This window comes from Geotrypetes seraphini, chromosome 2 (assembly GCF_902459505.1).
Source record: "Geotrypetes seraphini chromosome 2, aGeoSer1.1, whole genome shotgun sequence".
Lineage (NCBI taxonomy): Eukaryota > Metazoa > Chordata > Amphibia > Gymnophiona > Dermophiidae > Geotrypetes > Geotrypetes seraphini.
In genome coordinates this window covers 233,746,630-233,866,548 of record NC_047085.1, presented here as the reverse complement: position 1 = coordinate 233,866,548, position 119,919 = coordinate 233,746,630, and the positions used below count along the sequence as shown (strand labels likewise).

At 43.4% G+C, this 119,919-nt stretch overlaps 1 protein-coding gene across 1 annotated transcript; it reads right to left on the bottom strand.

Annotated features, from left to right (window-relative positions):
- Positions 1-6,377: 6,377 nt before the first annotated feature.
- PLBD1 (phospholipase B domain containing 1) lies at positions 6,378-102,672 on the bottom strand. The gene is made up of 11 exons (XM_033935207.1): positions 102,398-102,672; positions 86,763-86,982; positions 78,673-78,756; positions 62,826-62,964; positions 60,529-60,690; positions 57,131-57,275; positions 54,895-55,095; positions 53,198-53,338; positions 35,973-36,158; positions 8,621-8,727; positions 6,378-7,164 (listed from the first exon to the last, which is right to left on the bottom strand). The coding sequence occupies exons 1-11, from the start codon at positions 102,459-102,461 to the stop codon at positions 6,997-6,999; spliced, it is 1,617 nt and encodes a 538-aa protein (XP_033791098.1). The 5' UTR covers positions 102,462-102,672; the 3' UTR covers positions 6,378-6,996.
- Between the last annotated feature and the right edge of the window lie 17,247 nt (positions 102,673-119,919).

The following is a 119,919-nucleotide window of genomic DNA, read 5'->3' as shown; positions in this document are numbered from 1 at the left end:
ACATGGGGAGAATAAGAAAACGAAAGGAAAATGCTAGACTTAGGAGGGCATAGGGATATAGAGCAGTGATACTGTACACAGGGGGATGACAGAATGGCAAGATGATGAAGGAAGGGAGATGGGCACAAGGGAAATACTACAAAGGGACATAAAGGAGACATAGAAAAGGAAGATGCTGAACATGGGGAACAAAACATACACAGAGATAGAAGATGGATGGTGAGCATAAAGAAGAAATGTCAAATGGTCAGGAGACCCTGGCAAATGAGTTAAGAGAAGACAAAATAAAACAGACCAGTACGTGATACCAACATGATTTGAAGAATAAAATGAGACAAAACATAGAAAAATAATTTTATTTTCTATTTTGTGTTTAGAAAATCTGATTTGAAATATGTATCCTGCTAGAACTGGTGTTAAACATAACTGGTAACCGCAAATCCCAGGCTTTGCTTCTTTAGCTTCTAACCGGCTTAACACTATTCCTGCCATGTGTGACTTAACTATTCTGTGAGCTTGATTTTTTTATGTAGCATTCTGTAGTAATGTGGCTTGTTCAGTTTTTTTGATAGTGGAGGGGATATTTGTGAGGGGGAGGAGAGGGGAGACAGGGGTTTTGTTGATCCTTGCTCTGTATTTGTGATTTATAAAATAACAATTGTACAGAATATTGTTTCTTTTTATACTTTAAAAAAATAAGTTCAATATAAAATCATAACTATTTGAGGACTGTGTGGGTAGGATCAGGTGGTTTGCGGGAACAGGGACTGAGCTTCCAGAGACAAGGACCGAGCACAAGGGGATGGGGACAAAGTTTTCCCCCACATCATTTTCTAATGGCAACTCCAAACGGTGGGGTATGTGTAGCTGATTCTGGATAAATTTCTATGATCTGTGTCCAGCATAAGGCAAAACTAATCAGGAGCAAGTATGCATATTTTATACCACATTCAAAACATCAAAATTAAGGCTTTTCCTATCTTGGTGGTGGGGGGTTGGGGTTGGAAAACATCTTTAGTGGAACTTAGTGAGCAAAATGAATAATTATTGGATTATTTGTTCAACATTACCTTAATAATGAACATGACTGTTGGGCAGACTGAATGGACCACACAGGTCCATCTACTATGATATGCCATCATTTACTATGATACAACACAACTAAAGTTACAACTATAGTTACCAAAAAAAAAGGAGTCCTGTGATGTGTTTAAATAGAAATTAACAAGCTGAGCTCGTTAGGGTTCAGTATTTGTGTATAGCCATTAGCAGGTGGTGTAGGTCAGTGTTCTTCAACCTTTTTACACCTATGGACCGGCGGAAATAAAATAATTATTTCGTGGACCGGCAAACTACTAAGACTGAAATTTATTTTAAAAAATCATCGCCGCCCCGTCCCCGCGAGCTCGATCCCACAAACCTTCTGATCCCATCCGCACAAGCCTCAAATAGTTATGATTTTATATTGAACATATTTTATTAAAGTATAAAAAGAAAAAATATTCTATACAATTGTCATTTTATAAATTCAAATAATACAGGGCAAAGATCAACAAAACCCCTGTCTCCCCTCCCCTTCACATATATCCCCTCTACTATCAAGAAAACTGAATAAGCCAAATTATTACAGAATGCTACACAAATATCATGTAACAGAATACCACAGTCACACATGACAGGAATGGTGTTAGGGGAGTGGAACTAGGGCAACTGCCCCCTGGTCAGAGAGAGCCCTAAGCCAGCTGGAAGCTAAAGATGCACTGCCTGGGCTTTGCACTCCCCAGTTATGTCTAGCAAGATACATATTTCAAATCTGATAAATTTGAATCACAAGATAGAAATAAAATTATTTTTTTCTACCTTTTGTCGTCTCTGGTTTCTGCTTTCATTGCCTTTTCACTCTCTTCCAGCCAGTGTCTGCCCTAAGAACATAAGAATTGCCACTGCTGGGTCAGACCAGAGGTCCATCATGACCAGCAGTCCACTCACGCGTACCATGGCCCAGTACAGTGGCATGATAACCTTCTCCGTCTCTTCAGTCCAGCATCTGCCCCTTCCATTCACTGTCTGTCTTTCCCTGCCATCTGTCCTCCTGCCCCCCCCCCCCCCAATTTGGTCTGGCATCAATCATCTTTCTTCTGTTCCCCTCATGGTCTGGCATCTCTGTCCTTCCCTACCCCCTGTGGTTTTTAGCATCTCTCTCTTCTCATTTCCTCCACTCAGATCTGATATCATTCTCTGCTCTCTCTTCCCTTTTCTTCTCTGGTCTTCCTTCTCTATTTTCTGCCTCCATCTAAATTAAATTCTTACTATTTAGTCCCGTTTCCCTTTTTTCACTGTGTCTACTCACAGCTTGTCACCCCTTTCCCTCACCCCTCCATTATCTTACTATTTTATTCCCCCTTTATTTATCTCCTCCTTCCATCCAGTATGTGTTCTATCCCCACTTCCATTCAGCATCTGCTCTCCCCTCTCAACTGACATCCATCTGCCTTCTGCCATCTGCTTCGATGATGCAATGTGGGCCGGCTTAGCAAAGGCTCCGAGGCTGCCTCATGAAACCGCGCTAAACTACTGTTTAGGGGCAGCTCTGTGCCAAAGTTAAAAGCACACAGAGCTACCGCTGGTGGTCTGGAGGTGCAGAGACAAGGCAGGAGGCAAACGCGGTCGAAGGCAGGAGTACCGGCGAAGGCAGGAGTCCCGGCACAGCGACTGCAACAGGAAGTTGCAAGTCAACTGACGCCGGCCTTTCGTTGCGGCGGGGACCGAATCCTTCGCGGACCGGCTAGATTTTTTTGAGGACCGGCACCGGTCCGCGGACCGGCGGTTGAAGAACTGTGGTGTAGGTGATCATGTTTTATTTACACTTTACACAGATAATCTCATCAGTTTCAACATAACATACATTTAAGAATTACTTTGGTCATTTGAGAACAGCAGTGCAGCAGGCTGTTGTTGAAATTAATTTTTTCCACATTGACATTTGGTTCCTATCTGTATAAAACAATCATTTGTTGGGATTGCTCCTAAACAGCACTTGCAGGTCAATATGCAACCACTACTGTTAGAATTTTTATACACACCTGCTATAGCAGTTACAAATGATCTGGATACTGGTGCTGTATCTGGTGTGTAACTGGTGCTGAATATATGAATGCACTGGTACCCAAATAGGGAAATACTAAGCACCACTATCCAGATAACTAACAGAGTGGTGTTGACGGTGGGGTCAGGTCGTGTTTCATTAGGTTGCAGGTGAGAATTTCTAGGTCTTCAATTGATTTGGAGTCAATGACCTGGAAGTTAAAGTGGTCTTTAAGGATGATGGCGATTCAGCAAATTTCATATAATTGGAAGGACTGGAGGAGACTAAATTACAGTTTTTGGTGGAACTCTTTGTGCCATATCTATAAAATGGAAAGATTTATTGCAGTACAAAGAGGGTATTTCAAGACATTTCAGGATGGGTTCATAGACAACGGCGCGAAAGACAAAGGCGCACCCGGACAATTGAGCGCAGCGCGGAGGCGCGCGCCGCTCTAAATTACAGTTTTTAGGGCTCCGACGAGGGGGCGTGGGTTGTAACCCTCCACATTTTACTGTAAACTTAACTTTTTCCCTAAAAACAGGGAAAAAGTGAAGTTTTCAGTAAAATGTGGGGGTTACAACCCCCCAAACCCCCCCACAACGCGGCGCGATGTCTATTAAGTAAAGTGGGGGGCTTGCCCCCCACGCCCCCCCGTCGGAGCCCTAAAAACAGTAATTTAGAGCGGCGCTCGCCTCCGCGCTGCGCTCAATTGTCTGGGCGTGCCTTTGTCCCGGCGCACTTTTGACCTGACACCTTCAGGATGTGTGGAAACCATTAGCAAAATTTTGTAAGGATTAGTTGAAAATATTTCCCTTTAATGTATCAATTAATTTGGGTAGGGTGAGGGATATTTTATTAATACATTTTTTATATGATTATGGAATATATGGTAGGGAGGGGTGGGAAGGGGGAGGGATAAAAATTTACATACTGTACAAATGATAGAATGTAAAATGATATATTTATTGTTAATGTGATTGAATATATATATAAATTTAATGTAATTTTGAAAATGAATAAAGAATTTATTAAAAAAAAAAAAGGATGATGGCCATTCCACCACCTCTTTTGAAGTTTCTGGAGCGGGGAATGATCTTATAGCCCCTAGGTATGATGTCATGGATAATTATGTCAGTGTCAGAGATAAGCCAGGTTTCGGTTAGGAATACTAAGTCAAGTTGGGATTCAATTAGCCAGTCCTTTACTAGTTGAGGTTTATTTCTAATGGAGTGTATGTTAAGGTAGGCACAGGAGAGGGTGTCCAGGGCGGAGGTGTGTTCTGAGGTAGTGATGTTCTTTAGCTGGCATTGTTTTCTCAGGGAGGTATGTTCTGAAGAGTGAGGGGTGGTGTGAAGTATTTAGAATGGGAAAGGGCCAGGTTTCTGGCTGGCGAGTGGGGGGGGGTGGCCATCTGGCCTTGTTTGTGATGGGAGTGGGGAATGGGTTCAAAGGTTAGTGCTCCATAGGACCATGATTGAGAGCAGATTAAATATAAGATTAGGTAGGGTAGGAGGTAGTTTTGGGTGGGTAGCATGGTTAGTTGGGGGAAGGCAGTGAGCGGAAGAGATCATGAGAAGTTATGGGTGTATATATGTATATGCGGGGTTGGACAGGTTAGCAAAATGCACAGGTAAAATTACAAATGCAGGTTAAACAGGATGGCTGGAAAACAAAGCTAGACTATCAAGCTAGAATACAAAATGCAGTGAAGACTTATAAATGCAGGTTAAACAAGATTGCTAAAATTCAAGGTGTTAGGATGAAAGTTACAAAGTAGTGGTAGAATGGTCTGAGTTTATGGTAGAGTGGTCTGAGAGAGTTTCTGGCATTGCTGCTCCGTCACTTCGCAAAGGATTCGGTGTCTGAGGTGGCAAGGAGGGATGGAGTATGCTCCCACACCCGAGGGCAGCCTTAGCCGCTCAGGTCTGCCTAAAGCAAGTGCAGGAAAGGTTTCCCGCTGAACCCTTTGAAGGGGTTTGAAGATTCTCTGGAAAGGGGTTTGAAGTTTCTCTGGAAGGGGAAAGGATATTGCCTGTGCAAGCAGTGACAGGCAGTTGTGTCAGTGTTTGGCTAGCTGTTCGCTCTGAGGTGCGACTCTTGATGGTTGTTGTGTCCTGTGCGAGTCTGATGTAGTCTTGAGTCAGTGTCTGTCTGTTATCTGTGGGAAGTAGGAGGCAGATTGAGATAGTTGTGTCAGAGTCTGACTGATGTTTCTGTGTCTTTGAGTGTCTTTTCACTGCCCTCAGTCGTTACGCTAAAGGAGCTGCAAGGGCGGAGCTCATCTCCCACACCTGCTCCAACTCCTTCCCTTGCGGCGTCAGTGGTGGTCAAATTAGCTGGGGCAGCTCCCAACAACAGTGGAGCTGCCCTGAAGGAAAGATCTTTTTAAAAGTTGCACCGCAAGGGCCGTTGGGGGCAGAGTTCATCTCCCACACCTGCTCCAACTCCTTCCCTTGTGGCGTCGGCAGGGGTCAAATTAGCTGGGGCAGCTCCTGACCACAGTGAGGGTGGATTGAAATGTTTGGGGAAAAAAAGCAAGATAAACAAGAGTCTCAATCAAGGACTCTACACAATCCTGCAAGTTTCCAGTTTTTTCGTAAGCTATTTTTCCTATGAAATGATGAAGACTACGTTGTTTAACTTGCTTTTTTACCAAACCACCCGCTTAGCTATTATCACTGGAAAAAAGAACACTGAAATTTAAGGGAAATAGAGATGTTTCACACTCCAGGTATGCCCTGGTAGTCCAGAGCATCTGCCAGTGTATTTAGCGAGGCCTGGGAGCATATCAGCTAACTGAGTGCATTTTTGCCTGGTATGCCCTCCCATGGAAGATGGCAGAGAAGAAAGCAGTAACAGAATTCAAGAATGCATGAGATACATACAAAAGGATGCCTATATGGGACGAGAATGGAAGCAGCAAAACAGTTTAATTGTGCTTAAGTGCCAAATCGAGTAGTTGGTAAGTAAGGCTAGTTACCAGACAGACTTCTACAGTCTGTATCCCAATTATGGCTAGAGAGGTCTTGTTGGGTTGAAGTGTGATTCAATGACAACTCCAGTAGTTGAAAATTAAGTCAGGGCCAGAAAGACTTTTACAGTCTCTGATCAGAAAATGCTAAGGACACTCAAGCTCATATACTAGGAGTTTATCTTGTCTTCTACTATGTTATGCTTCTGATATCGTCAAGATGGTCTGTAAAATATTCAACAGCAAAAAAAAAAAAAAAAAAAAGTCAACAAGCAAAAGAAAACCCAAACAGGTCCACAGTGAATGTGGTACAACCAAACACAAAAGGAAACTGCAGAACAGATGTACATGATGTAGGCGTTTTATTCTGAATAAAACGACTGCATCGTGTACAAATATTCAACAGCACCATCCCAGAAGCGTTCCAAGCCAGAATCATGCCCTATGAGACACACAGCCCTAGTTCCCCAACGCTGTCCACTATAGTGGAGACAATGGACAGGAAGTCATTGCTGTGCTCTCATCTGCCTTGTACCCTGTGCAATGGCACTGCTCACATAGCCCTTACGATGACCTGCACCATACAGCGAACAGTAACCGCTATCTGGATTAGTCATTTTGAACTTTTGGTTTTTCTTAGAACTGCAAGAGTTTCTTCAGGAAAAAATCCCCATGGCGGCAGTAGAAGTTTGTGTTGGAAATGTCTTCCATCCCTTCTTTAACAATGAAAACCACAGGCTACAAATCACCAACATAAACACACACAACGCATACAACTCTGATATATTATATATGCAGCATAATAAACCAATTAGCTTTTTTTAAAAACTTGATGTATGACCCACTCTGCTCCTGTTTATTTGAAAACCAATGAGCTTTTTTAATAAACTTTTTCCATAGCGTGCAATGTATTCCTCTGAAAAACTGTATAATATTGTTAGAAAAAAGGTTTCATTGTGACAAAGCTGAAGTTATAGAGCTCCGGCAGGCCCTGGTGCACTGTGTCATTGAAGCTACTCCAGCGGAAAGCAGGTAGTCCATTCTCCACGGTTGGGCCACTGATAGCAAAAGCAGTAAATTGTGAAGCCAAAGTGACATCAGAAACCTACGAAACACAAAATAAGAATAGTGAGGAGAATGTGCAGTCTTCAGGGACTAGTAAGGTAAGGTTAAAGGGGGAAAGTGTAACAAAGCCAGGGAGAAGCAACTGTTCCGCCCTCACAGTTGTGTATGCATGTTTACACTTACTGCATTATATAATTCAAGCTAATCGACTTCCTGATAGAAGTTTCAACCCCTCAAGTACATGCTCTGACCCTCTTGGTCATTTCCTCAGCCCCCAGTTTTATGAATATTCTCTGCCCACCCCCCCTACAGGTGCAGGCAACTAGCGGAGTAGGCTCATTTTTTGAATGAAACTTCAACTTTCTGAAACACCACTGCTCTTTTGTGAATGTGCTGAATATTCAAATTGGTTCCCTGAAGCAGGATCGAAACGGGCCCCGTCGGAACCTTTCTTTAAGTTTAAGTGTTCTGCTTGAAATAATTGAAAATACAAGTCATTAATTGTTAAGCTAGACTACAGCTATAAGTCGTGTTATTCACTGAACTTTACATTATGCAATGATTGGGTGGTGAGGCAATTTTTCTTGGGGCTTTGACCCCTAGCTTTTTGCCTTCGTGTCTCTGAGCATATTTTTGAGGTCTAAGTGTTTGTATTTTATCACTGATAACCTTGTATTTTATCACTGATAACCTGACTATTACAAGTAGAGTGATTTTTTTTGCTTTGTTTTCACCCTCCCTAAAGCGAGAATTCTCCAACCTTGTCTCTATCTCCCTTCGAGAGAAAACATCCTTTTTCACAAAAGATGCCAAAATCTTCTCCAAAAACATGCAATATCCTGCCTTTTTTAAACTTTGCATTTATCCAGTCAGAAAGACATCCACCACTACAATAATTTAAAATTCATGTCTCTACACACTCAGCTTCTACCCCTCAACCTGGCATCCAACTGATCAACTTCTAGCCTCAAGGACTCCTCCTGCCTGAGCAGAACTTTTTTTTTAACTGGATGCAATTATCCGTTTCACTTATTTGCAGTAAACCATTTAGAATTAAGAAAGTGAGCTTTCCTTTGAATGCTGGCTTGGCTTAGCTGGCTTTGAGATCACTGTGACATCTCCAGGTAAAAGCCATTTAAAGGCAGAATGCAACAGTGTCAGGGACTTAGTGAAGGGTAGCATTATTTTTGACTCACAACTAGAGAATGACACAGGGACAAAATTTTCCCCATCCCTGTAGGAACTCATTTTTCAGTCCCGTCCCTGCGAGTTCTTTTCCTGTCCCTGCCAGCTCTGTCCTCATCTGCACATGCCTCAAACGCTTTAAAATCATAAGTGTCCGAGGCTTGTGCAGTTAAGGCAGAGCTTACAGGAATGGGGCATGGACAGGGACAGCAACAAAACTCGTGGGGACAGGACAGAGAAATTGAGTTCCTGCAGAGATGGGGAAAAATTTGTCCCCATGTCATTCTCTACCCATAACCCTTTCCTTGTACCTTTGAATCGTAGCAACCGAATGCTTCTGGTCTCTCAGAAGCCAGGTCTCCCCGACAACAGATAGTGTTACAGGGGTTTTTCTCAGCATAGGGATCTGCCTTATAGTCTAAGAGAGAGACAAAAAAACAACGCAGACACACAGTCCATTATGTCAATTATATTAGGTGCTTTTTTGGACTTTTAAAATAGCTGCCTTATTTTATAAAAGAAAACAGACTTCTATAAACCTTTATAAAATTGTTCTGTACAAGGACATCCAGTAGTGCGTAAATACTCTTGCTCAAATTTACGTGAGCTTCAAAGGTGGTCTATGCGTGCATGCAATCTATTCATATTCATGTGTATTTTATAAAATACTCCAAACAATATTAACTATGACAAGCGGATCCTCATTTGGTGAATTCAGTACCATAAAATTATCTTTTGGTACCTCCTAATCAACCAACTCCTCATAGGTCCAAAATATTTTTTTGCAGTATTCTTTAACATGATTCATTTTTCTCCCTTTTACAAAGTCACACTAGCAACTGCTGCTGAGGTAATCACTCCAATGTCCATAGGGAATTAATGGATGTTGCAGTATTTGCTGCTCGACAACCGCTAGCATGGATTTGTAAAAGAGGTCCTTTATTTACAAGATGCAATGATGCGTTTATCTTCAGTATTATCTTATGGTAACTGCTTTGGTTGTAACCACAGAAAGGCAATCTATCATATCCCATCCCCTTTCAAATACAAGAATCTATAGGCAACCTTCCTCAAAACAATTACATTTCGCCAAATGCATCAGGACAGAAGTCCCTACAATAAATCAAACATTTATGCCTGACCCCTCAAAACATTCATATGAACTTCAAGCACGTACCATTCTTGCTATCAATATTTCAGTAGCTGTTCTCAATTGCATGACTCAAACTTCTATCAGAAACTCATATCTGCAAATATTAACTCTCCATTACAACGTTGAGCCAGCGTTCTTTGTGAAGCTTAAATCTCAGTCATCTGATTTTACCCACCTATCATATCAGACCAACATCATCAATTCAGTTTCTTTGTAGAGGCCCTGTGAGATTACCCTACGAGGGTGGTTTGAAAAGTTAAGTTAAAAAACAAAACAAAACCCAGTTATATTTCTCAACATAGTCTCTATTGAGGGCTGTACAAAACCACGCAAGAGGTTTTTAGTGCCAGCCAGTGCATTGAATGCTCTGCACTGCTCCAACGGTCAGAGTTTCTATGACAGTCAGAGCAGCGCAGAGCACTAAAAACCTTTTGTGTGGTTTTGTAAAGGAGGGGGGAGGGGGTTAGTCCAGCGAGGGCCCAGTTTTTCCATCCCATTGGAAAAATAGGTTTTGTCAAATTTATTTATTTTTTTAAATCTTTATTCATTTTAATAATCAGCATCAATTGCAACAGTTTATCAAACAGTTTACAAAATAAACAGCACCTAATTCCATCAATTAATATAAGTACATATCCCTTTCCCCACCCACCCACCCATTCATACTGTATAAAAACAATCAAAAGTAATTCAAATGACCAAGATAAACAAATTACGATTTAAAAATAAATTAAGTACATATTCCCCCACCCACCCTTCCTGGATGTGTACAATCAACGGGAAAAACTAACAATCAATCTTTACAAAATTTTGTCAATGGGTCCCAAATTTTTAAAAAATATTTTATCTTTGGTTTTTTTTTTTTTTAAAACCAAGCTTTTCAAGCTGCCCTCATATTTAGTGTGAAAATTCAACACTGCTGTTTGTAATTCAAGAATGCCATCACTTTATTGTAATGGAGAGTTAATGCTTGAAGATGTAAGTCTCTGACAGAAGTTCGAGATATGCAACTGACAATAGGAACAGCTACTGAATACTGATAGCAAGAATATTATGTGCGCAGTGGTTGGAGCTACAGCCTCAGCACCCTGGGGTTGTGGGTTCAAACCCACGCTGCCCCTTGTGACCCTGGGCAAGTCACTCAGTCCTCCATAGCCCCAGGTACGTTAGATAGATTGTGAGCCCACCGGGACAGATAGGGAAAATGCTTGAGTACCTGACTGTAAAAACCACTTAGATAACCTTGATAGGCGGGATATAAAATCCTAATAAACTTAAAAACTTAATGTGAATGTTTTGAGGGGTAGAACACAGATTTTTGATTTATTGTTAGACCTCTGTCCTGATGCAGTTGGCAAAACATGATCACGTTGAGGGAAGTGGCCTGAGGATTTTGTCTTGTTTTTGAAGAAACAGATAATAGTAAATATAAACATAAGAACATTGTATGAAGAATTGGACGTTATAGCCAGGAACTACAGTTCACCGTCTGATAGTCCAACTGTCTTAGTTTACGTTTGCTTGGGAGGGAATTTGAATGTTTTTGAAATAATATCTCCCTGATGAGTGTTTTACTTTTTGATAGTCCAAGAAGAAAACAAAAAATATCACCAAATGTTCCACAGAAAAACAGAAGAACCGAACAAGCAAAGCTGTGGAATTGATGCTCTTGATATAAAAGTTTAATAAAAGTCTTCAAAACAGAAACAATCCAATCCAATAAAAGTATACTTCAACGAACTTCAACGAACCCCAATATATAGCAAAAATGATTGTCCCATACAAATCTTCTCGTTCTTTAAGATCTTCCTCATTACAATTGCTCTCAATCCCTTCGCTAAGAATCATAGGCACGACATAATGATATGTTCTCTGTGAAAGCCCCTTCATTGTGGAACTCCCTTCCAAATTTTATTAAAAACGAAACAGACCTCGTCGCTTTTAAGAAAATTTTAAAAACATATTTATTTCAAGATGCATTTGATTCATGAAACGTAACATTTTAGGTTCCCATATTCTTCTTATCTTATCTTAACCCAGTACTACCCAATGTGCTTTCCTTTTGATGTCAAATTCTAATATATAACAAAATTGTAACTTTCCCCCTTCCTTCCCACCCCTTCCTGTTTGTCCAATTTTGTCTGTCTTTTATTTGACTTTTGTAAACTAAATGTATTACCACATTCTGATGGTTTTTAAACTGTACATCGCTTAGATATTGTTATAAGCGATTCATCAAATGAAGATTAAACTTGAAACTATACAAAGAACTGTGAGTTTAAAACCACATTGTTGGTTATCGCACGGTGCAATTCACGCTTTTAATCATCTGGTTTGAACTCACAGTTCTTTGTAAGCTTTGAGGAAGAATTAAATCTTGTGGTACAATTGGATTGGACCCCAGGTTATCACTAACCGAAACAAGGACCGTGTTGGATCCATACCACATTCATTGCTGTGTGTTATTTGGATTTACAAACTGATTTGCATTGTTTTTACTTGCAAAGACTTTCATTGAATTGCATTGTTTCTATTGTGAAGACTTTTCTTAAAGTTTACATCAAGAGCATCAGTTCCACAGCTTTACTTTTTGATAGCTACTATTGTTTGCTGCATTTTATAAAATATATACTTATATCACAACTCTGCCTCAGCTCCACCCAAAATATGTCCCCAGGAACATTTATTCAGAGGGCACAATTCTGTATACGACTCCTAGAAAATCTGTGCCAACTAATGCAGCGCCAGCCACCACTGTATAAAAGTTATGCACCACTTATAAAATCATATTTAGCACTACCTAAGTATGGTATATGCATCATAACTTTTAGGCACACTCATTTATGGCACATATTTCTTGGCCTAGATTCCTGTACATAAAAGGCCCCAATTCTGTAAACTGCGCCTAGTTTTAGGCGTGGTTTAGGCGTCTGCATGGCGCAAATTGCAATGAGCGTTACATAGGCGGCGTGTAGGTGTCCAATACCCGTTCCCAAAAATCACACTTTTTCTGATATAGACGCCAAATAGATGTCCCTACTATGTTAGTTATATATAAAAATGTGTTTTTTACTGATTTGTTATCATTATTTCAGGACTGTAAGCTTTAACATAATAAACCCAAAGTATACCATCATTAAAAGGATAATAAAAACATAGTATACTATGTTTAAAAGGATATTTATAATATATTAGTTTCAGTGGGAGTTGAACTGGAAACATCAGTGTGAATTTTGAAAAAATGTGACATACTTACACGCTAACCTTCATTCTAATCTGCTGTGCTAGACAATAAGCCATACAATAATGCAATTCTGATTTGATTATACTGCTCCTTATAGGTAGTGAATGACAGTTAATTCTGCTAGGAGACAGAACAAGGTAGATCTCACTGCCCCGTGATATCCTTTTTCTTCATTATTTCAGAATTGTATACTTCAACAGTATAAAAACAAAAAAAAGTAACAAAGTATGCCATGTTTAAAAGGATAAGTATAATATTACCTTTTGACTGAGAGGTACTGATTGAGAGTTGAACTGGAAACATCAGCGTAGCAGGGTGTAAGCTTCACTCCTGTGCCACACAGAAACTTGTATAGTAATGGTAAAATTAGCTGCTATAAGAAGTCTAAAGCATAGGCTTTAGATAGATGTGGTTTAAGCTCCAGAAAGGCTTTAACAGGATACATTCTATTTAAGTAGCATAGGTCATCCAATGAGCTTTCTCTGGGCATCCCATAGACGTTGTTTGAGAGATGTTTTTAGACGTTTCCAAAGTGATCTTTAAAATACAGTTCAGGGATTTTTATTTTGTTATTCAGGCACCACATAAACAGGACACATCCATTCTAGCATATTGAATTTAAAATTGCCTAAAGAAGTAATGTTATTAGCTAATTATAGCACATGAAAATCACAGCTTTAGGTTCCTTGCTCTAAATAACACTCTTTCTCATTAAACATTGCTACAAATCAGCTCATTCTTCAAAACAAAGAGAAAGCCCATAACTTCATTCGGCCAAGCTTAAAAACAGAATAACATACAGAACAGACCTGAATGTGGCTTCTAGTTCATTGCAAAGGGAGGTGTACAGCTGCCCAATGCTGACCTCATTGTGAGATCATCAAGGTGCACCTGCAAGGTACAATGCCACAAGTAAAAGACAGGCTGGGAGTTGAACTCACAACCTCTGCAACATCAGAGGAGAGCTTTTACTCATTGAACTACACTATCTTCCACTCCAGTTTCTCTGGTTCCCCCATCTTATCATAGCTTACTGACCTGCTTAGCTATCATATCACAGTTAGCTGAGACAAGACTGTTAGCTCAATGGCTTAAAGCACTGCTTTCATTGTCCCAAAAGCCAGAATCTCAAGTATGGTTCAATAAATGTGACATGGAATCAAATACTGCTGTTTTTATCAAATGCAAACTCCACTTTTGGAGATGAAAATTAGATTTGATTGGTCAGTAGCTTGTAATTTTTATTAAAATGAGTATTGTGTCAGCTGACGTACATGAGGGAGTCGAACCCAGACCAGGCTCACACCCCAACCTTCATTCTAACCACTGTGCTACGCAATAAGCCATAAAATCATAGCAATTCAGGTTTGATTAGACTGTTCCGTTTAGGCATCTTTACGGCTGTAGCTACGGCGTGCTTGCGGCTCCATAGCGGAGCGCCGGAAGCATGCCATATTGGCTGCAGTTAAGCATATCTCAAGCTGTCAAGGTAGGAAACCTTTCCCCTGACTGAAAGAAGCCATTTTTGGCTCACCAAGTTAAGGCACCTCGTTGTACCTTTTCATCCTCTCCAGCTCTCATATAATCTCATTTTCTCAAATATTATGCTGGTTGTAGGCTGTGAGGCAGGAGACATGCCACCTACCGTGTTTGTCATCCCCTAAGGGCCACCCCACTTATCTCTTTTGCAGCCTGTGCTTCATGGAACATTAGATAAGAAAAAGGTCAATGTGACGAAGTAGCTGAAGTGGTGCTTATTAAGGAAACACTAATGCCTGGCTGCTACTCAATGTAAATAAGCACAAGGTGAAAAATGGTTTAAGATTTTTATTGTAGAACATCTAGAATCATTGCACAATCCAGGAAAGCAGCATGAAAGTATAATATCAGCCAACTGCAGTTCAATGAGATGGATGACAGGTATGCAGAGTAAGGCCTCCTAGGTCCATGTTAAAGTCCCATAATCTTCTCCTAGTAGGAGAAGGAAGGCTGTAGAAAAAGGAAGATGGATTGAGACAAATTAAGAGTTAATTGGCGAGTTTTAGGCTCTCTTTTACAAAGGTGCGTTAAATCAACACATGCGCTTAGTGTTAACGCGTCCATAGGATAACATACAAGCGCTAACATTTAGCACATGCTAACGGCACCCTAAATGGCACCGTTTTAAGCACGTGATAAATGTTAACATCTGCATGTTATCCTATGCACGCGTTAATAGTTAGCGCATGCGTTGATTTAGCGCACCTTTGTAAAAGCGAGCCTAAAACTCACCAATTTACTGTTCTCTCAGAAAATCATCAATAACTACGCCCGTCTGAAGGAAAAAAAGTGTGAAACATATTAGTATTGTGAAAATGTATATAATTCATCACAAGGGCAAACAAAGGTTGCAGTACATCATTCTCACCTATTCTTACTCTTTGGTATTTGAGCTTCGGCCAGGTGCAAGCTGGTGTGCTGAACCCAGTTTGAACAGACTGTACTGCTCTGGCCTCTGACTGTACTGCTTTGGCCTCTGGGAAACACAAGGGGAGTCATTAGCCACTCTGGGAACCTGAAATCAGGAGAAAAGGAGGAAAATGTTAGACATCTGTGGCAAAAATAAAAAGCAGAAGTCTTGGGAGAATATGTCACAGCACTGTCTCAGAATAACAGCTAGAATGAACAGAAGCACTAACACTGTTCCCTTTTTATAATAAGGATGCCTAACAATTATGACTCTAAAAATATTTACCTTTAGCTCCATGAGGAAAAGCACTGCTATAGGTTCCACATATTCATGTAACTTGCATATCCATTCTGCTGGCACCAAAGTTTCAAACAGCATGGTTTTTTTTCAGCCAACACTCCTGGAACCAATTTTTATCATCACTAATTCTCAGACCTGCTAATGACCCTGTGGAATGGGGAGAGTTGTGGCAGATATCAAGGGGACAAAAAATTAATGGAGAATCACCATAAGCAATAACACAGAATGGGAATCCAAAAGAAGAAATCAGTTCTGCCTGAGCTTTTATCTAATAAAGACACCTAAGTAGCTAGCCCTATATCATTCTCACCTGGATTTGTTATCTGAGCTGCTAGCAAGGAGTTCCTTGCATAGGTGCAGCATAGTCACCTGGAAAGATGAAAAAGGTTAGAAAGACATCAAAATTGCAAGTTACCATAGCTGCTAATGGTCCTGTGAAATGGAGAGAGTTGTGGCAGATATAGGAATGAAAAGGTTAAAAGATTATCAAGAAAAGTAAAGTCTCAGAAATCAGCATAAGCAATAACACAGAATAGAAGTCCTAAAAGAGAAAACACTGCTCTGATGGACCTTCTTATACTAAGCACGCCTAATTAGCGTCTGACGTCAAAGGCACCGTTAGGACTTCCCATCAAAAAACTTTCAAATCTGATTGGGCATGCTTTAGGTGTGGTTTGGGCAAACACAACTGTACTGACTTTTAATCATTTCCTTTACTTCTCAAAGCTTTGAAAGAAGCCATTTCTCATCTGCTTAGTCTGTAGAGGCTCTGTTACCAAATTCTAAACGAAGTTCCCTCTATAGCTCTATGCCTTAAGGCACTGCTTTTATTTTCCATACGTCAGGGGTTCAAGTCTTGAGTGCGGTTAGCAAATATTTTATATTAATTTTTTGACCAGAAAACCTTCAAACTCTTTAGCCATTCCTTTGCTTAAATATATTTGAGTTGATCTTTAAAATGATCTGCAGCAATTCTCAGCAGCCTGTTCTCTCTCATCCTAAACCCCCTCCCCTACCCTCAACACACACACCTCAGGCATGAAACCACAACCAGCCAAGCTGAATTTACCAACAGTAATGTCTCTAGAATACATCTAAAAAACATGTACCTTCCTTCAATACCTGTCCAAGCCCTCTGAAGTTTTAGTAAACTCTTATACCTGTTGCCCTGTGCGGATATTGCATAAAAACAAATACATTCCTACCACAATGGCTTGTAGCTGAAAGCAGATGAAAGTATCTGATGCATCTGTGCCTGCAAACTGCAGAATGCTGATGAAAAACAGCAAAGTCCACCACTTATGAGAGCTGTTAGGATGCTGTTAAAATGAGTGAAGGGGAGGATGGAATTTGAACTGGTGAACTGGAGAGGATAGTCAAGATGCAACAAGGTGCTTTAATTTGGTGAGCCACAAATGGCTTTGCTCTGTCAGAGGAGAAGTTTCCTCCCATGACAGCTTAGGATGTCATAGCCATGAGAAGGTGAAAATAAGTTTGCCTGGAAAGGGAAATGTGCTGATAAAAACGGCAAAGTCCACCATCTAGACCCTCTTATGACAGCTAATAGGAAGTTGTTAAAATTAGTGAAGATTGGATTTGAACTGGTGAGCTTGAGAAGATGGACAAGGTGCAACAAGGCACATTAACTTGGTGAGCCACAAATGCTTTCTTTGTGGTGACTGTGATATCATTCCTAAGCATATGATACATAGGCAGGTCAGTCAACTATGATATGACAGGGCAGAGTAGAAGCTGATGAAGCTCAATGTGTTAAAATTAAGTTAAGTTTAAGTTTATAAGGATTTTATATACCACCTATCAAAGTTTTCTAAGCGGTTTTACAATCAGGTACTCAAGCATTTTCCCTATCTGTCCCGGTGGGCTCACAATCTATCTAACGTACCTGGGGCTATGAAGGTCTGAGTCATGGCCTATCCACCCCCAAACCCTCCACTTCGAGGAATCTACCCCAAATGTCTACGTACTGTTGCCATTGCCTGGTCAGCATGGCCGAGAGCCTGTACCTTGCACACACCCATCCCAACTTTTCTTTCATTAGGATGAGGGTTGACCAAGTCGTACTCCTCCAGAAGCAGGCCACCACCAGCCTGGTCGATGTGAATGCTAGCTGGGCCAATTTATCTTGAGTATCCTTGACCCACCCCTCCTGAATCCCCAATAAGGCCATATCTGCCCTCTCCGGAATGGGGACCTGCAATAATTCCCCCACATAACCAAACACTTGCCCCTAATAAGTTTTCAATTTAGGACAATTCCACCACATGTGAAGAAAGGTTCCCCTCTGCCCATATCCCTCCAGCATGTGTCAGCTCCAGCCACATTTTATTCAAACGGACTAGGGTCACCAGCACCTTAAGAGCATTTTCCACGAGCGCAGGTGCTACAGCAACATGATGTATCTTAAACATAATCTGCTCCCATTCTTCCATCGCAACCACCCGACCAAATCTGCCTCCCAAGCCATCAAAAATAGGAAGGCTTCCCTCCCCACTCCCCATGTACCATTTTGTAAAACCCAGATATACATCCGCGCTGCACAGGAATACCCAATAACTGTTCAAACTCAGACAACCAATACAAAGCAGGGTCCCCTACCCAAGCCCTCATAAGATAATTTTTCACTTGTAGATAAGGAAACAAGCCCCCCACTTCCAACTGATAAGAGAGACTGAACCATCGGAAATGCTTGTATGGCGTCCCCCTCCAGGAACTGGCCAAAGTACTGCAGCCCTTTCCTCTCCCACCTCTTGAATATCCCCCTCTCCCTACCCGGTGAAAAATCAGATGCCCACCGCAGAGGAAGATAATGTACCCCCTTGCCTTTGCCCAGCAGTTTTCTAGCAATCCCTTTCCAGACTTGCAACGTCCACCTAGTAAAGGGATTAGTGATAGCCAACAAATCTTTTTCCACCCATGTTCTCCCACATCAAAGATCCCAGGGTCCGCTCTCCTTCACAGCCCTCTAGCATACCCTGCTCTACCAGCACCCACAGCTTCCTAAGGACTGCATGCCAGTCCACCCCCATCTTCAGCTGCGCCGCATAGTAATAATGCTCCAAATGAGGAATATCCAGCCCTCCCCCTCCGCCTTAAATGTAAACTTGGCAACCTGAGCTATCCTAGAGCATCTACCACCCCACACAAAGCATAGCAGGCTTCTATGCCAGCGCTGAAAATACTGTTTGGGAATTTCAATAGGCAAAACTTGGAAGAAATACAAAAATTTAGGTAAAATCATCATCCGAACTATCTCCATATGCCCCAGCCACGAAACATATAGCTTATCCCAACGTGCCATATCCCGAATCAGGGCCGACACCAAAGGAACATAATTAAGCTGAAACAACTACTGCCAATCCACCCCCAATTGAATACCCAAATATTGGATAGGTCCCTTAACCCACCGGAAAAGAACTGCCTTCTTAATCCCCGTAATGGTGGAGTCCAGTACCAAAATAATCAATATTTCCGTTTTAGTTAAATTAGCCTTGAACCCAGACAACGCACCATAAAAGTCAAGATACAGAGGAAGTGACGTCAGCTCACGGAATGGCTGCTTGAATTCAGAGCTCCGTAGGGGCACATGTGCTTTTCAAATTTTACAGCGTTCTGAACAACGGAGATTTAGAGCTTTCAGTGGAGTTGGATTACAGCAGAGATGGAGACCCGAAAGAAATTAGAAAAATACAAATTTCCTACACTTGAAGGAGAGAAATCGGCTGCCGCGAGTGGTAGTTCGTTGCTGGGCAGCAGAAAAAAAATGGCGCCGGCACTCGCGGAGTCGGACGAGGACGAGCCTGTTGCCGGGAGCGCAGCAGTCGAGGCAGTCACACCCCAAATGCTACAAGATTGGTTTAGAGCATTAAAGGAAGAAATGGTGGGTGTTCGAAGGGACTTAAAAGCTACGATGATTGAGCTGCGGTCGGAAATAGCTGAGCTGGGAGGTCGGGTGGGGGACACAGAGGATCGAATATCGGAGCTGACACAAGACCTGAAAACGGTGCGGGCTGAACTGGATCAAGTGCCGCCCTCCATCCAGACCTTGCAAAATCAAGTGGAAGATCTAGAAAATCGATCTCGTCGTTGCAATCTACGTTTCAAGGGAGTACCAGATATTGAGGAGTATAAAGACTGTGCCTCTGTGGTGAGCCGAATATGCACTGAACTATTAACGGAAGCACAAGGCTCCCTGCCTGGCCCCATAGTACTTGTGAGGGCACATCGCAGTCTAGGCCCTGCAAGAAGCACAGGACCTAAAGATATTATTGCTTGCTTCCAGGATTTTGGGATTAAAGAGAAAGTTCTGCAAGTGGCGCGGCGCAAACAGGACCTTCGTTGGAATAATATCTCCGTGGGCATATTTCAAGATCTAGCGTGGGTTACCTTACAAAAACGTCGGAACTTTCAACAGATCACGCAATTGTTGCGAGCTGAGGGTCATCGCTATCGTTGGCTGTTTCCATTTGGAGTATGGATAACGATTGATGGGAAATCTAAACGTGTTGGTGATGTGGAGGAGGCGTGGGCAGCCCTGAAAGAATTGGGGTGCAAAAATGTTCCTGAGGTTCCTGTCATGGCTGCTACAACTAAGAAGGCGGAGAAACGTTCTCCTGGTATTTGGTCCACTGTTGGGCGTACTGGGAAGCGGCACTTGAACGAACATACCTGATAGACAGTGGTGCTTCTGATCCAGATTAGTTTTTTTTTTTTTTCTCCCCCCTTGATCTGTGTTAATAGATCTTGGTTAAGGGGAGTCTGACTTTCGCCAGCAGTTTGCCGGACTGCTTGTTGAGAAGAAGAATATTTTGCCTGTGTTCTCTCAGACTGTTGTTTGTAATATTTCATATGGGGGTCTCATAGCAAGAAGTATTGTCTATGAAGCCTAGATCTTGAGTGTTTATTGTTGTTTTGATATATTGCTAAGGTTGTTCAATGGGGTGGTACATTTTGGACTTAAGGGTAAGGGAGAAGGACGCTTGTATGATGGGTTTGAGTTGCCCTCTGTGGGGGGGAGACCTTACTTCTTCTCTCTGGCTGCCCAGAGTCTGGGTCAGTCAGAGACAGAAAAACAGAAGGGGGGGGAGGGGGGGATTGGAGGGAGGGAACAGAGGGGTCATTCACAGAAAGATGGTTCTCTTGTTTTGGGCTCATGGAATGTTAACGGCCTAAATAACCCAGGGAAGCGTAGTATAGTTTTCCGTGAGTTGCAGAGGTTAAAGTGGGATATTTGCCTGTTACAGGAAACTCATTTGAGACCAAGGGATGAGAGGTTATTGCATACCCATCATTATGATCAATTGTGGACACATCGGGCTAGAGGTACACAGAGGGTGGGGGGAATAGCTATATTGATTCGTAAAGGGATAGGATTAGAGGTGAATGATGTCTTTAAAGATAAGGAAGGACGCTGCTTAGCTATTAAGGGTCAGATTCAGGGTAAAGAGATTACAATTATTAATATATATGGGCCAAACACAGATCAGTCTCATTATTATTCTAATCTTATTGAGGGCCTTTGTGCTTTTGTAAAAGGTGCCATTTTTTGTGGTGGAGATTTTAATGTGTGTCCTGATCTCGCTTTGGATCATTCCAGGGGGGGAAGGGCGATTCTTAGAAAACACAGTAAGGCATTAGTTAAGTTTATGCACCAGTTGGGGCTGGTAGATTGTTGGAGATTACTCCACAGTACACAGAGGAATTATTCTCATTATTCCCATGCAACACAGACTTATACGAGAATTGATGGCTTGTGGGCACATAGAAACCAATGGGGAGGGATTCAAGAAGCGGAATTGGGTAACATTCAGATTTCGGATCATGCCCCTGTATGGGTGGTCTGTACGGGTCTCAGGATGCAATCTGGTAGAAGATTTTGGCGACTAAATGAATCTCTTTTAGGGGACCCTATTATATTACAAGAAGTAAGGGATTCAATAGTGGACTTTTTACATATAAATGATAATGGAGAAGTGGGAGATGGAATTCTTTGGGATACACTGAAAGCAGTTCTCAGGGGTATTTTTGTAAAATGGGGAGCCCGTAAAAAGCGGGATAGAGCTAGGCGCTCTTTGGGCCTCCGTGAAAGACTGATGGAATTAGAAAAACAACATAAGTCTGATCCCCGACCCAAGGTATATGCAGAATTAAGTAATGCACGGTTGGAATTACATCAACTCCAACTTGAGGATTTAGCATTTAGGAAGACACAATTGAAACAGGCCTTGTTTGAGAATGGAAATCGGTCTAGTGCTATGCTGGCCCGATATCTTCGAGCTCGTAGGGTATCTACTACCATACAGTGTATTCGTGGTACAGATGGGAATAGACATAGAACTGATAACGATATTCAAAAACAATTTGTTACCTTTTTCTCAGGGTTGTATAGTAGGAAAGCATTGCATACTGACGCTGAGATCACGGAATTCTTGAATAGAATCCCGCTGCCTAAGCTTTCTGTTTTGGATCAGGAAGGGTTGGATATCCCAATAACAGAAGGGGAAGTGGCAGGGGTCATTAGAGGTTTGAAAGGAAGTAAATCTCCGGGGTTGGATGGGCTGCCGAATGTGTTCTATAAAACATTTAGAGAACAGATTATTTCTTTGTTGGTAAGGGTTGGAAATGGGGTGCGAGATGGGGGCTCTCTACCTAATTCTATGCGAGAGGCAGGGATAACGGTCTTGCTGAAACCAGGAAAGGACTCTGAGCAATGTGGAGCATATCGACCCATCTCCTTATTGAATGTAGATGCTAAAATATTGGCTAAAGTGTTAGCATTAAGATTGGGAAGGGTGTTACCGGGACTTGTCCATGTTGATCAGGCTGGATTTATTCAAAAGCGCCAAGTGGGAGATAACATCCGTCGAACGTTACATTTGATATGGGAGGCTCAGCAACATCATAGTAAAATGGTGCTATTGTCTATTGATGCTGAAAAGGCATTTGATCAAGTGAGTTGGGAATTTTTGTGGGCAGTTATGGAACAGATGGGTATAGGGGGTATGTTTGAGAGGTGGATACGGAATTTATATTTGGGGCCCAGAGCTTGTATTAAAATTAATGGGTTTTATACAGACTTCTTTAATATCTCTAGAGGGACTAGACAGGGTTGTCCACTATCCCCTTTACTTTTTGCTTTATATTTAGAACCCTTGGCTTGTTATATTCGGGATTTGGAGACAATTAAGGGAATTCATGTGGGGGGGAGGGAACATAAATTAGCGCTATTCGCAGATGACATTCTGTTATACGTACGGGACCCGGAGATTTCCTTCCCTGAGCTTTTAGAGGTGTTTGGGAAATTTAGAGGTGTGTCTGGCTTTACGATTAACATGGACAAGTCCGAATTTTTGAATATCTCTTTGGAGGAGAGGGACGCACAGTGGCTGGTTGATAATTTCCCAGTACGGCGAGCTGGGGATCATATTCGTTATCTAGGTATCCTGCTCCCTACTGAGTTATCGCGTCTTTATGACCTTAATTATTCTAGAATAATACGCTTAGTGCGGATGGATATGCAGACTTGGAAGGGGTTATGGTTATCTTGGTGGGGACGTATTGCGGTCATCAAAATGAATATCTTACCACGCTTATTGTTTTTATTTCAAACACTTCCCATTGACGTACCTAAACGACTATTACAGGTATTGCAGAAGGAAATTCGTTTATTTATTTGGCAGGGGAAGCACCCTCGATTGAGCCAACAGGTGCTGTGGTCAGCTCGGGAAGAAGGGGGTAGGGCATTGCCAAATTTGTATTGGTACTATGAAGCGGCACAGCTTCGTTTTTTGCTTGATTGGAAGATAGCGGTATTTAAACCTGGAGTTCAAATTGAGCAAAGTTATGTTCCTCATTGTGCCCTGAATACTTGGTTGTGGACCTCTTTGTCGGTTTCAGAGCGATTACAGGGACAGCGGAATCCATTTTTTTGCCATCTAATCCGGGTTTGGGGGTCTCTGTGTCAAAAGGAGAGGAGAAATGAAGGGGTTTCTACTCTTGCTCCACTAGCGGGGGAACCGCGGTTTCTTGCGGGAATGGAAAAGGGAGCTTTTCGGAAGTGGGAATCTCAGGGTATTATTATATTTCGGGATGTACTTATGGGGGGCTTTTTGCCTACTTTTGCGGGGTTGGTGGCTAAACATCCGGGATTGGGGGGTGAATTCTTTGCTTATATGCAATTGAGACATTTTATGATTTCGGTTGGTTGGGATAGGGGGAATCCACAGGGATCTGAACATTTAGAAAATCTATGGGTGTTATTGGGTAGAGTGCCGAGACCGATTTCCATTCTCTATAAATATTTGAGGGGTAGGGAGGTGATTTCCCTTCCTTTCAAACTACATTGGGAACGGGACCTTTGTCTCAAGTTCTCTGTGGATGATTGGTCACGTATCTGTGCAGAGGTCCAGAGGGCATCTCATTGTATTTTAGTTCAAGAAAATGCATATAAAATCTTAACACGCTGGTATTATACACCTGAACGGTTACATCTTATGTACCCTTTAGTTCCTAATTTATGCTGGAGATGTGGTAACGGACCAGGTTCCTTTTTGCATATTTGGTGGGAGTGTGGGAGGATTCAGAAATTTTGGGTAGTAGTCACTCGCTCTTTGACAGGTTGGATTCAGGATCCGATACAACTTGTACCTCAGGTGTGTCTACTTGGATTACATAATGTTAGAGAAGCTCCTTGGCAGACAAAATTGGTTCGAATGGGGTTGGCAGCAGCCAAATGTTTGATAGCACAGTATTGGAAGAAATTAGATGCTCCACCAGAAGTTGAATGGATGGAAAAATTACGAAAACTTGCTCAGATGGAATGTTTAGCTGCTAAGCATTATGGCTATTATGATAGTCAGAAGCGGACTTGGGATAACATTTTTCATTGTATTTGATCCTATCTTTCTGTTGAGTGGGGAGGGGGGGGTTAGGGGGGAAGGGGTAGGGTGGTTGTTTGGGAGTCTCTTTGCAGAAACAACAAGGGGACTTCCGCATAGTGCATATTATGTTGATGTTTTTCTTGTTTTCTTTTATCTTATTTTATTATATGACATTCTATGATGGGCAGTGGGATTGGGGTATTATTGCACACTGATAAATTTGTGGGCTATATCGAGTTGTTGTATTATACTACAGAAGTGTTATTGTGGTGATTATATTGTTATTGTTTTATTACAAAATACTAATAAAAAATTGAAAAACAAAAAAAAAAAAAAGTCAAGATACACTCCTGAAAGGTCTTGAAGGAGCTCTCTGACCTCTCCACAATGGTCAGGATATAGTCAGCAAAGAGAGACAATTTATGTTCACACCCCTGAATAGGCACACCCCGGATCTGATCCAACATCCGAATCTTCTGTGCAAGTGGTTCGATCACCAAAGCGAAAAGCAGCGGTGACAGCAGGCAACCTTGCCTCATCCCTCTCTGAAGTTCAAAGGGAGTGGAGTAAACCCCATTGATCTTTACACGCCATCGGCGAATTATACAAGGACAGGATCCAAGATACAAATTGGTGCCCCAACCCCATATGTTTAAGCACAGCTGCCATAAATCGCCAGGCCACGCAGTCAAAAGCCTTCTCAGATCCACCACCACTACCACCCATGCTGCCCCGCCTATAAACCCCACCTGATCAGGATGAATAGGCGCGCAGGCATATGGGCCGCTAATCTATCCACCAATACCTGAGCCATAATTTTAGTATCTATGCCCAGCAATGAGATCGGTCGGTAACTTTCACATTGCGTGCTATCCTTCCCGGGCTTAGGCAGAATCATTATCTGCACCAGCCGCATGAAAAAAAGGCAACTGTGCGCCATCCCGCAGATTGTTATACACCCGCACCAACAGAGGAGCCACCAGGGTCGACAGCTTTTTATAGAACAAGCCCGTAAACCCATCCAACCCCGGAGACTTTCCTGGCTTAAGATGTCGAATCACCGTGTGCACTTCCTCTAGAGTTATATCAGCATCCAAACCCTAAGCCTCCGGCTCAGACAATGAGGCCAGACCCAAATCTGATAAATAACTCCCGTTGTCTTCCGCCAATCCCTGACTCTCCGGAGTATAAAAGTCCTGAAAGCGCTGTTAGCATCTGGCCCTACCGATCCTCGATAGCCATTATATTAGATTGAGTTTGTTGAAGCTTAAGGCGATGCACCAAGAACCTCCCTGCTCTATTCCCGGACTCAAAGAACTGGAGGCAAAGTCTCTCCAAATTAAATTGGATCTCCTCATCCTCCAACTTCCCCAGCTCTTCCCGCACTTCTTTAATCCATAACCGAAGGGGAGCCCCACCTTGACCCCACTTATGTTGGTCCACCAATTGTCTTAAGGTCTCCCGCAAATCATGCTCCTTTTGCAATTTAATCCTTTTCTTATGGGCTCCCCTCTAAGTACAGCTTTCAAACTTAACCAGATCGTTGTCGGAGAATATTGATTAACATTATTATGCTCCAGAAAGTCTAGGATAACCTGCTCAATTTTATGCACCACTAAAGGATCTTGCAGCACACTATCATTCAGTCTCCAGTATTGGTCCCCAACCTTAGAGGCCCCCCCCACCTCACATCCATCCAAATGGGAGCATGATCTGATCATTCTATATCCTCAATGTGGGAATTCACCAGCCGACCCCCCTCCCCCAACCTTTATCTAAATATAACATATCAATCCTGGTATACACACCGTGGACCGGGAAGTAATACGAATAATCCTTTCCTTGCCAGTGTTGGGAACGCCACCCATCTACAATATTGAGGACTTCCACAAAATGTCCAAATGCTGCCTATCTAATTGAAGCCTTGTTCCCCCTCAACCCCATAGAATCCCACCACCAAATTAACCCCCCCCACACACACACACCATTATCACCAAGCTCTGCTTCACCTGCAGTACCTTGGCCAAAACCTCCTCGAACAACTGACCCTGTTTGGAATTAGGGGCGTAGAGACAATCCTTCCCACCCAAATAACTCATCTCCCATCCCCCTCATCCCGCAAATCCTGCTCTGGTACAAGCTGGAGATGTTTGGCAAACAATATGCCCACCCCCGCCCTCTTCCGCTTCTTCTTATTAGAAGCCCACAATCTGTATGGATATTCCCTATATTGAATCAGCTTCTCCTCGGGTTTCACAAAATGCGTCTCCTGTATAAAGTTGACATCAATCCAAAGCCTCTTTAACTCTTTCAGTAACAGTTGCCTTTTACGAGGCATATTAAGGCCCTTAACACCCGCAATTTATCCCCCCCCCATCTTGAACACAAATAAACCCTCGTCCGTCCCTCCCTACCCTCTTCATCCAAAGCCTTCCAAAGAAAATCCTGCTGTGACCCATCCAATCCCCTTCCCCCATCCCCCCTCCCCACCCATCCCAACCCCACAGTCTCCTACTCCCCTCCATGACTTCATGTGACCCCATCAAATCCCATATCCACCACCTCCTTCCCTCCTCCCTCCACCTGCAGCATACACCCCACTCACTCCCCCCCATAGCAGAAGCCCCTCACATCCAGCCCCAGTCACACACCAAATGCAAAACCAGAAGGTCCTTAACAGTGCTATGTCCCAGTATGGCTAAAGACAGCCATTCAAGAAACCGCTACCTTAAACTTGAAAGGGTCCAGAGAAGAGCAACTAAAATGGTTAAGGGTCTGGAGGAGTTGCCGTACAGCGAGAGATTAGAAAAACTGGGACAATTCTCCCCTGAAAAGAGGAGACTGTAATAATGTAATACGTGGAGTGGGATTTTGGACCTTCATCTCTTTGTTCACAGTCCACCGCAATGATCACTAGCCTACTCTGGGAGCTGCTTTATTAGATAAGTCCATACAACCTGATATCGTCATAACACCTGGTATCTTCTTTCAGTTTCAGTTCTTAGGGATGGGTTGGAGGGGGACAGCATCCACTGGGGTATTAAGGAGGGGTTCATGCCTCAATCCCTCTGGTGGTCAGCTGGTCATTCAGAACATTTTTTTCTTTCTAACTTGGATATGACTGAAACAAGTCTACGTTAAAATGTATTTCTTTTTAGACTTGGTTGTGTCTGTGTTCTATTATTGCTAAAAAAAACACCCTAATTTTGGGACCACCTTAGTCCCACCCAAAGCATGCCCACAACATACCCCCCTATCTATTTGGACAAACTCAGTGAGAGACATTTAAATTTTGCCTTTTCAATAATCGCAATTTAGACATTTTTGGCAGATTAGGGGGCTCATAATCGAAACAGAAAAAACGTCTAAAAACTAGCCTAAATCGGCACTTGGACGATCCGTAACAAAAGTCGTCCAAGTACCGATAATCGAACAGGGTTTTAGATGTTAAAAATGACTTAGGCCTTCACAGTGCTGCTGAACGACCAGAGCTAAAAGGGGCGTTTTAGGAGGAGTGGTCAGGGCAGGATTTGGGCGGGATGTGGGCCGTCCTAGACTTAGTCGTACTGCATGTATAACCGAAGGTTTTACAACACTGCCTAGACGGAACTTGGACGTGTAACTTAGGCCATCTAAAACCAGGTCTAAGTCCACAAAAGGTATCCAAAGTGACCTGATAAGTACTTCAGACAAAGTACAGACCCCCCACACAGCCCCACTAATCACTGCCCCCCCCCCAATAAAAATGTAACAAATACTTTACATATCTGCCTCCAGAACATCAGCACCTGGCAGCCTGGCATAGGAAAGCCTAGTAGAGCTGCACATAGGTGGCTTAAGTGGTCTTGGGGGTGAGTTAGTGAACCATGGAGAGGAGGACCCAGGCCCATAAGCCCTATAATCACTGAATTCATGGAGAAACATGTGCACCCCCCCCAAAAAAAAAAACCAAAAACCCCAAACCCTTTTGTACTGCCATATAAGTGGCTCCTGTAGCCATAAGGGCTATTGGGGTGGTATATAGGTGGGTCTATTAATTTATGGGGGTGTTTTGGGGGGCTCACCATGACCTATAAAGGAGCTGTTGTGAGATGTTTATGTGGCACCCTTTTTGTGAAGTTCACAGCAGTGCCCTGTAAGATGCCCACTACTCTGTTGCCATGTCTGGATATCCAGTCCCTTACTTTTCTGGCCCCTCCCATGTCCAAAAGGTATTTTTCTAAGCGTTTTTGAGTTGGACAAATTTTGGGTCGAAATTGGGGTATAAAGATAGACGACTTAGCAGTCTGGACGATCAGACAGCTGTATGTACAGTTGGACGATTTTCGGGGTAAAAAAATATGCTGGAAGTATTTTTTGAAAATGGACCTTTTCCCGTGTCTGACTTTGGATGACTTGCGAGTTAGGCCAAAACGGACTCCTAGAACGAATTGTGCTCCGCCAACTACACCCTTTCATAGAACAAGCAGCCCTGTCCCCTGCTTAATCCGGCTTCCGAAAACGCCACAGCACAGAGTCAGTTCTCCTAGATATCATCGATGACAGCTTGTCAATACTCGACAAAGGCAGCGATGCCCTACTAGTCCTACTTGACCTCAGTGCTGCCTTTGACATGGTCGACCACCACCTCCTCATATCCAGACTCTATGACCTTGGAATCAAGGACTCTGCCCTCCAATGGTTCACCTCCTTCCTCCACCAAAGGACCCAAACTGTCCTACTAGGGATGCACAAATCTAACCCCAAGCCTATCAAATATGGCGTTCCCCAAGACGCCCTTCTATCCCCCCTCCTATTCAACCTCTACATCAGACCTGTCTTTGATATAGCGCAGAAGTACAACATTAAAATCCACTCCTATGCAGATGACATCCAGCTGCTCCTCCCTCTAGGCGAAAACCGATCGTTCCAAATTGCTAACCTCCAACACTGCCTCTCTGACATGAAAACCTGGATGACAAACAACAAACTACAACTGAACGCCTCTAAGACCGAACTCTTAGGGATCAGGAAAAAAACACCAAATACACACGCCCAACACTATCATGGGACTCCACTCTACTAACGGCAACAGATCAAGTACACAGCCTAGGAGTAACCTTAGATGGACACCTATCCCTATCCACTCACATATTCCAAGTAGTCTCTACCTCCTTCTACTACCTCCGCCAACTGAGAAGGATCCAACCTACATCTCCACACCTGACCTAGCCCAACTCCTCTATGCATATGTCATCTCCAGAATGGATTACTGCAACTCCCTATTTAATGGAATAACCAAAAAAGATCTCAAGCACCTCCAACGGGTCCAAAATGCAGCTATCCGCCTCCTACACAGCCTCAACTACCATGATCCCATCTCCCCAGCACTCCGCGCTGAACACTGGCTCCCAATTAGCCAACGCTGTGCATTCAAGGCCTTGGCAATAGCACATGAAATAATTTATGCCACCACCCCCTCCTACATAAAATCCAAGCTACCCATCAACATCCCCACCCACACCCTCCGCTCAGAAATGGAGATACGCCTATGCATTCCCCCTGGAAGGTCCCTCCTCTCAGAAACTGCCCGCAAACGTTCCTACAGCCACTTCATTCCCCAACTCTGGAACCAACTCCCCCCTCAACTCAGTCTACAGAACTCACTAATGACATTCCGGAAAATGGTAAAGACCCTCCTCTTCAACTAAAGGTCACCCTCAGTCTACACCCAACTCCCTTAAACCCCACCTCTACCTTTCTTTCTCCATTCTAATCTTCTGCCTAAATTTCTGTATAGTCCACTCTCAGCCTATACTCAAATAACTTGTATCTAAACTAAAATAGAACATAAGAACATAAGCAGTGCCTCCGCCGGGTCAGACCATAGATCCATCCTGCCCGGCAGTCCGCTCCCACGGCGGCCCAAACAGGTCACGACCTGTCTGAATCACCAGAAGGGGCTCCCTTGCCACCTTGGTTTCTCATTGAAGTCCCATCTTCCCATCGAAGTCCTAACCCTCCGGTCTTGCACATGCACGACTTAGTTGGGTTTCTATACTTATTACCTGGTTAGCTTTCTATACTTGTGTTACATCCCAGCTCCTCCCTCAGCATCCCACGATCCTTTTATCCCTCAGGAATCCGTCCAATCCCTGTACCGTACTCTGCCTGATCACTTCCTCCGGTAGCGTATTCCAAGAGTCCACGACCCTTTGGGTGAAAAAAAACTTCCTTGCATTTGTTTTGAACCTATCTCCCTTCAGTTTCTCCGAATGCCCCCTCGTACTTGTTGTCCCCTTCAGTCTGAAGAATCTGTCCCTATCCACCCTCTCTATGCCCCTCATGATCTTGAAGGTCTCTATCATATCTCCCCTGAGCCTCCTTTTTTCCAGAGAGAAGAGCCCCAGCCTATCCAACCTCTCGGCGTATGGGCAGTGTTCCAGCCCTTTTACAAGTTTCGTTGCTCTCCTTTGGACTCTCTCAAGTACCGCCATGTCCTTCTTGAGGTGCGGCGACCAATACTGAACGCAGTATTCCAGATGTGGACGCACCATCGCTCGATACAATGGCATGATGACTTCCCGCGTCCTGGTTGTTATGCCCCTCTTTATGATGCCCAGCATCCTGTTGGCTTTTTTCGAGGCTGCTGCGCACTGTGCAGATGGCTTCAGTGATGCATCCACCAGCACACCCAAGTCTCTCTCAAGTCTGCTGTCTCCCAACAATGCCCCCCCCCAATTTGTAGTTGAACAATGGGTTCTTTTTCCCTATATGCATGACCTTGCATTTTTCCACGTTAAAGCGCATTTGCCATTTGTTTGCCCAGTCTTCCAGCTTGTCCAGGTCCCTTTGCAGGTCCTCACACTCCTCCCTGGACCTAACTCTGCCGCACAGTTTGGTATCGTCTGCAAATTTTATAACCTCGCACTTTGCCTCCTTTTCCAGGTCATTGATAAATGTGTTGAAGAGTAACGGCCCCAGCACCGATCCCTGTGGCACACCGCTTGTGACTCCCCGCCAGTCAGAATATTGGCCCTTCACTCCAACCCTCTGCAGTCTACCCGACAACCAGTGCTTGATCCATCTGTGCACATCCCCTCCCACCCCGTGGTTCCACAGCTTCCTAAGCAGCCTTTCATGTGGCACCTTGTCGAAAGCCTTTTGAAAATCGAGGTAAATGATGTCTATGGGTTCTCCATTGTCCACCCGACTGCTTATTCCCTCAAACAAGTACAGAAGGTTCGTTAGGCACGACCTTCCCTTACAGAATCCGTGCTGGCTTGTTCTCAGTAGGCCATTCCTCTCGATGTGCTCGCAAATGCCGTCCTTGATCATAGCTTCCACCATCTTCCCTATAATTGAAGTCAGGCTCACCGGCCTGTAGTTCCCGGGGTCACCCCTCGATCCCTTCTTGAAGATAGTTGTGACATTCGCCAATTTCCAATCCTCTGGTACCTCACCAGTTTTCAAGGATAGGTTGCAAACATGCTGGATTGTGCCCGCTATTTCTTGTCTTAGTTCCTTCAGAACCCTTGGGTGGATCCCGTCTGGGCCCGGTGATTTACCGCATTTTAACCTGTCTTATCTGTTTGAGGACATCCTCCTTACTTACCTCTATGTGCTCCAATTTTTCGGCCTGTTCCCCACTCATGAGCTCCTCTGAGTCCGGTATATTAGATGTGTCTTCGCTCGTGAAAGAACGTGTTCAATCTCTCAGCTACCTCTTTATCCTCCTTAATCACTCCCTTCCTATCCCCATCGTCCAACGGCCCCACCTCCTCTCTTGCTGGTCGCTTCCCCTTTACGTAACTGAAGAATGCCTTGAAGTTTTTCGCCTCCCTGGCCAGCCCCTCTTCGTATTCCCCTTTCGCTTTTCTAACCTCTCGGTGGCATTCCTTTTGGCATTTCCTGTGCGCCTGGTGATTTTCCTCCGTTGGGTCCTTTTTCCATCTCCGGAAGGATACTTTTTTGTCATTTATTGCCCTCTTTACTTCTGTTGAGATCCAAACTGGGTCCTTTGATCGCTTGTTCTTGCAGCCTTTCCTGAAACTGGGGATGTACATTCTTTGTGCTTCCTGCAGGGTGTCCCTGAATAGGGTCCAGGCGCTTCCCACAGTCTCCATCCTAAAGATGTTTCTGAGCTTCCTCCCCACCATTTCCCTCATAGCAACATAGTTCCTTTTCTTGAAGTTGAGCGCAGTTGTTGAGGTCCTCCTTACTATGGGTGTCCCCCTTTCTAATGTGAATCTGATCGCGTTGTGATCACTGTTGCCTAGTGGTCCTCCCACTTCTACCCCTCTTGCAGGCCCCCCCTAATCCGTTTAGGATGAAACATAGAAACATAGAAATAGATGGCAGATAAGGGCCCACGGCCCATCTAGTCTGCCCACCTTAATGTCCCTCCCCTACCTTTGCCCTGTGAATAGATCCCATGTGCCGATCCCATTTGGCCTTAAAATCAGGCACACTGCTGGCCTCAATCACCTGTAGTGGAAGACTATTCCAGCGATCAACCACTCTTTCAGTGAAAAAGAATTTCCTGGTGTCACCTCGTAATTTCCCGCCCCTGATTTTCAACGGATGCCCTCTTGTTGTCGTGGGACCCTTGAAAAAGAAGATATCTTCCTCCGCCTCGATGCGGCCCGTAAGATACTTGAACGTCTCGATCATGTCCCCCCTCTCACTGCGCTCCTCGAGCGAGTATAGCTGTAATTTGTCAAGCCGTTTTTCGTATGGTAGATCCTTGAGTCCCGAGACCATCCGGGTGGCCATTCTTTGCACCGACTCCAGTCTCAGCACATCCTTGCGATAATGCGGCCTCCAGAATTGCACACAGTATTCCAGGTGGGGCCTCACCATGGATCTATACAATGGCATAATGACTTCCGCCTTACGACTGACGAAACCCCTTCGTATGCAGCCCATGATTTGTCTTGCCTTGGACGAAGCCTGCTCCACTTGATTGGCAGACTTCATGTCCTCACTGACGATTACCCCCAAGTCTCGTTCTGCTACCGTTTTTGCTAGGATCTCGCCATTAAGGGTATAAGACTTGCATGGATTCTGGCTGCCCAGGTGCATAACTTTGCATTTTTTTGGCATTGAAGTTGAGTTGCCATGTCCTAGACCATCGCTCCAGTAGGAGTAGGTCGTGCATCATGTTGTCGGGCACTGAATCTTCGTCTGTTGTGCATTTGCCCACTACATTACTCAGTTTGGCGTCATCGGCGAATAATGTTATTTTACCTCGAAGCCCTTCTGCCAAGTCTCTTATAAAGATGTTGAATAGGATTGGGCCCAAGACTGAGCCCTGTGTGTTCTGGGTTGACCAGCTCGTCTCCTCTGTGGTGCGCAGTCCCTCCAGTTCCTGGACCCTGACCCTCAATCTGCCGACCTCCATCCTCAGGCTTTCCAGTTCCTGACACCGACTGCATATGTACTCCCGCTTCCCAAGGGGAGGTAGTCGTACATATTGCACTCTGTGCAGTATACCTCTGGGATCGTGGGTCCTCCATCGCTCTCGTAAAGTGCTGGTGTGCTCCTGCAGATTGGAGCCTGTTATTTTGTTAGCTTCAGAATCCAACTGTCATCACTGCAGGCACTTCACAAAGGCCCGCACTGCAACTACTTATATTTAAACTACTGTTCTTAATTTGTTGTATAGTCCCTATATCTAAACTGCTGCACAGTCTCGTATGTCCAAGTATTTAATCTACTGTATAATCTTGTATGTCCAATTCACTCCATTGTGAATGTTTACTTGTAAACCGTTCTGAGCTACTGGGAGGACGGGATAAAAATCTAAATAAATAAATAGATGTATCTTTTGATTATGCCCCTCCATGTGTTTTCGACCATATTGAGATGTTTATCTGCTTCGAAAGTGAGACTCGAGCAGCCTAGCTATACCTTCCTTGCTGACACCTGCCGTTACTACCACCATCACTGAACATTTTCAAGAGTGCTACAAGGCTGCTTCACACTCTTTCAGGTGGCATTTTAACATCACTGAATTACTGTAACAGCACGTTGGAGCTCATACTTCCAGGACACAGGTTCTTAATCTTTTTGTGCCATTGCCTATTCAACATCTGGTGAAACCTATGGACCCGTCTTCAGAAGAAAATATATTTCAAAGCATAAAATAAAATACATAATTTCCTTTGTAATACAATCTATATCTACAGTTATTAAAATAATGAAAACAAGTGTGTGTTAACCATTATCAATTACACACTTTTGGAGAAAAAGGTACTGCACAAACTATTGTTTGCACACTTTTAGGGTATAATAATTTTAGATAGTAACATTTACTAAAGTTTAAAAATTTTTGAGATCATAAAGTACTTTGTTGCCTACATTCATTATTGAATAAAAAGCTAAATTTCATTTAGAGGTTAATGACTCCCTAAAATCTATCCTCCGGTTTTACCCTTATTATCAACTTATTACCACTAATACCATAAAAGGTTTTCTGATTCGTATCACTAGTACCACATAGACTGAGGGCCACTGTAAAACTTAGGTTCAAGCAGCCTAGCTTCACTATGCCTGCCGACACCTGCCATTACTACCATCACCACTGAAGATTTTCAAGACATTACAGGGTTGTTCTCACTCTTCTAGGTAACATTTTTAATGCCACTGAATTCCTTTAATAGAAAGATGCAGCTCATTCTTCCAGGATCTAGGTTTTTAACCTTTTTGTGCCATGGACCACTTCTCAGAAAAAATGTATTTAAATGTATAAAATGAAATGCATAATTTCCTTTGTAATACAATCTATATCTACAGTTGTCAAAATATTGAAAACAACAAATTTGTGTTGATCAATATCAATTACACGCTTTGGGAGAAAAAAGTGCTTCACACAAAACTACCGTTTTTGAATTTTTAGGACATAAGAACATAAGAATAGCCTTACTGGATCAGACCAATGGACCATCAAGCACAGTAGCCCGTTCTCACCATGGCCAATCCAGGTCACTAATTCCTGGCCAAAACCCAAGAGTAGCAATAATCCGTGCTACCGATACTGGGCAAGCAGTGGCTTCCCCCATGTAATAATTTAGATCAGTGGTTCTCAACACTGTCCTGGGGAACCCCCAGTCAGTCAGGTCTTCAGGATATCCCTAATGAATATGCATGAAACATATTTGCATGCCTGTCTCCTCCATTATATGCACACCTCTCTCATGCATATTCATTAGGGACATCCGGAAAACCCGACTGGCTGAGGGTCCCTAAGACACAGTTAAGAACCACTGATTTAGATAGTAACATTTACCGACATTAAACATTTTTGAGATCTTAAATTATTTTGTTGCCTACATTCATTATTGAATGAAAATCTAAATTTAAAAGTTTCTATCATATCCCCCATAGCTGCCTTCCTGTGCCACCTTTGCAGTAAAAGGAGGAACATTCTGGGTTCATAATCTGTAGTGCCACTTAAACTAATAAGGGGATGGTTTATGCCAGTATTCTATAAAAGTAAATTAAGTGCCTACTTTCATTATAGAACAAGCTCCAAGCAGATGTCTACTGGGCAACTAAAATTAAATGTTTTTATAGAACTGCCCTCCACATGTTTTTCATAAGCTGAATCAACACAATCACTAGACAAGGTTCCACATACTGTTGTATCTCATGATGTATTTCAGCGACTCCATGTCCACCACATTTGCCTGGTCTCGACGAAAGATATTAGCGCGGGGTGCAAGGTCATATGACAACAAGTTGCCAACATATTTGAGTACTTCCGGGTATCCACTTATGTTATAGATCGTTTCATGGAAAGGGATATTGTAAGATGGCCAGTATCCTAAGGGGTATAGAAAAGAAAAAAAGGGTTAAAAGTTCAATAGCACTAAGCAGCATATGACGGGGTGCTGATAAAACCTTGTATAACCCATATTGTTCAACACTGACTCTCAGCCTTTTGCCTCTTTCAAGATCAAGAGAACACCATTTTCAGATGTATGCCAAGTTACAGATTTTCATTTTTGAACATGAGGTTAACAACTGTTTTTAATTAAATTTTTAGAAATTACAATCAATATATCCCCCTCTTGCTAAAGAAAAGCAAATAGAAGCATTAAATAGTGTATTTATATGTATATACATATAAAGCACAGTTACTTACCTTAACAGGTGTTATCCAGGGACGGCAGGCAGCTATTCTCACATATGGGTGACGTCACCAACGGAGCCTCGATGCGGAAGCCTCGCAAGCAGACTTGCTTGAAGAAACTAGAAGTTTCGAGTCAGCCGCACCGCGCATACGCGAGTGTCTTCCCGCCCAGCACAGGGCACGTCTCCTCAGTTCAGATAGCTAGCAGAGAAGCCAACCAGGGGAGGTGGGTGGGTTGTGAGAATAGCTGCCTGCTGTCCCTGGATAACACCTGTTACAGTAAGTAACTGTGCTTTATCCCAGGACAAGCAGGCAGCCAATTCTCACATATGGATGACCTCCAAGCTAACCAGAATGGGATGGTGGGAGCATTGGCAAATTAGGAGAATAAATTCTGTAATACTCTCTGGCCAAAATGACCATCCCGTCTGGAGAAAACATCCAGATAATAGTGAGAAGTGAAAGTATGAACCGAGGACTAAGTAGCAGCTTTGCAAATTTCCTTAATAGGTGTAGATCTGAGGAAAGCTACTGAAGCTGCCATTGCTCTGAATTTATGGGCTGTGACTACTCTGTAAGTTTAATCCAGCCTGGGCATAGCAGAAGGAAACACAAGCAGCCATTCAGGTGGAGATGGTACGCTTAGAGATAGGATGTCCCAACTTGTTCGGAACAAAAGAAACAAAAAGTTGAGGAGCAGTTCTGTGTGGTTTGGTGCGTTCCAAATAGAAGGCCAGAGCATGTTTACAGTCCAGAGTATGACGAGCTGGTTCTCCCGGATACGAGAATGAGGCTTTGGAAAAAAAAACACTGGAAGAATAATGGATTGGTTGAGATGAAATTCCAATACCACCTTAGGGAGGAATTTAGAATGAGTGCAGAGGACCACCTTGTCATGATGGAAGACAGTGAAAGGTGGATCAGCAACTAAAGCTTGCAGCTCACTGATTCTTTGAGCAGAAATGAGGGCAAAAAGAAACACCACTTTCCAAGTGAGATACTTCAGATGAGACATAGACATTGGTTCAAATGGAGGCTTCATCAATTGAGCAAGAACAACATTGAGGTCCCAAACCACAGGAGGCAGTTTGAGAGGAGGTTTAACATTTAAAAGTCCTTTCATTAATCTGGAAACCACCGGATGAGCAGAGAGGGAATGCATACAGGAAGAGATTCGTCCATTCCAGAAGAAAAGCATCTGCCTTGAAGCGATGAGGAGAATATATCCTGGAGCAGAACTGAGGCAGTTTGTGGTTGTGGGGAGCTGCAACGAGATCTATCTGAGGCATTCCCCACTGTGAAACAATGTGATGACGAGGTGAGGAATGGAGTTTCCATTCGTGAGGTTGCAGAAGACTCCTCAAGTTGTCCGCCAAGCAATTTTTCGCCCCTTGGATGTAGACAGCTTTGAGGAAGGTGATGTGGCAGATTGCCCAGTCCCAAACCCTCAAAACTTCTTGACAAAGGGAGGAAGATCCCGTCCCTCTCTGTTTGTTGACATAATACATGGCGACTTGGTTGTCTGTCCAAATTAGGACTACCTGGTCGTGAAGAAGATGTTGAAAAGCGTTGAGAGCCTTGAAAATCACTCTGAGGTCCAACAGATTGATATGACATTAATGATCCGTACAGGTCCAGTGGCCTTGTGTACTGAGACAATCGAAGAATCTGTTGTGAGGACCTTCTGATGGGGGATGTTTGAAAAAGCAAGCTTCTGGAGAGATTGGAAGAGAGCATCCACCAACGGAGAGACTGCTTCAATGAAGGAGTGACTGTTATGTGTCGAGAAAGTGGGTCGCAAACCTGCGTCCATTGAGATGCCAGGGTCCACTGAGGAATTCTGAGGTGAAGTCTGGCAAAAGGAATCATGTGTACAGTGGAGGCTATGTGACCCAGTAGTACCATCATGTGTCTCGCTGAGAGTGAAGAGCGGAAAGACACTATATGACAGAGTTGAAGGAGAGCTTCCAGACGTTGTTGTGGAAGGAATGTTGTTGTTGTTGTGGGAGCTGGCTTGGAGGTAGGCTCCAAAGGGTGGTGGTGAACGGCACCCCCTCCGAAATGACGGAGGTGATTAGTGGAGTACCACAGGGCTCAGTCTTGGGCCCAATCCTATTCAACATCTTTATAAGAGACTTGGCAGAAGGGCTTCGAGGTAAAATAACATTATTCGCCGATGACGCCAAACTGAGTAATGTAGTGGGCAAATGCACAACAGACGAAGATTCAGTGCCCGACAACATGATGCACGACCTACTCCTACTGGAGCGATGGTCTAGGACATGGCAACTCAACTTCAATGCCAAAAAATGCAAAGTTATGCACCTGGACAGCCAGAATCCATGCAAGTCTTATACCCTTAATGGCGAGATCCTAGCAAAAACGGTAGCAGAACGAGACTTGGGGGTAATCGTCAGTGAGGACATGAAGTCTGCCAATCAAGTGGAGCAGGCTTCGTCCAAGGCAAGACAAATCATGGGCTGCATACGAAGGGGTTTCGTCAGTCGTAAGGCGGAAGTCATTATGCCATTGTATATTTCCATGGTGAGGCCCCACCTGGAATACTGTGTGCAATTCTGGAGGCCGCATTATCGCAAGGATGTGCTGAGACTGGAGTCGGTGCAAAGAATGGCCACCCGGATGGTCTCGGGACTCAAAGATCTACCATACGAAAAACGGCTTGACAAATTACAGCTATACTCGCTCGAGGAGCGCAGAGAGAGGGGGACATGATCGAGATGTTCAAGTATCTTACGGGCTGCATCGAGGCGGAGGAAGATATCTTCTTTTTCAAGGGTCCCACGACAACAAGAGGGCATCCGTTGAAAATCAGGGGCGGGAAACTACGAGGTGACACCAGGAAATTCTTTTTCACTGAAAGAGTGGTTGATCGCTGGAATAGTCTTCCACTACAGGTGATTGAGGCCAGCAGCGTGCATGATTTTAAGGCCAAATGGGATCGGCACATGGGATCTATTCACAGGGCAAAGGTAGGGGAGGGACATTAAGGTGGGCAGACTAGATGGGCCGTGGGCCCTTATCTGCCGTCTATTTCTATGTTTCTATGTTTCTATGAATGCTCTGAGTTGGATAGTATCCAGAACAGCTCCGATGAATTGTAGATTCTGTGAGGGCTGAAGTTGGGATTTGGGAAAGTTGATTTCGAATCCCGAACTTTGTAGGAACCACATAGTCCGTTAGGTCGCTACAATAACCCCCTGAGATGCTGAATCTTTGATGAGCCAGTCGTATAGGTAGGGAAATACCTGAAAACCATGGTTCCATAGAGCTGCTGCTACCACTACCAGGCACTTGATGAACACTCTGGGAGAGTAAGCCAGGCCAAAGAGCAGCACTTTGTATTGATGATGCAAATTCTCCACCCAAAATTTGAGATATTGTCAGGAGGCCGGATGAATGGGAATATGAGTATAGGCCTCCTTGAGATCTAAAGAGCATAACCGGTCGTTCTGATATAGAAGGGGATAAAGGGATGCCAGGGACAACATTCAAAATTTTTATTTGACTAAAAATTTGTTGAGAGCCCTGAGATCCAGAATGGGTCGCAGATCACCCGTCTTCTTCGGAACAAGGAAGTAACAGGAGTAAAACTCCCTGTTCTGCTGTTCCAAAGGAACTGGTTCGATGGCATGGAGACAAAGCAGAGCATGAGCTTCCTGAAGAAGAAGGGCGGTCTGGGATGGACTGGAAGGATACTCTCTTGGAGGAAACTCTGGTGGAATCTGAGTGAAATGAAGAGAGTATCCTTCCCTGATGATGGACAGCACCCAGAGGTCAGATGTGATTGTCTCCCATCGGTGGTAAAAATGATGGAGACGACCTCCAATAGGGGGAAGAAAGGGGAGAGAGACAGAACGGTGGAGGTTATGCTCTGCTTTAAACAGTCAGAAAGGCTGTGTAGCCTTAGGTGCAGCAGAAGGTTGAGATTTCTACTGCTTCTTATTCTGCTGTTTCTTGGGAGGAGGGCGAGTGTAAGGAGCCGTCCTCGGAGCAAAACGCCTCTGGTAAATAGGAGGAGGGCGTGCAGGCTTGGCAGGGACTGGCTTTGGCTTAGGTATGACAATAGAAGCAAAGGATTTTTCATGCTCAGACAATTTCTTGGTGGCTGCCTCAATAGATTCATCGAAGAGATCATTGCCTGCACAAGGAATATTAGCCAAGCAGTCCTGAAGATTAGTATCCATGTCAATGGTACGAAGCCAGGCAAGGCGACGCATTGCTACAGAACAAGCAGCCACCTGGGCATACAACTCAAAGGCATCATAAGAAGACTGAAGTAGATGTAATCTGAGTTGTGATAGAGAAGCGATGACTTCTTGAAATTCAAAGTGCTTTTGAGTGTCTAAATAACTAAGAAATTTAGGCAAAAGAGCAATGAGGAACTCAAAATAAGTGACAAAATGGAAATTGTAATTGAGGACTTTAGAGGACATCATGGCATTTTGATAGATGTGACGTCCAAATTTGTCCATAGTTTGCCCTTCCCTTCCAGGAGGAACGGTAGCATAAACCTTGGAAGGATGGGATCTTTTCAAGGAAGACTCCACAAGTAGGGATTGGCGAGATAACTGTGAATTCTCAAATCCTTTACAATGGAGAGTTTTATATCTGGAGTCTAATTTGCCTGGAACAGCTGGAATTGCATAAGGAGTCTCTAGGCATCTGGTAAAAGTTTTGAGACAAAAGTTGTGAAGAGGAAGCTTAAGTGACTCTGCTGGAGGTTGAAGAAGATGCATGACTTCGAGATACTCCTTAGAGTATTTGGAACCAGCATCCAATTGAAGGTCCAAGTCAACAGCCATCTGACGAAGAAAAGAGGAGAGAGATAGCTGATCCGGTAATGCCTTGCCTCGAGAAGGACTCGAGGTCGTCGAGGCAGCCTGGATCAAAGATGAAGCTTTGGCTGGAAAAAAGGCATTTAAAGAATAGGGAGACTTGGACAAGGCAATCGAAACCGCCGAGTCTTCGAAGTGTGGAAGTGGAGACTTCGATCGAGGAGTCGGTGGTCTAGTAGAAGTAGGTGTAGATCGAGGCTTAGTTGAAGGACGCTCTTTAGAAGAAAAACTATGCCTGGAAGGATGCCTCGATGAAGGTCTTGATCATTGCTGAGAACGGTGCTTGGAAGCAGATCTCGAAGATCGAGGAGACCTCGCCCCAGAGAGAGAAGCAGCCGATGCCACTAAAGAATGGATAGGACTGGAGGATGTGGATCGAAGTTCCAGAGGCTTGATGGAGGAACTCAATGCACTCCCAAAGACTCTGCTCCTTGTATGGAGTGAGAGGATTCCTGCCGAGGCACTTGCAAAGAATCTGCTCCTTGCTTCACGTGCTTAGATGCCAGACCAGACACTCCCAGAGACTCTGCTCCCTGCATAGAGTGTGTAGACTCAGACTGAGGCACAGGAAGAGGCTCGACCTCACGGGAGTCTGCAGAATGCCCAGGCTGGATTAGAGTAGCTAGCTTCGGTCCCATTTTGGTGAGGAACTGAACAAATTGCTGCTCTAACATGGTCTGGAAAGAAGCCGTCAAGGATGGATCCGCGTCTGAAACCGGACCACCTGCCTTGGCTGGAGGTTTCACCGAGGCAGTGGAAATGTGCTTCGACTTAGAAGTCTTAGGCACCTTAAGCACCAACGGTGGAACTGTCTGCTGAGCTATCTGACCTGAGGATACAGGGGAAGATACAGTAGATGTCGTTGAGGAAAGAGCCGTTGCTCGAGTTTGAAGCAGTTGAGGCAGGAGGGCCATCGGTCGAAGGCAAGACTGAGGTCGGCTTCGGAGTCGAGGAAGTGGTTTAATCCATCTGGAAGAGCTTCTCCACTTAAAGTAGACGACGTTTAAGGGTTCGAGGTTGAAGAGTAGCACAGTGCTTGCTCGACTTCAGGTGATGTTGTGGCCCAAGGCACTTGAGGAACCTGCTATGTGGGTCCGTGAGAGAAATCGCACGCCGACACTGGCTACACTTCTTGAAGCCTGTCGCTGGCCGGGACATAGAAGGAAAAACAGCCGCTGCAAGGTCGAAGCCCCTGGGCTGCGGCTGAGCAGCCTGCCCTGGCAGCCGAACGGAAGAAATAAAAATTTTATTTATTTTTTTTTTTAAACTAAATAAAGTAAGTACAGCGATTCGTGAAGAAAAATAACACAAACCGCGGTGAGAGAAGGCACGAAGTAAGTAAGTTAAACGCAGAGAGTCAAAGACGGACTTCTCGGCTCCGCGGAAAACTGAGAACTGAGGAGACGCACCCAGTGCTGGGCGGGAAGGCACTCGCGCATGCGTGGTACAGCTGACTCGAAACTTCTAGTTTCTTCAAGCAAGTCTACTTGCAAGGCTTCCGCATCGAGGTTCCGTCGGTGACGTCACCCATATGTGAGAATAGGCTGCCTGCTTGTCCTGGGATAATTACATATACAAGGGAGGTTTGAAAGGTTTTAAAAAAAAACAAGTTAAATATTTTTTTAAAATTTAACAAAACCTATTTTTCTGACGGGATGGAAAAACTGGAAACTTGCTGGACTAACCCCCCTCCCCCCCAGGTTTTTACAAAACCGCATAGGCAGTTTTTAGCGCCAGCCAGTGTGCTGAATGCTGTGCATGAGCATTCTTTATCTGTATACAACACAGAACTCTGATTGCAAGAGGGGTTCTAGTGGCATAGCACTCTATGCTCTGCTAAACCAGGGAAAAAGTTTCTTGCTGGTGAGGGATCGACTCTGACCCCCTTTCACCTGGTATGCAGCATATTGAACAGGAAAATCAGATAAGGCAAAAGATCGCAAAAAAAAAAAAAAAAAAATTGAAGGAGCAAAAAAAAAAAAATTGCTCTCACACTGCCAGAGTCATGCCACCATCTGCTAAATTTGTGCTTCGCTTTGTATAAGGTGAATAATACATAAACAATGCAAATACAAAAATACTCCCCTGCCATGAAGGAGTGACAAGATTATCAAGTTGTTTTTTTTTAGTGAAGTCTCCATATAGCTAGTGATTGGCCATCTTGAACTTATGCAAAACTAGAAGTTGTTATGCAGGCCAAAAAGTCATTAAACATCTTTGTTGCTTACACTACTATACAAATTTCCCTGTACTACATAATCTAGGAGGACTTCTGAATAAGCATATTACACTTAAAGATTAAAAGTCAACAGGGTTTTTTTTAAACACTACAGCTAGTTCATAGACTAGAATAGGGGTGGGCAACTCCGGTCCTCGAGGGCCGGAATCCAGTCGAGTTTTCAGGATTTCCCTAATGAATATGCATTTGATCTATTTGCATGCACTACTTTCAATGCATATTCATTGGGGAAAACCTGACTGGATTCCGGCCCTCGAGGACCGGAGTTGCCCACCCCTGGACTAGAACATATGTCCCCTGTTGATTGTTGGACCACTGATTTGGGGTAACCATGACTGGTAATTCCATTCATCTTGGACTCCCGTCTTATTTAGTATGTAGCTTACACAAAATGGTGTCAGATTTTTCCATCACGTATCATATTACTGACACCAATGGCTCAAAGAATAAAATCCAACTGCCTGATATTCAAAGCAATTTAAGTTGGCCGGAGAGACTCTTTCCCATATACAGCACTCAGCAGACCAGCCACCAGTATTCAGTGGCACTTACTGACCATTTTGGTATCAAACTGTACATGGCATTATGGGGGCAGAGTTGAGGAGGAGCCAGCAGTTACAGAGGTGTTGGCCAATATTTAGTGCCAAAGCCTGCATAGCTAAGTGCAAACAAAAAGCAGTCCTAGTTATATCGGCATGCCTATGCAGCTGCCAGCACTGAATACTGCCTTCCCTGAAGCCTACCTGACTGATCCCTGGCGGTTTAGTGGAGAACAAGCAAGCATGGCATCCACTTGCTATTGCCCGTGACAGCCGCTCCTTTAAAATGGCTACCATAACGTCTATCGGCACCCTACAGTTTTAATTACTTCACATCTACCAGCTACCATTTGTTTTAGGTGTTTCTGCTTGATTTTTCATTTATGTTGTTCTTGCTCATTTTTTTTCGTATTGGTTGTTTGACTATTATGTTTCAACACGTGTGTTAATTGCTTTACATTTTACTAGATTATGTATTTTGATCACTATGGGCATCAGCTTCTGCACCACTACGTCAGAGAAGAGGCAGGACCGCGGCAGAGGGAACGTGCTGCGGAGGCCAACGGCAACCTGCTAGGATCACTAGAGAGACTACGACGGGAGCTCACGGCAGCCATTTCCTATGAGTGATCTGCACGGGGCAGGAGCATAGGAAGATCGCTTCTGCCCCGAAAACCTGCTAGACCACCAGGTAAGGCTTAAGGGATGCAGGGGGGAAGCGGGGGGGGGGGGGGTGGGTCAGAGCTGGCGCGAATATTATTCGCGGTTTTTTTAGTATTCGCGGGCCGGCTCTGCCCTTAACCCCCGAGTATACAGAGGGAGAAGTGTAATTCATATTTCAATGGTGATCATTTTTTAATGTATAGCAGGCTATTACATCATGCTGAGTATTGACTACTAGGGACCCTTGAAATTTGGCTACATCATATTATGATCCATTGAAATCATACTTAAGGTGCACCAAAGTTTATAAATAGGCTGTGCTGCTTAAGAATCTTTAAGGTTGGTTCTCCTTTGATGTGATACATGTATGTTTCATATGGAACTGCTCACCCCCTTTTTAAAACTTTCATTAAGGTATGCACTATTGGTTTATGTAGTTATGTCTTTTTATTTATCCCTCATGTATAAGCTTTTACTGTCAAAAAAAAATTTTTTTAAGTTGTCTGTATTCACTTCTTTATATTTCAGTTAGTAAATTCATTAGATTTTTGAGGTTTTTGTTACCATCTGAAATTGATCTAGACCAGGGGTGTCTAAACTTTTGGCTTCCCTGGGCCGCACTGGCCGAAAAAAAATGTTTCTGGGGCCACGCAAATGCTGCAGCAAGACAGGGGAGGGAGCCGGCAAGATGGTAAACACCCGGGGGCAGCAGAGGAAAACACTGCATCGCTCTCGACCAGGGCCGCAAGTTGGACACCCCTGATCTACACCTATTATTGTATTGAAGTTTATGTTTAATATTCTCACAAGGTCGGATCTAATTACACACTATCTTCCATACCCTCCATTCCAATCTCAGTCTCTATTCACATCAGGCAAGCAAGATTTTATTCACTCCCCTTTTTGACATCATACTTTTAATCTCCTCCCTTTTCTGACATCACTACTTGAGTTTCTCAGGCATCCACAATGATCCATCAATCCTAGGGCTGCAAGACGATTCACCAATCCCATGGCTCCAAATACCTCATGTCCCTTTTTGTTTTGCTTAAATGTCTTCCTTTGCAATCGCACATTTTTCAAAGAATGTGAGTAACATTCCTTTACACAGCACCCTCGAGCAGGACTGGTAAGAACTTTTTTACATCTCTTTTACTTTACCTTTGGTTAAGATACTGGTTTGTTTTTTACCCAGTATAATGTCTTTTTCCCTCTTTTCTTTCTCTTTTAATCGCACTTCTTGCATCTTTGGCAGTATAAGAGTCATATGTTTACTTAAGTTTTTTGCATTTCTCACATGGTTTTCTTTACCACTGATCATTTATTTGGCATTACTCCACCGTGTAGAGGTTTTTGTGTAAAACCGGCAATCACTTCTACTTTACAATATCTAAAGGGCTCCGTGCAACTCACGTTTTTTTTTCTGTTTTTATTTTGCCTTTATGACCATCTCTGTGATAGCACAGTTTCACATTATCTATGTCTTGTTTTATTTCACTGCACTTTTTTTCCTATTCTTTCCTTCCATTACCTCAATAGCACTTGCATTATGGGTATTTGTCACTTTATATAAAAGTTCAGTTTTGGCAATACGTACCGGCTTTGGTATTATTAATTGTATTCCTTTCATTACCGGCATTAGCCCGCTCCACATATTTCTAATATGTATTTTCAATATGTGCTTTTTAATATGTGTTTTTATCTGGTTCTTACGGGCATTTTTCATTCATTCATTCATTTTAAACCATGTTTCTAGATATGTTTTTAGATATCATTTTTATACTTTTTATGATATATTTTGCTCTCAGAAACATAATTTTTAAGTTTTATCCATTAAATCATTCCTACATATATTTTATTAAAATTTAGTTTTATGAACATGAAATGGATTCTTTTAAAGTATAAGTTTTATATTAAATTTATTGTTGAGTTGCGTCTATATATACAGGCTCACTTTTTCATTTGCTTTTTTTAGTATTTAGCCTTTGATCCACATTTCTTTGCATTAGGACTTTTCAGGGTATGTATTTATACTTTAATATTGACGTTCATTCTGTTTTATTTAGTTTTTCCTTCCTCTACGGCATGATGTAGATACCCATCACATTGTTCACTGGAAGGGCTTTCTCCACTTCTTATGTTCCCCTCACAACATCAAATGTAAGTTCACTAATTTACCATCTCCTAATGTGGGGTTAAGATCATGGTTTGATTCCTATACACACTTTCTCACACACTTTTTATTCAGTCACCTTCACAATTTTCAATAGATATTTTCTTGACACCAGTCATTTTTTGACTTGCTAAGTTAATCAGCACTCACAATACGTTTATTCACAAACAAACCACATTCATAACATTATCTCAAGCCATATTTTACTCAACTTTTATTCATAGGCCCCCTGAGGAAGACAGGGTAGTCGAAACACGGACCGTGTTGGGTCCTTATTTCCCATTCTTTGGGTCCTAGACATTTTATCATGTGGATTAAAAGATTGTATCTTCAATAAAGCCTAAAATTCAATGCAAAGAAATGCATTTGGGGATTAATAATTGGAAGGAACCGTATATGCTGGGAAGAGAGAAGCTGATATGCACGGATGGGGAGAGGGACCTTGGGGTGATAGTGTCCGAAGATCTAAAGGCGAAAAAACAGTGTGACAAGGCAGTGGCTGTTGCCAGAAGGATGCTGGGCTGTATAAAGAGAGGCGTAGCCAGTAGAAGGAAGAAGGTGTTGATGCCCCTGTACAGGTCATTGGTAAGGCCTCACTTGGAGTATTGTGTTCAGTTTTGGAGACCGTATCTGGCGAAGGACGTAAGAAGACTTGAAGCGGTCCAGAGGAGGGCGAAAAAAATGATAGGAGGCTAGCGCCAGAAGAAGTATGAGGAGAGACGAAGTAGAGAATGACACGGTGACAAAATTCATCACCGTTCCCTTTCCCGCGGATAACCGCGGGAAATAATCCATTGTCATTTTCTAGTGTCTATTTCAACCTCAGTCCTTCTACACCAGAATTCTTCAGAGCAAAGCTTGCGGGTCAGTGGTTGTGGCCTTTCATACTCTGATTCTTCCCTCTCTTCTTAAAGAATGACATGAAGATGGTTTACCGCGGTTATCCGCAGGGACGGGAACGGTGATGAATTTTGTCACCGTGTCATTCTCTAACTGGAAGCCCTGAATATGTATACCCTAGAGCAGCAGTCTCAAACACGCGGCCCGCGGTCCGCATGCGGACCCCCAGGGACTATTTTGCGGCCCGCGATCTGTCCTCTCCACTTCACAAGTTTTCCGATTGTGGAGAGGACAATCGTGTACAAACCGCAACTGCTGTAATTGGACTTGCAGAAGTCTCTTTTGAGGGAATGTTGGCAAATGGCTCGCCTAAAGCAGGAGTCCCCAATCTGCTTCCCTTTCCGTCTTCACTGCTCTCCCCCAAGCCACCGCAATCGGGGAATAGGCCAGTGCCGAGGTCTTAGCTCTCCCTGCTTATCTTCCCCAGCTCAGAGCTGACCAATTCTCGCCACCTGACATCAATTCTAACGTTGGGGAGGAAGTTCCAGGCCAGGCAATCGCTACCTAGCTGGGCTGGAATGTCCTCTCCGACGTTAGAATTGACGTTGGGTGGTGAGAATTGGTCGGCCCCACGCTGGGGAAGATAAGCAGGGAGAGCTAAGACCTTGGCGCTAGCCTATTCCCCGATTGCAGCGGTGGCGGTCTGTTTCCCAATGGTGGTGGCTTGGGGGAGGGCAGGAAGAAATAAAGAAATAAAGAAAGAAAGGGGGGACAGGGAGACAGAAAGAAAGAAGGGAGACGGGACACAGACAGAAAGGGCGGGCATGGAGAAAGAAAAAAAGAAAGGGGGCATGGAGAGAGAGAGAAAGAAAGAAGGGGGTAGGGTGAAAGAAATAAAAAGTTGGAGGAGGGAAGGAGACAGATGCCAGACCAGGGGAAAGGAAGGAAGGAGGGAGGGAGAGAAAGGAAAGAAAGAGATGTCAGACCATGGAAATAGGGACAAAAGAAGAGAGAGATAGAAGGGAAGGTAAGACATGGAAACGTAGATTTTGAAAAGAAAGCAGAAAAATTGAATATTAAGTTAATGCCAAAGATGGATGCAAAAAACACAAAAAACATAGAAACTGACTTCTTATTGAGAATGCTGCCTATAGAGAGTAATCAAAACAGTTTTTTTGAGCACTCAGAGATATGAAACTCCAAAGGGTGAGCTAATGAAAGCCACCCTGCACAAGGAGTTCACCTTCCAGTCATAGCGACTTCTTGAAACATTGATCACTCTCCGAGACTAGATGTTAGTGTTTTTTGATATATGTTTTTCTGACTTCCTTTTGTTACTTATTATCCCTGACTTTACCAAAAATGGATGCAAGGCAGAAAGTAAAGACGGAGAGAAAAACAGTCAAAGGACAAGAAGGCCCTGGAAACAGTTAAAGCACAGAAAAATAAAGTCGCCAGCCAACAAAGGTAGGGAAAAGAGTTTTACCTCATGCAAAGTTGTCATTTCTTTAATAAGATATTAACTATTTTTTCTGCGGCCCTCCAAGTACCTATAAATCCAAAATGTGGCCCCACTAAGGGTTTGAGTTTGAGACCACTGCCCTAGAGGAAAGGAGAGACAGGGGAGATATGATTCAGATGTTCAAATACTTGAAGGGTATTAACGTAGAACAAAATCTTTTCCAGAGAAAGGAAAATGGTAAAACCAGAGGACTTAATTTGAGGTTGAGGGGTGGTAGATTCAAAGGCAATGTTAGGAAATTCTACTTTACGGAGAGGGTGGTGGATGCCTGGAATGCGCTCCCGAGAGAGGTGGAGAGTAAAACTGTGACTGAGTTCAAAGAAGCGTGGGATGAACACTAAGACTAGGGAGATTAAATAGGGCACATTTAGAGGAAAAGAGAGCCGAGTCAATAGGGCCAGCAATTAAGGCTGATGACTTCGTTGTGGACATGTTTTGTCTAATATTATCGACAAAAAGAACTGTGGAGAAGATGTCCAAGATGCAGGCTTTATATAGTAACATAGGAACATAGTAGATGACTCGGCTCTCTTTTCCTCTAAATGTGCCCTATTTAATCTCCCTAGTCTTAGTGAGATCAAGAAGTGACTTATTCAGAAGGTTAACACTAAAGGGTTCCCAAGACGAATCAATCCCCCCATCCGTCATTAAGCATTTTTTCACAAAGTATTTTGCCTGTCTCTTGGAAAGAAGCAATCGTTCGGCCAATCATTAAAGATCATAAAATCAGTCCAGATGATAAATCAAACTACAGGCCCATCGCCAATATTCCATTTTTAGCAAAATTAACAGAAAAAGTCCTATTTAATCAAATTTCCAAATTCATAGAGAAAACAAACATCTTGCACCCCAACCAGACTGGTTTCAGGCAACACCACATTAATAGGTATGTCAACGGTTATTCACTATCATCTAGACTAGTGTTTTTCAACCGCTGTTCCGCGGCACACTAGTGTGCCGCGAGATGTTGCCTGGTGTGCCGTACGGTGCAGACACTGATTAGGCCTCAGGCCGGGTCCCGCACGCGCTCCCATGAGACTCCCCCGGTCCCCGCTGCTGTTCAATTTCGATCTTCTGCTCTGACGCAACCGGAAACAGGAAGTTGCAGCAGAGCAGAAGATTGAACACTGAGCAGCCGTGCGTGCGCGGCTCTTTGGGAAAGCGTGCATGTCGCCGAAAAACAAAACCTACAAACTAAGGTGAGGCGAAGGGAGAGAGCTGGCTAAACAGTAGGATCGATTGGGCAGGCGAGTGGTGGCTGCGGGGACCGTGCGATCGCTCGTGTTCCCAGCTCAAATTGGAAGGAGGGAGTGAAAGGGAAAAGGATTCTGGGCCAAGGGGATGAAGACGGAAAGAAAAACCCACAGCAGGAAAGAAAGGGAAGGACAGGCAGGTGAGCCAGATGCTAGAAGCAGGGGGGGGAGGAAGAAAGAGGGAAAAAAGCTAGATGGGGTTGAAAAGAAGAGACACACTGGTATGGAAGAGGAAGATAGGGGAAATCTGGACACAAGAAGGTAACAGAAAGAGGGGAAATTATGTGCATGGGGCATAGGGACAGAGACATAAAGGGGACATGCCATGGGGATGGTATATGGACACAGGGGGGGGGGGCAATGACAGATACATAGGGGAGATATTAGAAATGGAGAAAATAGGAGCACAGAAGCGAGATGGTTTGTGGGGATGGGACAGGGACCGAGCTCGCAGGCTCCAGTGGCTTGCACAAATTACATTGTAACGTGCCATGAAAATAAGAGGGAGGAAGGTAGATAGATAAGCCACGTGAGAGGAGCTGAAGGGTAGTAGAAAGGAACAGATGGTAAAGGAGGGAGGGAAGGGTGGTGGTGGAAAGGAATAGGACAGACATTGAAGGAGGGTGGAGAGGAACAGACCCCGAAGGGAAATGTGGAAGACAGAGTGGGAAGAAGACAGATGCCAGACTATGGGGGAGCGGAGGGAAGAAGATGGGTGCTAGACCAATTGGGGGGGGGTGAAGGGAGAGGCACAGTAACAGCAAATGGAAGACGTAGAGAGAAGACACACAGTGGATGGAAGGAATTGAATGAGAAGATGTGGAAAGCAGAAACCAGACAACAAAGGTAGAAAAAAAAATTATATTTATTTATTTATTTTTTGCTTTAGGATAAAATAGTATATTAGTTGTGTTGATAAAAATTTATAAACAAAGCCCTGCCAGCTGAACATCTCTTTCTCTAGTTCAGCAGCAGGAACTTTGATTTATAAGAAAGGAATAAGCTAAATATTACAGTACTAAGGCTTATATGGATGCAGCGGGGACGGTGACGGGGTGGTGAATGGGATGGCAGTGGCGGTGACGGGGCGGTGAAAGGGATGGCGGTGACGGGGCGGTGAAGGGAACGGCTGTTGACAAAGAGCTACGTGTGTGTCTTTCTTCGATTCCAGCCAGAATATCAGCTTTGTGTTCAGCCAAACAGGCCCAGGTTTCGCACTGAATAAAGTATTTTATAATTTTTCACTATTCTGTTTACTTAATATTTCATAATAAAGTAATTATAAAATACTTTCTTTGTGTTTATTTGATTCCTATTCAAGAGAATTACTTTATATATAGTCAATATAGGCACAGAGTCAAATTTTTTAACATTTTCTAATGGTGGTGTGCCTCGTGATTTTTTTCATGAAAAAGTGTGCCTTTGCCCAAAAAAGGTTGAAAAACACTGATCTAGACCACCATAAATTGGTTCTTCTAATCTCTCTTGACCTCTCCTCAGCATTCGACACCATTGATCATGATCTTCTTCTCGAACGACTGGAATCTATAGGCATCACCGATCAGGTTCTAGCTTAGTTTTGTTCCTAGTTTACTAATCACTCTTCATTAGTTTCCTTTAACAACATTATTTCAGAAAAGCTCATCACAAATTTCGGAATTCCCCAAGGGTCTACTCTTTCACCCCTTCTGTTTGACATCTTTCTGGCTCCCTTGATGACTCTCTATCAACCTATAGGATTCAATGCGTTTGCTTATGCAGATGACATTCAACTTCTTCACTCTCTAGACCTCGCAAACCCATTAGAAATTCAATCTATCAATCAGAAACTTAGCCAAGTTTCTGATTGATAGATTGAATCAAATCTGTTGGCGCTTAATGTCAGCAAATCCAACGTCATGCTCTTTCCTTGACAGAGTTTTAATACCCTATGCCCCCACCCAGCTCTTAACAATCAGCATTTGCTGGTCGTTCCCTCCCTTAAATCTATTAGTACAAGGAGACAATATATTTTTCAGTAGTCGCTCCACAACAATGGAATTCCCTCTCAATACACATAAAAGGAACATCTTATTAATAAGTTTAAAAGCAAGTTAAAATGCTTTCTTTTTAAAGATGCTTTTTACTGCTAGTTTTTTAAACCTTTTAATTCCAGCCTTGATCTAAAGTTTTCATCTTTTTACCCCTTCCTATGGTCATATCCCTTATCCGTCTCATTTACTATTATTCATTGTATTTCCTCCTGTTTCCCTTTTTGTCTTGTCTATGTTAAGTGTTTTGTCTATGCATTTTTTTATATTTTATATTGTACCCTTGTATTTATAGCTGTATTATATTTTTTAGATTTGTTCATCACTTTGTATGATTAAGAGATTCATCAAATTTTAAATAAAACTTGGAAAAGAAGAGCAAATACAAAAAGATTGCCTGGCTCCTAAGTTTTCTAAATAATTTTTCCACTATTCACAATAATTTCAGATCTAATGAAAAAATCTACATCTCAAAAGCTAGGTACAAGCTTGGATTACCCTTAGCATTGTTTCAAAAAAGGGAGCCATATCCTGCAAATAATTCATTGTTAACAAATAAACCAGTTCAAAATTATACTACCTTAGAGTTACCAGGGACACAAATCCAGCCCTCACCTTTCCGGAGAATGTTGGTCTGGTCCGAGTACTCCACCAGTGTTGGAATTTGCTCAACAATAGTGAGCGTTCCGTGGCCAAGGCTTTTCTGAAGCTCGATCTTCTTCAAATCAAGAATCATATATTGGTTGTTATAGGTTCCTTTTGGGAGAGAAAGGAAGACAGGTATCTCATATCAAATTCTCTCCTTACAGATCAAAAACATTTTCTGCAATCAGAGATGCAGCATTCAAGTATTATAACCAAACTTTAAATGAGGGTCCTAACCCAGGTCATTACATAACAATTAAAACACAAAAATATGATAGCATTGACTTTAGTTGTATCAAGATGTCATTTTAGTCTTTTTGGATTTATGTAGATATTTTTTAAATTACAATTATTTTATGTAAGGACTACTAGTTGTTTTTTTTTGGTTTGGGGAGTTTTCAGTCAGGTGAGGGGGTGGGGGCAGGGAAGATTTCACACAGAGATTCCCGAAAGAAATCAGACACATAGAACCAAAAAAAATAAATAAATAAATAAAAATAAAGAGGGTGCAGTATTATTTATTTACAGGGTTTATTCTATGCCCACCTGAGGACTGAAAGCCTACCTTGAAGCAGATTATAGAGTTTAATATACATTAGATTTATTTCCTCACTAATAGTGATATAATTACCTGTACAGGCTAATGGACTGATTTCTATATATTTGTGGGTGTTTAAAAAAATTATGAAGTAGTCTTAAAGCCCTTATTTGCCCACAGTCCAAGCAAGGATTAATCCTACCTTATCAACATGGAAGTTTCAAAAATAAAATACCTTATTTTTCACTCCATAAGACACACCCAAGATTTAGAGGAGGAAAACAAGAAAAACATTCTGAACCAAATTCTCCCTTCCAGACTCTGCACACAACCCCAGGCTCTGCACCCTGAACCCCTCCCTGTCAGGCTCTGTACCCTGTCCTCCCTCTGGTGGTCTAGTCGTAGGCCGGGACAGGGCACAGGGCAGGCCGGGACAGGAGACAGGGCAGAACAGGCAGGCCTAGTGGCAGGGCAGGCAGGGGCCTCCCACCCCCCCTACAGAGCCCCCCACACGGAGGCAGGCAAGGTCCCCCCTACCTCAATTTCTCTGGCGGTCCAGCACTGTAGGGCAGGAGCTTTCAGCCTCTTGCCCTTCCATCTGGCTTTCTCCCCAGCGGCAGGCAGTCAGAGCGGCAAGAAGGCAGGCGCGAGTTTTTCACTTCCTGCCTTGCCGCTCCGTGAATGGCAGTCCAGCCCTACAGTCTCCTGTCCTTCTGTCCTTTCTCCCCCCGAACGGCACCGGCAGTGCAGCAAGCAGGCAGGTGCAAGTTTTACACTTCCTGCGTTGTCCAGCACCGCTCTGTGAATGGCTGTTCCGGTTCTCAGAGCGGCAAGGCAGGAAGCGAAAAACTCACGCCTGCTTTCTTGCCGCTCCGACTCTGCCTGCCACTGGGGAGAAAGCCGGATGGAAGGGCAGGAGGCTGAAAGCTTCTACCCTACAGCGCTGGACCACCAGACTGCCGGAAAAATTAAGGTACGGGAGGGGGGCTTAGTTAGTATTCGCTCTATAAGATGCACCCTTATTTCCACCCACTTTGGGGGGGGAAAAGTGTTTTATAGAGTGAAAAATATGGTAGGTTCCCTCAAAACTGGACTCTGAAGAGATGACCATCAGAAATTTAAAACTTACCAGAATTGTACCTGGAGAATATGAGTGCCCAGGATTTGCCACTGTCGGCCATCATGTTGGCAATTCTGACTCTTTGCCAACTGAAAAGGGCTTGAGGTATCACATGTTGAAACAAAGATTTATTAAAGATGGAGTTTGTGGTTTGTAGCATCACTAGACCACTGCCCAGAAGGTAAAAATCATCCAGTGACTCCAAAAAACCTATGCCACAAAAAAAAAAAAAAAAAAAAACAAACCCAAGTCTTATATTATTGTACAGGAACTTTTGCATGGTACTGTACATCCCACACAAAAGTGTGAATGTCCCTGCAGCACCTGCTATATTCCAGGGCCAAGACCCACAGAGGAAACAAAATCCTTCTATCCTCTCCAAAAATCTGAAAATGTAAAGAGCTAATACAGTATAATCCCATTATACCGGACTCGCTTATAACGGAACCTCGCATATAGCGGACGAGGTCCGCTGGTCCCGGCCGAGCGCCATTATAAACATACAGAAAATCATCGGATATAGTGGACTCGCATATAACGGACTTTCGGATATACCGGACAACTATTTTGGTCCCCAGAGCCGCTTTTAGCTGTAGTTTTATTCAGCTATAATGGACATGCAGGCTCCGCCTACAAGGCACGTGGCATGCCAGTGATATAGTATCAAAATGCAGCCCAGAAGAAAATGACATAGTATTTTTCTTTCCAGTACAGTGTTCTGGTTTGCAATCATTTCGTGCCATACCAATATTTTGCTGAGTTTTGTTCTTGATGTTGCTGATTTGGTTATGCAGCGACTGTTGTTCATCGATTTATGTTGTTTCAAGATGCCCTAAATAAAGTTTTTTTTAAAATGTAACTCTGGATATAACGGACTGTTTTTCCAGGTTCCTTGAAGTCCGTTATAACGGGATTATACTGTATTGCAATACATTTTAAACCTGTTCTATCTTTCTGGTGACTGACTAGGTAAGCATGAATCATACTATTTGACAACTAGCACAAAGCATACTTTCACTATGGGCTCCTTTTACTAAGCTGCGCTAGCGGTTTTAGCGCGCGCTAAATTGCCCCGCGCACTAGATGTTAATGCCATCATTGAGCTGGCGTTAATTTCTCCGCGTAGCACAGGGGTTAACGCGCACTAAAAACGCTACCACGGCTTAGTAAAAGGAGCCCTATGTTTTCATTCTAAGCAGGAATGGCTCGATTTAGAAATACAGTACACAATTAGATAATCAAACGGGATACATCCTCCTGTACCAGAACATCCTATATACTGTCAGCATAGCTATTGCTAGCAATCAGCATTTTCAGTTGGCAGAACTAATGTCAGCAAAGGCCTATGGGAAATTATCTGACTCTGGAATGTTGATGCAGAATTCTGCATCAACATTCCAGAGTCAGATAATTTCCCATAGGCCTTTGCTGACATTAGTTCTACCAACTGAAAATGCTGATTGCTAGCAATAGCTATGCTGACATATACCATCCAAAAACAGATGTCTCATCTGGTCTTAGAACCTTCTATGAAAGGAATTACATCACCACCACCCTCCATCCCACCACCTCATTCTATAACTTGTTGCCTAAATGTAGATGCCATTGTGTACCCACATTTATAGAACACTAACATATTCGACTATTCTACTGTATAATGCAGGCACACAACTTGCTTAACGCATAACTTCAAGGAGGCATATAATTGGGCAGGGTTATGAGTTATGCGTGTATCTTGCCATACTCAGGCGCACTCACTTACCCTTATCATTCGCATGGCAAAGTGGGTGTGCCAAAATGTGGTGCACAGATGCCGACATACTCTACAACAGCATCCTGAGATATTAAGGTGCCGACACTGTGGTGCCCAGTTACAGATTTCACCCCATCCACCCCCAAAAGGCAAAGTAATTCATGCCATGAAACCTAAATCAATTCTATTGCATTATTTCTTAACTCACCTCCAGAAGAGATGGAATAATAAGTTAAATGGCATCCTATATGTATTTGAATACCACTATCCAATCGGTCTTCTCCTAGACCCTTCCAAACCTTGCTTCATAGGTCGTAACTTGATCTTTCTTTTTAACTCTGGTCAGGAGTGTATGTTTCTTTGCCAGCAACTTAACAACATGTTCACCATTTGCACCAAGGAACATACACACTTCTCTAACTCCCAAACCACCCACAGTCCTTTCAGCTACCCCAGAGGGTGTTTTAATCATTTGTATTCTCTGGAACCTACCAGGATAGCTGCTGAAGGACATTCTTCCGGTGCTGGTGTTTTGGTCTCTGATATTGAAGTCCCAGTGTTTGTAAATCCTCAGGGTGGCTGCGTATGTGTACCAGCTGGAGTGAGCAAAAAGGACATTTTCAAATCCGGGTAGAACCTGGAAACAAGACAGAAACCTTGATTAAACTGCATATCATGCTAATGAAGTATACAACATTTAATTAGATATCAGTTCAGAGGGCAGCTACTAAAGTGGGAAGGGGCCTAAGGCCCTGATTGGCCCAAGTGCCTAAGGTCCCTCCTATGGGAGGAGTCTTAGGTATCTAGGTCAATCAGGGCCTTAGGAAGGAAGTGGAAGGCCCGCCATTTTGAAGATGCGGGCCTGCCGGCAGGAGGAGGTGGGCATCCCTCTTGTCAGATTTCTACAAGGGGGGGCTAAAAGGGGGGCATATCCAGGTTTTGGGCAGTCAGTGATGTGGAGGAGGTCCGGGTGACCAAGGCAGAAGAGAGCAGGCATCCCTCCTGCCGCTCTTATTTTGCAGAGGCCGTTGTTGTGGGGGGTGGCTGTCATCAGTGGGGTGGGAAGCAACATGATTTTTTTTTTTTTTTTAATGAGGACAGGAATGGTGCATGACATCAGTGCCATTGAGGAAAAAAAAAAAAAAAAAAAGTCTTCCTGCCCTGAACAGCTGAGTGGCAGGAGGCTGCTTCGGAGCTTCCCCTCTCGCTCAGCTGTTCAGGCTTCCCCTGCCAGCTCTGCACATATGTGAAAGTCGCTTTTCCAACAACTATCCTCCTCAGGAGCCCAGAACAGATTACAAGGATACGTACACAGTAGTTTACAGGATCAATAAAAAACTACAGAAAATTGAGATGGTTTTTGATACATACATTTTATGGAGAAACTAAGACCATACACGCTATAGTTAATCTACATGCTACAGGATCAATAAGGAGCTACAGGAACAATACACGCTATAGTGAATCTACATGCTACAGGATCAATAAGGAGCTACAGGAACAGTACACACTATAGTAAATCTACATGCTACAGCATCAATAAGGAGCTACAGGAACAATACACGCTATAGTGAATCTACATGCTACAGCATCAATAAGGAGCTACAGAACAGTACACATGTTAACAGAAAATTGACACCCATGCTATGGGATGGTTGAGAACACCTATGCTTTAATTAAACTAAGAGAATACAAGCCATACAGAGTCTCAGAATCGTATCTGCATGGCTGAAGTAGATAAGTCTCAGAATGGTATCTAATGGGGTGGGATTACGACCAACCTCCGCAAAACTAATTGGCATGAAAAGTCGGTTGAACATCGACTGCCATTTTAAAATTGGACAATTAATTAGTTCACATTGACCCACACAGTCTTAATGACTAATTTTTGTGCATCCAGGCCCTTGTCTTGGTACAAAAATGCTTTTAAGTTTTCTGAACCTGAAATAGTGGTCACAAGATGAGTGAGTGATAGTTGGTTCCAGCATTTTGCTAATTAATATTGGATGGATAAAGTAATTTGTCTGGTAGACTTAAAATTCCTAGCATACAACAATAAAAAGTGAGAATAAATGTAAATGCTGCAGTTAGCATTTGAAGTCAATGCAGAATATAGTGTTTAAATATTAGGGGCTCAGTACATCTTGGCTTATATACCACATTGCTTTGGGGAAGGCGATGGCTTCCGCAACCGAGGGCGTTATTTGGATTTTGGCGTTATTTGGATTTTATAATATAGCCTCGCCCAAACCCAGGGAATGTCAGCATTTATCTTCAGAGCCCTTTTGATGGGAAAAAAAGCCATCCTCACCAACTGGCTCTCCCGTGATCTCCCGTCATATGCACAATGGAGATCCCTAATGATAGTGCACGCAACACTGGAGAGACGCATGGTGGGAGACTTGACTCTTGGCCCGGGTCGCAAATTTTGTCAGGTGTGGGAGCACTTCTGGCAGGACCTCACACCGCGTGCTCACAGTAGACTTTTGAATCTTTAAGATTTTATTCCCACTCAGCTTTTGGACTGGCCATGGATTCTTGGGGAGGGGAGGGGAGGGGGGATGGGAGGGGAACTGATTATATTGTTGAAAATGTTATTTCCTGAATGGTACTACTGTTTGTATTTGCTTCTTACTGCTGGAATAATAAAAATCATTTAAACATAAATATTGGGGGCTCAGTCTTCTACATGATCAGAACTTGAACTAGAACTCAGCACTATAGAAAGTGCAGTAAAACCTTGGATTGCAAGTAACTTGGTTTGCAAGTGTTTTGCAAGACCAGCAAAACATTTTATTAAATTTTAACTTGATATACAAGCAATGCCTTGCAATACAAGTACATACAGTATACATGCGTCACATCATCACAACTGAGCCGATTGTTCTTCTCTCTCTGACACTGCAGGAGTGTAGTGACTGTTCTAAATGAGCGAGGTCTTGCATTACAAGTGCATATAGTATTTTGTATTAATGTTTTTGGGTTGTTAAATGAATCGCCGAGTTTCCATTATTTCATATGGGGAAATCGCTTTGATATACGAGTGCTTTGGATTACAAGCATGCTTCTGGAACGAATTATGCTCATAAGCCAAGGTTTTGAGGAAGGGGAGGAAAAGTCCTGTAAGCTCAGGTGAAGACCCCCGAGAATTTCCCTGTGACAGCAAGGCCAATACAGCTAAGACCTAAAATGGTTGCTGAAAAAGTAAAATGGGCTCTCTGACTAGAAATTATCAACTCTGAAAGACACTTCTGCTTTTTCTTAGAAGCAGAGGGCGTAGTTAGAGAGAAAACCATTCTGGTGAAAAATATAAGTAGCATGATAACTTTATGAAAGAAAGACGAACCACGGACATAAGTGTACAAGAAGGCTAACCACAGAGCTGGAAAACCGTTAGGCCCAGATGCTCTAAAGAGGAACTTGGTATATTAAAAGGACATTTACGGGGAGGTGAGGGAGAAGCATATGAAAAAAGGCGTGACACAGAATCACTCAATTATGTTAACCAATCCATAGATTAATAAATAAGATAATGAATATGATTAACCAATGACAGTGTGAAATGTAACATACACCAACATGGACCAGAGCTGTCAGAATCGTATAAAAGAAAGCTCCTTGAACCAAGGAGTCAGAACTCTTTGGAAGTTCTCTATCAGTCTGGCCAGCCTGGTTTATGCTCTATCACTCTGTATGCTGTGTGATTTGTTCCTGTAAGCTATTACTATTTGATTATTAAAAACTCATATTATTTGTATCAGCATAAAGAGAGTTGAGTGGTCTGTCTGTGAAGGCCTAGGGTTTTCAGTTTTACTGTACTTGCAAAAGAAATATACAATTACAGTGGAAGATCTGAAAGAATTTTTTTTTTCTTGCAATTATAGAATTACCTTGATAAGGGCAGAGCAGTGACCCATGTCCCATCTGAAGTCCCCACGTGTTCTCCAGTTGATGAACTGCCAGTCAGTTTTTACATGAGGAAACAGCACAGGGATAAGGTCCAAGAGATCTCCAATTCCATTCAGGAGCAAGATGCTAATTATAGACAGTGGCTAGATACACGGGGAAGAAAACAAGCAAACCATTTTTCAGTCATACATCTGCATTGAAGAGGCTGACCTGCCTTTGGTTCAGAGCTGTTTCATATCATATTTTACAGTGTTGTCACCCGAATTTCAAATACATGAAAATTATGCTCCTGTGAAAGTTCAAAGTTCCTTCTCTATGAAAGAAATCACTGACCTTTGATGTACTGCACCATTATAGTAATTTTGGTAATAAGAGCTAACCTGATGAAGGAGGAGTAGCTTAATGGTTAGTGCAGTAAACTGGGAACCAGGAAAACCAGGTTCAATTCCCACTGCAACTCCTTGTGACTCTGAGCAAGTCCCTTAACCCTCCATTGCCCCAGGTACAAAACAAATACTTGCATGAAATATGTAAACTTTTGATTGTAACTACTGAAAAGCAGTACTGTATATACTTTAATATAAACCGAGGTAACCTTTCCCCCCAAAAAAAAGGTGACTCGAATATAAAATGGGGGATTAATATTCAAATGCAGTGTCTTGCCAGGCTCTGCACCCAGCCCTCATCCCTGCTAGGTTCTGTACCCTGCCCCCCTCCCGATACCTTGCAGGCCTCCATCGGGCATGTTGTAAGTCCTGGTGGTCCAGCGAAGAGCTGGGAGAGGTGGGATCCCTCTCGCCTCCTGTCCCAGCTGACTCTTTTACCTCCCTCCTGCCTCCCTCGCATACCTTTCGAATCTCTGGTGGTCCAGAGGTGAACCATGGCAAGAGCGACCTTCTTTCGCTCCTGCCTGTGCAGAGCCGCTAACTGATTGGCTGCCATGAGAACTTGTGGGTGAGAGGGAAGTAGGCAGGGAAGGATACTGGACTCACCATATGGGGAGGGAAAGGAGGATGGGAGATAAAAAGATCAGCCTGAGCTGAGTAGAAGGAGGGGTGGAGTAGGGGAGATGCTGCACTTAGGAAAAGCCTGAATGAGTGATGCTGGAGCAAGGTGGAGAACAGTAGGGCTGCTTACCTCAGGAGGCAAATGAGAGGGAGAACCTGGAAATGATAGGGAGGGGGAAGGTCCCGCGCATCAGATAAGAGACCCTGCCAACAACCCTAGCCGATGTCGAGTGGGAACCCTCCTTGAAATTGGACAAGTTGACATAGAATTATCCCATATTTAAAATTAATTTTACTCATTTTTTTTCTTTTACCGGTTTTGGCTTTTTTAGTTTATGATTTTTTTTGCTTTAACTTGTGATTTCTTTTGTTTTTCCTTTTTCTGCCACCTCTCTGGGTGGGCAAAGAAGAGCTGTAAGCCACCTCTCAGGTTCAATGAAACCATGTGGCTTGGCTTCTCCGACAGTGGGAGCAACTCTTCCCAATCCTGTCACTATAGCAGGTATCAATTTATGTGACTGGGCTGTTTTTATTGTTGAGATTAGCAGTTCCAACTACCTAAATAAAGTTGGTTACATATAAGAATCACCATATTCTGGTCAACCAGCACAGTCTAGCAGCCACAAAGTCATCTCTACCTACTTACTAATTTTCTCTCTCTCCACCAACTCTACTTGTCTTAATCCTCTCTTTCCCCTCTTGCACTTTTAGCTGTGTTAACTTCTTAATGCCTGTAAAGCATACAGTATTGTTATAACCTTTACATTAAAACATTTTCTTTCTCTGCAGGAAAAGGTAATGCCTGATGGTGAGGTTATAGCTCCAATAATATTGCTTTGGTCTTGAGTTATATATTTATTTTGTTTTAATTTGTTGTTTTGATATCTTGCAATCTGCTAAAAATTTTAGGTTTGAGTGGAATAGATTTTTTTTTTTAAATAAATACATATTGCAGAGATGCCCTTCAATGGTAGGAAAGAACTGACCATGTATTTTCTTCTGCAGAAAAATAAGTTACTCTATCCCAATGTGTTTCAATATAAGATTATAGAAAGCCACATTTCCACTCTTGGAAACCTTCTCTGATCTAACGTTGTAACCCTTCTTCCATAACTCTTTTTGTAATCCACTTTGAACCGAAAGGTAATGGCGGAATAGAAATCTGTAATGTAATGTAATGTAATGTCCATTTAATCCCACACATAAACCTTCAACCATCCTAACTGAAACCAAATGTAATAAGTGAATGAGTTCATTTAGGCATCGCTTACCTTTTGAGCACATTGTTTTGCCCACTCCGCTGCCCCGTCATGCAGTCCATCAAGTTGGGCTATAACATAGCCTGTATGTCGCCAAAATGGGTCACCCTGGTTGAGTGTTATTTGATCTTTGGTCCATTGGTATTGCTTCCTATGAAGTACAGAGAAGATCTTTGTAGAAATATCTAGATTGTAATTTGTAAACAATAAGGAAGTGGAGTTGTAGAGCCAAAGAGGAGGCAGAAGGGCTGGGGCAAGAGCAATAGAGGAAGAGGGGTTGGATTAGGGAGAAGAATGATGGCTCTCTGCTCCAGGCTCAGCTCCTCCCCTCCTCTTCCCTTGAGGCTGCAGAAAATGAGGAGCTCAAGATATGTTGGGAACTGCACTCAAGCGTTGCAAAATCCTCACTCAACAGGATACAACCATCAAAAAAGAAGAACACACCAACTTGTATAATTCTTCATCTTTCTTTATTCAAAAGTATTTTCTCTTGCTCCCAAGCTCAAATGCCCGACGGGACCCGTTTCGCCAAACTGGCTTTTTCAAGGGTTCCAGCAAGGAGCACTCATTTTGGATTCCTCTTACTTTCAGGGCAGGAGCAATGACATTGGCGAAACGGGTCCCGTCGGGCATTTGAGCTTGGGAGCAAGAGAAAATACTTTTGAATAAAGAAAGATGAAGAATTATACAAGTTGGTGTGTTCTTCTTTTTTGATGGTTGTATCCTGTTGAGTGAGGATTTTGCAACGTTTGGAATTGTTCTATTTACCTCACTTCCTATCTTCAAGACTAACTTTGTATTGTTAACTGCACTCAAGCCCCAGTCTCCCAGAAATTAAACCCTGGAAACACCTATGTCCAGGGGTTCAATAGATGGCAACGGGGCAGAAGTGAGGAGAAAAGGAAGCCTGAACTAACTGAACGTGCTGCAAGTGTCTTATGTTATGGTGACTAAGTATACCATTAACTGTTTAGAACAGAACAGAAAGACTAATGTCCAGTGGTTGGAATACTTAACCTTGAAGAGGGAACTTGGGATCAATTTGAAGATATGGGCATTCTCTTTTTCTGTCCTTATCTTCTATCAAGTCAGTATTTGGCTGACAGCAGTCAGTGTTTGTGTTTATTTTAAACCCTGACTGTTGCAGGCTAAGTCAGACTCCGATATTTCATGTCAGGCCACATCTAGGCACCACCCTTGAATATCCAGATCTAACCAACCTGATACTGGCTGCCCAAACTAAGTGGGTCCTGCCAGAAACCACGTAAATGGATCTGTTAATTTATTTTACTCCCTCCTGACATCAGCACCCCACCCCTGGGAAATGCCCCCATACCTATAACCTATAGTTCCGCACCCCCCAAAAAGAGTTTATCATCCTCGATTATTCAGTGAGTAGCCTAGGCAGCAGCAATCCCCACTCACTTCTGACCCCAGTGGCTCCTTCTAGAAAATGGCCACTGTGAGCTCTAGTGGTGGTCTCACAATACTTCCACTAGAGGTCAGGCATCCATCTATAGAAGCATGACCTGTATCTCTAGGACTACAGAGACTACCACTAGAGTTCACGGTGGGGTCATTCCTCGTTAAGTGGTCTAGGTCTCTCCACATGACCATTTCAGAAGTTGGATATGTGCAAAGTCTTACAGCTGGATCTCAACTTCTTCCAAAGTTAGTGGACTCGTTATCGGGGCCACTTTTTTCATTCCATGGAAGATAGTGCCAAAACGTCACATTTGGGTTTGGGTTGTAGAAAGGATAGTTGCTTGAATAAGCTAAGAGTCATATTTCTTGAACAACTGATACATATTTTGGTGTATCACGAGGGGATCACAAAGTTGATGAAAAAGCTTGTCGTGGAATATGCCATGCAATAGCTTATTTGCATATTACAAAATAGGATGTCAAGGATGCCCTTTTTTTACCACTGCATGTATACACTTGTGAATAATGCATGCATTTGAGACCTAACTTCTGGCCAAAGAAAGGCCGGGTCAAATATGAAACAGAATGACTTTAGTAGCAAAAAAGATGCTCTTTCAAGTGATATAAAAATTTTTTAAAATGGACAATGTGGGGGGCGTGGCTTGAAGCGCAACAAACATGGCCGGTTGATTAAGAGGCTCACTAACCAAGGCATATATTTATAAGAATTACTTAGTGAAAAAGTAAGGTTTTTTCAAAATAATCGCTGGCAGATTGAATATTTAAAGGATGGCTTCAATACAAACCAAAATTGATGCAGCCTTTACAGCGGGAGCAAAATCAAAGCATTTAAAGCCGGATCCTGTAACGGCTGCTAGCATTCCCTTACCCGCTGAAGCTGGGGAGACTGTGGATATTGGCGTGGAGCTTTGTGCTATTAAAATATTGCTCAAAGAAACTTCAGACAATATGGTGGTTGTATGTGAGGAAGTGACCTAATTAAAGGTGCAGAAGGAAATAGCTAATCAGCGTATGGAGCAACTCGAGAGTCAAGTTACAAAAAATGAAGGTGAGCAAGTGCAGTGCAGCAAGGATCGAGTGGCCTTAAAAGAAATTGAAAAACAAATGGAAGCGTATGAGAACTTTTCGCATCAGAACAATTTGAGGGTATTAGGATTAGCGGAGTGGGCTGAAGGAAAGGATTGTGAATCTTTCTTGGAGGCTTTGATTCCCAAGTTGCTTCCCTCTCTAGCGGGCACACTTTAGAAATAGAAAGAGCCCATAGAATTCCCGCACAAAAGATTAACGGTCAAACAAGACCCAGACCGTTAATCTTTCGGGTCCTGCGTTTTCAGAAAACTTTGGAAATTCTGAGACTTGCCAAGGCTAACAGGCAGCTAAAGTACCAAGGGTCCAATTTACTCTTCGTGCCAGACTTTGCAAAAAAGACCGCAAATAAGCGAAAGGAATTTTTATCACTACGGCCTCAATTACGTTTGGGGGCAAAATATGGCCTTTTTTATCCGGCGACAATGAAAGTTACCCACGAAAATCGGACTGTGCAATATGATGACCCAATAAAATTAAAAAAATCATCTTTCTCAAAGGGGTGAACCAATGGATTAAAAGTCTAAATATTATAAGGCGGTTCTCCTAAGCTTATGTACAGTTACACGGAAAAGAATTGGATTGTGAATAAGAAAAAGTTCAGTTAGAAATAGATTGAAAGTGGATTATTTAAACTGAAATAACAAGACTGAAATGTTTTGAGACTGAATGAATAAATTGAATAAAGATGTAGTGATGTGTCTAAAAATTCAAAAGTTTGGAAACAAAATTGGTGTTAAGAAAAGAGGTTAAATGAGAAGAGGATGCAGCCTGAAAGTGTTATGGATGCCTTGGAGTGAGTAGTCATGACTGAGATCTTACATAGGTACTATATATCTTAAAAGAAGAAATACTGACAATTATTTGTTTACAGTGAAGCGAACCACTAACTGAAGAGGATTAAACTAGTAAGCTTTAGAGATGTTTATAGGTTTGGATGGTTTAACATGAAAGAAATTTGGATTGGGGAATTGGTAAAGACTCACTAAAAATGGAATACTGGAAATTATTGGAATAACAGAACTGGTATGTTGAAAGTTTGAAGGAAAGGGGAAAAAAAGGAAATGGAAATAGGATGCATTGATGATGAATACAAAGGTTTTAAACAAAATTGTCATGCTAGGCTGTTAAAGTTGGATTGTAGTGGGGGTTAAATTTAATGAATGGAGTTTGGAAAGTGAAACTGATGTGAAGTTGTTGGTTTGATATATTATAATTTGAAGATGAATTGAAATCTATTTTTAATGAGGATGGGCTGAGTTTTATTGATTACATGGAGCTTGTTTATTCCAAAAGAAGTAGGTTGGCAATGGGTATTATTTTAGAAGTGTTATATTTATTATTATATGATGATAGGTAATATATTAAAGAACATTTGATATTCAAATTATTCTATATTAGATTAAATATGGTAATTTGAGTATTTCTTATTATATTTTACGATCTTCTAAAGAAGTCTTGTATATTAATCATTAATTGATTGATTTATTAAAGGTGGATATAGAAAAGGGCGATTAATTAATACTTATTTTTATAAATCAATTCCTCCTATTATTCGTAGGTCAAAGAAAGATTTTTAATGAATTTAATCGATTAATTCGCTTAATATAATTATTTGAGATTGGATTCTTATGAAAAGTATGAATTCAATATAAGGATAATCTACTACACTATGTTTATTTTAATTACTCATTAGCTTAAAAAATTAATGATATTAAAATATATATCTTATATATTGTTCAATAAGTGATATGATTTAATATAGGTTGATTTAAGGGTGAGGGTGATTATTTATTATAATTATTTTATTAGCTTAAAGGTTTAGTGATATCAGAAGAATATTAAATGTTACATATTATATTATACTGATATATTCAAGTTAATTAATTATATAAGTTAATATGTTATTAAATCTCTTCCTTATGAAATATGAATGATGAAGTGTATGCTAATATGTATTGAAAAAAATTTTTTAAAAATTTTTTTGATTGGACTTTGTATGTTTAATGATAGAATTTTAGTAGGCTATCAGGTTACATAATGGTACTGATATGCTTATTCTTAAAAAAATTATTAGGGAATTATTAGGGAATTAATAAGTTATTATAGGTGAGAGGATATTAACTGATTATTGATTTATGTTAATAATAATAATATAAACAAATGATGATTATATTTATATCAATAATAATAAAACTCTAAGCGCGCATGCACACTTAGAGTTTTGTGATTCCTGGCTCCGTGAGGTGTGCCTCTATTCTGAATTCGATTTTCAAACACGGAGGCAGGCCGCTCGCCAAGACAACTGAGCATAAGGCGAAAGCCCGCACCGAAGAAAAACAGTGTTTTAAAAGGCTCCGATGGGGGTGTTGGTGGGGAACCCCCCCACTTTACTGAATATAGATCGCATCGGCATTGTGGGGGGTTTGAACCCCCCTTATTATACTGGAAACTTAACTTTTTCCCTGTTTTTTAGGGAAAAAGTGAACTTTTCAGTATAATGTGGGGAGTTACATCCCCCCAAACCCCCCCCAACGCCGGTGCGAGCCCCACACCGCCCGTCGGAGCCCCTTAAAACACTGTTTTTCTTTGGCGCGGGCTTCCGCCTTGCGCTCAGTTGTCCCGGCATGCCTTTGACCTGTCCCCCTGCCACTTGCCTCGCCGTAAAATGGCCTAAAGTATGCACGAGCGTGCGCCTAGGTATCTTTAGCTTCCCAGGCATGCCGGAGCTGCACTTACGCTGCTGTTCTCGCCGGTCCAGTGCGACACTGGACATTGGTTGTGCGACACATCCCCCTGGAGCACGAATGAGGTGCTGAGCAATGCGAGCCGCTCCCCAGCAGCAGCCGCTGCTCTTCCGAAGTGCCCCGGGGAGACATGAAGCTGGCAGGGCCCGAGCAGGAGCAAGAGCAAGGGCAGGGTCCCCGCAGGGGGAAGGCGGCAGGTGCCCCCTCCAGCACCATGATCACCGGCGGGCGAGGAGTGGATTGACAGGAGCCGGGCTCAGGGGCGCGGGACGCCACTGGGGAAGGGGCGGCGGCGCCACCTGCTGGCAGAGATCCAAGAGGACACCCAAGCGGAGGGGAAAGGGCATTTTGCTCGCCAGGTCCCGACCAGGCATCACCTGAAAGGCACTTTTGATAATTTTCCTCCTCTAGAATGCACGCAAAATACCGCTGCTGTTGCTGCACAGGAAAGTTGGGGGGGAGGGAAATGCTGCTGCACAGGGAAGTGGGATAGGGGCAGGGAGAGAGACAGATAGACAAAGGACAGAAAGAAAGACAGGGACAGGTAGAAAGACAGAAAGACATATATTCTAGCACCCATTAATGTAACGGGCTTAAAGACTAGTTAGTATTATATTAGTATGAAGATTATTTTAATATTAAGGAAATTTAATTTCAAGTTTATGTGATCAAATGCCTGGGTGAGTTTCTGTTCACTGGTCATGATGTGCGTTTTCAAGCAGTTGCATTACTTTGGGGGTGGGGATGGGGTTTTTTAAATAAGGGTAAATGGATGTGTATAAGGTATATTATTTTAGGTTGGCCATGGTTTAATGTAAGTTCCTTATGTTGGTGCCCTGTGATAATTATATTATAATGTCTTTGAAAATATATTCGCTAAATGTCAATGGGCTCAATCACCCAATAAAGAGAAAAAATATTATCTTTTTTAAAAAGGCACGAGGCGGATATATATTTTTGCTTGGAAAGGGGAGTGAGACAGGGATATCCGTTATCTCCTTTGCTGTTTGATATTGTTTTGGAACCCTTACTGTTGGCTATTAAACAAGCAGAGGAGATTTGTGGTATTCCTTGAGCAGGTCGGGAATACAAAGTTTCTGCATACGCAGATGATATTTTGCTTCATTTGAGCAGTCCTAAAATTACCATACCATGTTTACTGGAACTGATTAATAAATTTGGAAAATTCTCTGGTTACAAAATAAACTGGAGTAAATCAGAAATTCTTCCATTGAATGTACATTGTACGAAAGGATTATTTGATGAATTTCCTTTTATTTGGAAGGAGGATGGTATTAAATACTTAGGTATATGGATTAAAAATACCTTGGAAGAAACAATGAAAATAAATGAAAAATCATTATTATTAAAGGTCACGGAGATGTGTGAGCAATGGAACCCTTTACCCTTTACACTTGTCTTGGAGGGGGAGAGTTCAAACGGTCAAAATAATTATCTTGCCGGTAATTTGTTACCAACTGGGTATGTTACCAATTTATTTTCAAGGGTCCTTTTACAAAAAGTTAAATATTATATTGACAAAATGTATTTGGCTAGGGAAGAAAGCAAGAATTGCTTTAGTATCTTTACAAAAACCAATTGCGGAGGGTGGGGTAAATTTTCCCAATTTTTATAGGCATCATCAAGCCTATATAATGCAAGGTATGTATTGGATCCTCCCTGAGCTCTTAGAACCTTATCCAGACTGGCTATTTCTTGAGTGGAAAATCATGTCCCTGATGAGACTCTCATATATTAAGTATTAAAATACCTAGGTACGCTAAGGATAATGTGATTTTATTGGACACATGGAAAACAATTAAATTTATTGATAAATTAACAAGATGTTCCCATAATGAAGTCTACGTTGCAGTCCTTATGGTTAAATTCCAAGATTCAAATAGGCAGTGCTGGGATCGCTTAGAAGAATTGGATGCAGGCAGGTATTCGGACATTAGATGACGTTATAACTAATGGAAATCTACTTGATTTTTCACACTTGCAACAGTCATTTAGAATTTTAAAATCTCAACAATATAGGTGGTTTCAGTTGAAGCAGGCTATTCAGAGTGGGTTCCCTGAATTTGGAAAAATTTTAAAAACATATTTTAGCCTGCAAATCCTTTGCTATCAAACCGATTTAGTAGGACATCAGGCTGCTCAGTGGTACAAATTGATTTCTGGATTTTTGAATACAAAGCCAAAAAATAGTCTTAGAGACATTTAGAGCATCGAGAAACAGTATATTTCTGTGTCTCATTGGCCACGAATTTGGACTTGGAGATAGAAATGTACAGCGTCAGAATCTATGAGACAAACGTGGTTATTTTTGTTACATAGGATTTTCTGGACCCCAGTTCGATTAAATAAAATGGATAGTTCTAAATCTAAGATGCTGGCATTGTTGTATTGGTATAGGGACTTTGGATCAACTGTTGTATTTTTGTCCGTTTATATTAATATATTTGAAGTCAATTTGGTTAAAATGTTCCAATGTCATATGAGGCTATAATTTGTGGAACAATTTTACATGTGAAACCAACTCTAAACAAATATAAGAGTCGTCTATTATGATCCTAACAGGTATAGCCATTCAATTGATTACAAGTAATTGGAAAAACCATGATAGAATTAATTATACATTTTGGTAGGTGAATGTCTGTACTACATACAGATACGAACGAATTAACGCAGAGTGCAGGGGTTTTAGTGAGGTATTTAATAAAATTTGGAGCCCATTGACTAAATTTGTAAAAATATAATAATGTATTTTCATATCTCTTCTTTTCTTTGGTTTATTTATCTTTACACATCCGGGGGGGGGGGGGGGTTGGAGGGAGGGGAATAAATAGATAGTGATATTTGGGTAACTTTATTCTTCATTTGTATTATATATTAGGATATATTATAATATTATTATATGCAGGAAAATAAAATTATTGAATGATATTTATGTTGCCGTATAGATACTAGTGTAATATGTGTAATATCTACTGTTCTTTCATTTGTATGACACTGTTTTTTTATTAAAAATCAATAAAGAATTTTTTTTTAAAAATGGACAATGTGCAGTTGAGATATTTGCAGCTAAAAAATGGCCAAAATTTGAATAAAGAATTAATATCATTTCTTTGTGTAATTATATCTTTGCTTGCAATTGGCTACAAAGCTTTATAATGCAAATCCCATGTGCATGTTATGTGCCATGACTGCTGGAACAGTTATGACTTGAATCAAAATACAGGTCAAGAGCAATAAAGGAGAGTCAAAGTAGGCATTACATTTCTATTCTAACATTTTTTGCCTACTTTACTGGCTCATAACAGGGGAGATAAACTAATGTTACATTCCAAATTTTGCACATTAAGTTAGGAGTGGGGGTTGTATTAATCATTGAATAATTAATCACACATATTCTCTATATTCACTGGAACCTCTCCCCCACGCATATCCAACAGGGACAGAAAGCCAAAGCTCAAACAAAAATAACAAAGTGGAGAAAAACCTCAATTAGTCTTCATAGGTTTTATTCCACTTTGCTATTTTTGTTTGAGCTTTGGCTTTCTGTGCCTGTTGGATATGCTTGGTGGAGGGGTTCCAATTAATAGAGTATGTGTGGTTAATTTCAGTGATTTATTGTTCTCTCTCCTATAAACTTTGGTTGTATTAATCCTCAAAATTTCAATTTTCTTGGAGGCTTTGTTGAGCTGTAGTGGCTAGACAAAGTTGCTATTTCGGGTTACACAGAACACAGTACTCAAAGAGTGACCTACATTCAACAGCCTCTAGGTCTGAAACCAATAGAGATCCAGCTGAAAAATTGTACATGGTTTTATTTGAGACTATAGGGAACATCCACACAAAATTTTATTCAATTTGGAGTAGGATGATTAGGGATGATTTTTAATATTGGACCACTTGACATGGAATGACCCAGTGGCCATTTTCTAGATGAGAGCCTCTAGGGAGTGAGTGAGGATTGCTGCTACCCAGGCTACCCCACTGGACCACCAGGGATGATACAGTATGCCCAAGGGGGAAGGGGGAGTCTGATCAGACTATTTGCTCGTACCCACATAGCTAAGCGACCAAAAGTTAGAACTGCTACATATGCAGTCCAATTGGTTGTTTAGCTATATTGGCCGAACTTTAGACCTTTCTTGAATTGACCCCCTAATTACACTTGTTGAGACACTCAGATTTTTCTCCACTAAGGATCTGCGGAGACCTCCGATGGCTCTACCAGAGAAGTTCTTGTTGATTTTTTTGACTTTAGAATATTCACAAGAGTTCTGAACAGGGACCAAATATCCTATCTGTGATTGACCCAGACAGTTAGGAGGAAGACGCCCCTTGGAGAAAAATTGTGTTAATATATATACCCAGCCTAGTGGGAATTTCCTTGGCTCCAGCTTCCCCTGGCCATCATATCACTGTACCAAAAGGAAAAGGCCAGTTTCCCTAACATATGTCACAGTGCAAGGCCAGCCGAAGGGAGACTGTAGGAGCTGTGCCTAGTCCTGAGCACATGGTAGCAGAGTTCTGAGCACATGGCAGAACAGTGAGCGGAGAGTGTTCTAGCAGGAAGAAGCAGAGAGAGGAGCAGAGAAGGTGGTGCTAGCAGGGGAAGAGGCGAGAGCTAACTCCGCCCACCCCTGACATCACCAGCCAAACTCTCCCCATAAAAGGGAACGAGCTAACGGCGCGCAGCCGTTCGGCGAGCGGCAAAGGCGCTCGCCTTAGCGAGAGCGCCTTTGCGAAGAGCGCCTTTGCAAAGAGCCTTAAGAAGAGCCAAACTACATAAGACAACGATACCTTAGGGCAACAAGCGGACCTCTCAAACACACTATCCCTTCACCCTAATCGTACAGGCTCTCATACTAACTCACAGACAGCAACCCTCTCAGACATCTCAAACTCTCAGTCTCTCAGACACCCTTATCTTCCAAGCACTAGATACCCCAATCTTCCAACTTTCAGACACCCTAACTTTCAAAATCTCACACCTGCTCACACACAGATTTTTCTAATTTTCCTAATTCTCTTCCTTACTGACAGGCAGACCTCAATTACAACTCAGCAATGGCAGGGAGGACAAGAAGCGCGAAGTCTACAATCAAGACCAGTATTCCAGTCGCTATGGGGATCCAGGAAGCGACCACGGACTGCGTGCAGAAGGAGGAAGACCCAGGACGGTGGACAGAGGTCTCTGTGCAGACCGAGACCATCCCCCAGCGCTACACTACACTCTCTACACAGACAGAGGAGGCTGCGCAGCTGGATGGAGATCTCATGCAGGAACTAAGGAGCCTCAGGGAGGAGGTGATACACCTGAGAAGCATCCGAGAGGACGAGGCCTACATCGACGGAGTCGTCCAGGAGCTGTCCCAAATCACCGAGCAGGCCCATGACAAGTCCATCCTCGAGACACCCAAATCATCAGCTTTGAAACCAACAATTGGGATACAGGAAATGGCTAGCGGCACTGACTCCTGGCAGCTGGTGACCTCCTCCACGGGCAAACATAGGAGACCCCCCCCCCCCCCTTTTCAATCTCTTCATCTTCTCCTTCTTCTTACAAACAGGGCAGCTATACATCAACCCCTCAACTCGCCCTGCGGAACAGATTCCAGATTCTTTAGGAAGGAACTGCCGATGAGGAACAGGAGCAGGCCCAACACACAGCTCCATCTCCAGGGACAACTGACCGGCTCCCCCCAAAGAAGCGCAGAGTAATAGTCATCGGGGATTCCATGCTGAGGGGCACCGAGGGACCAATTTGCAGACCGGATATGCAATCTAGGGAGGTCTGCTGTCTGCCTGGAGCCAGGATACGAGATGTCACCGCTAGTCTGGATAGACTACTCACGCCCCGAAACCACTTTCCTATGCTTCTTGTCCACATAGGAACCAATGACACTGCCAGGAACACACCGGAGACCATCACCAGAGACTTTGGAGCACTGGGTGAGAGGCTGAAGCGGACAGGAGCGCAGGTGGTTTTCTCATCAATCCTCCCAGTTAGAGGCAAGGGAAGAGCCAAAGATGAACGTATCCTGAGGACGAACGAGTGGTTACAGGGATGGTGCCGGGATATGAACTTCGGATTCCTAAACCATGGGGAAGCGCTACAAGGACTTCAGGGACCAGACGTACTCCATCTGACCAGTAGGGGTAAGAACGTCTTCGGACACCGACTAGCCCGCCTGCTTCACAGGGCTTTAAACTAGGTAAGTCGGGGGAGGGTACCCATTCACATATTAGTGCAGAAAGGAATTATCATGATGAGGTGAGTCGAAACTCCGCTTCCATGTCCAAGGTAAGTACCCACATTGCAAACAGTTCTTTGGGAGTCACACCGACTCGGGTAGGATACGCCTCACAGGGACTTAGCAAACACAAGATATGGAGGGCCATGTATGTCAATGCACACAGTTTAGGTAACAAAATTCTAGAATTGGAGGCTGAAATAAGGAATGCCGACCTAGATGTGGTGGTAATATCTGAAACTTGGTTCACGGACTCACATGGGTGGGATATGGCTATACCGGGCTACAATCTACTTCGTCAGGACAGAGAGGGCAGGTTAGGAGGGGGGGTAGCTCTATACATTAAAGAGGACATCAAAACCACCAGGATCACAGATGTCAAGTACACCGGGGAGTCCCTCTGGGTAAACCTGGCAAGAGGAAGAGAAAAATGCCTGTATCTAGGTGTGGTATACAGACCCCCAAGACAACTGGAAGACATGGACGCAGAATTAATTGAAGACATAGAGAATATCACTCTACGAGGAGAAGCTGTACTGCTAGGGGACTTCAATATGCCTGATGCAGACTGGAACTCATTTTCAGCAACAACCAGCGGTAGAAGGAGGCTCTTAACCTCCATAAAGGGAGCACGTCTCAAACAAATGGTAACTGAGCCCACTAGGGCCCAGGCGATCCTCGACCTGGTACTCACCAACGGGGAAAGCGTCTCAGAGGTCGCAGTAGGAGATACGCTAGCCTCCAGCGACCACAACATAGTATGGTTCAACCTTAGGAAAGGCTTCCCTAGATCAAACACGAAAACAAAGGTACTCAATTTCCGGGGCACAGACTTTGCACGCATGGGAGATTTCATCCATCAGACGCTGCAAGACCAAGTGGAGACCGATGATGTAGAAGCTAAGTGGTTAACACTGAAATCAACCATACATGAAGCAACTAGCCGCTTCATAAAATCAGTAAATAAACGACAAAGAAACAATAAACCCCAATGGTTCACCGCGGAGATCTCACACCTCATTAAGGAGAAGAAAAAAGCGTTTCTCTCCTACAAGCGCACAGAGAAAAGAGAGGCAAAAGTAGAATATAGGACCAGGTCTATAGCGGTCAAAATGGCAGTTAGGGAGGCAAAACTTCGAGTGGAAGAAATTCTGGCAAAAAACATTAAAAAGGGGGACAAATCCTTCTTCAGGTATATTAGTGACAGAAAAAGGAACACAGGCGGGATAGTACGCCTTAGAAGACCGGACGGAAGTTACGTGGAAGCAGATTCCGATAAAGCCGAACTACTGAATGAATACTTCTGCTCAGTCTTCACCTGTGAGGCACCGGGACACGGTCCGCAGTTGAAGGCAACACAAAGCACAGAAGACCCGTTTCAGAATTTTGAGTTCACACCAGGTGAAGTTTACAGTGAACTGGCAAGACTCAAGGTGAACAAAGCCATGGGACCAGACAATTTGCACCCAAGAGTGCTCAGAGAATTGAGCGATGTCCTGGCGAAACCGTTGGCTGAGCTATTCAATCTCTCCCTAAGTAAGGGGAAAGTTCCCCTGGACTGGAAATTAGATAATGTCGTTCCTCTGCATAAAAAGGGTTGCAGGGCAGAGGCTGCGAATTATAGACCGGTGAGTTTCACATCAATAGTGTGCAAACTCATGGAAACACTAATTAAAAGCAAATTGGACACGATCTTGAATGAAGGGAATCTTCGGGATCCCAGTCAGCATGGATTCACCAAGGTTAGGTCCTGCCAATCCAATCTCATCAGCTTCTTTGACTGGGTAACAAGAAAGTTGGACTTGGGAGAGTCTTTGGACGTCGTGTACCTGGACTTCAGTAAAGCTTTTGACAGTGTCCCACACCGCAGGCTGCTAAGCAAGATGGAATCGATGGGGTTAGGAGAGACACTAACTGCATGGGTCAATGATTGGCTGAGTGGCAAATTTCAGAGGGTGGTGGTTAATGGTACCCTCTCTAAAACATCGGAGGTGACCAGTGGAGTGCCGCAGGGCTCGGTCCTGGGTCCACTCCTTTTCAACATATTCATAGGGGATCTGACTCAAGGGCTTCAAGGTAAAATAACACTATTCGCCGATGACACCAAACTATGTAATATAGTAAGTGAATGCAGTTTACAGAATTATATGACGCAGGACCTGCTTACATTGGAAAGTTGGTCCTCAACCTGGCAGCTAGGCTTCAATGCTAAGAAATGTAAGGTCATGCACCTCGGAAGCGGAAATCCATGCAGGACGTACTTCTTGAACGGAGAAATTTTAACTAGGACTTCAGCAGAACGAGATTTAGGAGTAATCATCAGACATGAAAACTGCCAATCAAGTGGAGAAGGCTTCATCTAAGGCAAGGCAGATATTGGGTTGTATCAATAGAAGTTTCGTCAGCCGAAAGCCTGAAGTCATAATGCCGTTGTACAGGGCCATGGTGAGACCTCATCTGGAGTACTGTGTGCAATTCTGGAGGCCACATTACAGTAAAGATGTGCGCAGAATTGAATCGGTTCAACGGACGGCCACCAGGATGATCTCGGGGCTCAAGGGTCTCTCGTACGAAGAGAGACTGAACAAATTGCAGCTCTACACTCTTGAGGAACGTAGGGAGAGGGGAGACATGATCAAAACATTTAAGTACCTCATGGGACGTGTCGAAGTGGAAGATGATATTTTCTTTCTCAAGGGACCCTCGGCCACAAGAGGGCACCCGCTCAAACTCAGGGGCAGAAAATTTCATGGCGACACCAGAAAGTATTTCTTCACAGAGAGAGTGGTTGATCATTGGAACAAGCTTCCAGTGCAGGTGATCAAGGCAGACAGCGTGCCAGACTTTAAGAATAAATGGGATACCCATGTGGGATCCCTACGAGGGTCAAGATAAGGAAATTGGGTCATTAGGGCATAGACAGGGGGTGGGTAAGCAGAGTGAGCAGACTTGATGGGCTGTAGCCCTTTTCTGCCGTCATCTTCTATGTTTCTATTGTGAGAGAAAACAGTCTCTGGCAAACATAGCCATAGCACCTAGAGAGAGAGAAAGAGGGGAAAAGCAAGCACATGGGGCAACAAGGCTATTGCATCTGCACCAGAACAACGCTGGGATATGGAACCAGCCCTAATGAGAGAAAACAAGAAAGAGTGAAAAGATCAAGCTTTAAAGAACAAGTGGGGGAAGCAGAATACCTCCAGAGGAACATCCCAGAAAATCTCCAAGAATAAAAAACCCAGCAAAGAAGACCCAGATGAGCAAATATCCCACAATGACATTAGGGACAATTCTATAACTAAGTGTCTTCATTTAGGTACCCCGAGACAGGGTAGTAGAAGTCCAGAAGAGGTGTTGTAAGAGAACTTCCAGAAACAGAAATATCTTCCTGGTAAGACTTTGTTGGAAAATCGCTTGCAAACTTGGGGAAAAGGGAGACCTAAAGTTAAATAGTTAAACTCAGAGACATTATTTTAAAGTACTCACTTAGCAAAGAAGTTTAAGGGATATTTTTTCTTAGCATAGAAAGCTTGTTACAGTTCATAGGCTAGCATTTAAAAGGGCTATTTTAAAATTGTGATAGTATCAGCATAAAGCAGAGCAAACAGGTATAGGAACCCTCAGTTAAGACTTTTAATTCCCTCCCTCCCATCCCTGGTCTTATCTCTGATTTATAGGCCCTTGAACCAATTAGAAAGCAGCTGCAAAAGAGCCACGCTCCTACCTCGAAGACCCCTACTGGACTATCAGGTACTTCAGTAGATCTGGGGGGGGGAAGAAGTCGCAGATTGCCAACCTTGCCCTAGCCCATGCATCAACTCTTCCTTCCCTCCAATGCATACAGCATCTTTTAGTCCTCTCTTCTCATCCATCCTGAGCCCATGCAGCGTCTTTCCAGCGCACTCCCTCCTTTTCAGATCACAGGTAGCGTTCCTTACTTTTCCACGCTACCAGTAGTTGACCCGAAGCCTTCTCTCTGATGCAAAATACGTCAGAGGGAAGGTTTCTGGGTAAGCTGCTGGTAGAATAGAGGAAGGAGCGCTGCCGGTGGCCTGAAAAGAGGGAGGGAATGTTCCAGAGGAAGGCACCATCTCTGCGGGATCCCCGAATATAGATGACCCCATCCCCGCAAGTCTGGAAGAGGTCCCTGCGGTATCCCCAAAGAGCTAGAGGGGATCCCTACAGGATCCTCGTAGACTCCGCAGGATTCCCAATGTCCCCGTTTCCATGCAGCTCTCTAGCAGGAATGCCTGAAGGGGCAAGTCACAACAACTTCTTCAACAGGACCTGTGTTAATAATTGCACGCTACATACCACAAGAAGTCCTGAATCGGCTTCTGCATCGAGGCGTTCGTGATCACTTGTGGATAGAGGTTTGCAAAGTGGTAGTGCATGTGCCTGAAAACAAACATTAAAAAAAAATAAAAAAATTATTCCCTTGCAAGGAACAGAAGAAAAAAAATGCTTGGTCAAAAAAAAAAAAAAATATTCTGCTTATATTACAAAAAAATAAAACACACACAGAGCAGAAGTTCTATCTGTTCTTAGGATTCCCAGCCACTCAAATTTTCAGGAGAACTGTCATGAATATTCATGAAATATATTTGCATGTACTGCCTCCACAGCATGCACATTGCTCTCATGCATATTTATTGTGGATATCCTGAAAACCTGATTGGTTAGAGACCCTAAGAACAGCTTTGGGAGTCTCTGACAGAGCTCCATCCACCCTCCATTATTTTAGGCCTTCATTAGTGATAAACAGGGGTAGTTTTGCTTTCCAAAACAACCACTAACATAAAAGGGTTTAAATCTAGGGGGCTATTCAGAATGGACAAAAGGAAAAAGTCATCTGTGAAGTAGAAATGCTACTGTTCAACACTCTTTACTCTGTCCCTCACCCACATGCTTATGCGATACTTAGATTGCCTCCCAAAAGCTCCTACCCCAAACAGTTACTCCTGATGAGAATAAAGTGTTATGCATTCTCTCAGATGGGCAGAGAGATGACAACTCGCTTTTCTTTCCCTCCCATGCTACCTTTCACCTTACACCTCTATTCTAATACAGGAGTGAGCACCCTCAATCCTTGAGGGTTGCAAGAGTCAGATTTTCAGGATTCTTCCAATAAACATGCATGAGATCTATTTGCATACAGTGGAGGCAGTGCATGCAGACAGATCTCATGCAAATTTATTAGGGGAATCCTGAAAAACCCAACTGGGTTGCAGCCCTCGAAACTGAGGATGTCCATCCCTGTCCTAATGGAATAGAACCTTGAGCGCCCCTGGTTTTCCGCCAATGCGTGCTGCTTTTCCAGCGACAGTACGTGCCAGCTCCACTACAGACTGCAGAACTTTCTTCTTTTTGAAGGAAGAAGGACTGCTATGTTCTGGTTGTTCCCAAAAGAACCAGTTGGCTAAGGTAGGGGGAGCTAACTGGGGCTCCCAAATCAGGTAATGATGGAAACTTTTGTGCACTGCCCAGCACCACTACTGGTGTAGCAAACTCAGTCACTGAAGCCAACACTCCCCCCCCCCCCACACACACACACATATATTTGTGCTCCTGAGCACAATTCACATTTCTTCTGCCTCCTTGCAGCAAAGAGCATCAGTCTTTCAAAGAAGTGGACATTGAGTCTAGATTTGAATTTCAATAATGACTAACACTATACCCACCCTCCTCCCCATAAGTATAACAGTCACATAAGAATAGCTTACTGAGTCAGACCAATGGTTCATCTATCCCGACTTTGTAATTTCTGACGGAGTAAAAAAAACAAAACACAACAAAAATCAATCCCCTTGTACCTGTTCTACACCACTCAGGATTTTGTAGACTTCAATCATAACTCACCACAGATATCTCTTTTCCAAGCAAAAGAGCCCTAACCTTTTTAATCTTTCTTCATACGAAAGGCGTTCCATCCCCTTTATCATCTTGGTCGCACTTCTTTGACCCTTTTCTAGTTCCGCTATATCTTTCTTGAGATAAGGAGACCAGAAATGAACGTAATCCTCCAGGTGAGGGCGCAACATAGAGCAATACAGAGGCATTCTTAGTCTTGTTAACCATCCCTTTTTTTATTAATTCCTAGTACAGTGGTTCCTTGGAATCCGAACTTAATCCGTTCCAGAATCCCGTTCGAGTTCCAAGACAATTTTTCCCATTGTAAATAATGGAAACTGGATTAATCTGTTCCTGGGTCCCACAAAAACTCAAATTTTCACAGTAAATACATTGGATTTTAGGGGCAGAAACATCTGCCCAAACTTAACCCAATTCTGTAACCGACGTCCATGTTGCAGATGCCAGTTACAGAATTGGGTTTTAAATGCCCAAATCCCCTCCTCGGAACCCCCTCAACGGCCCCCCTAAGATCACTGGCAGGAGGGTGCCCATCCCCTCCTGCCGGACCCCCCCCTGAAACCCTCCACCCCAGAACCCCCCCTTGGGCTTACCTCGCAGCTGGCCGAATGGCTTCTCGCACCGTCCGACCAGCAGGCCCGCCCCTCCACTGCCCAACCCAGAAGATACTGGACCCCTTAGGCACTTGGGCCAATCAGGCCCTAGGATCCTGTGGGTTGGGCAGTGGAGGGGCGGGCCCGCCTCATTTGGACGTAGGCAGGCCTGCTGGCCGGACTGTGTGAGGAGCCATCCGGCCAACTGTGAGGTAAGCTCAAGGGGGGGTCGGGCACTCTCCAGCCGCGATCATCAGGGGGGCTTGGGGGGGAGACTAGCGGCCATAGCCGCGGCCGCTATGCCTGGGGTGTTTATTTTAAGGAAAAGTGCCTCCCGATTGGCTTATTAGACAGCTGTAGGACGCCTACATCTGCCTACAATCGGGAGCACTTTGCAGAATCAGGGCCACAATGTGCAGGGCGTTTGGATTCCAAGACAAAATTTACTACAAAAAAAAGTTTGGATTCCAAAACATTCGAGTTCTGGGGCGTTTGGATTCTGAGGTACCACTTTATCTTGTTTGCTTTTTTGGCCAACGCCACACACTGGGTGGGAAGGTTTCATCATGCAATGACACCCAGATCTTTTTCTTGGGCGCTAACCCAAGGTGAACCCTAGCATCTGGTAACTATTAATTGGGTTATTCTTCCCCAATGTGCATCACTTTGCATTTGTCCACATTAAATTTCATCTGCCATTTGGACACCAAGTCTTCTACTTTCTTAAGGTCTGCCTGCAATTTTTCAGAATCTGTATGCATTTTAACAACTTTGAACAGTTTAATGTCACCTGCAAATTTAATCACCTCACTCGTTCCAATTTCAACATCATTTATAAATAAGTTAAATAGCACCAGTCCCAGTATAGATCCCCGAGGCACGCTATTATTTACCCTCCTCCATTGAGAGAAATATCCATTTAACACTACCCTCGGTTTTCTATCCGATAACCATTTCCTAATCTACAACTGAACTTTGCCTTCTATCCCATGACTCTAATTTTCTCAGGAGCCTCTTGTGAGGAACTTTGTCAAAAGCTTTCTGAAAATCTAGATACACAATTTGATTTGAGTGTTAAATTTGCAGGAATTCACATTCCAGATCTCAAAAGCTCCTCTTCCCCCAGAATTCAAGATGTCAGCTGTAGAAGCAGAGCAGAATGTAGTCAGTCCAAAGTGAGTGAAGACTTGGTGACTGTGGAATCCCAGAATACAATAAATATGCCTGAGCCACTTCAAGAAATGCGCATATGGATGCAAGAAATAAGGACAATTTAGGGGGCAATTCAAGCAGAATTGGCACCCTGGTTATGGACCTCTGGGTCATAAAGATCTGGGTCATAGAGTCGAGGAAGTTGAGAGAAGTCTAGATGAACAAAATTCAGCTATAGTGGCACTAAATGCAAAACAGAAGGTGACTAGTGCTGCACAGGATACACTGACAAATAAGCTAGAAGATTTCAAAAAATTGAAGTAGATGAGCCAATTAAGATTTAGAGGAATACCGGAAATACCCAAGTATAATAATGCTCAGAGAAAACTGGCAAGTTATATCTTGTCAGAAGATGGTACTGCAATGGCTCCTGAACTTATCAAGACTGAAAGAGCACATCGAAATCTAGGAGGACCTAGAGCTAACATGGCCAAGCACAAAACAGTTTGTTTTTTAAAATTTTAAATTGAAGAAAGCAATTCTGGTGAAAAAATGCATTAATGCTGTTAATGCACATTAGCATGAATATATGGTCAATAAAAGACCCCCTTTAGGACATTTGTCCAAACAACTAAGACGTCGATAGCCAAAGGTACTTAACTGATTAATTCTGGCAGTTAACTTTATAAAACCTCTCTTAAAACCTCTCTCATCATTGTAGATGAGTTAAAATTTTGGTCAGACAAGTTTGCTTTACAAGAGAGATCAAAGGCATGCAAAAGTTAATCAGACAGCACGAGCATTCAACTCAAACCAGTTAACTTCAACCAGTTAAGTCCACTGCAGATACAGCAGGCCAAAAAACAACCAGTAGATCAGATTATTATTATTATCTTTTGAAATCAGCTTTGTTCCAATAGACAATCTTTTTATCTTTTACAATATTCTGTTAAGAGTGCTGCATAATGTATCCCTTTATCTTTAACGAGACATCTGTCAGCTCTAAATTATCTTTCTAAAAAAAATAAAAAATGAAAACTTGAGTTCTAATAGGTTAGCTTGTGGGGTGGCTATTATTTGGAGTCATACAGGGTAGATCAGAGCTACTCAGTTCTGATTCTTGAGGCCAACAGGCAGGCCAGGTTTTCAGGATATCCACAATGAATATACATGAGAGAAATTTTCATACACTGCCTCCTCGATATGCAATTGTCTCTCATGCATATTCATTGAAAATCTGGCCTGCCTGAAAATCTGACCTGCCTGTCAACCTCGAGGACCAGAAATGAGTAACTCTGATATAAGTGATGCAAAATATAAGTCGTGTGTGTGAGAAAGTAGAGGCTGCACTGCCAAGTGGTCTTGTTCTGCTGCTGTGTCATGTAGAATGTAAGGAGGTAGAGGAAGAGTTTAATAATAATAATAATAATAATTTAATTTCTTATATACCGCTATACCATAAGTTCAAAGCGGTTAACAAAAAGTTACATACAATGAGAGTAAGAGATGTTTACAACAAGAAGTAAGATATATTTACAACAAGATACATACAATGAGTGTTTGAGATGTAAGGGGAACAAAAAAAGTACTTTCTGGGATTCAAATTGCAAATGGAAGAGAACCAAGATAGTTTGAATCACAAGAAAATATCTAGTCAGAGATTGGGGTGCAAGGGAAAACAATTTGGGTGGAATACCTTTACAAATGGGAAGAAGGATGAGTTAATCTAAAATCAAGAGAATTGGGGATTGGGATGATGATAGCTGAGTGGGATTGGGCAAGAATTGGGAATTAGAATTTGTTAAAGAGACGGGTCTTCAGATTTTCTGAAGTCGGCGTAAGAAGTGGCCTCGAGAATGGGTTTTACGAGCCATGTGTTCAGTTTGGCTGCCTGGAATGATAACATTCTGTCTAGGAACTTCTTGTAAAGACATGATTTCAAGGTTCTACAGAGTGAATGTGGCAGTTCAAGAGGACACTGCTTTTGGGTCCTCAGCCTTATCTGTCCCTCTCTAGACGTCTGGCACATCACCTAATGTACAGATTCCTGTGTATATGTAACAGAATTAAAGATTAGGTTCTTACCTGGATAATCTTGTAATCAGAGTTCTAGGTAGTGTTCCAACTCAGTGCTAGGTGAATGGCTCAGAGTTCCAACTTATAGACCACTTTCTATGCAGAAAAGACAATTGGCCCTGTACCAGATGACTGCCACAATGAGCTCTCCAACAGAAAAGGATAGAGTTGGTCATTAGGGTCACCCATGAGATTCAGAGGGGTATGCCTTTGAAAAAGTGTCCCCTTGGAGCCATCAACGCAAGCTGTTCCTCACTTTCCTTGTCCAGGGGAGCTGCTACTGTAGGGAATGCCTCTGTGGGGACCATCTGGAGAGTAGAGCATCCTGGAGAGGGAGCATTTGCTGCAGAAACTAATCGTATGATCCAGGAAGCATTTGGAGATAATGCCATGTGCCAAAGCAAAACCTTTCTTTGGTACAAATGCTTCAAGGATGGATGAGCATCTGTCTACGATGATGATCTTTCCGGACGACCGTCAACAAGCACAACACCACAAACCAGAGCAAAAGTTTACGAGACTATCCTTGCAGTCATAGGCAAACTATCCACGATGTTTGTGAGATAGGACAGTCATATGGGTTCAACTAATTTTGGCGGACGAATTGAACTCAAAACGTATTTCTGCGAAATTTGTGCTAAGACTGCTAACCGGTGAACAGAAGGCCCACTCACACATCACTCATTGTTCGACAATTCCTGACTTCCAAAAACATTAGTGATTACGCACCCTCCCTATTCGCCTGACCTTGCCCCCTGTGATTTTTTCCTAGTCCCCAAAATGAAATTATGACTGAAAGGGTGCCATTTTAACACGATTGAAGAGATCCAGGCAGAATCACTGGAGGTCCTCAAGGCATTCACCCAAGATGATTCCATAAATGCATGGACTCTTGTGAAAAACGCTGGGATCGCTGTATACATTCTCAAGGGAACTACTTCGAAGGAGACAGTGGAAACTTGAAGTTTCAGTAAGCAATTTTTTTTTTTTTTTACAATTGAATTCCCTAAACTTTTGGGTAGCACCTCGTATTTACAGTGCTGCTACTGCTGGTGCCTGTCTGTGTCAGCTTAGCTTCTGCCTGACTGAAGTGGAGAGAATTTTCTGCCTCAAATCATTGAGGAACAGTCCAGACCTGGAAATCTTCGGGCTGCCAGTCAGACTGGAACCAACTAAAGGCTCAAACCCCACAAATCCTCACGGTGAGAATAAAATGCAGCTGGGCCCCACAGAATTAATCAGAAGGTGAGCAGGTTCCCAGGGGAATGACCCTGAGCCTCAAAGTAACACAAAGCAGGCTGGCTCATCAGGTACACCTGGGGATTGCCCTATGAGCTGCAATGCATCCTCGCAGAGTATAAAGTTCTCTCCCAGGCAGAATAGCCAAAATATGGTTAGATTAATTTGCTAACTAGTAATGCAGGGTTAACGCGGGAGCACTTGCCATCTTCTAAACGGAGTAAGTGTTCCCACATTAATTTTTTGCAGGAACCATGTGATAATGGAAACCTAAAAAAAACATAACCTAAAAAAAGGGAAAAGAACAAACGCCCTACAAAAATGCCACATTAAATCTGGACTTAGCGTGTGGGAAAAGTCCCATGTTAGAGCTCTCTAATTCCAGGTTTTACTCCACCTTAATAAAAGGGAACTTTAATTAGCTAAATATTAATATGGGAGAGGCTAGGACTTGTTAGTTAATGTAGGACTGGGGGACAAAGATGATTTAGGTAAATCATCTTTGTCCCCCAGTACCCTGTTCCTGCCCTGAGCAGAGCCTAGATTACACAGTGCAAGAAAAAGTAGACTGAAGAAACTGGGAATTAAACTTAGCCTTCATATGCAGCTGCCAAGTGTGGCAACCAGGAAAAAAAGGGGTAAATTTCCAACTCAAAATATATATTAATATCTAGTAATGTAATTGGCAAAACATAAGAATTGCTAATGTATGCAGGAAAGCACAGTTTACAAAAAGTTCCCCAGATGAAGATCTTATCAATCAAAACGACTTTATTGGACAATGTATGAAAATTGCAGACGTCCAAACATCCGGAGATTTTAAATATAACTAGCGCTGGAGTCCTATGGGACTGCAAAGTGCTTTAAAAGTAATATTTTCACAAGATTGTTTTTTTGTTTGATAGAGTGCTTTTTGAAACAATAGAACACTGTAGGTGGATGGAGGAATTGGTCATAAGAGTCCTATGACACGGGGACAAATCATTTTTCCCCATCCCGACGAGGGGGAAATCATTTTCCCCTGTCCCCATTGGGGGGGAAATTATTTTCCCTCCATCCCCATGGGGGGGAAAATCTTTTTCCCCCATCCCCGCAAGTTATTTTCTTGCCCCTGCCACCTCAAAAACTTTAAAATCATAAGTGTTCGAGGCTTGTGCGATTAAGGAATGGGGCAGGGAAAGTGACAAAACTTGCAGGGATGGGGGAAATTGAGTTACTGCGGGGACGGGGAAAAATTTATCCCTGTGTCATTCGCTATCTGATCCATGATCTACTATGATGCCCTCTTCTTCCTTTTGCCGATTGCATTAATAGATATTTTTTGAGTTGGAAATTTACCCCCTTTTTTCGTGGTTTAATTTGACATTGTGAATAAAGTTTTTTTTGAGACCCTTAGAAACCAGACCATACCAGATCAACAAATATTTCAAATTCAAGAGGCACCAGGATACCTTTTAGCCACAGGACACTTACTGAGCAGTGAGATATCCCTCCAAGAAGCCAGCAGCAAACATAATATTGTGGTCTTTCCTTAACTGATCCCCATAGCCAGCTCGTATGTCCAGGACACCCCAACCTGTGGATTGTATGGTGTCATTGTAAAATCCATATGCATCCCCGTTCTTGTCCAGGACATCTTTTACCGTAATGGTCTTCTCCTTGCTGTCCAAGTATACTGTTGCATACTGAATTCCTGTGAAAGAATTGTCCAGAAAATAAATTATTTCGATCAGGGCTTCACCATAAAATTTACAGGTTCATAAACATCAGAAAACTTGCCACCACCTCTAGTGTGGCTGGGCCTGGTTATACATTAACGAGTGCCCTGCAGAATAAAGGAGCTTCACATTTCTTCTTTATTTACTATACCAAAGTAAATACTGCACATCTAAGTGGTTTACAAAAACTAAAAATTATGAGGGGAGGGGTCATCATGGATACAAAAGGATACTAGGTTACAACAAATTATTATAAGGAAAAGGGATATATAATGATCAACTACCTATACAAATGATACAAGAGGAAGGCAGGGAGTGCAAAGAGAAACATGTGAGTCAAGGGGAAGCAGTTGCGTTAAAGCCAAAAAGGAAGGGGGTATGCATAAAGTAGAGGTCAAGCTATTGAAGGAGGAAAGGTGCAGTTTAAAAAAATGGATTTTCAATAAAGTTTTGAATTTCAAAAGGACAATTCAGATCAAAGGAGCAACAAGAATCCAGGAGAAGGGTGACTGCAGGGCAGATGCACATCACCTACACACAGTGATATGGCATCCATCCCCAGCACTGCCATGCTGTGCACCCCGATGCGCTCTTCCCCATCCCCAGCATTGCCGTGCCCCCTGCAGTACCTCTTCAAATCTTCACCTGCAGCGAGCAGGATCTCCTACCGGCTGCTCATGCTGGTGAGCCTTCTCTCCAACATCGCTTTCTGGTCCCGCAGACAGAGGGAGGGATGAGGCCGGCATGAGTAGCAGGTAGGTTTTGAAAGGATGAAGATTTGAAAAGGTATGTATAAGAATCGTAGGGGGGAGGAAAGGAGAGATACTGACTCCCCCACCTAGACAGCACATGGCTCTGCCCTCCTACCCTCCCTTACACCACTGCCTACACACTCCTCAAGCTCCCAGCTTGCCCAGGAACTACTTTTAGGTATTTCTGCAAGACCATTCCATTACTGACTTGTTTTAGTCTACCTTCTAAAGAGGAAGCTGCTTATGCAAACACCCCCATTTCTAAGCTAGGTCTCTCCAACTATAAACCTTCCTGTTCCATATATTGTCAGAATCAAATTTTTAGGGCATGCCAGTGGATCCCCAAGAGGAGTGGACCCAAATGTCATCTCCTAATAGCTGTGTTGTTTGGCATACATTCAGCATCCAAGCCACACCAAAAAAATTTATCCAAGGAAAGGGGGATTAGTCCAAGAAGATTTAAACAAGAGTATTTTTTTTCTCGATCCACAAAGCACTCGAGCCCATGCCATTACAAAGCAACGCAAAACAAAACTGGATGTTTGACTGCCGCAAAAAAGAACAAAAGCCAAAGGTAGAAAAAGCACAGTTACTTACCGTAACAGGTGTTATCCAGGGACAGCACATATGGGCGACGTCATCCGACGGAGCCCCGATGCGGACGCCTCACAAGCAGACTTGCTTGAAGAAACTAGAAGTTTTGAGTCGCCTGCACCGCGCATGCGCAAGTGCCTTCCCGCCCAGCGCATGTCTCCTCAGTTCAGATAGCTAGCAGAGAAGACAACCCAGGGGAGGTGGGAGGGATGTGAGAATAGCTGCCTGCTGTCCCTGGATAACACCTGTTACAGTAAGTAACTGTGCTTTATCCCAGGACAAGCAGGCAGGTATTCTCACATATGGGTGACCTCCAAGCTAACCAGAATGAGATGGTGGGAGTGTTGGCAACTTAGGAGAATAAATTTTGTAATTCTGTTTGGCCAAACTGTCCATCCCGTCTGGAGAAAGTATCCAGACAATAGTGAGAAGTGAAGGTATGAACCGAGGACCAAGTAGCAGCCTTGCAAATTTCCTCAATAGGTGTAGATCTGAGGAAAGCTACGGAAGCTGCCATTGCTCTGACTTTATGGGCTGTGACTTTACTGTGAAGTGGTAATCCAGCCTGGGCATAGCAGAAAGAAATACAAGCCGCCATCCAGTTAGAGATGGTGCGTTTAGAAATTGGATGTCCCAACTTATTTGGATCGGAGACAAAAATTTGAGGAGCAGTTCTGTGTGGTTTGGTGCGTTCCAAGTAGAAGGCCAAAGCACGTTTAGAGTGCAGAGTTTGAAGAGCTGATTCTCCAGGGTGAGAATGAGGCTTTGGAAAAAACACTGGAAGTACGATGGATTGGTTGAGATGAAATTCTGAGACCACTTTAGGTAGGAATTTCGGATGAATACGAAGAACCACCTTGCCATGATGGAACACAGTGAATGGCGGGTCAGTAACTAAAGCTTGTAGCTCACTGACTCAAGCAGAAGTGATAGCAATGAGAAAGCACAGTTACTTACCGTAACAGGTGTTATCCAGGGACAGCAGGCAGATATTCTTGACTGATGGGTGACGGCACTGACGGAGCCCCGGTACGGACAATTTTAGAGTGATTGCACTCTAAGAACTTGGAAATTTCCAGTAGGCCGCACCGCGCACGCGCGAGTGCCTTCCCGCCCGACGGAGGTGCGCGGTCCCCAGTTAGGATAAGCCAGCTAAGAAGCCAACCCGGGGAGGTGGGTGAGACGCAAGAATATCTGCCTGCTGTCCCTGGATAACACCTGTTACGGTAAGTAACTGTGCTTTATCCCAGGACAAGCAGGCAGCATATTCTTGACTGATGGGTGACCTCCAAGCTAACAAAAAGAGGGATGGAGGGAAGGTTGGTCATTAGGAAAACAAATTTTGCAAAACAGATTGGCCGAAGTGTCCATCCCGTCTGGAGAATGCATCCAGACAATAGTGAGATGTAAAAGTATAAACTGAGGACCAAGTAGCAGCTTTGCAAATTTCCTCAATAGGAGTAGAACGGAGGAAAGCCACAGATGCTGCCATAGCTCGAACTCTATGGGCCGTGACAGAACCTTCCAGTGTCAGTCCGGACTGAGCATAACAGAATGAAATGCACGCTGCAAGCCAATTTGACAACGTACGTTTAGAAACAGGATGTCCCAATTTATTCGGATCAAAGGACAGAAAGAGTTGGGGAGATGATCTGTGGGGTTTAGTACGCTCTAAATAGTAAGCTAAAGCCCGCTTACAGTCCAAAGTATGCAGAGCCTGTTCTCCAGAATGAGAGTGAGGTTTCGGAAAGAAGACAGGCAGAACAATGGATTGGTTGAGATGGAATTCCGAGACAACCTTCGGGAGAAACTTTGGATGTGTACGCAGAACCACCTTGTCATGATGAAAGACTGTAAAAGGTGGATCCGCAACTAGTGCATGTAGCTCAATGACCCTCCTGGCAGAGGTTAGAGCAATGAGGAAGACCACTTTCCAAGTGAGAAACTTGAAAGAAGTCGTAGCCAAAGGTTCAAACGGAGACTTCATTAAGGCGGAGAGAACCACATTGAGATCCCAGACTACAGGGGGAGCTTTAAGAGGTGGTTTCACATTGAAAAGACCCCGCATGAATCTGGAAACCAAAGGATGAGCTGAAAGGAGTTTTCCATGAACTGGCTCATGAAAAGCAGCAATAGCACTGAGGTGGACTCGGATGGAAGTAGACTTGGGACCAGAGTCAGACAAAGAAAGAAGGTAATCCAACAAGGTCTCCACTGCAAGGGATGTGGGATCATGATGATGAAGAAGACACCAGGAAGAAAATCGTGTCCACTTCTGATGGTAACATTGTAGAGTGGTCGGTTTCCTGGAGGCATCTAGAATAGAACGAACGGGCTGAGACAAAAGAGTATCATTCAAAGTCAGCCCGAGACATACCAAGCTGTCAGGTGCAGAGACTGGAGGTTGGGATGTAGAAGGGTCTGCTGATGTTGTGTAAGCAGAGAAGGAAACAATGGAAGAAGCTTAGGCTCCCTGGAATTGAGTTGAAGTAGAAGGGAGAACCAATGTTGCCTGGGCCATCGTGGAGCGATGAGAATCATGGTGGCCTGTTCCCTCTTGAGCTTGAACAAGGTTCATAACATGAGAGGTAGCGGAGGGAAAGCATACAGGAACAGATTGGACCAATCCAGGAGAAATGCATCCGCTGCCAGACGGTGAGGAGAGTAGAGTCTGGAGCAGAAGAGGGGCAGCTGGTGATTGTGAGGAGCTGCAAAGAGGTCTATCTGAGGAGTGCCCCACTGAGCGAAGATGGACTGTAGAGTTAAAGGATCGAGAGTCCACTCGTGAGGCTGGAGAATTCTGCTGAGTTTGTCCGCTAAGGAATTCTGTTCTCCCTGAATGTAGATAGCTTTCAGGAATAATTGGTGATCTGTGGCCCAAGCCCAAATCTTCTGGGCTTCCTGGCACAAGAGGCGAGAGCCTGTCCCACCCTGCTTGTTGATGTAGTACCTCGCAACTTGATTGTCTGTGCACAGCAGGAGGACTTGAGGAAAGAGAAGATGTTGGAAGGCCTTGATGGCATAAAACATCACTCTGAGTTCCAGGAAATTGATGTGATGTTTCATTTCCTGGGCTGTCCAAAGTCCTTGAGTTTGGAATTCGTTCAAATGAGCTCCCCAGGCATAAGGGGAGGCGTCGGTAGTGATGACAAGTTGATGAGGAGGTAGATGGAACAGAAGACCTCTGGAGAGATTTGAGGACATCAACCACCATTGTAGAGACTGACGAAGAGATGATGTCACAAATATGTGTCGTGAGCAAGGATCCGTCGCTTGGGACCACTGGGTAGCTAGGGTCCATTGAGGAGTGCGCAGGTGAAGATGTGCGAAGGGTGTGACATGAACTGTGGAGGCCATGTGACCCAAGAGTATCATCATTTGCTTGGCAGAGATGGAACGTTGTGGAAGCACCTGCTGACATAGAGATTGAAGAGTTTGAAGACGGTTGGACGGCAGGAACGCTCTCATGAGAACTGTGTCCAGCACCGCTCCAATGAATTGAAGTCTCTGAGTGGGGATGAGATGAGATTTGGGTAGATTGATCTCGAACCCCAGAAGTTGCAGAAACAGGATGGTTTGGTTGGTGGCCAGGAGTACTGTCTGAGATGAATTGGCCTTGATTAACCAGTCGTCCAGGTAAGGAAAGACCTGAAGGTGGTGAGAGCGTAGAAAGGCAGCCACCACAATCAGACATTTGGTGAACACTCTTGGAGAGGAGGCAAGACCGAAGGGCAGCACCTTGTATTGGTAGTGACAATGATTGATCATGAAGCGGAGGTACTGTCTGGAGGCCAGATTGACCGGTATGTGAGTATATGCCTCTTTGAGATCGAGGGAGCATAGCCAGTCGCCTTGATTGAGAAGAGGGTAAAGAGTGGCAAGAGAAAGCATCCTGAATTTCTCTTTGACCAAGCATTTGTTGAGATCGAAGATCTAGGATGGGTCTGAGATCTCCTGTTTTTTTGGGGACCAGAAAATAACGGGAGTAGAATCCCTGCCCCTGTTGATCTAGAGGAACTTCCTCTATGGCGTTCAGAAGGAGGAGGGATTGAACCTCTTGAAGAAGGAGGGAAGACTGAGGAGTGTTCAAAGCAGACTCTCTTGGCAGACTTTGGGTAGGAAGAGTCTGAAAGTTGAGAGAGTAGCCATGGCGGATGATGTTGAGGACCCACTGATCCGAGGTGATGAGTTCCCAACGGCTGATGTAAAAAGCAAGACGGCCTCCTATGGGTCGTGGAAGATGGGCAGATGGTAGAACACTGGCTATGCCCTGGAGAACCAAGTCAAAAGGGTTGGGTAGACTTTTGTGGTGGAGGAGGCTTGACCTGTTGTTGCTGTGCTGGCCTAGGAATTTGCCGTTGTTGTTGGCGCTGACGTCTAGGCTGTTGAGGAGCCGGTGGTAAAGGACGAGCCACATAGCGTCGTTGGTAGGCTGATTGCTGCCTAAAAGGCCTGGTAGGTGGGGTCTTCTTTTTAGTTTTAAGGAGAGTATCCCACCGAGTCTCATGAGCAGAGAGTTTTTGTGTAGTGGAGTCCATGGATTCTCCAAAAAGCTCATCGCCTAAGCAAGGCGCATTGGCAAGTCGATCTTGATGGTTGACATCAAGTTCTGAGACTCAGCCATGCCAGACGACGCATGGCAACCGACATGGCCGTGGCTCGAGAGGTCAGTTCAAATGTGTCGTAGATCGACCGGACCATGAAGCTGTAGGAGAGATGAAGAAGTTTGGCGAAACGCAGATCTCTTGCGATCAGGGAGGTACTTTTCAAAAGCAGTCAGATTTTGAATGAGATGCTTTAGATAAAATGAAAAATGAAAAGCATAATTCCCTGACCTGTTAGCCAACATCGCATTCTGATACAACCTCTTGCCAAATTTGTCCATGGCCTTACCTTCTCTGCCAGGAGGGACTGAGGCATACACACTAGCTCCCGTGGATTTTTTTAATGTGGATTCCACCAAGAGAGACTCATGTGGAAGTTGTGGTTTGTCAAAACCAGGAATGGGGATGACTTTATATAAGGAGTCCAGTTTACGGGGGGCTCCTGGGATGGTTAAAGGCGTCTCCAGATTCTTGTAAAAAGTCTCTCTCAAGATATCATGGAGAGGCAATTTCAGAAATTCCCTTGGAGGCTGGTCAAAATCCAGTGCATCAAGGAACGCTTTGGATTTTTTGGACTCAGCCTCCAAGGGAATAGAGAGAGATTCACACATCTCTTTCAGAAATGAGGTGAAAGAGGTTGCAACTGGTTTAGAGGATGGATCTAAAGTAGAAGGATCCTTGTCACCAGAGGAACACTCCCCCTCAGAGAGAAGAGGCTCTTCGGAGTCACCCCACAGATCAGGATCCCTAACTTGGAAGCTGCGGTCCCGGGACTCCGGTGTGGAGGGTTCCAGGTGTCGAGTTTTGTGTGTCGACTTAACCGACCTCTGAGAAACGGTACCGGGAGATGTTAAGGGCTGTATCGGTGCCGAAGTTTGCACAGCCTGGTGGAGAGATCTCGGTTCCGGTGCCAGGATCGGCATGGAGACCGAGGAAGCAGAATGTACCGGTACCGACAAAGTGGATGCGGACAATAGAGGCTGCTCCACTGTCGGTACCGGTGGCTCTGACCGGACCGGGACTGGAAGGCTCGGTGTCAACAAGGCAGGAAGGAGCTGTTATAACTGCTCAAGTTGTACCTGCAGGACGGCAGCAATCCGCTCGTCCAGCGAAGGCACCGGTACCGCTTTTTCCTTCTGCGGTACCTGCGGTGCCGCTCTACGCCCCGAGGACGAGGAACCCGAGGTCGAGGGGCTCACCTCAATCGGGGCGGAGCGCTTCCGCGGGCGCCTCGAGGTCGGCAGGACTGGGCTCGCTGCTACTGAGACCGGAGGACACTCCAGCGGGGAAGGCTTCTTAGCCGGCTTACCTGAAGGGTGCGACGCCGGCGCGGTGTCGACGAGGTGGGTGCCGACTGAGATGGGGCCGATGTCGGTGCCGTAGAATCAGACATATCGGCACCAAATAATAACCGTTGTTGGATTTGACGGTTTTTCAAAGTTCTCTTTTTTAAAGTGGCACAGCGGGTGCAGGTGGACGCCCGATGGTCTGGACCCAGACACTGTAAGCACCAGTTGTGCGGGTCGGTAAGAGAAATGGGCCGTGCACACCGCTGGCACTTCTTAAACCCGGGTTGGGGGGGCATGAACGTGAAGACGGCTTCTGCCAAATCGAAGGCCGAGGCCTTGATGGTGGCAACAGGCCCCGCCGGGGCGAACCCGAAAGAAACAAAAAAACAATGTGGTTTTTTTTTTTTAAAAAAAGAAAAGAAAATGAAGGAAATATTATTCCCTCAGAGGTTTACGCGAGCGGGAAGGCGATACCAGAAAAACCTTTCAACAGCCGTTGAAAGAGACACGTCTTCTTAGCTCCGCGGAAACTAAGAAACTGGGGACCGCGCGCCTCCATCGAGCGGGAAGGCACTCGCTCGTGCGCGGTGCGGCCTACTAGAACTTTCCAAGTTCTTAGAGTGCAATCACTCTAAAATTGTCCGTACCGGGGCTCCGTCGGTGCCGTCACCCATCAGTCAAGAATATGCTGCCTGCTTGTCCTGGGATAAAGACCACTTTCCAAGTGAGATACTTCAGATGAGACTTATCAATTGGTTCAAATGGAGGCTTCATGAGTTGAGAAAGGACAACATTGAGGTCCCAAACCACAGGAGGTGGTCTGAAAGAGGTTTGACATTGAAAAGTCCTTTCATGAATCTGGAAACCACCGGGTTTCCCTTCAATAGGCTGATGAAAAGCAGCAATTGCACCGAGATGGACTCGTATAGATGTAGACTTGAGGCCAGAATCGGATAAGTGCAAAAGGTAGTCCAAAACAGAAGATAAGGAGGAATGCTGAGGCTCCTTATGATGAGAAAAACACCATGTAGAAAATCTAATCCATTTTTGGTGATAGCATTGTCTAGTGGTAGGCTTCCTAGAAGCTTCTAAGACATCGCTAACAGATTGAGAAAACTGAAGAGGAGTTATGTTGAGAGGTACCAAGCTGTCAGGTGTAGAGACTGCAGGTTGGGATGAAGCAGAGATCCTTGACTCTGTGTAAGCAGAGAAGGACAAACTGGTAGAAGGTATGGCTCCCTGCTGCTGAGTTGAAGTAGAAGGGAGTACCATGGTTGTCTCAGCCACCGAGGAGTGATTAGAATCATGGTGGCATGATCGTTCTTTAATTTGACCAGAGTTTTGAGAATGAGAGGGAATGAAGTAAATGCGTAGAGGAAAAGATTCGTCCATTCCAGAAGAAAAGAATCTGCCTCGAGGCGGTGAGGAGAGTATATCCTGGAGCAGAACTGAGGCAGTTTGTGGTTGTGAGGAGCTGCAAAAAGATCTAGTTGAGGCGTTTCCCACTGTGAGAAAATGTGATGAAGAGGGGAGGAATGGAGAGTCCATTCGTGAGGTTGCAGGAGACGACTCAAGTTGTCCACCAAGCAATTCTGAGCCCCTTGAATGTAGACAGCTTTGAGGAAGGTGTTGTGATGGATCACCCAGTCCCAAACCTCCAGAGCTTCTTGACAAAGTGAGGCAGACCCTGTCCCTCCGTTTGTTGACATAATACATGGCGACTTGGTTGTCCGTGCGAATGAGGACTACTGTGTCGTGAAGGAGATGTTGAAAAGCATGGAGAGCTTTGAGAATCGCTCTGAGTTCCAACTGATTGATATGACACTGACGATCCGTACTGGTCCAGAGGCATTGAGTATGGAGACCATCGAGATGAGCGCCCCAAGCATAGGTCGAAGAATCTGTCGTGAGGACCTTCTGATGAGGGGGCGTTTGAAAAAGCAAGCCCCTGGAAAGATTGGAAGAGAGCATCCACCAATGGAGAGACTGCTTCAAAGAAGGAGTGACTGATGTGTCAAGAAAGAGGATCGCAAACCTATGTCCATTGAGATGCCAGGGTCCACTGAGGAAGTCTGAGGTGAAGTCTGGCAAAATGAGTCACGTGTACTGTGGAGGCCATGCGACCCAGAAGCACCATCATGTGTCTCACTGAGATGGAAGAGCGGGAAGACACTGTGTGACAGAGTTGAAAAAGAGCTTCTAGACGTTGTTGCGGGAGAAATGCTCTGAGTTGGACAGTGTCCAGAACAGCTCCAATGAATTGTAGATTCTGTGAGGGCTGAAGTTGAGATTTGGGAAAGTTGATTTCGAATCCCAAACTTTATAGGAACCAAGTAGTCCGTTGGGTCACTACAATAACCCCTTGAGATGTGGAATCTTTGATGAGCCAGTCGTCTAGGTAAGGAAATTCCTGAAGACCATGATTTCTTAGAACTGCTGCTACCACTACCAGGCACTTGGTGAACACTCTGGGAGACGAGGCCAGGCCAAACTCTGTATTGATAATGCAGATTCCCCACCCGAAATCTGAGGTATTGACGGGAGGCCGGATGAATGGGAATATGAGTGTAGGCCTCCTTGAGATCCAGAGAGCATAAGCAGTCGTTCTGCTCGAGAAGGGGATAAAGAGATGTCAGGGACAACATGCGAAACTTTTCTTTGACTAGAAATTTCTTGAGAGCCCTGAGATCCAGAATGGGTCGCAGATCGCCCGTCTTCTTCGGAACAAGGAAGTAACGGGAGTAAAAACCCTGGTATGCTGTTCCAAGGGAACTGGTTCAATGGCATGGAGATGAAGCAGAGCTTGAGCTTCCTGAAGAAGAAGGGCGGTCTGAGATGGATTGGAAGGATACTCTCTTGGAGGAAGGTCTGGAGGAACCTGAGTGAAATGAAGGGAGTATCCTTCTCTGATGATGATAAGTACCCAGAGGTCTGATGTAATTATGGTCCATCTGTTGTAAAAATGATGGAGACGACCTCCTATAGGGGGAAAAAAGAGACAGAGACAGAACGGTGGAGGTTATGCTCTGTTTTAAACAGTCAAAAAGGCTGAGAAACCTTAGGTGCAGCAGAAGGTTGGGATTTCTATTGCTTCTGAGGTGACTGTTTTTTCAGAGGAGGGCAAGTATAAGGAGGCGGCTTTGGAGCAAAACGCCTTTGATAGATAACAGCACGGTGTGCTGGCTTGGCAGGAGCTGGCTTTGGTACAGGTCTGACGATTGAAGCAAATGATTTTTCATGGTCAGATAATTTTTTGGTGGCTGCCTCGATGGATTCATCAAAGAGGTCGTTGCCTTGACAAGGAAGGTTAGCTAAGTGGTCTTGAAAGTTAGAGTCCATGTCAATGGTACGAAGCCAGGCAAGATGACGCATAGCCACAGAGCAAGCAGCCGCACAGGCAGATAACTCAAAGGCATCATAAGATGATTGCAGGAGATGGAGACGTAACTAAGAGAAAGAAGCAATGACTTCTTGAAACTCAAAATGCATGTGGCTATCCATATAAACCAAAAACTTCAGTAGAAGAGAAAGAAGAAATTCAAAATAAGTGATGAAATAGAAATTATAATTGAGGACTTTAGAGGACATAGCATTCTGGTAGATGCGATGTCCAAATTTGTCCATAGTTTTCCCTTCCCTTCCAGGGGGAACTGTGTCATAAACCTTGGAAGGATGGGATCTCTTCAAGGAGGATTCAACAAGCAGGGATTGATGAGATAACTGAGTTGTCAAACCCTTTGCGATGCACAGTCTTATACCTCGAGTCCAATTTTCCTGGAACTGCTGGTATGGAAAAGGGAGACTCCATGCATTGAGCAAAAGTCTGGTTCAAAAGCTTATGAAGTGGGAGCTTGAGACACTCTGCCGGAGGTTGAGGAAGACGCATGACTTCTAGATATTCCTTAGAATATTTGGAGCCAGTATCCAATTTGACATCCAAGTCTACAGCCATCTGTCGCAGAAAAGATGAGAAAGATAGCTGATCTGGCAATGCTTTGCCTCGAGAAGGACTCGAGGACATCAAGGCAGCTTGTGTCGAAGAAGCTTTGGCATGGAAAAAAGCATCAAAGGAACCTGGTGACTTGGACGAGGCAATCGAGACCGGAATATCCTCGAGGTCCGGCATCGGAGACCTTGAATGAGGAGTCGGCAGTCTGGTCAAGGTTGGAGTAGAGCGAGGCTTTGAGGAAGATGGTTTATCCTACGAAGAACAATGCCTGGAAGAATGCCTCGATGAAGGCCTCAAACGGTGGTGAGAACTGTCTGGAACCAGATCTCAAGGATCAAGGAGATTTCGCCTCGGAGACATAAGCAGCCGATGCCGATGTATGAATAGGACTAGAGGCTGTAGATCGAAGCTCCAGAGGCTTGGAGGAGGAACCTCAATGCACTCACAAAGACTCTGCTCCTTGCTTAGAGTGTGAGGATTCTCGTTGATGCACTCGCAAAGAATCTGCTCCTTACTGTTCGTGCTTGGAAGGCAGACCAGACACTCGCAGAGACTCTGCTCCCTGCAAAGAGTGTGGAAGCTCTGCCTGGGACATAGGAAGCGGCTCGACCTTGCAGGAGTCTGCTAAATGCCCAGGCAGGATAAGAGGAAGCTGCTTCTCTAATATGGTTTGGAAAGAAGCCAGCAAGGATGGATCCGTGTCTGAAACCGGACCACCTGCCTTGGCTGGAGGTTTCTTCGAGGTAGTGTGAGTGTGCTTCGACTTAGTAGTCTTGGACACGTTAATCACCACCGGTGGAACTGACTGCTGAGCTATCTGACCTGAGGAAACAGGAGAAGATACAGCAGATGACGTCGAAGCAAGAGCCGCTGCAAACGATGAAGGTCTGATGAGGCTCAAGGTGGAAGCAGGAGGCGCAGAAGGAACCTCGATGGAAGTCGAGGCCGAAAACGCCTTCGAAGTAGAGGGATCAGTAGGAGACTCCATCTCGAAAAGCTTGTCCACCAGAATGCAACGACGCTTAAAAGCATGAGGCTGAAGTGTTTGGCAAGGCAGGCACGGCCTAAGATGATGTTTTGGCCCAAGGCACTTGAGGCAGCGTCTGTGAGGATCCGCGAGAGAGATCGCGCGCTGACACTTGCTACACCTCTTAAAGCCTGTAGCAGGCCGGGACAAAGGCAGAAAAATAGCCGCCGCAAAGTCGAAGCTCACGAGCTGCGGCTGAGCAGCCCGTCCCGGAAAACGAACGGAAGAAGACAATTTTTTTTTTTTTTTTTAAATTAAAAGAAAAGAAACAAAATAAAACAGCGATTCGTGAAGAAAAAAACAGCAACCGCGGTTGAGAAAAGGCAAAAAGTGAACGAAGTTGAACGCAGAGAGTCAAAGACAGACTTCTCAGCTCTGCGGAAACCTAAGAACTGAGGAGACGTGCCCTGTGCTGGGCAGGAGGGCACTCGTGCATGCGCAGTGCAGGCGACTCGAAACTTCGAGTTTCTTCAAGCAAGTCTGCTTGTGAGGCGTCCACATCTGGGCTCCATCGGATGACGTCACCCATATGTGAGAATACCGCCTGCTTGTCCTGGGATAAACAATTTATCTTTGTCAAAACTAACTTCTGTAGCTACAGATGGAGCTTCTTCAGTGGCCCACATAAACTTAAACCTTGTTTATTTAGCCCGTGTCAGCCTTAGAGTTTGACATGCTCTGTGTATATTCTAGAAAGGGTAAAAGTTTCTTGAGGTTCATGGGATCTATTCACAAGGTAAAGGTAGGGGAGGGTCATTAGGGTGGGCAGACTGGATGGGCCGTGGTCCTTATCTGCCGTCTATTTCTATGTTTCTATGAGGTTAACCAGTAAGTTTACATGAATTTGCTTATCATTCAATTCCATATCACAAAACTGCACCAAATTTCTCACTGACAAAATCTGTGACCCTAGGCAAGTCACTTAATCCCCCCCCCCCCCATTGCCCCATGTACATTAAATAGATTGTGAGCCCGGAGGGACAGAGTGAAAACTGCTTGACTAACTGAATAAATGCATGTAAACCGTTCTGAGCTCCCCTGGGAGAATGGTATAAAAAATCGAAGTGTAAATCATAGAAGGGACAGCTCCAGATTTTTAACCTCCATCAGCCACCTACAGAAAAGAAAACTAGGCCAGCTGGCAAACATCACCAGCATCTCTAAAATTATTCACTTAACAACTAGGTGTGGTTAACTTTTTAACAACTAGGTGTGGTTAACTTTTTAGTTAGTTGCTGGCAAAGTGTGAAAAATATTTTTTCACTCAGGGAATAGTTAAGGTCTGGAGCGCATTGTGGTAAGAGCAGATAGCGTAGCTCAGTGGTCTCAACTCCAACCCTTTGCAGGGCCACATTTTGGATTTGTAGCTAGTTGGAGGGCCTCAGGAAAAATAGTTAATGGCTTATTAAAGAAATGACAATTTTGCATGAGGTAAAACTCTTTATATAGTTTATAAATCTTTCCTTTTGGCCAAGTCTTAATAATAATATTGTCATTTATAGCTAAAGAGACATATGATCAAGAAACTGTTTTATTTTACTTTTGTGATTATGATAAACATACGGAGGGCCTCAAAATAGTACCTGGCACATGTGGCTCCCGGGCCGCGAGTTTGAAACCACTGGCGTAGCTGGTTTTAAGAAAGGTTTGGACAATTTCCTGGAGGAAAAGTTCATAGTCTTATTGAGAAAGCTATGGGGGAAGCCACTATTTTTCCTGGATTGGTAGCATGGAATGTTACTACTCTTTGGGTTTTGGCCAGGTACTAGTGACATGGATTGGCCACGGTGTGAACAGGCTACTGGGCTTGATGGACCATTGGTCTAACCCAGTAAGGCTAGTCTTATGTTCTTATGAGTTCCTGAAGCCAAATTCATGATGCAAGTTTGCTATAGAAAAGACAAGACACACCCAATCTAGTGGAGAAAGCATTGTACTCATGATATAAAAAAATAAAAAATACCACAACATCAGAAAGGGGAAGATGAAAAAGGAACAAAAGTAGATCTTGCAACATAAAATGGGACCTGTGCTAAAATAGTACAAGTCAGTGGTAAAATATGAAGGTGAAACTACTAGTTAAAAAGGCTACTTGTACAAGAACAAGCCAGATGCAAGCCTACTTCAGACAAAAATCTAGGGGTCTATATGCAAAAAGGTTTAACCTGGCAAGAGGGGCACCCAGGTAAACCCCACTGAGAAAATTTGTCACCGATATTCAGCTGCATTTATTCAGCAGTACTGACTGGTTATCATTGCTAACAGGCCATAATCTGTGCACATGCTGGAATAATACTCTATAAATATTTTAAAAAATTGCCATACCAATATTTATGTGTAGAACAGCATTCCAGCACAATGTGCATGCAACTCCTCATGCTCAAATACACTACTTTAACTCTCAACAGTACAGCACATTGCTCTTCCTTTCAGCACCCCTTCCCCTCAGTTGTATGAGTACAGGCAGTCCCCAGGTTAATAACGAGTTATGTTTTTCAAGCTGTTCTTAAGTCGGATTTGTATGTAACTCAGAACCTGTAGATTTTCAGATTCTTGATGCTTACCTCTGCTCCCAGCTGACAAGCTACCAGTAGGTTCAGCATGCACAACCAGTTCTTAATGTGGCCATGTATCATTCCTACATCTGCTACAGGAGAAGTGTAGTAGGAGTCACTATGCCACTGGAAATATTGCTCAGTGAAATCAACTGAAGCTGCGGCTGGGTTCTTAAGTCGGGTGTCTGTAACTGGAGGACTGCCTGTACTATTTTACCCATGCTCTTTAGAGAGCCCAGAAAAAAAAGTTGCAGGTCTCATCTTTTGGCTGCAGAACAAACTAATCTTGTATGCCTCTTTGAACCTCGTTTAAACAAGTCCCGAAGTTCAGTACACTTTCCTGCAGCTCTGTTAAATAATTTCTTCATTAGCATGGATTTAAGTGTGCTGCACAAAGGTGTGCTCTAGGGGCCATGCCTGGCACCCATTTGTATGGGAATAGGAAACATCTGCTCTACTTGCCACGAACTAAATGCAGAACCCTCTTACCTATGTTTGGCAGGACACGGCTTTCTCATCCGGCAAGGGAGGGAAGTACCCATCCCATGGGGTATTGTGCGGATTACCTGTAAAAGGGGGGCACCCTGAAATACTAACCCCCTGACGTCCCCCCACCTCACCTGCCAACGCCCCCGCAGCGCACAAGAGCAAGGAGCAGAACCTCAGCGCCCAGTACGAAATCATACTGCTGCTGCCACCGCCGATCCCTGCAGAGCAATACGCCGCCTTGAGACTTTCCCCGACGAAATTTATTGTCCCAGGACCGAAGAGGGAGGCCACCACCGCTCATGTCTCCTCCCCCTCCCAAAATAGAGAGAGGCAGAATCGAGCTCGGTCTCCCCTCCCGCTGTACAGTTTGTTCTCCGGATGGGGAAGACTCAGTCTTCTCCCCTCCCCCTCTAGCTTGTCCCAGACAGAGGCGACGAGACCGCCCGGCTCACATTTCTCCCCCCACGTGCGGCGAAATTTGTCCCAGGGACGGGGGAGGTGGAACCTATGTGTCAATCTCCTCCTCCCCGCCAGTGGGGTTTGTCCGAGGACAAGGGGAGGCGGGGTCACCTGCTCAGTTCTCTCTCCGGGCCTGCCCCATTGTTGTTCTACGGCCGTCACAAACTATTCCGAGATTAAATGTTGGGAAAGAGCGGGAATCTCCTGTAGGGCAAGTTTGACTGCCTAGGCGTGACTCTGCTTCAGATCGCTCTTGCCTTTCTTGGCGTGTATTTGATCTTTCTGTTGTGTTTTTTTATGCTTAATGTTCACCATTATCATTTTAGTTGTCTCCTGCTGGTCTTATCCAGATTCCAGACCTCTTGCTTTTTGTATCCAGAAACTTTAAGCCAATCACAATACCTGTGTAAAACAAACCGCATTCATGTTTTTGGTTTCATAAATTGAGCCTGCATCTTTGTACATTCTTCTGCAGTTCTCTTTTCTTTTGGATTAACACTGGGATAAATTCAGCATAATAAATGCATGAAGTTATCTCTGCTGTTCCTACCTTTTTTTGGCTGTGCCCTTTCTTGTGCCTATCTTCTACGCAGCCTTGTCTGTGGTAAGTTCTCAACTAATCAGAACAGGTTAAAAGAGTTTGTGCCTTCATCTTATTACCTTAAAAATTTTTTATTTTTTTTTTAATAATTATTATAGAATTATACTGTAGAAATTTCTTACAGAAAAAGGAGAAAAGCATACAATAAGAAAATAAGAAAAAGCAATTATCCCCCTAAAAACTTCATTAAGGTTCTGTAAATGGGGGGGTTGTTCCTTTACAAAGCCGCACTAGCGTTTTTAGCCATGGCGGTAACAGCTCGGATGCTCATAGGTGGGCTGGAGGGAAAGAAAGGAGAGAAGGTGCTGAACCCGTGGGGGGGGGAGTGGTTGGATGGCTGAAGCTGGAGGGAAGGGAGAGAGACCCATGGGGAGCTGGAGGAAAGGGAGAGAGGCACTCTGGTCTTCGAGGGCCGTAATCCAGTCAGGTTTTCAGGATTTCCCCAATGAATATGCATGAGATCTATTTGCATGCACTGTTTTCAATGCATATTCATTGGGGAAATCCTGAAAACCCAACTGGATTCCGGCTTTTATGGACTGGAGTTGCCCACCCCTGCACTAGACCCTGGTCTAGGAGCTGGAGGGGAAGGGAGATAGGATGGTAGACCTAATGGAGGGAGGCTGGCTGACTAGCTGGGGCTGGAGAGAAGGGATCGTGCTAGATCCATGGGGGGGGGGGTGGCTGGAGTTGGAGGGAAGAAAGAGATGCCCTGGACACATGGAAGGGGGCTGAAGCGAATGGAGAGAGCTGGGGGCTAGAACTGGAGGGGAATGGAGAGAGGAGCTGGACCGCATGGGGGTGCTGGAGGGAAGGGGAGAGGACATGAAGTGAGGAGGAAAGAAGGGAAGAGAAACAGAGATGCCAAATCAAGGGAATGAAGGAAGAGTGAGTGAAACACAGTGAGGATAGAAAGAGAGAGGGAGAGACTGGTGTAGGGAAGGAAGATAGGGGAGAAGCTGGACACAGGGAGGTATACAAAAACAGAGAGGAGATGATGAGAATGGAGGGGAGCATAGGGACAAGAAAACAAAGTGGCAATGCTGCATGCAGGTGGTATAGGGACACAGGGTGGGGTATATGAACACAGGGAAAATGCTAGACATAGAGCAGAATAGAAACAGAGAAGGGAGATGCTGGACACAGGGTGGAGATAGGTGGTACACAGAGTGATGATGATGAATGTGGGGAGATGAATGCAGGGTACAGATTTCTTGGATTTCTACTCCCCAAGTGCAAGGTGGCTCAGAGGACTTTGATCGGGGGGGGGGGGGGGATTCAAGGGGAGCTTCAGGGTGGGTGAAAGTGAGTATGAAAAGTGAAAGTGATGAGATTTTATATTTGTATGTCTATATTTAATAGGAGATACTGGTATAATGAAAGATACATTTTTCAAAATTGTTTTTGTTAATAGCTTCTTTATATATTAATCAGTAAAGATAAGGGACATTAGCAGAGGTGGGCACAGTATCAAGAAAAGCACTAGCAATAAACCTGAGAGATTAAGATTGTACCCTGTTATACTATGGATGAAGAGTGAAATTAAATCCTGTCAAAGTACAGTATGTGCATAAGAAACCATTTGGAGACACTATTCTCAGAGAATCTAGATAGAAAGAAAATATATATTAAACAGAAAACTGGGAAAGAAGGAACAGTGTTAGAAATAGGCAAGGAGGTAAGTACACCACCCCAGGGATAGATGCCAATGTCATAAGGATCAGAAAACGTACTGAAAGATCATCATCAAGGCCAAATGATTATATAATTATGTTATATAATAACATAAAAATAACCATACCGGGTCAGACCCATGAGCCATCTAATCCAGTATCCTGCTTCCAACAAGTTTATCAAGTTTATTATGCAATTTGATTAATCGCCTAATCTACATTCTAGGCGATATACAAACATAAATGAATAAATAAAAACTTGGGATAATTATTACATAGACAAATAATATTACATAATTACAAAAACTTACAATCATAAACACTAGGAAATATATACAGTGGTGCCTCACACAACGAACTTAATTCGTTCCAGGAGCAAGTTTGTTATGCGAAAAGTTCGTTATGTGAAACGCGTTTTCCCATAACAATACATGTTAAAAAAAATTATTCGTTCTGCAGCTTTGGAGGGCTCCAGGCTATCAGAGTACAGGCCTGGACTCTCACTGTTATCTGGGATTTCTAGTTGGGTGCTACCATGATATTCCGTATTGAGGCATTGTACTGTGAAAATAATTGTGTTCTCTCGGTTCTGTGTATATCATTCATGTTGGTGAATAAAAAAGTTTATATCAAAAAAATATGCTAAGATGACATAAAAAAAGATAAATTTGTCAAAATGGTGAAAATGGTGGTCTTGCTGAGGCCAAACTCTTTGACGAGGTCACACTGTTTTACCCCACATTCACTCCTAATTATTTCCCGTTTCATTTCAACAGAAATCACCTTCCTGCTTTTTTTAGAAGCCATGATATATAAAAAATATTGAGTTTATCTTAAAAGGACGACTGCCGTGATACGTGCGTGCGTGCGTGATTTAATTCGTAATGAAGAATGATTGCCGTGATACGTGCTTAAGTTAAGCGCAGTGACTAACGACTGCCTGCAGTGCCTGCGCGGAAGGATGCAATACATCGTCAGCAATCGTGTAAGCTCGGGCGACTTCGTTGTGTGAAACGAAGTTCGTTGTATGAATCATGAAATGAAGTTCGTTGTGTGCAGCGTTCGCTGTGCGAGGCGTTCTTTATGCGAGGCACCACTGTATTTAAAGGGTTACATTCTGTATCAAATTCTATATTTCAGGATTACAACAAAAGGAAGGGAGTAAAGTACAAATAAGAAGATATAAGGTTAAGAAGGAATGTAAAGTCATTTATTAACTAAAAACGTCATTGAAAAGGAAACAATGGGCAAAACCAGGTCAAAAGTGCCTGACAGAATCCTAAAGAGTAAGAAGATTCCATGCTACGATTCCAAGGATTTTCTCATGTCTACTTTGATAGCAGATTATGGTCTTTTCTTCCAGGAACTTGTCCACACCTTTTTTTAATCCAGATATGCTAGTTGATGTTACCACATCCTCCAGAAATGAGTTCCAGAGCTTAACTATTCACTGAGTGAAAAAATATTTATTTAAAAAAATATTATAATGCCTAAAAACCTAGGCAGTTTGCATAATAACATACATAAAAATAAAGCCAATGCTTACATAAATCTCCCTAATATAAAAACATCAACAATCAACTAATTCCCCAATATTTTCAGAGCAGCCAAATACCATCACAAAGCCTCTATTCCCACCTTGTAACATTTCTGATCTCATGTACATATGTCACATAAAAGCATTCATAAATATTTTCTCCTATTCATTTTAAAAGTATTAACATGTGATTTTGGGGAGTCTCCCCTGGTTTTTATACTTTTTGAAAGAGTAAATAATCAATTCACATTTACCCATTCTACTCCACTCAGGATTTTATAGACAGCTATCATTTTCCTCCTCAGGTCTCTTTTCCAAGCTAGAGTCCTAACCTTTTAAGCCTTTCCTCATATGAGAGGAGTTTCATCCCCTTTGAACCTTTTCTAATTTTGCTATGTCTTTTTTTGAGATACAGCAATCAGAATTGCATACAATACTCAAACTGAGGTCACACCAAAGAGCAATACAAAGGCATTGTGATTTTTAGTCTTTTGTTTTCTATCTGTTTCCTAATAAATACTAGGATTCAATTTGTATTTGGCCACTGTGAGCAGAAGATTTCAATGTGTTGTCCAAGATAAAACCTGGATCTTTTTATTGGCTGCTGATTCCTAGATTAGATTAGATAATTCTTCCCAATATGCAACACTTTGCTTTTGCCTACATTAAATTTCATCTGCCAGACACCCAGGGGCAGATGCTCAGCACTGTTTAGACGGCTGGGAAAGGCTTCTGGCCTGCTAAATAACACATAGCTGGCTACCCACTGATAGCAGCAGGGTACAGCCGTCTATCTCAATCTGAATATCCGGCTTAGCGCATTGGCTGGTGACTGGCTACATCCAATATTCAGCAGCTAAGTTTGGTGGCCAAAGACAACTGCCTAGAAGGGTGGTATAGCTTTGGCCATTGAGACTTAGCTGGCTATGTCTCAGCTGGGCAAAGTAGACTGAAAATTCAATGTTGGCGGCTGGATATAGGAAATGTAAAAAGTATAAAGTACAGGTATACATTAAGGGGCAAATTCTATAATCAGCATCCTACCACTGTCTAACCAGCCAATCGGGACACATAGTTTTTTTGTTTTTATTTTTTAAACACCCAAGGCATTTTTTTTTTTAAAACACCCAAGGCATTTTTGCGAGCCTAGGGAGATGCATAGAGCTGCCTAAGCTCGCCCAAGGCTAGGCATGAACATAGTTTCAACCAGAAGTGGCCTTCAGTGAGCTTGGGCAGACCTAGGTGTCTTTCTAGGGCCACGATAGGCACCTGAAATGTAGGCCAGCAAAATGCTGGTCTACATTTCAAATAGACGCGACCGCTAAGCCCCATCAGTCACCCGAAGCTGTTACCCCTCCAGTCTTACTCCTATCATCCTTTTTTCTCCCTTTCTCATGCTCTGTGGAATGCTGCTTATTTCCTGACAAGCTTGCCTACAATCATTACCTCAACATCTCTCTTAGGCTATAATTTATCACCTTAACTGAGGCTTGGCTTTGCGCTGAGAATTCTGCATCAGTTCCTTGTTTATTTCCTGACAGTTACCTTTTTCTCCCATAGGTCACAGTGGTTGTAGTAGTGGTGTAGGACTGCTATTTTCCCCCTTCTGTAGATTTCAGCCCCTTCTTTCACCTTAATCCCACTTTTCCCCCTCCTTCTTTCTCACTGACTTTGCCTCTTGGCTTTTCTGCTTCCTTCTACTGTATTTTCTTCCCTCATTCCTGAGGATTTCAACTGACCCTTATCTAGGGTTACCAGATGTCTGAATTTCCCTGGACATGTCCTCCTTTTGAGGACAAGTCCAGGGGTCCGGACAGCTTTTCAAAACCCGGCACTTTGTCCAGGTTTTGAAAAGCTTTCGACGTCAGGACGGCATCCATGAACGTGCAAATGCAACATGGGACATCACGTGCACATGTGATGTAATCACGTCGCATTCGCGCATGCACGGATGCTGTCCCGACGCACGAATGGGTTAAGGGGGTGGGGCTGGGAGGCATGATGCGGGCAGAACTGGGCAGGCCTGGGGGCATGGCCATGGGTCCAGATTTTTCCAAAGGAAAATTTGGTAACCCTACCCTTATACCTGAAATCTTCTTACATTAGCTTTTTCCTTTGAGCTCTGATTGTGCTCTACTGCTTCTTCCTATGGCTGTATCTTTATCTAATCCTTTCTTCTAACTGCTGTCTCTCAAACATCTCTAACTTCAGTTTTTCCCCTTTTTGACCATCATTTGATCTTTTACACCTAATCACCCTCCCCCTCAGTATGATCCAGTCTCCATCAACACCTTCAGAAATCTCCAAATTAGTGACCCCTATAGTCTCTCTATTACTCCACTACATTGCCAGACTGTTGGCGAGTGCTTCTTCTTATAATACTATACTCTCCACTTGTTTGGATTCTCTTGTTCCTCCTCTTCCATATCTTGTAAGGCATACCAAACCCACATCTTAGTTCACTTCCAGAATTCATTTCCTACATTCTTCTCTGATTAAAATGTTTATGTTTATTATAAAACTTGTGTAGCCCTGACCCCATCACACGGGCATCCTATGTGTTCAGACCAGCTCAACGAGTTGGGGACCTACAACCAGAACTCAGAAAAAGTTGAAAACAGTCACTTTTTGCACACAATTTCACAATTCTTACTGAGTTTGGATGTAGGCCGAGGCTGAATAACTCCTTTAGGTTGGAGGAGATGATGAATTCTGGTCTCAGTCACCCCACTTGGATCAGGCACTACTTTCACACTGGAAGAAACAGCCAAGTCCAAGGTATAACTGGAACTCTTTATTTAACTCAAACTCAAGTTAAGTGTAGAACTATTTACATTCCTTCAGATATATCGGCAATCAGCAGGTTCAAAAGACATTTCATAACAGTTCATGCCGTAACAGTTCAAGCAACTTGTATATCCTTCTCTTCCTGTACTCTGGTTAGAGTAACTTTTTATTCTATGCCCTTCTCCCAGGGACCATAAAGGGGGCTCCCTCAATGCATAGGGCTTTGGCGAGAGAAATAAGTAGTCAATATCAGTTTAACTCTCTCCCCCTTCCCAGGAAACACAAAAGTCTCCCTCAGAACACAGGACTTTGGCGGGAGAAAAGAACACCGAAAGCCTTGAGTTTCTCCCTCCCTCCTCCTTTATATATGCCCCCTCTCCGACTAAGGAAAGGGACTTCCTATGCCTCCCAGTAGGCTTGCTAGCCATAATCACCAAACTCAGTGGTCCCCTGAAAAATTACATACCACTGCTTGCTTTTATTTAAAATATTTATTATCTGCTGAAAACCTAGGTGGCTTACAATAAAACATCCAAAGTTATTCAACAGACATTTACAAAACAAAAAAGCGGGGAGTGTGTGGCACAGTAGTTAGAGCTACAGCCTCAGAACCCCAAGGTTGTGGGTTCAAATCCTATGCTGCTCCTTGTGACCCTGGTCAAGTCACTTAATCCCCCATTGCCTCAGCTACATTAGAAAGAGTGTGAGCCCTTTGGGACAAATAGGGAAAATGCTCAAGTACCTGAATGTAAACCACTTAAGTGGTATATAAATACTAAAATATATAAATAAAATAATTTGCATCAATAAAATAAACACAGCATCTTGGAGATCAACATAATAAACAAGTCTTCCTGAATACGAAAAGTCCTCATATCAGTGAAATGCCTGGACAAAAAATTACATTTTTAGTAACTTCCTAAACCCAAGCACACTTTCAAAGAAACACAAATTTCCAAGAATACCGTTCCACAATACCAGACCAGCTACTGAAAATGAAGATTTTGCTGTACTTACTTAATGTACATCTCCTCTTATTCCCACATCCAACATGCATTTCTCAGATCTCAATGTATGCCCTGGCTTATATACGAGTATTTGTAAAATATCATTGAAATATCTGGGAAGTTTACCAATGGTGCCTTGCTGAACCAATTTCAGAATCTTATAATGTATACAAAATTGCACTGGAAGTCACTGCAATTTCTCCAGCATAGGGGTGATATGATCAAAACGTGACACCCCCCATCAGCATAAGAGCAACAAAATTTTGGACAACCTGCAAAGCTTGTACCTGAGTAGCTGCCATACCCAGGTACAAGTCATTGCAAAAATCCAATTTTGATAGCACTAAGGTTATCAGACATCCGGATTTACCTGGAGACGTTCTCTTTTTATCAGAAGCTTATGTCTGACAAGCCTGTTTGATGCATGGTTTTTATTTGTGGCTATTAAAGTGGGTACGAAGACCAGGTCTCGCTCTGCTTTTTTCTTTGGATCTTGCATTTACATTACCCACAATCATAAATTCTGTCTGTGCTACATTCAGCACAAGAACGTTCATATTCATCCATGTACTACTCTTACTCATATAACCGTTCAAATCAGAAATCTATCTTTCACCCCACTCTTATTTGAAAATAAAACTGGACATCATCAGCATACATATGAAAAGATGCCCCATCTCTTCTAAGAATTTTCCCAAGGGGGCCAAATAGATGTTAAACAATGTTGCTGATAATGAAAATCCTCGAGGCACCCCCTCCCCCTTTTTAACAAGGACTGAAGGTGAGATCACTCCTCTACTGCGTACATACATCTTTCTCCCAAATAGATATGTTCTAAAACAGTGTTTCCCAACCCTGTCTTGGAGGTGCCACCAGGCCAGTTGGGTTTTCAGGATAGCCCTAATGAATATGTATGGAGCAGATTTGCATGCTTGGCACCTCCATTATATGCAGACCTCTCTTATGCATATTCATTAGGGCTATTCTGAAAACCCGACTGGCCTGGTGGTCTTCCAGGACAGGGTTGGGAACCACTGTTAAACCATTCCAAAACAGACTATGCCACATACCCTGTTTCCTCAACTTAACTAACATTAAATTAAAATCCAACAAATCAAAGGCGGATGAAATATCCAATGAGATCAGGCCAAAACACTCTCCCTGATCCACCCATATCTGTAATTCATCCACTGTAGATATCAAAAGTGTTTCCTACACCTAAACTGATTCATATGTAAACACTCATTTGTTTGGATAAAATCTTCCAGTTGTAGCAAGGTTGCCTTTTTAATTACCCTTGCTAAGAATGCCAATACAGAAATCAGTCTAAAATTGTACATCTGATTACAGTCCAAACCTTCTTTTTTCAAAACTGGTCATTCTTCTAGGAAAACACCAGAACGTAAAGATTTATTAACCATCAAAGTTAACACTGGATAAATTTTTATCAGCTACTTGGCTTAAAATGCTTGAAGAACACAGGTGAACCCTAATCACTATTAAAGTTTGTATTATATGCAAAATATATTTTTCAAAAACATTCTCAAAATTTCTCCATTTCACCTCATATACTTCACAATCCTGAACCTCAGTATCTTCTATACCTCCCAGCATTCGGTCACCCAAGGCTTCCATATGTAATTGCTTCAAGATCTATTACCCTCGCTCCAGTACCAGCTTCGGATGCGGTAGAAGAAAGGCCCTGTTAGGGCTGGCCACGAACAGCTTGTATATAGCACTGTCACTGCTGCTTTGAGTAAGGAATGTGGGGTTGGCGAGTCAGCATTGCTGCCGCTGTTACTGATATTTGGGTGGGGAAGGAAAAAGATGCCTGATTGGGAGTTGGGGCCTGGGTTGGTGAGAAGAGAGACATGGGATAGCCACTGGAAAGTGGAAAACATAGCTGGATTGAGGAAAGGGCAAGGGATCCCTTAGCTGGCACAGGGTCTGGGTAGGGAGAGAGAGAGAGAAAGAAAGATAGATAGTCAGCGGGAGAGAGAGAAAAAGAAAGAAAGATAGACAGGGCAGGGAGAGAGAGAGAGAGAGAAAGAAAGAAAAAAGATTGACGGGGCAGGGAGAGAGAGAAAAAGAAAGAAAGACAGACAGACATCTATTCTAGCATCCGCTAATGTAACAGGTTTAAACATCAGGCGGCGATCCAGCACCAAGGATGAGTGAACGGGGTTCGGAGGGGAGACGGGACGCGTTTGCCTGTTGTGTAGCTGGGCAGGTGTATGTGGGCAACTGGCCACAGCTGGATTGAGGAAAGGGCAAGGGATCCCTTAGCTGGCACAGCTGGAAAGTGGCTTCAGTGAGGGTCTGGGCAGGAAGAAAGACAGAAAGAAAGAAAGACTGCGGAAGAGAGAGAAAAAGAAAGAAATAAAGATAGACGGGGCAGGGAGAGAGAGAAAGAAATAAAGAAAGAAAAAAAAAAAGATAGATAGGGCAAGTTGAGAGAGAAAAAGAAAGAAAGAAAAAAAGATAGACGGAGAAGGGAGAGAGACAGAAAAATAGAAAGACAGACAGACATCTGCTGAATGTAATGGGCTTAAACACTAGTAATAAACAATTATCTCTATACAGGGCATTCGATGGTCAGACCATATTACACGATCAACTTTTGGCTTGGAAATTACAACCCTCTCATTCCCTACAGGGGTAAAAATCAGATCCAACACATGCCCATTATCATGACTGGCCACTTCAACAATCTGCTTCAAATCAACTGATCTCAAAGTTTGGAAAAACAAATGTTTCTTTTCTGCCTGCAGTACCTCAGTTGGTAAAAGTGGAATATTAAAATCACCCAATAAAATAAACTTTGTAAAATCAATCTGCAAATTCCATAAAAACTCCTATACCGCTGAACAATCCCTCACAAGCATTCCAAGTGGAGAATAAATCACACATTCTATCATCCAATTATTCTTTAAAACCACACCCTCACCATACTCCTCCATAATCACATCCAATCTTTGCAAACATAACCAACTCTTAAAAAAAAAACAAATAACCCTACCACCCCTCCTTCGTGAATGGTAAACCCATCAATACCCCAATGGACAACACTCTTTCATCAAACCTTAACAACATGACTCAACCACATCAAACACATCATATTAACCTTCTTTCAACAAGTCATATATTAAAGGTAATTTATTTTACACAGGCCTTGCATTAGTATATCCTACTGTTAATCCCTTTTCAGATACAATCTCCACCTGTTTCAAGCATTCTCTTCTACCATTACATTCTCTCAGGAATCTTTTTTTTTTAATAAATAAATAAGCCACCTCTGTTGGCCGAGGTATTTTTCAGGGGGACTTAATTTAGGTCAAATTCATGCTGGTCTGCTTGCAGTCTGCTATAGTATTTGCCAAGTAAAACTTCTAAAAGAGGCTCTTGTAAAGTAGGAGCTGGACAGCATGACAAATTTCCTCCATGTACAGTGGGAGCAGTGATTTTAGAAAGCTACAAGAGGGGAAAAGCAATGCACAATCCTCTCCCCACCCCTATATAGATGTGAGATAAGTTTTCTAAAATTGCTGCCTCCTCCTTAAAGGGCCCTGATCTCAGCATCAATGCCCCTCCCCTATCCAATTCTCACCCAAATGCAAGCTTTCCCTCCCCTTTAGAGCCTAGCCATAGCACCCTCTCCCTATTTCATTACATTACATTACATTACATTAGTGATTTCTATTCCGCTTGTGCCTTGCGGTTCTAAGCGGATTACATTAGAAGATGGCTGGACATTTCCAGGCGATGACAATACAATTATTTGTATAACTTTACAAACTTTGCAAACCTAACTTTACTTAACTTTTCGTACATAACTTTACATAACTTTACGTACATAACTTTACATAACTTTACGTGGAGTTACTTTGTGTTACTTTACATTATCCTTACCGTGCTTGCATAACTTGCATTAAGTTTACATAATTTATCTTACATAATTTATCTTACATAACTTTACAAGACTTTACGTAGAGTTATTTTATGTTATTTTACCTTATTATTCCAGTACATTGCATAACTTACATTACATGATATTACAAAGCATAACCTTATGTTATATTACAACGCATAACCTTATGTTACTTTACATAATATTACAACGCATAATCTTATGTTACCAAAAAATCGTCTGTTCCTAGGTTGCTATATCTGATTTTTTCGGTATTTGGGGAGACTGTGTTTCTAGATATGAATTGGCTTTACGCCCGATGCAGCTAGATTAGATGTTGCCTATGGGGACGAAGTTGCAGTTGGTTGTGAGTTGCAGTAGGTTATGAAGGGAGAGAAGATGATGGTAGATTATAATATTGGGATGTGTTTTTTGAATAGTATGGTTTTTATATCTTTTCGAAACGCTTTGTAGTCCGTAGTTGTGGTCAGCAGCTTGGATATGGTGGGGTCAATTTTCGCGGCCTGTGTAGCAAGTAGGTTGTCATATAGCTTTTTGCGTTTTGTGCCTTTGAGTGAGGGGTAGGTGAATGGAGTCTGGGTTCTCCTTACTCTAGTTGAGAGGTTTCGGGTTAGGCGGCTGTTTAGGTAGAGAGGTGCTGTTCCGTTTAGTGCTTTGAATAATAAACAGTATAGTTTGAATTGAGTTCTTGCTTGTATCGGTAGCCAGTGTGAGTCGAGATAGGCATTAGTGATGTGATCGTATTTTCCTAGCGAGTAGATAAGTCTGAGTGCTGTGTTCTGTACTGTCTGTAATTGTTTGGTCATGTAAGCGGGGCAGGGTAGATAAAGGCTGTTGCAATAGTCTACAAGTCCTAGTACAAGTGATTGGACTAAGATCCTGTATTGAATTTTGTCAAAGAATTTTCTTATTTTTCGCAGGTTGCGCATGGTGTAGAAGGCTTTTTGGATGGTTTTGTTAGTATGAGTCTGCATTGTGCATCTCCTGTCTATTGTTACTCCCAGGATTTTGAGTGCTGGCTGTATTGGGTATGTGATTGCATTTGTCGTCAGATCAGTTAAGGTAGGTTCTTTGTCTTTTTCTAGCAGCAGGAATTTGGTTTTATCCGTGTTCAGTTTCAGTTTGTGGTTGGTCATCCATGTTTCTACCGTTTCCAGAGTTATTTTCAGTCGTCCTGATGAGTTGGGGTCTTGGGTATTGAAGGGGAGAAGGATTGTTATGTCGTCTGCGTAGCTGAATGAGACTATATTTAGGGAGTCTAGAGTGGTGCCCAGTGAGGATACGTAGAGGTTGAAAAGTATGGGTGATAATGGAGATCCTTGTGGTACTCCACAGGGGTTTGACCAAGGGTCAGATATGTGGTCTTTTGTCTTTACTTTATAAGTTCTAGTTTTTAGAAAGCCTTGGAACCAGTTGAGTACCAAACCTGTGATCCCTATGGCGTCTAGTATCTGGAGTAGCCCCTCTGTGATACTCCAACTGCCCCTCTCCATGATCAATACCCCTCTCCATGGCACACACTCACCCATACTGATGTTAAACAATGTTGCTGATAAGAAAGATCCTTGAGGCACCCCCCTTTTAATAAGGACTTCAGGTGAGATCACTCCTCTACTACGTACAGCCATCCCCCATGGCATAAAAGCCCCTCCCTATTTCAACCCCCTACTATGGCTAAGGCCCCCATGTTTGGGCAACAGACCAACACTTAACGGTCTCCCTCCAGGTTCAAAACCCTACTCCTTGAGATACAACTTCTAGAAACAGCCTCCCGCAGCCCTCAACCCATTTCCTTGCTTACTGAGGATCCCTGGTATTTAGTGGGACAAATGTAATATCCACTCACTCTTGCCTCATGTCTCAGACCATCCAAAATGGTCGCTGTGCCCTCTAAGAGGGCATGGATGGGTGCCACAGGGGTGGAGGATGATCCGAGGGAAGCTGAAACAACAGAGATGTCATGGCAGGGGGGGGAGCTGGTACTGAGGTGATCTCAGTATTAACAGCTACACCTACAGCAGACACTTAAAGGGTCATTGATATACTGTAGGATTTCTGTAGGTACAACCAAAACTGTTTGCATATATTATATGCAGGTACCTAGATGTGCATCAGGTCAGTTGTAATACCGATGTTTATATTTCTTAATAATAATAATAACTTTATTTTTCTATACCGCCACAATCTTGCGACTTCTAGGCGGTTTACATTCAAGAGAGCTGGACATTCAGCGAGTTACAATATGCAGATAGTCAGACAAGGATTCACTATGTGAAATAGGAAATCCACATTTGTACTGTAGACTCACCCAGACCACTCCTTCTTCTGACCATACTTATGCCCCCTTACATCTAAACATAAGGAGCTTCCCCCCACAGGCTCCTGTTTTTAAATTTGGGAAATGGGTAGAAATTTATTATAGGACCTGTGGTTTATATTATTATTAGTTTAGTTTATGCTTTTTTATCTTACATTATCATATCTGATTTTATCATGTATCATTTACAGATCTTATGTGTTGTTATTTTAGACCCCTGAGGCAGGCGTTTTTCACCACAACATGGCCTGTGTCAGGTCCTAGAATAACTTTCTATCCATTTCCTGAATCTGGATGGTCCTTGGTGCTTCTTCTTGTTTCTTGTATTGTACTTTGACCCTCTACTACCCTGTTTTTAAATGACATTTCAACTTCTGGGTCTCTCCAAAGATTTAACTAATTACAGTTAAAATGCAATCACTTAAATACTACTTAAATAGAAAAGTTTTTAAACATTTCTTAAATATTTCAATGTTTGTTTCTGGTGGCAAAACATTCCAAATTTTTGCATATTGATAAGAGATCATTAAAGAATGGAAATATTGGGGGGCGCTGTTGAGCCCGATGAAGATGGCTGACTGAACATTCAGCTCCAGCAACCCTGATCATCTTTTTTTCTCTCTGGCTGCTCTATTCTGGTGATTGCTATCTCCATCCAGTTCCATCCGCACTTTTATATCATGGCTACCATCTCAAAAGGTAAAAGGCACAAACCTGACCCTCTGTCTCCAGCAAAAACATCAACATCGGAGACACCTGATAAACCGGAGGCTCCCTCCATGTCTGACTTATGGAATGCCATCAAAACGGTGCAGGACTTAATGACTGACACTAAAGTTGCTATCTCTGAACTTAAAGACGACATCGCAACTATCCACACTGACTTGACTATTTTTAAGTCTAAAATAGCCGACTTGGAGATCAAAACGGCGACTGCAGATGCTAACATTAAAGCCCTACAGGGCCATGTGAAACGCACACTGGCCCTGGAAAAGGAAATGGAAGATGCGAGTAATCGCTCGCGCCGAAATAATCTGCGACTTTTGGGGGTCCCGGAGGGTCAGGAAGGTAATAACATGGTGGCATTTTTGGAGTCCTTCATCCCCAAACTATTGGATCTTCAATTTAAACATACCTTTGAAATCGAGCGTGCTCACCGCTCGCCATCTTCCCGAATGCCACGTGACCGCCGACCACGACCTATTGTCATGAGGATCCTCCGATACCTGCAGGTCATTGAGATCCAGCAAAAGGCACGATCCGCGGCGCCTGTGCTCCACGAGGGCAACAAGATCCTGTTCTTGCCTGATCTTCATAAAAATACCGTGAAAGCCCGCCAGCAGCTTCTTGCCTTCAGACCGCAGCTAAAGCAGATGGGCGCCCATTTCGGGCTGTTTTATCCGGCGCGAATGCGGGTCACACATCTTAATCAAACAAAAGATTTCTCCGATCCCGAGCTCCTGGCCGCCTATATAGAAGAACACTCGCCAACACCGATAGACTCTGTGTGAGACCTGACTCTCTTGTGCCTGTTGCCTTTCTCACACGCTGATTTGTATAGAGACTTTGAGTATCCTCAGGAAGTTTTAAATGTGCTTCTGCCTTGCTGTGCCTTTAACTCTTTTACTTTCGGTTTACTTTCGGTTTGGTTGCTACCCTGCAGTCTTCCTACCTCCTTTTACTAACCTCGCGGCGCCATGGGGGGAGGGGGGGCGCGGGCCTCGCGGGTCTGACCCGTGCGGCCTTGGGGATCTGGGGTCCGTGTCGCTCTATGTCCGTGCTGCTTGTTGCTTCTGGCGCTGGCGGACCTTGATGGGTTTTAGCGCTGACGGATCCTGTACTGAGACGGATCCGTCGGTGATGGAGTCTCGTCGGGGCCTGTCGGCGGTGGGGGCTGTGGGTGGTGCGGTCGCGGACCGGCACGGCACGGGCCTCGGGTTGTTGGGGCCGTGTGGTTTTGAATCCGTGGGGTTCGTCGGGTCCGCACTTTGCCCCTTCCCCGGAGCCGTCTCTAATTCAGCTCTGGCAGACTCTCATTATCATCTACAAATCTTCCCTGCACGGTAAGGGGCCTCACTCCTGCATTCGGATTGCTCAGGTCTGTTCTCTCTCTCTGTTTATTTCAGCGTGCTGCTCTGCTTGTTTTAAAAGTGTTTACTTGACATTAGTCACGCTTTACTGTGCTTCTGACTCACATATTTAAACTGGCTGCTTTTAATCAGCCATTGTTGCTTTAAGGATGTTTTCTTTAGCTCTCACAATTAACCCTCTTGACCCTGCTGCTTGTAAAACTCATAGAGCTCACCCAGGGCTTCTCTTCTATAATCTGCTTGGCTATCTTTTTCCTGCTACTCCAGCCTTCCACAGCTAGTGCCTTTTGCCTTAGTGCAATGGGCCTTCCTCTCACCATACCAGGTATGTCTCATTGCTATACATGCTTTTACTTTATTTGCATAATTGGGTTTAATACTGCTTCTGCTTCTTCATTGATGACACTACATACAGCTCAGTACTTTTATCTCTTGATATCCAACACTGATCTAGATGCTCTAAAGCTCATGCAGATTATTTTATATTTTGTACAATGTCCTTATCTATAACCTCTTTAAATGTCAAAGGTCTTAACAATATGATCAAGAAGCGTAAAATATTATCTTATATTGATGATCTTAAATCAGATATCATTCTCCTACAAGAGACTCATCTCAATGACTCAGACTCAGCCAAGTTCATTAAACAGGGATTTTGCCCTCCTGTATTCTCTCCTGCATTGAATGGGAAGAATGGTGTCCTTACTTTAATAAGACAACACCCGTCCATTTCCCTTATTGCCAGCTCTCTTGATACATATGGACGATGGGTAAGTACCAAATTATCAATCTCCAATCGCAACCTGCGAATTATTAATATCTATGCACCAAATTTGGATTCCCCAGATTTCTTTCACAATTTAGCTAATCATATTTTACAGGATCCTGACACTCCTGTCATTGTTGGAGGAGACTTCAACTTTATTCTTGATCCATTGAAAGATAGAAAATCACATTGCCTTATATAAAAAACCTAAATCATGGTATGCCCTACATGATATTTTGTCTCAGCTACAATTGACTGACCCCTGGAGGCTTCACTATAATGACTCTGATCAATATACCTTTTTTTCTGCCCCTCATTCCACCTATTCCAGGATTGATTATTTTCTTACCAGCTCCTCTCTCTTGCAATATATCACCGCTTCTCATATCCACTCCATTACTGTCTCTGACCATGCTGCTATCTCTATCACATGCTCTCATTTTTCTCTCACACCTCGTAGCAAACAATGGAGATTCAATTCCTCACTT

Excerpts from the sequence above, each read along its gene's own strand:
- PLBD1 (XM_033935207.1), bottom strand. The coding sequence starts at position 102,461 with ATGATTTCGTACTGGGCGCTGAGGTTCTGCTCCTTGCTCTTGTGCGCT. Across the intron at positions 60,691-62,825 it reads CAAAACAATGTGCTCAAAAG|CCACTGTCTATAATTAGCAT; the intron begins GTAAGCGATGCC and ends CCGTGTATCTAG. Across the intron at positions 8,728-35,972 it reads ATACATCATGAGATACAACA|ACTATAAGGCAGATCCCTAT; the intron begins GTATGTGGAACC and ends TCTCTCTCTTAG.